Below are 121,486 nucleotides of genomic sequence, written 5' to 3'. Positions count from 1 at the left end.
ACGCCTTGGCGACTGCCATACACTTTTCCTGCCTCATGGATACCCCGGACGAGGAGGATAATACACTGATAAATACACCGACCGGTCATCAATGCCGCGGATGCCGCGCCGTTCGTTAGTCATCCTGCGGAGGATCGGACGCGGTGAGCTCGAGCGGGCTTTCGAAGAAATAAGGAATGCAGGTGGGTTTCACTATAGTGCAATGTATATTTACTGATTATTATTTACTGCTGAATGTTTTGAAATCTTGCGTAGTTTTCGTTTTGAGTTCACACATAGCCTAAGTAACGAGTCATCGCTTCGTTTTTCATTGAACTATGATGCAAAGAGCATGCTTCCTCAGTGATAATTTAAGTTTTGCTTTCTATAATTTGAATGGTTCACATTAATGCACCATGTAACTAATAAGCCAAGTAAAGGAGAGTTTTTTATGTGCAATTTTGCTAATTTGATTTAGAGTCAAGTCGTTTGTGACTCTCATCAGTCATGTTTCTTCTCTATTGCAGGAGCATCTAACTTCCATGACTTCTTTCATTTGGAATGTTTTTGTATGTGCCTATGACAGTTATTAATTTATTGATGTATTTTCATGTCCTAATAAATTGTGTCTTGAAAAATGTTGTGGTCATTGCACTTACAACTATTGTTGGTCGCAATCACCTGTCCACCCTTAATCTTTTATCATGAATGCAAAATTGTGGGAGAAATCTGTTATGTGATCATCCACTGTTGGCTGAGTTGCGCAAGTTCTTAATTTACTGTGTTTCATATGACTTGACAAGGGAGTTTTAATGGATTGGGTAGGGGAAATGTATTCAGCCAAACAAGGGAGTTTCAGCCTAGCTATCCAATGGAGTTTCAGTCTAGCTGCCCAAGGGAGTTTCAGTCTAGCTGGTAGCCAAGGGAGTTTCACTCTAGTTAGTGGCCAAGGGAGTTTCAGTGTAGCTAGCCAAGGGAGTTTCAGTTTAGTCGGCCAAGGGAGTTTCATTGGAGTAGCTGGAGTTCTTTATTGCACTGCTACTGCACTGCCATCCCTCTTCCAAACTCCACTGGTTTGTTTCAATTTCAATGCAGTTTCAGCATAGAAGCAAGGCAGTGAGTTTCAAGGTAGTTTCAGTCAAGTTGCAAGGGAGAAATTTTTACCTGAGCTATATCCAGTGCACCCCTTGTACTTCTAGATCTCTGGACAAATAAACATTATTATTATTATTTTCTCTTTCCGTTTTTTTTTGTGCACACAACACACTTTCTTCTTCCAACCTTAAATGTCTCAGTGTGCAGGTTTTGTTGAACAAAATGCTGCCCGGTCAATCGCATATATCCTGTATCGATATCCGAGGGCCGTCCTTTGCACTGTTCTAAATTCTGTCCGTGATACACGTAGCTATTAGTTTGTTCATTGAGCTCATTCTGAATGCTAGATCTTTGTTATCACCAGCCTCATGGTATTATGATATGATGTCGTCGACGTATCGATATTTTCTGTGTGTGGACCGGCTCACTAAGACAGTAGACAACTTCGTTTCATTTTTAAATGCTTTGGACAAAAACATCAAAATCACTAGTGAAGTTGAATGTGAAGGAAGGTTAAATTACTTAGATTTAACCATTCAAAATGTAAAAAAAAAATGTAAATTCTCGATTTTCAGAAAAAATTGTTACACTGACCAAATAATACACAATTCACGACACCACTTCTCTCACAAACTATCAGCAATCATTGTATGCTTCACAGACTATGTATGATTCCATAGTCAAATTACAACAGGATGAAGGAGCTAAACACAATCAAACTAATTGCAACCAATAATGTGTACTCCAAAGTTCTCATTGACAAACTGTACCACCAAAAACAAAAACGACTCGCAGTCAACCTTATTTACACAGAAAGGGGGAAAGATGATGACAGGAAATGGCGTAGAATCCCTTATCCCGGTCGTATATCTAACAGAACCAAAAAATTACTACCAAAAGACCAAGTGAAAGCTGCCTTCTACAATAAAAATACACTAGGCGAACTGTTAGGCAGTACCAAAGACAAAATTAGTGCCGGAGAACACAGTGGAGTATATAAACTCCAATGTAATGACTGCAATTCCTGTTACATAGGAAAAACTGGACGGAATTTCAAGGGCCAAGGAACATCGTTCATGTTTTATTAACAACAAACAAACCTCACACTTTGCCAAATACCTCTTGGATTCCGACCACACAAGCGATTTCGAACAGATAATCCTACATAAAGAAAACAACGGCCCAAGGCTTGATGCACTCGAGCAGTTGGAAATTTTAGTGGGCCAAACCTCACCCAACATCACATTAGTTAACGAGCAATTGTATTCTCACCATTCACCACTGTTCAATGTTTTTTCCGAGAAACCATTACGGATGCCACTCACCACTCAATAACACCCCTCCCCGTATTTCATCATCATACACCAACCCTCGGCTACCCGGTGCAGTGACCCATCAGCGACGTACTTCCCAAACCTACCTTCCACTCTCTTAACCCCTCCCCCATTCCCCCCCCTTTCCCCACCTCCACTCCACCGCCTTCAAGGGTATAAATTCTATGTACTGATACTTGTAATTGCCAGATGATGATATGCTGTATCGAAACCGGTCGCAAATATATTTTATTTTGTGGAACAGCGAAGTCTTTTTCTTAACCTTTGTGCATCATGAAGGAGTTCCACCATGTTACGCCAACCACCGTCGCATTTTTCCTTACCCAGTATTTACACATTTCGGAACTTATTTTTCAAACATTCACTAATTAGTAAACTTTTACATAGTCTTGGATCCTTTTGTATAACTTCCTCATTGGCATTATCTACAAAATGGGTCAAAAAATATGCCAAGGGATCATCTATACACGGAACAGGCAATATTTGCTTTCCCACTAATTCACATGCAAAAGGTTGAGGAGGGTCAGCACTGTCGATCTCTTGCCAATTATTTTCTTGAAAATTCACAGAAAAATGAGAAGGTTCTTCACTCTCTACGGAACTGGAATCCAGAGAGTATCCAATTGAAATTTCTGAAGTAGTGTCTGAGCATTCTGCATTCTCTTCTTCCTTCCAAAGTGGTAAGCACTTGCTCATCACACAACTCACTCGAGCTAGAAGCGTGGTCAACTAAAGAGGGGCACAGATATGGAGTGGACTCAAGGCAGAAAAAAATATAAAAAATCACGAAAGCAAGCATAGGGGTGAAAACACCCCAACCCTAAGCCTCAAACGTCGTAAATAAGATACCAAGATGTGGGGATGCTGGCCAGTCTTTGAGGCTCCGAGAGGGGTTGAGTGACAATGCCTGGACTGTCCATGCCTTCACTATCATTGCCACGATGAAAGAGAAAGGAAACAAAAAGGCAGAGAAGCAGATGATAATGAACCAGAGATGAAAGCATTCAGCATCCCTACACGTCACACACAATCACTAAGAAAGCACATAAACCAGAGCTCGAGTGGAAGGATATCTTTCATAAGAATCCACCAGACGCTGACCCTAGAGGAAGCATTTCTTTCCTGCCACATTCTATATGGAAACTTTAGAGATAGGAATACCGAATGAAACATTCGGACGCCTATGGTGTGTCGTGCACGCTTGAGGCATGGCAATCGGACAACGCAAATGCTGTGTCGTACATGCTGAGAGAAGGACCACAGGCATTTGAAGTCACGCTTGAGGGGTTAATCTGTTAATGTAATATTTCCTATGAAAATTGGATGGATAGGTAAATAAAAATCAATTATGATGAGAAACCAAGAGGGCAATGGAGGCTTAGTGGCATAGTGCAGAAATGTGGGCACCTAGGAAGAAGGATGAGAAAAGACTGGAGGCCTTTGAGTTGTGGGTACATATATGGAAGAATGGAGAAGATTAAGCAGACAGAGAGGAGGAACAATGAAGTGCTGGATATAGTGGGTGAGGAGAGGTAGCTTCTAGAAGAGATACTGAGGAGACAGAAGGTTAGGGTGGAGGGAGTACTGATTGGGGAGGGGATGTTGATAACAGTGTTAGAGGGAAGAATATTGGGTAAATGAGTTAGAGGAAGGAATGGAATATTTAGATAGAATGAAAGGGAGTAGGCCTTATGCTGAATTGAAGAGGGAAGTCCGTGATGGGAAGGAAGACTGCCAGATTACTTTGTAAAGACTACATGCTAACCTACCGTAATAGGTAGAATACTTTAATAATAACATAGGCAACTTGTGGGTTTTCAAGGGATGAAATGCTGCACTGAAAAACTCTATAGGTACAACATAAATTCCTCCCTCTCTTTTCACAGGTTGATCAAATAAAAGAACATCAATAAATTTAGTCTTCAATTGTGGTTTACAACATTTACAGAGGGAAATCAAAACTGATTCCACGTACTTTAGACACTATCTAATAGAAAATATGTATGTGTATATCATTGCAACTCTTTCCTTCCTAATACAGAAATTGCTGAGTGAGTAGAAAGACGTTTCATCCTAAAGATCAGGAACGATTGTGACCTCGAAACCTAAGAAATCATGGACTAACTCACCCAGCTAAACATTCTATGAAACCGCCTTGAATGTAATACATCTAATTTTTATGCAGAAGATAAGATTTTCGGAAATTGACAAGTGAGGGTTACATAATTCACTTTGAATGAGGTAGTTCTTATCATTGTCCTTCATGTAAACAGAATTTCCAGTTAAATGCAAATGTGGAAAACAGACAGGTAACAGTAGGCTGCTGGGACTCAAGCATTCCTCATAAGTGGATTATCTACAGAAAATTGCATAGAAGCTCCCCTTGCAAGGGAAGTGTTCTGATAAGCTCGTTACCCAATAGGCACTAGCCAGTGAATCCAATGAAAGTTCTTATCCTCACCCACATTCTAAGCCCCCCTAATTTCCCCTTCTCTCATAAATAATATGGTAGAGCTGGGCCTTTCACCAAAAGAGCAACTCAAAGGTTCATCAATTGAAGGACATATTATAATATCATTGTTTTTGTTTCATCACTTTTTACGGTGCCTTGGTGCAATATCTATCTGCATTGATGCATCTGAGGTCTGATATGCTTAGATAATAGATTTAAGATATGTATTCATCAATAATTTAAAAAAATTTGTTTTTAGCTGGTAAATGAAAACTTTTCATTGGAGAGCCACCTTAAAGGTTTCCATCTTTTCAATTTCTACAGAAATTATGGGGGAGGAGGTTTCTATCTCCCACGACTGCATGTGTGAGCAATGGGCTATCAGTGTCTATGTCACTACATATGTAAATATTTTTGTTCATAGTTCATGAGACTTTCTTTCCTGGATTTGATGAATTATTTGAAAATTGAAATTCTCATATTTCCTGGCAAAATACATAGAGGTGAAGATGCACTTCACCTGACTTGCCACAGCTGGAAATTTATGTAGACCCACCTATATAAGACATGAAAGCGAAGACGGCAAAGGATACAGATAACTTCCCCTCAGATCTATCAAGGATTCCAGCACTGTTTAAAAGACAGACAATTTATTAGTGCATTCAAATTCATCAAATATGCATTTTGACAAATACTAAATAATTTCAATAACTTTATTAATTAATTTTACAATGAGCAGCAAAAATTAAAATTACAATGGAAGAAAGTGAAACAGAGAAACATGAATGCAGGCTTTCAATTATTTTCCTAATGGACTGAATAAATAACAACTACATGGAAGTATAAATAGTAAAACATTTCAATACACCTATGAACACCACAATGATTACAATCGTAGACATGAAAAACAATTATAAAAAAATCAAATAAATTCAACAAATTTATACCTCAATTTAAAAGAAAAACAAAATGCAATACAAGGTAGTTGAGTTGGAGAGAGTTTTAAAAAATATGGCAACAGTCTAATATACTTTGAAAACCTGGAAAGAATGTAATAAATTGGATTTTTTTTCTCTCTACCCTAAAATAATTTTCCATTGCATAATTTATCAATTGCTACAAAGAAATGTTTCATTCACTTTTTTAAACATTTAAATTCGGAAAATTTGTAAGTATACATACATTTTCAGCTTCATCCTAGAAGCAAGGAATGCTTCACTATGAATGTCAAACATTATTTTAACATTAAATAGTTCTCCTAGAACCACAGCCAAAGAGAAATTCATGCTCCATCATAGCACATAATTTATGCAACTATGTATGTATTTGAAGCAGTGAATTGAAAGATGACAACCGATTGATTTTTCCGCAAGTGTAAACATATTTTATAACCAATTTTATTTTTAAATTTTTTGCTAAAATAAACTATCATATTATAAACTGTCAATTTTTAAATCAAATACTTACAGCATATTTATGACCAAATCTAATGGAGATTACCAACACCATTCTCTGTAGTCAAAACCCATTTCGCTTCGTCACAAAAGTTACCTAAAGCATCAAGTTGAGACCATTTCTACATGCTAAAATTTTAGAGAGAACAATACAGTGGATCCTTGATAAGGATTAAAAAGCAGATTTCCTGGAGACAAATTTATGGTAAAAAAGTCAACCACAATTCATTTCATTTAAAGCACATTAAAAAATGTATCAGAATCACCAACAGCATGATATATACAATTTGATATTCTATAGACAATTCGACCCATCTCCATTTACCAATTTCATTTCATTTGTAAACATGAATTTTCACAGTTCAAATAGAATATCAGGGGGTTCAAACAAGCTTTTGAAAGTAGCTTAACATTATATACAGGGTTTAAAAATGACTTAGAGAATGTATCATAGATATATCAACATGCATGTAAATAGAAAATGCAAATGCTTTTGAAAAGGAAATTATCTGGAAACACCACAATATACTTGCTTCACATAATACTTGGTATTAGCCAGTAAATATTCTGAGGATAAACACTTGTAAATAATGTAAAATGAACTAACCATACCTTGATGAAACATTTTTCCCCTATTGCGTAAAAATAACAATCACAACAGCTAAATAAGAACGAATCCAAACAGTTTTGGGAATGTGTACTCCAAGACTCAATAAAAAGAGCACATAGTTATCAGTGATATGCAGACATGCTATGAAAAGACCCTTCTCACAGAAATAACACTTTTAGCACATAAGCTAAACAATGTTCTTAGATAGCTAAAAAAATAATTTTCACTAGCATATTAATAAAAAGAATTATTTGGAAGGTCTCAGAAACATATGATTAGGTACCTACTTTGAAAATCCCTGACAGCATTATCCACATGAATGATTTTAACTTAAAGTTTATCAAGCTGTGTTTTGAGTTGGTACTGAGCATTGCTCCCATTCCCTTAATGACTATGATGGAGGAGAGAATGTGATCCCCCTCACCATCGGCTAATTTATTGCTCCATAGTAAATAGTTTGTGTGTAAACAATACAGAGTTTATTAAATAATGTTTATTTACAATTTGAACAATATAACACAACCTCAGATATCAAAGGAATTTGCACATGAAATAATATTGAAACAACAGGTGCACTAACCTTGAGTTTTCATACAAACACATACCTAAAACCAACCTACTGAGCAGAGATTCAATACAGAAAAATAAATCAAAACATTTCACTCTTTGTTGTGTTAGCACTTTAGATCACAGGGATTCTACTATGATAACTTACTGACAGACTTCACATTTATTACCTCACAACCTTCCCAAGCATCCTTTGATTATTATTGAATAAAATCTCTCTTTCAGATTTGTAATATTTGGTCTAAACATTTAATTTTTAGGTAAGACATGTAACAATGTCTGAGAAGGGGGACTGAGGATGAGCGGTTGCTGCAGTTCCAAAAGTTGACAAGAAGGTCTGTTTCTGGCTGTCATTAGTCAGCTGAAATAGAAGAGTCAAAATGTGAATCCAAAACAGCATCCAAGAGTTTAAAATGTCTGATGGACTTAAATGTACTACTCTTTGCCATTCGTTACAAATAAATAGATATTCCCCAATAAAGAATAACCTGCAACATGAAATGAATGCATTTATAAATATGTAGAGTATTGAAGACAAATGGGTGCATAATTTGCTGTGAAATATTTCGGAATCAAAGAGGTACATATTCCCAATTTACTTTGTGGTAGTGAACCGTTTCTGAGAGGTTTGACACAATCCGGTTCCTAATCACTAAATTGAACAAATGAACAACGATGACTTATATAAGACACTCAACCTTGGGAGCATAAATGAATGGAGAACCTATGAGTCACTAAAGACAAATAGGGAAATGCTAGGAATGAAACTGATGCAGAAGAAGCCAGGACATGAGAATAAGAAGAGCAGGGAAATGAATAAGAGGATACAAAACATGGTATGATAAAAACTGGGATTATAATGGCAAGTATTCTTGAGCTATTCACAGTTTAACACACTCAATGTGTATGCCTTGAATTCAAGGCATCCCGCGCTAGCCTAGGATGCGGATGCCTTGAATACAAGGCATCGGTCCCGTTAGGTTTCTCGACCCGCCATCTGCCTCCGCGTCTTCTACTAGACCCTGCAATTGTGCCCAGCGTCTCAGTGTGTCTTCTCCTGTGACTGGATACAAGTCGTTTGCTTGCAGCAGAATTTTTGCCTTCTTTTTATTATAATATATTTATTATACTTTTATTATAATATTTAATATCTTCTTTATTAATAGTGCAAATTTTAATAATTTTGAACTATGTATGATTGTATACGATTAAGGGAGACATAATATCTGATATTATTGCAAAATATTTTTTCCGTGTGGCAGTGTGTTATGATAAATTTTCTCAGCATTGAGTGTGTTAATATTGACGCCTGAAATATCTGCTGAGAAGTTGATGATGTCCCTGACTCCTCCCAAGTGGTGGCAATCCCTCGGAATTGTGCGTCAGCCTCACCTCATCGTTGATGTTTAAACTCTTAAAAAAATCCCTTCCGCCAATGAGCAGTTCACTTTGAACTAACTGATGAGTCAAAACTCTAACGATAACACTAATTCATGAAAATAGGGCAGCAACTCTTTTGCTAGCATATTAATAAAATGAGTGAATGGCTGAATGAGGAGAGATTTTTTTTTGTTGCTACATATATTTCCCTTCCAACTACCAAATTCTTGTAATGAAATATGATTTTGGGTCTCATCGAATGACCCCTTTTATTTAAAGAATTTGTCAGATGAAAGGGAATGATGAGTTTAAGGAAAAAAAGCATTTCTCATTAATACATTTTCTAATAATTTTTAAACGAGAAAATACAAAAGTTCTAGCCCACTTTACATGAGATAGAGATGCCAAAAGAGTTATGGTCCATATACTTGTACAGAGAGAACTGCTTCTTAAGGCATAGAATTGCTCAATACAGTGTTAATTACACCAATTCACGGTCGGTCATTGCAAGAGGATGAGGAAAAGGAGAGAGGTGGTGAGCCACTCAGCATGAGCCCACAATGCCATTAACCCATCTGCAACAGAGTTAAGCTAGTTAAATGCAAATGAAGTTTTTGCAGCAAATAGCTTAAGCAGAATAGGTGACAGATCTAAAAATAGGAAAATCTGGGTACCTCTATTTTTGTACTCCATTAGAATAGACAATGATAAAAAAAACTGGACAACATCCCCCTCAAAAAGAAAGCATTTGGACTATAATGATACATTGAGGATGGAAAAGAGGGCATGAATGAGGTCAATCTTACATGCACATTTTTTCTACAGTTGCTGATGTACATTCCAGTAGTGCAAGATGTACATTTCCTACAGCTTATGCGTTAAAGCCATTCAAACATATTGGGTTTTGAATGATGGAAAAAAAGCTTTCAAGTCAATGAATGGTAAAACACTGAACATTAGAAGTTGCAAAATCCTGGTTTCTACTTATGCCATGTTACTTAAAGCCACAAATTATCAGAATGAATCTCCTATATGAATCAAATATTCATTAATAAACAATTTTTAAATCCATCAAAACATAATGCTGTTGAGCAAACATTCTTTCAGCATATTTACCTGATGGTAGAAGTCAGATGCAGCTATGCAAAGTAGACGTCGATCTTCAAACTCACACCTGCCAATGCGAGACTGCACATGGGGAAATCTATCAAAATGTTAAAGAAAGCTAGCACAGCATCACCCTGAGGTAATAATAGAGGCTGTATAATAACAACAACACCTCTAGCACTGACGGATCAGTCATATGTGAAAAGATGTAATAGTGATTGTAATTTAAAAGAACATAAAGCATAAATCAATAATTGATGTTGATCATGCAACTCTTAAGTAAATATTAATTTCTAATAAGCCAGTCCATTAGAATTTACGCATACCTGATATGCATTCCAATTTTTATCTACCATAAACTGGGGTAGGGGAAAATGGTACAATGATGAACAATTCAAATCTTCCGGATATTGGTTTGTTTTCAGACCACAGAAGTAAGCAGAAGTGGTTAGTTACCTATATTAAATAATCCATGGTCTATTACCCTATCCTGGTAGTATGTTAATTCTACTCAAATTCAAAGTTTTTGGGCTAAAATTATCTCCATCCCAGGACCTTACTTCACATCCGTTAATAATACCAAAACATATGTAATACCCTGACAGTAGAAAAGAGTTATGTAACTCCAAAATTAAGAGATATTGAAACAAAAGGATACATGGCACGAAGCCAAGGATTGGTCGAGGCACTTATGAAGAAGCACGTGAGACACCACGTGGCCATTCCCATTGGAGAACACTGGGTGAAGTTTGACAAACTCAAAACAACCCACTCTTGCAGGAGAGGTAGCTGAGACTGCTGACATGCACTTTCAAAAACCTGGGAAAAGGAATTTTCAGCAAAAATGTAGATAAAAAATTAATCGAATAATATGCAAATAATATCTTTTCACCAATTAGGTAACCTGGAAGATATTGAAACTTCACTACATTAGGAGTAATGACACACCTGAATTTACGCAAAACTGAATAGAAAGCAAAATATTTATCATACCAGCTGTTTAAGAATATGTCTAAATGGTAAATTGAAGATTGGATTGAACAAATATGGTAAAAATTTAGGCATTGCACAATTCTAGAGTCAATTTCCGATAGCAAGTGCATAAATGTCATGTCGTTACGTTTTCAGACTAAAAGCAAAGAAGGTCATGACCTACTTGAGATTATTCAATGTATCACATCACATCTTAATTATTTCATGAGAATCTATACATTTAGTGAATATCCTAACCTAATTTAATAAGGTTTTCTCAAACTATTTTAATGTAAGACATGGAACCAAAAGGCTTTCAGGATATTTATATCATCTGATGAAATACCCTTCAAAATACATGTGACCATCAATATATGCTATATGTTTTCTTACCTGGAAAAGCACAGCTGCTAGCAAGCGAGGATGGGGTTGCTGACTGGAGAGAAATTCTCCTATCACCTTGGTGAGAATTTCCGACGGAGGGAAAAAGTGAGTCAGGAGAAGAGGAAGAACACCACACACAACTTCCACTTCAAAAGGATAGCCTCTCTTGACTCTGAAAAAAATTAATGCGATGGATTGCTGTGAATATATATCCATCATTCCAGCATCCACAGGAAACTTAACTCTTTATCATAACATTAATTATTCTGTGTTTATTATTTCCTTGAATTGATTTTTGCACAAGACCAACAAATCAAGAGTGAGTGAAAATTCCACATGGAAAACATTATTTTCATTGATTTGGATTTCAAATATGATGTATGTGTATTTATGACTGAAATCACTTTCGTATGTGCTTGGTTGGTTTTCTGTTTTTGAGTTAATTTGTTGTGTTTTATTTGTCTGTACGCATGTTTGTTTTTATTTTGATTTCTTTTTGCTGATTGGACGCTATGGTGATGGGGGATAAACAAGAGATTGTTAGTTAGAAAGCCATCTTGAAGTGAATGTATATTAAGAAAAGATTAAAATACAGTGTGTCAAGTGATATTTTCCTTGTGTTAAATCGCTTTGATACGTTAAATATAGGCTCCACCACCTGGGCCAGCAAGGCAACTTCTTCCTCAGAGGTGTCAGCTTTATAAGAAAAAGGCTGTTTATGCTGCCAAGACATACAGTACCACTAAGCAGCATACTTGTGTGCACATTGCCACAGTCCAAAAGGCTAAATACAGACCTTGAACCCTTTGCATCCAGATTGTTTCATCCTCTACAGCAGTAGTATGCAAGGACCTCTTTTGGCCAAAAGGAATACCTAAATTAAATAATTAATAAGGTGTCACTGGCTAATTTGTGGAGGAAAAGAGAGTGGGAGGACGAATAAACATTGATGAACACTCCATGTCTCCTTCATCCTCCATATCTCACCTACTGTTTCCCCCCTTTAGTCCCCATGACCACAAGTTACTACATGATCAACACAGAGCTGGCCTGCTGGTGTACATTCCATCCCCAATATGACTCCTTGGCCTGCAGTAACTGCAAGTCATGATCATTTCTTCCAATAAAGTCCATCTTCCTTTTTGTCTTATCCCCCCTCTCTCTATCCCTTTCCCTCTTACCCACAAATTGGCCAGCAACATCTCCCTTCTTTTTTACTCTATTTCAGTAGTCCACTTAGCATGTACATATTTAATTTTTAAATGCCCCTGAATTTAAGAGTGGCGCATCACCTGACACTTGATAAGAAAGTTGGTGGTGAGCTATGCAGTGGCATGACTAGGAATATGCTTTGGGGGTGGGGGATGACCTGGTATGGCGACGGGGAAATTTTTTGAAAAATGACATGCCTGGAAATACATGTTACATCATTTTGGTACATAAAATGTAACTTTGAGCAGATGCATTTGTTATACGTCAAAACTAGACAATAGTTTTAAACAATTTTTTCATTTCTCTGAGGCTTTGAGAGGGATCTATCCCCTCATCCATTCCCATAGTTACCCTACTGGAGCTATACTATGCTGACTATAACTCAACACCCAAGAGGAAAGGGTTAAATGATAGATAGTTCATCAAAGGCATTACTCAAAGAAATAGCCATGTTATTTTCTTGAAAATTTAAGAGAATTTATGAATAAACACAAGTACAGATTTTCAGTGCAAAGGGCTCCTAGCAGAAAAGGATCAGTGAAGCTCATTACGGAATTATTAGTGACCTGGAGTTAATAACTGGTTACAAATATTTATTTCTTTGTGGGAAGCATTATCAAGGTAATTAAATTTTATGCAATACTGACGAATTATTCAACCAAATGAAAATGTCCCAGAAGTTCATCTTTTTCAAGTGCCTAAAAATTCTAACCTGTCGAATAGGGCTGATGCCTGCTCCATTGCATGGAGTAGGTGCTCAGGATTCGCAGAATCCACAGTATCAGAACCAGGTACTTCTCCCTTTTGATCCATGCTTGTCAATTCTCCTTGTGCATTATTCAAGCCTGAAATGGAAAAAATATAATCTAGCAAATTTAAACAGAACTCAAAACAAATATAGCTCATTATTAATTCATGCCGGCATATGTCATCCCATAGAACTTCAATGTGCAATCACCTTTGACTAGAATTAAACACAGATAATTGTTTTTCAAACATTTATTGAATATTGCTCTGATTTGGGGCAATTAAGTGCTAAAACAATTTTACATACAGACATTGATAGTATTTTTATTCCATATACCTACACCTCACAGTTTGAATGAGCAAATAATCTAAATTAAATAATTTTATTTTCATATTTGTGAAAAATGCCAAGAATACAATTATTTGCCAGAAATCTATTACGATTTTAATGTGAGCTTGAAACATACCTGCATGGGGCAGCAAATATATTTGCTCAGATAATTTAATTCTGTCTAAATAGAAAACAAACCTACATGATTAACTGGATCTTCAACCGTAAAGACTGATAAGTTCTCAACTGATAGTGTTATCCTGGATACACACTTTTTCAATCACAAAACACAAGAGATGATTGAGTTCAAGACACATTTCGGTTCAAAACCCCCACCTATTTATGTTTACAGACTTTCTTTTTCACCATCATCGGACTTTCAATTTCATAGTTTTCTTCAGCAGCAATCGTAGAATTCTTAGTAGAAATGGAATGAGTAAGGGTGAATGCATGGATGGTACCATGAGGGACAAGCAACAAACTTGGAAAATACTTAAAATGGAGGTCTTACTAAGTGGAGGTTTTTACGTGATTTTCCCCATGTGCAATGCCCAGAATCAGGAGAGAAGTTAAAAAATTGGAGATATATTGTAAACAAGACATTTGTAAATCAGAATTTTTACTTCACATCACTAAACAATGGACAGAAATGAGTTTACGCAACACAGTGAAGTAAAGAGATGCTTCAAACTGTGTGACAATGAATGAGCCAAGTACTATGGGGAGCATGATTGACCATTTTTGCTTACCCATATACATGCAAGAGAGGAGTAGTTGCAATGCTGGGAGAGCAACCACTGGACTAGTATGCCTTAACAGTTCTGCAGCTAAACTGGCAGCACTCATCCTCACACGTACTCCAACAGGGCATCCTGAAACTATGAGACGCTCCAATCCCTATAGGAATAAAAATACATTAAAAATAATCATTACTATCTCTCCTCAATGAATGTTACCTAACACAATAAATGGTAAGGCATTATTCTTGCTAAAGATCATCACCTGCATCCAGAGTGGAAACTCAGCTGTTCAAATCACTGACAGTGGACTGACCACACTCATTGTACCAATGGAAAGAATATATTTGTGCATGAACTTTGTTTTGACATGTTTCCCCATAAGCAATTAAGAATTGGGAAAAATATGAGAAATTGATGAAAAAACAGAAATTACTATATTTTAGAGATGTTCGAATAGTATCGGCAAATACTCGAATACTTTGAATACTAGAAAATATTCGAGATCTCGAATAATTATTCTAGAAGTACAATCTCGAATACCTTGAATACTTCGAATTTCACACCATACACTGTCGCACGCACGTCATTGGTAGTTGACTTGGAAACAAACAACGTAGAGGACTCTGGTCGTTTAGTGCATGCAGCACCGTTTTAGGCAAGTTGACGAACTAAATCAAATTCGCAGAAAAGAGTGGTGAATAGATATCATTCGACATGGGGAATGGAAAATGATCGGGGAGAAAAATTCAAAAATGAACGTTTCGTATGCTCTGCACAATTCTAGTATTCGAGGTATTCCAAAATTGAGATATTCGAATATTCGAGCTATGATTTAATATTCGAGTTCAAGAAATTTGCTATTCGACCCATCTCTAGATTAAACATATAAATGTGCAATATCGCTTTGACGCTCTCCATTTTCACAGCGATTGATCACATTAAATTTCTCTTCTAATAAATAATTGAAAACAATACATTTAACGAAGACTGCCACAAGAATTTCTCAGGTTTGGATCAAAATAGAAAAACGAAAGTCCACTAAGTACACATAAACATAATAAAATAAAATAAATCATCTTTAGTACCTACCTGCATTAGAGCCAAATATATCCTCAGCGTGATGGCGTGAGATCTTGACTGAGAAGAGGAGAATGGATTGAATGGTCCATATGACGTGGGTGATGACGCAGGAGTGGAAGCCACGTGGGAAAGCATGGACAATGCTAGACGAAGAACAGGAGGAAGGGAGGCAGCACCCTCTCTGCCATCAGGATTATGTGTTGATGCAGATGGCTGTGAGGATAGGAGTGGTATGATTTCTTCTCGACCTTCATCCAGGGATTCCAGCAGGAAAAATATCAATGCCCATAAGAGCAGAGTGTGCTCCTCATTGTGTTCCAATTCATATGAACTGAAAGAAAAAAATGTTACGTATTTAATTAACAGAAGATACTTTTTTAAATGTAGGGGAACATAGATACGAAAAAGACTAATTGAAACCATAGCCATTTTGGAGCGGAAAATTGTCTTTTCTCGGAAGGTACATATCACAAGATTATGGATAAATGTTAATATTCTTCTCATCAATTTTGATTCAAATGATGAACTAGATTGTGTCAGGTTAAACTTGGTTGAATTTGTTTAAAATTTAAAAAAATTAATGGGAAAACTAAATTATTCTACGTGACATTTACTTGAAACAGGTTTTGATATTTTAGGATGACAACTTGAAAAGTTGAAACTACATCCTCCTCAATTTGGTGAGGCACCAGACGTTTCACTTTAGACACATAACAGTCATTTTAACCTTAAGAAAAGCCCATAAATATTTTCAGTAAAAACAAATCGATACCTCCACTACACAAACACTCAACAATCGCCCACCAAATAAAATCTGCTCATCTAGTCACCCTTATAGTACTAGATGAGCAGATTTTATTTGGTGGGCGATTGTTGAGTGTTTGTGTAGTGGAGGTATCGAAATGGTTTGGATCTCTTTAAATTTTAGGGGCGGATAAAAAACCAAAGTCAAAACAATTTTTGAACCAATAGTATAATTAAGAAAAATTAAAAGAAACTCACCTTAATTCTTCACTGAAATGCCTCTGAATATATTCCATTGCAATAGGAAGTAAAAGTTGTAATTCACTACCCAATGGTGGTTGCACAATACCCACACCACTGGCCACAGCCCTCCGCACTACTTCTCCTGCCTTCCCTGATAACTGCTGCATGTTTATTTCTCCTCTCGATTGGCGGGGATTGTTGCGCCTCAAACTGTTCACGCCTAAGGACTCATCACGATTCCCAATAGGGCCGACTCCACTTACAATATGACTTCGAGAAAATGCTGCCTGCAGCAGGTAAAGTAAGCCATGAATTGAAGCAAGCCTAGTGGGCATGAAGGAACTCCTGAGTCCTAATTCAAGGGCTCGACGCACTCTGTCTTGAGCCTCCATATCCTAAGGGGAAAAATTATGGAGAAATGCATTTAAATGCCATAAAATAGAAATGACAGAGGGATAGACGCAATAATGTTAATTTACACAATGTTATTGTAAGCTCATTTGAACACACTTTAAAATCAGGTACATGAAACTTTCAATATGAATCCTGTTACAAAGGCAGATATTCTCACTTCAAATAAGAGACACAGTAGATAAATAAAGAATTCAAAAAATGCCCAGAATTTATATAATCAATCGATGAGAAAGAATTTTATTCTTTCTGGGATATCAGCAAGAAATGCTGAGTGAAATTGAATACACCCATGTCTCGTATAGCGCAAGGGATGCGTTCCTTGGGGTCTTTGCGCTATACGAATTTGCATTATACGAGAGCGTTTTAACATTGGGAAGATAGGGATGCGTTCCTGGTAGCATAGGTCTTGGGTATTGAATTTCCTCTAAAACATATATACTCCCATAAATAGCCTTAGAAAACATTATTTATATAATTTTTTATAGTTTAAAACATCTTTAAAGATAGTATGCACGCATTTGAAGACTTTTATTCACGTTAAAAAAATTCTTATGTGCTTTTGAAATTCCCTCCTGTCGTGCGGGTGGGCTAACATCTGCTATCTCAGGGGTTCGTAATGCATTGCCGGCAGTGGACGATTTTTCAAACCAGTCTAAAAACAACTACTGTGTCACCCAGGCCCTTTTGTCGCTCATCGAAGTGACAGGCAAATGCTACTTTGAATGCCATTTCATAGCTAGCGGAGTTTATGAATGATAAATCATTTTAATTTGAAGTCCTCCGAGTCATTAGCGGCTACGTGAAACAGTCTTTAAATGTCTTGAAGCCTTCCCAGGTTTTCCTTCCCTGAAAATGAATGAACGAGAAAGCATTCTTTTCCAATAGAATATCGTCTCGTCAACACTAAAAACTAGTTGAGGGGGAAAGGAGCCACTTTCAATCACAGCTTGGAGTTCATCAGAGAATATTGTGGTGACTGCGCTATCAACACTTGCAGATTCACCTGATATCGCCGCACTGAAAATACCTGCTTGCCGTGTAAATTCTGGAACCAACCGGAGCTTTCACTAAATGTCTCGGAGCGATTACTACTCTCGTCTTTTTGTACTGATTCACTATGAACTTTCCGTATGTGTAGACCGCTTGGTTGAAGTTGGTGCGGCTGAGGTCACTGATGTTTTAACTTCGTCTTTATTCAGAATAAGGTTGCGTGCGTTTAAACTTCCGCGCAATATCGCTTTGACGTTCTCCATTTTCAAAGCAATTGACCTATATCAATTTCTCTTCTAGGTTTATGGTTTTTCTTGATAAATTCTTGATTTTTCTACCCGCATTCCTATTTTTTGCCATTTTCTCTTGGGTTTTTACTCTGCATGGCTCTATCGAAATCAACTTCTACTGCTGAACTGTGTTCTTGAGACGCAGAGGGCCAACGACTGCGGGGAGGGAACGAAGCTATTGTGTTTGAGACTCTATAGGGGACCCTCTTATATGTTGGTGCTCTTCATTCGCAACTCGGCCACCGCTCCATTTCTCCCCCGTGAATATCGATGACCTTGAAGGCTTTAGCGTAGACCCTCTACCTGGAAGTCAATCGCCTGATAACCTATGACGGCAAAAATTATGTCTCAACCAGTGTTTCTTAAAAAAAACTCATTTCCACTAGCCCCACGCTTAATTAATGATCTAAATTAACTCATTCTGTTAAGGAGACGAGACAATTACTTCGGTAGGCCGGCTATCTGGACCCAATGACGAGTTATCCTTTTGGCCATTGCACAGCAATGGATTTCGAATAATATACAAAACAAAAAAGAAGATTTGAGGCAAGCAATAATATTTGTATGCGTAAAATGATAGAAATTTCGTGTATACTTAGCGCAAGTTCACGTTTTATCACGAGAGCGTTTAAGATTTTTGATTACGCTACACTGCGTTGCAATGTTTCCCCGAGGAACGAATTTGCGCTATATCGAAATTGTGCTATACGAGACATGGGTGTACAATGTAGCACCTTAGTGAAAAAAATATAATTAAGCTATGTTTTGATCTGTCAATTTGAGATTTTTTTACATTACTTACATTGAACCACATACATGGTTCCTACTGATAAAAAATGTTTAGCCAACAAAATTAATGCAGTGACATAAATTACAACAACACATTTTGATAGAAAAGATAAATGTATCAGCTTGCAACTCAAAGAGGGTTAAATTTTTTTAACTGAAACACAAAATCCAATGTTCAATGATTCAAAATGATTATGATACAGCATCTCTTTTGATTTTCTCAGGGTGTGAGAAAAAGTACTCACTGGACTAGCTGGTGACATGTTAGCAACCAGCACGGCAGCAGCTTTGCAGGCACTTAGCACCAAATACTGAGATGTAAGCTGATCCTCAGGAGCATGCACTCGCAAGAGACTTAAACTTGAGCGCAGCATCCGAGCAAACTGCATGCCATCCGTGAATAAATCACTCAGAGCCAAAAGTGACCGAATGCTTTCTCCAATTATGTGCAAGGGCACTGGGGACTAAACAAGGAAAATTTCAACATTGAAATGATTTTCTCAAGCATTTTACACATTATTTTGCCACGATCAAGCTTAAAATTCAACCGCTAAAAGAAACTGAGCACACTATATCCCTAAAAACATACATGGCAGTAAAAATGTGCCACAGTGTGGACTTGTGACGTCAACATCTTGTTCGGTAAAACCCATCCCGAAGTTCGGTCTGGGAAAATGGCTTGGTGGTGTAACTGGTAGCACGCCTGACCGGCAATCGGGAGATCCAGGTTTGAATCCCGGCTAAGTCAAATATTTTTTCATGGCAAAATTCATCCTTTGGTATCTTTATATGGATGCCAAGCACTCAAAAAATCCATTTCTTCCCTTTTCAAATATGAACTTAGCATGAACAGTAAGAAATAATAATAGCAGCTTTTGACAAATGAATATTTAATAACCATAAAATGTAGTAGACAATCTTAAGAAATAATGGATCATTGTTATGTAATGACAGTTTATCAGTAGCTGAATTTGCCCAGATATATCTGAGCTATTGCAGGAAACGAAGATACAAATTCAGAGATAATTTTTCACCATTGTTTCAGATTGAATCTGTTAGCTACACAATCAAGAGCACAGCAATAAAATTTTCCTCTAAGTCCAGATTTCTTTATGGGTAAAGACCAAATTATTATTTTTAAATTGGCAAAATATTTCATGATACAGGCTCTGTGCAAATTAACATAAGCATGTATATGCTCAGTCTGAAAAGAATACATGTGAGTATGTATTCAATGACTGGAAACTCACATAAACTTTTTTCCAAAGAGAAATGGTGGCTTATTAATAAAAAATGTGTATATAATTCCAGAATGAAATTTATAAGAGCTATTTTTTCACTTACTTGTGAGTTTGACCATTGAGAATAGAGGTCAAGAAGGAAGAACAAGCAGGAAGGAAGGTCTAAGCCACTCTCACTTAAACGCTGAGCCCTTTCCAAGCACTGCTTTGATGCTGCATTAAAAAAGGAAAATCAAAGAAGGATTCATTAAAAAATGATTTAAAAGAGTTGAACACATTAAGATACAATCTACAACTACAACCAACTGACTTACCTTTACTTTCTGGTCGTGTATTATTATCGCCCTCTTCTTCATTTGAGTCTGATTCTGTAAAAGCACCAGTGGATGTCCAAAGATATTCCAAGGAAACTTGGCTGTGCCCATACCTGTTCCAAACAATTAAAATGCATGGCATTAATTCTTTCTCTTGATACTTCCTAAAAAAAGACTAAATAGATATTGGGAAAGTAAAAGATCTTATGAAAAACTCACCTGAATGGATAATTAACCTTTTCCAGGTTTCCACAGTGAAAAACATCTTGGAGATGAATACCACTTCCGAGCAAGCCAAAGTCACGTATCCTCCAGCAAAGGAGCTCATGTATTGAAGCCAATTTTTGACCAATGCTTGTGACAGGATGAAGATGGCATGTAAAACAAGGATAGAACAGCCATTATAACAAATAATATATACAGTCGGATCCGGATTTAACGTCTTCGCATTTAATGTTTTTCCGCATTTAGCGTTAATTTTTTTGGGTCCCGATTCATTCCCTTTTAGGACAATATAAAAATTATCCGTATTTAGTGTTTCCGCATTTTGCGTTTTTCCGCATTTATGGTCGTAAAAATTTGTCCCGCTCAAGATTTTTTTGCCCGATTTAACGTTTTTTCATGACGGCTCATGCAAATGATATCCAAATCTTCGAACTTCTGCTCATCAACAAGAAGAGTCTCATGAAAGTTTACCAAGAGTCAATAGAATCTACCGGGGAACGCTTCTTCAACTGCTTTCTTCCGCAAATGCAGCGCTGGGACCTTCAACTCGCAAGCTGGGTGATTTGTATTCTCGTAATGTTTCGCTCCCCTTCTGATCCAAATACGTACCAGACACTTTTTGTATCAGATCCGATCTAAAGGAGCTAAGTCAACCCCTGATATCCTCAAACTACCTTATCCTTCACTTCGTGAACTTCGATGATACATGACGACTGATGACACGAGTTATCCTCCGAGGGCCTCGAAATGTTTTCAATTGACGGCTTATGCCCCTTTCAACTCTACTCTCTACGGGAAGTTCATTGTTAGCCCAATATTTTTCCAGTCGGCTACTTTCTCTTTTCAAAAGAGGCCCAATATCATTTGTGCAGTTCACTAGAAGATTCTTTTTATAATCCATTCCAAGGTCAGTTTCCACGGAGGAACAGCGAAAGAGCCGAGGAAGTGTTTCCCCTGTCATGATCGTGGGTGAAAGCATTCTTTCCTAACTGAACAATATTATTTTACATCGTAATTTAGATATCCCGGAGCCCATATACCGACATGCGGCTAGTTGACATCGCTGTCGATTCAAAGATATTTATCTGGTGCTGTTTGATGTCAAAAGTGAATGACAATCGGAGTTTTGACGGACTATCTCGGTCCATGACTCTAAATAAATCCCTCATGCTGGAAAAACATCACCGCATAATCACAGTAAAATAGATGAGCGCGGAAAAATACGAAAATCCAGCAGGAATCCCTTGGTGGTTGACTGCGACATCATAACTCGAACGAAATTGCCAAACTCCAGAGGCACTGACAATTTTTCAGATGAAATCCAGTTCTGTTGAAGATTAAACCTTTTCACTTAACTGAGTTTAGCTAATCGTTGTTCAAGGTCCAACCAAATTTAATTAAAAGCTGCCGAGAAACATGGTGAGTCGAAGTCAAGGTGATCAGTAAGCAACTTCTCCCTGCTCCATTCGACCTGCATGAGGCCGTGGATATATGACAACGAATCTGGTGTTATCATCGAGTTGAATCACCATCGACTTGTACGCATACTAGAAAAAAGATTCTCCCTTTTTGGATGACCTCGAATCCAAAATGTGCTCACAGGAGGCTCATAAATCGCTCGTTTAGCCGAGACAACAGAAAACGTTAAATTTTCAAAATTCCAGAAAACCACCCTTTTCCTAGATATTCGGTAGTTTAGAATTCGGGATTAGCGATATTCTACTGTCCCTTTATTTCACTCATCTTTATTGATACAATGACGATTCTTCGAGTACCTACTTACACCTTTTTTATTATACTAGAAATGCTATAGCCACCTACATGTCACTTATACAGAAAAAAAATTAAAATTTCTTCGAGGCCACTGAAATATGCGTAAAATGGAATCACTAATTTCCATAACAATATTCCGTGTGGGAATGCTTTTAAGTTGATGAATATTATAATTTTCTTAAAATATTTCGTTAAAACAATTGTCATCCTCTCATTATACTTATTTTTACTACCCACTTTTTTAGCTGATTCCTGAAAAAAATAATCCAACCTTAAATTGGCAAACAACATTTAATCAATGAATTTCTTGCTGCATGCAGCACCTTTTAGTTGCTCAAAATAATATTTTTTATTCATATAAAGCCATTCCAATCATTACAGACCCTAAAACCTGAAAAAAGTGGCAGGTCCTCATTTTGTGTTTTTCCGCATTTAGTGTTTTAAATTTTGTCCCCGCTGAAAAACCTTAAATCAGGATTCTACTGTATTTATCAAATGTCACAGAGTAGTAATTGGTTGAAAAAATGTTATGATTAATATTTCCTACTTTGATAACGCATCTTTCCTACTGCTTATAGTCAAACATTTATCGAAAAAGTACCTACTAACTTGAGTGCCTTACATCTACTCAGGTCAACAACTACACTCAAACACATAAAAGATTTCACTGAGTGATTGAACTAATTTCACGTCCATAAAAAGAGAAACAATTTTCAGCAAAAATAGATGGAATTATTTATGCATGAATCTAAGAAATATATATAAGAAATAAAAGCAAAATGGGAATTTTGGAGGCTATTGTAGAGAATTTCTGTATAGATGCGCCTAAAGGAGAAGAACAGAAAGCTCATTTTGCACCACCAGGAGCAATGATAAAATGTCATAGCAATGAATGATCACTTGAGAATTCCAAAATTCCTCACGTCAACCCCATCACTGGCCTGGATTCAGGGGAGAGCTCACAATTTTACCATAAATGAATAGGGGAGATTTAATATGTAAGGCTTAAAGTAAGGAGCCATTTGAAAATTTGAGTAAAAAGTCGATGGATTTATTGGAATAAAATAATTAATTCATTAGAAAATTAAATGAACTAAAAGTCACCTAATAAAAATCAGATATAAATGAAATGAATTCATGTTAAAAAGGCACACGAGATAAAATATTGCATCTGATTTTTCCCCACTTTCATGCATGTTCTTCAGAGAAAAAAAATTATGCTTGAAAGAAAATAAACACTACCAATTTTACTACCCACTACCATTTACTCACCCAGAATTAAGAAATCCTAAAGGATTATCTCTTGACTGGTGAATGAGATGACTAACACTTGGATTTCCAGGCACAGGCAACAACAACGTCTGCATCAACAGAGCAGTCATTGATTGTACAGCTAAGCTATTAGCCTGAAAGCATAACAGTAAAGGAAGAAGGATTAGAGACCAACAGATGCATTAAATATATTCATGAAAAATATTGTGTAAAAAATCTAAAGCAAATGCAGTAAATATTTGGTTAATTCAAGTTATATATTCACAAACGGGCATTCCTAATCAAAATTATTAAATGGGCTCCAGTTAACTTTATAATTGTTAAACCCAAAAAAAGTAATATGATACACTTTTTAACTAGCAGTCAGCCATCTGAAAGTAAGCTAATAAAAATGGAACAAAGATCAATCGAACAAGTCAACACCATTAAGTTCTTGGGTTTACTTCTCCATTATAAAATGCCCTGGGCAGAGCACACCAATTTCCTTAGCAGTAAGCTTAGTTTAAGCTGCTACATCCTTAGACAGCTTAGTCAGACAGTAACACGGGAAATTTTACTAAATCTGTATTTTGGCGATTTTTACCAACATATTTCATACAGTATCATCTTTTGGGGATCTACCCACTTATCTTCAAAAATATTCAGAATTCAGAAAAAAGTTGTAGGAATCATCGCTCAAAAGTCTAATAGATCCCCCAGTAAGCCAATCTTCAAGGACCTGAATCTCCTTCCGATTCCATGCATATATTTATTTTTAACCATAATGTATGTAAAGAGCAATATTGTCAATTATGAAGTGAATGGTGCATTCAACCATCATCAAACAAGAACAAAAAATGATATTCATCAGAATTATGTACGAACAGAGCTGCCAAAATGGGACCCAAAGAAATGGGCATTAAACTGTATAATAATTTGCCATTATATTTAAAAGAAATAAAAAGTATCAATGCTTTTAAATCTGACCTAAAAAGGTACTTAGAAAATAAGCTATATGTGAATATATGTACATATTTGATTATGACATGCCTTATATCTATGCATACAAATGTATCAGATCTACGGGCAAATAAAGATTTATTATTATTATTATTAATTATTATCACACAACAATCTAGCAAGACTGTGATGCTACAAAGGATACATCACTCGACCAGTTTAATTTTGTCTTTTTTTGCGGCATACCACTCATTAAAAACTAACATTACTGATTTTGAAAATTTCAGCACTTCATTCTAGAAACCAGCTTGGCATCCGCAGTTTTTTGCGAACAAGCAACATAAAAACTAATTTTCATTAAAGTTGGAGATAGTTAGAGAAAAAGTGGCCATTTTACAATTTTTTTCAAAATGAGTTATTAATTGCATGGGAAATAAACACACAGGAATGCAAACATTAGTTCAATAATAAAATTGACTTAGGAGGAATTCTAAAGAGTGTGTAACACATGCTCTTCGATAAAAATTAAATAAATAACCTAAACTAAAATCAAGATAATTACCAAGCTTTAGATGAATGCCAGTCATTTTCATCAACAGCATTAGGTAACAGACATAAATTAAATACAGAAATAGTATTCCAACCTTGACATTAGACTTTAAGAGGAAAAATTGCCAATTATCAAATAGATTAATAATAAATAATTATCAAAATAAATTAACGGCACATACCTGGGCCATCAGGAGAGTTTCAACAGGGCTGGTACCCTCATTTGGACTAGAGCTGAGAACACTCAAGAAGGCTACCCACATTTCTTCAAACTGCTGTCTGCTTATCCATCCCAACAGTGAAACTCTGAGGAAATTCAAGGATTTAATAATTAATTTGAACCATACGTGCATCAAAATTATCAAGAATTTTTGTGTAAATGCTATCATGATATGACTCTTAGCTCAACACAATGCTCAGGTTAAATATTTTTCATTTTAATAAAGATCACTATTTATCTATCTTCATTGCAACTCATTTCCTCAGTTTAATACTAATGTAATACGGAACATATAAGGAATATAACATAAAACACACAACAATATACAAGGAAACAACGTATAACAACATATAAGGAAAGAAAACATATAGAGAGCAATTATGTACCGGTAATGACAGAATTACAATTATCAGAAAAATCAGTATTCACTCTAACAGTAAAAAGGGATAAAGAGCTTAGATAGAAGCATCACAATTCTTCACCGGGCATATATAACAGATTAACACTTATAACGAATGATATTTTACCTGAATATAAACTGCTCCAAAACCTCAACCTCCTGTAAATACTCGATGGGAAGTGGTGGCAACTGTGTTTTATGAGAACCAGTTGGCTCAACTTTCCATCCTTGCTTCAAAGCCTCTGGGGGAACTAAAGCATACGAATTGACCAGAGGCATCCTGGCTAACCCAATCACAATGCACCTGGAAAAAATGGCAGTATCATCTTAATTTTGGTACCATTTCAATTACAGGTAAAAAATCACATTAAAGCTCTAAAATCTATGAAGGTGTGTAAAAGAGTCAATAGACGTTTTGCCGCATTATAATTGAAAAAAAAAATTGAGAGCTAAATTCAAGAAGCTCACTTTATAGTCTGTATACCTTAGGGTGGCGCACGGGCCCGTCACCTACCTGAGTCAGTCTGCGAGCACCAGAGGAGGGGGGAAGGACCGACCCTAAAAATTGTATGGGTCTGCCGCAGGTGCTTGGGCCCTCCAGCTACCAGTCGGTCAGCAAGCCGCGAGCACTGGGAGGAGGAAAGGGCTGACCAAAAAAACTATGGGAATGACTCAGGTACCCGGCAGGCCCGTGCACCACCCTATGGTATACAGACTATAGTTACCTTATTTTGCATAATGAATTTATTTTTTTTTGAAGGATATTCAAACTCTGAGTAGGAGCCTGACTCCTCAACTTTAACTAGGAATGCCTTGGTAAAATAAATTTAACTGTGTTTATCTGAATCCTGTTTGTCCCTGCTTTAGTATTATCCTCGAACCTATTGGCATCAGGAAATTGGATGAAATAATATAAGACAACTTCGTTAGTAATATTTGGGTCAGTGTTTTCTGAGCAAATTTTTTTCAAATTCGTAGTTCCAGCCAACTACACGCCAACTACCGGGTGAAAGTAGAATCACTGGTCCGGGTATACTTTTGCGCACGGCTCATTTAGAAAAGATTCTTCTGAGGAGAAGTAGTGTCGTTTGCTTGCAATGGAGAATATTCCAATGCCTTTTTCTCCAAGAAAAGGGAAATCTAACAAGAATTGCTGTGTGCCACAGTGTTCTTCCAAGGCCTGTAGGGACACCGTAGTTCAATTTCACGAATTTCCAAAGCCAGGCGATGTTTTCTATCTCAGGAATGATTGGGGTGACATGGAGAAGGTCGATCGACGGAATTTGTGGACTCACCGATTGAAAATCGGGAAAAAGGCGACGAAGAGCATGCGTACGTATTCCATGCAGGGACAATGGGCATACATAAAATATATGTATTTCTTTTTATCTGCACATATTTTCTGAGAAACAGATGCCATTATGGAAAAGCATTGGTCTAACCTTTGGGGGTATAATTGGTCTTAGCTAAAGGGGCTGCTGGTATTTGGGCAATAAGTTGTGCTTTACCCTTAGATAAGTCTAAATCTTGAATTAGATCACTTAGGTCCTCGTATTATGGGATAAGGTGCTCTTTTTGACAAGTCTGGGGTTCTTCTACATCAGGGCTGTAATATTCATCTCGATGGCTAGGACCTGCTTCCACTACCGGTGTAGCTTCGTTCACTAAGGCATTAGAATCATCGAGGGTGCGAGTAGCTTGAGCTTTAGGGATAGGATTAGTATCAGTACGCTTCACCGGGTGAATTGCTGATGGTAAATTCAGATAAATAATTTCAGAATTGTTTTTTTAACCCATAGTGTCGGTTTCGCAAAAATAGCATTCGTTAAATGGAAAGTGGGTTCAACTCAAACCATTGGTACTCCGAAATTTTGGGAACGATTTCCCCAGTTTAGCCATTCACAAAGACTTCTATGACAACCACTGCAACAGAATTTAGTGGCCCACGATTCGCATTGGTCACCAATTTTACACCCGAAATAAAATTCATAAGATTTCCGCGCAATTGCAGTCATCGCTTTCATTTGGTCTTTAAACACTAAATCTCCACTGGTGTTACAAAACGAATTGGGATGATTTTTGCAGGATCGCTGAATGATCGCGAGAAAGCACTTTATGGATCGCAAAATAACACGCTAGAAAAATGAAGAAAGAGTAATGGAAAAGAAAAAAAGAAAGAAAAATGAAAAGAAGTTTAGATTAGGGATTGTTTTCCCCAATTTAGGGGTTGCGTAAAAATGGAGGGTGATAGAAATAAAAGGAGGTCATTTTCGGATTCAGCGATCCAAAATTAGCCAGAAACACCCTAAATTGTAGCCGGGCATTTTTTGAACTATTTTTTGCAGAACAGTGTAATTGTATGGTACTCTTGCCACTGACTTGATGAACACTGCAACATCCATAAACTAGTAGTAAATGATTGGCATTTAGTAGTATTATTTATGAATACTAAAGGTTAAATTAATGTAGCATAAAATGATTAACCACTAACAGCTACTAATGCACTAATAATGCACTTATGAATCCATTGTTTGTAATCGACTAATGAATTTTACGTTTATGCTTACTATTGCCTACTATCACTCAACATCTATGCTATTGTTCATTATATACATTAATGATCTCTGCTCCCGCATTAGCAGTAAAATACGTTTATTTGCTGACGACGCTGTCATCTATCGCGAAATTAGTGATCTCGCTGACTATGAAATTCTATCATCTGACTTAAACAACGTTCATTTGTGGAGCCAAGAGTGGGGACTCAAACTTAATCTGAGCAAATGCATGGCGGTACATTTCTTGCGGAATTCGTCCAACTCTAACCATGTTTATGCAGTGGATGGCATTAATGTAAAGGCAACAGACGAAGTGAAGTACCTGGGAGTTACGATAACCTCGAACCTCACGTGGGGAACACATATAAAGAATATTTGCGTAATAGCCCATAAGAAATTAGGATTTGTCAAGCGTATTGTGGGAAGATTTTCGGATGAGAAAGTGAAAGAAAGGTGCTATTTCGCTCTCGTCCGACCGCACCTTGAATATGCAGCGAGCGTATGGGATCCGGTGCAGAAAGACTTAATCCGCGAATTGAATAGAATACAAAGGAAGGCTGCGCGTTTCGTCAAAAACTGCTACGGGCGTACAGACAGTGTTACCCAGATGTTAAGCGAGTTAGGCTGGGAGCCGTTGGAGACTCGGAGGCTGCGCGCTAGGCTTAGATTGCTTGAACAATTGAGAATGGATATCTTTAAGAGCGACACAGAGAACATAATATTAGAGCCACACTATATTTCCAGGTCCGATAGATGTGATAAATTAAGAGAGATGTTTTGCCGAACGGATAGATATGCGTATTCGTTTTTCCCCCGAACCATAAAGGACTTTAATAAACGCTAGTCCCAACTTCGTTTGAGCACTTAATTTTATTTTTAGCTGTAAACGGCTGGTGTCCTAACACCCCCTGCCACACGACTTTTAGGCGGCTTGCGGGGTATTATGTAGATGTAGATGTAGATTGTGCAAATGATCTAAAGGCTATGCTTGAGGAGGTTCTCGGGTATTGCTGCGTAGGTAACATTCTCACTCCTCCTACTGGGAGCTTTACTTTCATAAAAAGAGCGATGAAAGAAAGACACCCTCCTCAAGATGACGACCACAAGGGGAAGAAGCCACTTACATACGCTAAACTTCCATACATCTCCGGAGTCACCGATAGAATCGCAAGAATCCTTCAAAAAGGCAACATTAAGACTCGCTTCTGCACCGTGAAGAAGATTCAAAATATCCTACCTTCACCGAAGGATAGCCATCCTCCCCTTCAATTTATGGGAGTGTATGAGGTTCCCTGCTGCTTCGGCAGAAGCTATGTGGGACAGAGCAAGCGTTCAATCTCCCAAAGGCTTAAAGAGCACGAAAGAGCGTTAAAATTACATCATTGGGATGCATCAGCTGTCGCTGAACATTATTCCTCCAGCCCTGGGCATAAAATAATGTTTGACGCTACACGGGTATTGGCGAAGACGAAAGAATATCATCCGCGTCTTATGCGTGAATCCATCGAGATAGCTAAAAGGCCTAACAACTTTAATAGGGAGGATGGATATAACCTCAGACGTATATGGAGAGGGTTTCTGGCCCAATATAATGACCAACGGCTATCGCCTAAAATTCAAAATGAGGTCAACAATGGGTAACGAAACATATATAAGCTCGGGACGAGAACGGTTTCCTCCCATTCTCTTGATAACGCTCCCAGTAGGAGGAGTGAAACGTTGATTAAAAATGTTACCTACGCAGCAATACCCGAGAACCTCCTCAAGCATAGACAAAAGAAGCTGCGAAATTCTTCATACGAAGATCTAAAGGCTTGCATTTTTCTGACTGCCCCGCTTTGCAAGAACAATCAAACTTCCGGATCTCGATTTTTTCATCAGTTGTTAGGCTAATGTGACCGTTTATTTGAAGCGGTTCCTTGGTAAGGCCACTTGTTTGAAGAACAAGAGCCATTATTTTTTATTCACAGCCATTTCTTTGGTGAAGCCCCACAGTGATGACCAAACCCGCGTTTAAAACGCACTCCCCTTCAACGATATTTCGTTGGCTGCAATTTCCACCCAAATATCGCACAATTACTTCGTAGGTCACAAAAACTTTGCCACTCATGTTCCTTAGAGTACAATTTAGTCCGAAAACGAAGAACGGTGCCGATCGGCGCAATCGTATCCACAACAATAAGGTGAATCACGGAGATTGCAATTGAAATGTGTTGTTATTCACGAGAAGTATACCCGGACTGACGGCCATTTTGGATTATGACGTCAGCGATGACAGCGCCGCTAGTGGTGATTTGGTTTCCGAATAGGAACTGATGCAATGGTTTCTGATATTAGAAACCCTATCATATGCTGGGCATGTTCCAGCAGGTCATATTTCTTAAAAAGGTTTTTCATTAATCATAAATTACAGGGAGAATATTTCAAAATTTAATCTCATTGACTGTGGGAGTAGGAAAATAAAATAATTATCAAAATTTCATTTCTCTCATTAATTGCTCTATCAAGCTTTGGATCATAACTAGACAATAATTTTTTAGGAACAAATCGGTAAGGTTTTGGCCATTGGTATTGGTATTGTCAGCCTCAACCAGTGGTATCTAGGTATCCGTTTGATGCCAGATAAGGCGATATTAATCACAATCTGGGTGAATGTATTTTTATTCTTGACCAAAATATTGGAGAGGAGTGTGTTTGGGCTCACTATGGAGTGTAAAAGATATTGCACATACGTCTGCAGTGTTACAATAATTTTAAAATATAAATAAAAAATAAAAACATTTTGTAACAGGCAGTTGGTGAATAACTGCTCATATCATCATCAGAGTGGACTGTTTGCTGAGGTAAACTTCTCTTTGTCACCACCATTCTACTTTCAAAGATACCTAGAGTAATAAATAATAACATTGAACATCAACAAATAAAATACAACGTACTTCAATGGAGTGGCCAGAAACTTTGGTATATTTGGCATTTTCACTTTGGTCCTTTCCAACCAATGTATCAGAGCAGCTATCTGAAGACATGGATGAGCACCAACAATTGTGTCAGGGTCTTCAAGAGCACTGGTCAATCCTAATTGTTAATGAAAAAGAGAATGCAACTGGTATCTCAAAAATGCATATACAAAAATAATTTTTCAACAGTATAAGTTCAAATAAACAATAATGATGCAAGAAAGGAAAATTTTTTTTATTCTTAATCAGAATGCCGTTAAACCTCACAAAGGCTAAAACTACATTCCTTGAAAGCACTGATTTATGTGAAATCAAGGTGATGTGAAATATACTTAAGGAATTATTGAGGTTTTTTTACCTCCACATGAAAAAAATCAAGTCTCATTCCCAAAAATATTCTGCAATAACTATGCAAACATACTATTTGTTCAAATAATATGGCAACCACACATATCAATTTAAGAAGTATTCACTGACAATAGTGTTGTTTAGGAATGCTATCCACTGAAAGCAAAATACTAGACTCAAACCAAGAGATTTTCCTTAAAAAATTTCAAAGTCCAAAGTTGCAATAAAATATTTGGGACATATTGGATAATGATAAATTGCTTCAGAAAATATATGAACAGATCCTTGTATATTGTAATTCATGTAAATCTTGGTGGTAATAACAATCCAGTTCAACAATCTAAAGACTGGTTTGATTTAGGTTTTGATAAAATAATTCTTCTATCGTCCAATCCTTCACTTGCTTCACATGAGAATCAGACACCAACAGTATTTTAGTGTACCATAAAAATCATGCAGATTACACAAATAATGATATTTATGCATTAAATGAATCCTAATGAATAAGAGTACCAGGATTGATCATGTTTTCCTTGTCGATCTCTGGAGAAGATGAGAAATTGTGAAAGCCAACGTTCTTTTGGCAGAAAAATTCTCTTTCAAATTAAAGCTTCAAAGAAGGACATTATGCAATCCATTATTCCTGGAGCTTCTAGTTCTTTTAGGAATTACAGAAAGGGGATAGAGATTTCTGACTCTTCCTCTTAGCAATTTGAGCTTTTCTCATGGCATAGCTGAAGTCAAATTAGTTTTTCTGGGTCTGCTGCTTTAAAAATATCCAGATCTTTCAGATTTTATGGTTGATTTAAGATGCTCACTTTCTTGGGCTGTCTCTTACTCCTCATCACTTCTTGATACTTCAAAACAGACAGAATGGGATATAAAGGATATATGTAATAATGGATGGGATAAAGGATACTTTCTTCTGACTCATTTGTATGGGAAGACAGGGCAAAAACTTGAGACACTTAGTGTGATTCTAGCAACTTTTGCCACCTCTAGGATTAGTGGCCAGACTCCCAAATTCGTTAAAATAGTTCATCCTAAAACAGCACCTTATCAAGAATAGCTAATGTTTACAGCAAAATTGGCACTCACACATCTGAACCACACGATGTTCTGTATGTTCAATGTTTATTGTACAAAACTTATCATTGGAAAAAAATTACAATGACATTTAAGATTTCTTCTGACCACGTTATCAATAACATGCTTTTTAATGCTATCACAAAATACATCAATACTTGAAAAATAAAATGCATAAAATAATGAAAAATACATATAACATACCAGATGAGGATATGCTAAATGGGCAAGGCAGATACTGCTCTCCCCCTAACAGAAATGCTGTGAGACGTGTGACGGCTGATACTCCAGAGGCAATCCAAGACACAGATGGGTGACTCCCACCATTGGTGGGAGACAAATCCCTGGCAAACCAGGCAGTAAGAACTGAACAACTAAGCATTGCTGCAGCACCTTCTAATGCATAATGCAAACTCTGTGGTTTAGGCTGGCAACTTCCTTCCTGTACGACCAGCCAATTTGCAGCCTAAAAACGATAGTGAAACACGCTCATACAAAGCCTCAAACATTTAAATACAAATATTTGAAATGGATAAAATGCATAAGTGAAAAAAAATCACAGGGCTACAGCCATAGAATTTGAGATTTTTTTTTACAAAATAAGAGAGTACTCTTAATTCAGGAATGTTTATGTCAAAAACACAAGGCATCAAAATATCTTTGATTGTTGACTAAAGACAAATAGCAATCTCTACCCAGAAAATTTTAGGACCAAAAAGAGGGCTTGGATTTCAAAATTTGAACTGAATTTTGAAAGATGTAAGTTGAATAGCATCTAAAATAATAAAGGAAACACTTGATCTTCACCAACCTGACTTGATGTAGGCCAATACAAAGAAAAATGTGTAATCTAAGAGCTGCTTACCTCAAGGCATAGAATACCAAATTTTGACAAGTCTTCAACAGATTCTTCCGGTATTTTGTGCAATTCATCTTTGGTTGGCATAGGATTCTCTTGATTCTCCTTATTTTCAGCACTTTCTTGAGCAGCACTTTCTTCTGACTCATTTGTGGGCGAAGACAGATAAGAACTCAAACGAGAAAGACCATGAAGGTAACAGGTAAGTGAGGGTATAATTTGAAACAATGCATCCCAGAACTCAGAATCCGAGAAGAGCTCTCCCAGACGCGAAGAATAACGCTCCTCTTTTGGAGTAGGATTGCGACCAATGGGCAGAAAAACCTGCAATATTAAATCATAAAAAAATGAGTCCCATATTTTACGTCTCTGTGTATCTTGAAAACTAACAATGAAGATTAGATACAATAGGTTATATTTCCCTCACATGGTACCTCGCTGTTTTTAATCTAGAAGTAAGTTTTTAATTTGTAAGTAAGATTGTTTTTAAGTAAGTTTTTTTATTGCCAGAGCTCAAAATTTGCAACTTTTGCACCTCTGAGCCATGATTTTTACACTACTTTCCCTTGAGCTTATTTGCCACTTTTCAGGGTCATAACCATTCAGGGTCAGGGTCATCATTCCACTCCAACTTGAACGGAAGTTGCCCTTAATCACACAGGATTTGCTGAAAATTCGTTACCATGTTTGCCTCCTCAAATAAAAAATAACATCAGAAGTGTATTGCCGAGTTGAAAAAGCTATGGAAAAATATGTATTTTTAAATAGCAATTTTTTGCAAAACATGAAATTATTGATGTCACATTTTTTGGGAAGGACTCAACATACAGATTCTTGAGGGCTTATTTTTACACCTATGTAATTCCTTGAAAAATCTGCAAATGTAATAAAAATGTGGGTGAATATGTTCATTGATTGCACAGTAAAAATTTAAATATGAAATTAATTGCCATATTTACTATCTCTTTGTTCAACTATAAAACTTTCTTCTATTAGGAAAATTATTTACAAAATGAGGAGGGTGTTCTTTTTGAGCAGAAAACATTTTTGAATCTCTCAGGGTAACACCCATTTGAAGTTCATTTGGAGACAAAGAGAATCTTCATTTTCCTTGATTTTTGCCTCCATAATTTTGAATTTTTACATCGACCACATAATTTGATGGTCTGGACCAATCTGCAATACTTATAGACTTGCAATTAAAGCATATTGTAGGCATTTCAAAAGAGCCGCCCAACATAGAATTGCAAACGCTTGGATATTTATTTTAAAAAAACTCATGAGCTGTCACAAAAATTTGAATTTTGCAATAGTATTAGGTATTATCAACATTATGAAATAAAAGTTTTGGACGTTTTAGGCATTGGACTTGTATTTTCTACTGATAATATCTTGAAAACCAAGACATTAGATGGTTGAGCAAAAAGACATCTACCTTAAAATTGCATTTTCAATCACACTGAAAAGTTTACATTCAACCTGGTGGTGATACTGGGGTACCTTGCCTTGTCCGATGTATTTCAGAATACAAAATTGCAAACATTTAGTAATACAAACTTCGAAAAAGAGCACATCTTCTCCAACTCAAACAAATTGTCTTTCATTTTCCAGAAGAATCATAATTGCAAAAATAATTTAGATTCATTAGTATTTGCTCTCATTCTCAAATCCTACAAACATTCTCATCAAGGAAGATAAGTATGTAGAAAAAAAATTACCTAACCTGTAACACATATTAGATAATAAACAAGAGAGTGTAAAAATGACTTACTTGGTGGGGTCTTGGGACCAATCCATTTAGACGAGTGATGCTCTGAAGCAAAGTAATCTTTGATGCTTTGTAAAGAGGAGATACAGGATCACATGACTTCATATCATCAGATGACCCAAAACTTGATTTCGACCAACCTTGGATAGCCTTCAAATGATAGAAATATTTCTATAATTCTGGATATAAAAGGCTAAAAACTAAAAACGTATAAGTGGAAATGTATGATGGAACTGTTACACCACAGAAACGAATATACAGTAAAACCTCTTTACATCGTAATGGAGGGGACCAAAATTTGGGCATTTTGATGTATGGAGGTTCACCATAGAGAGGTTTTAGTGGTAGGCACCATTTTTTTCATATCCTTGGGAAATGAAAGGTGCTACTGTCTTTTAAGGTAATATGTTCATTATGCATACCTATTTAGGTATGCATAAGTGAACAAATATTTACAATTTAATGATTACACAAAGGTAAAAGTAAATTATTCAAGAGCCCTTTTTAGAAAATAAATTAGTTAATGGGTTTGCTTAAAATTTTTTTCAAACTCTTTCGAAATAGTGTTTTCAATTCCACGAGCACTTTTTAATGTCATTTTCACTATAAATAAATCACTACAGTAAACTCTTGATTTTACGAAGTCAGTGGGACCGGAAAATTGGCACTTCGTAAAATCGAGTTTCGTAAATTCAAACCTTTTTCATAAGTCACGGAAAAATGTTCGCTTTTGTTTCTTCCGCCGTTTTTTGTCTTTAGTGGTCTTATTTAAATGTTTTCGGTGGTTATTCTCGGTATAATTCATAGAAAAGGCTTTTTGCTATCGATTTATGATGTGAAAAATCGTTAAATAATTAAACCACCATAAAATGCCCATTTCTTGTTCATACTTCAACATCAACGATCGCTAAAGAAATTCCCGACCAGTTTAGAAAACGTAATCAAATAATGAATTTCAATGTTTATTATAAGAATTTACAGTAATAAATTTGTGGTTAGGAGCCAATAGCTACTATTAAGTATGCAAAAGATAGATATTTGTTGCTGACACCCACGGAATTTTAGCGGCAGCCGGCCTAACCGCCATTTATGTCGCCCTCTATCGCTCAGTGACGAGAAAAAAAGAAAAACAAGGGTCTTAGCCCGTTTCCAAAATAACCTTCGTAAGTTAATATTTCGAGTTACTTCGTATTTTCAGCAGAATGTGCTCTATTTTCACTGAGATTCAATTACGATCATAAATAACGTAGGATGTGATTATCTTCTGGCGAATATTTGAAGTAAATTCTGTTTGAGTTCTCCGTCCGACTACTGTGTTCCATCATCTTCGCAGACGTTGCCATAAAAGACTTAATTCTTCATCAGGACTGTATTCTTCATACCGGGTGTGAGGAGACCTGTTCATATAGTATGTTTCTCTCCTTTTATGCCGACAGGAGCAAGGTTCCAACCGGAAAACGACAGGAGAAACATCTTACAGTATCGGAGAAATATAGATAGAAACGTTATTATCCACATTGATTGTTTTCCTACAAGAGACGTTTTATCATTTCTCAAGGTGGTTAAGTATTGGTTCACTAGCGTGAATTCCCAAAAAATGACACGCAAAAACCTGTACCGTCACCTCATTTAGTTTTCGTGTTCCTTTTTCCACCGTATTGAAAGTTATGCAAAGGATCATTGACATAGAGAAAAGATTTTCTTAGTTTTAGCACTAAAAAATAGTCGCGCCATAATCGTAAATAAATATAGTGTGGAAAGAGCAAAGAAAGTAATTTCAATTGAAAAGTCAGCTGAGAAGAAGAGAGACAATTATAAGCGCGGCACCATTTTCCCGATAGTGGAAGATACTTCTTCCGCCTCTCTCCGGTTAATAACTTCCCCCCGTTGCAGGTAAAGATGAACCATGCCCTTCTCCACAATCGGGGAAAGTTCCCAGTGGGTGGGGTGAATAAGAGTGGGATGGGGATTGCCTGAGGGAAGAAGTGTGGTCATCACAAGGACTGGTGAAGGGGGCAGGACAAAGAAGGGTTGGGAAATGGCCTTCAGCTCTGCCTCAGTCTACTTTTGGGGGCCATATTTTTTTGCGACGCACACAAGCTCAGTCACCTTAGGGAGGGAGTGAATGGGAAATGCTGGGGAAGGAGGGGTTTGGGATGCATAAGGTGGGTGTCAGCAAGATCAGCCAAAGGTGGCAGGAGGGAAGGGACAAAGGCTTTTGAAAGACAGAACCCCAGCATGGGAGAACGGGGAAGCGCTTGAGAAGAAAGTTCATGGTTAGACTTGGAAGTGCGTCTTCATTACGAGAAGCCTGAAATATAATTTGGCGGTAAATAGAGCCCAATACTTAAGATATTTAAGTTGTTCATTCACAAAGGCCAATATATACACGAAAAGATATTATGGCGCGGATTGCATGTATCAACGTCCATTTCGGGATGTTATTAATTTCTGTTCCCATTCATAAAAGTAGCAAATAGATTTGAAAGAATGATAATCATGAATAAAAATATCTAAATCGATATCGAAACGCACATGAGCAAAATAGATGAATGTATACATAACGATCCATCGCAAGTAATACCGCTCAAGCTTCTTCCGGTACAGGACTTTAAAATCTTGGATAATGCCTTGGTCCAAGGGCTGGGACTTGCTAGTCGAGTTCGGGGGTAAAAAGAGGACTCGAACATTAGCCAATTTTAGATCTTCCACGTATTTATGAACGGTGGCATTATCCATTATTAAAACAATTTTGCTGTTCTCTCCAGCAATTTTTCTCTGTAGACGTATAACCGTTTGCTGGAAAATTTCTCGGGTCATCCAGCTGTTTTTATTTGCATGGTAAAAACCGGGGAGGGCTTCCAATTTTACATGTTTTAAGCACCGTGGCCTTTCAAATTTCCCAATGACAACGGGCTTATTTTGTCCGTGCCCGTTTGGTTGACGCACAGCCCCACAGTAACACGCACTTAACTCTTTTTCCCCCCATGGCACCTTTGCCCTTTGAAACCCAGGGTTGCGTCAGGTAATGCATTAAAAAATAGCCCAGTTTCAGGGGCCAGCGAGGGTGAGCTCGTCGAGGAAAGGGTCCCGGATTAGGGACCCTTCGAAGTGCTTCGGCGAAAAGTAGTCAAGTAGTCTTCGAAGTACGTTCACAGCAGTGCAAAGGGTTAATTAGGGGTGTTCGAAATACTCCGCGCGACCTTCCTGACATGTTAAACTACGAATTATTGTCGATGCTATGTTTACGAACAGGCACGTAAATAGGGGCATAATGTCAGCCGTGATATTTTAACTGAACTCCTACTCCCCCTAAATTCCCACAGTGAGGTTTTTGGCGACCCATTTCTCTCCAAAGTTGCATTATCATTTACGATTTCGCACTTTTGATGGACCACAGTTGGAAGCGCTGATTTTTTAGCTACTTCCGCCGGCGTAACTAGTTTTGTTGACAAATTTTTCGCCGTAGTTCGTATAAACGAATGCCATTTGTTCCTAGGGACCGAGCCGAGGTTCGTAAATTCAAAAAATTTCGTATAATCGAAACTTCGTATAATCGAATAGCGCCATGTATTTAGCATAGGCTTTTCACCGGGACCGCAATATCACTTCGTATAATCGAAAACTTCGTAAAATCCTGCTTCGTAAAATCAAGAGTTTACTGTAGCTGTTTTCGTTTATGCCTTTTGACCTAAGAAATAATTCCCTGGTCTAAGGGTTGTAATTTACTAATAGTGTTCGGAGGAAAGAACAATAGTTTTATATTTCTAAACATAATTTCTTCATCCTCGTATTTAACTGCCTGAGTTTTTTTATTTGTGCAGCCTAGATATACAGTTTCTTCTGTTTTTCCTCGGTTGTTTACAATAGATGTGAGGGTGAATGATGGTATTCCAAAGGCCACTGCCTTCTGCATGTCCTCGTTGATGGCTAGGAAAATTGCTAATTATGTGGTAATGTCAAGCAGTTGCCTTCTTTTATTTCTCGAATCCATCATCAGCCTATGATTAATTAAGTAATTTTCATATTTTTTCATATTTTATGGCAAATAATTGAAAATACTCCTTATTATATCTTTTAGAATTGATTTATCATTCTTATAACATGTGACTTGTTAAAGATTATAAAAAAATAAATAAACACGTGACTACTGCAAAAACTTGACAAAAAATTGAGCGTAATTTTGAAAATTTTGTTGAATTCCCTCTCTCCAAAATACAATGCACGTAGCGTTCCGAAGAAAAACTCTGTCGAGGGCACACAGAAACGCTAGGTCTGCGAAAGGACGTGATTTCCCGGTGAGAATGCTGGGCGAACTACTTCAGAATGCGGCGGCGACGGCAAAAAATTTCATTGCCCTACCGCATATCAGCTAATTAGCTGTCTCCTTCACCTAACACTGTCGCGCATGGATTGATTTTCGTTCAGTATTGCTAGAAATTGACGTCCCGGACTCCCGATGGAAGAGTCAGATTTCGCGGCAAAAATACGCAGGCAAGACATATGACTGTCGCTAAGCGCAATAAATTTTAAACTACGATCGTTCACGAAAGCATCGAAAAAATTACCAAGGCGGTAGTAAGAAAGTGCTACACCGGGAAATATGGGAATAAAATAATTGCGAAACTGTATTTGATTTATTTTAAGTCACGGAAAATTCATGAAATATTTTCATTTTAGAAGCGGAAGTAGCAATGCGGTCGAGTAATGCTGTCTCCGTGGATGGGAGTGAAGTTAGTTGAAATATTTCCATCAGCAAGTGATTATAGGCTGCGCTGGTCGCCTCTTTTATTAACTGAACATAGTATGTAGGCACTTACAAGAAAATAAAGCCATCAGTAACAGAAAGCGAGTGCTATCGTGCGATTTTGACCATGATTCGAGAGAAAACGATGTGTTCTGTCCTCATTTACCGTCACTTAATATGATTAGGATAGTTCGATGCCCTCACTAATGGTTAACGTGAAAATTATTAAAGGTGTGTAAGAAAAAAATAAGCGTGAAACATTTATCGCTGAAAATGTCATTCCATGTAGGTAATTGCAGCTGCATTAATGGTCTCTAGTTGTCTCGGTACGATTTGCGGAGGTAGTTAGGCCGTCTCGGGGCTGTCTTGTTGGTACGATATATGGAGGTTTTACGAGATAAAGAGGTTCACTATATAGAGGTTTGCCTATAAATTTACATGTAAATCTGACGGGACCAGAGGGTTGGTACGAAGTATGGAGGTTTACGATGTAAAGAGGTTCACTACATAGAGGTTTTACTGTATGTATTTAATGTAGTCAATGATAGTTTAGCACCGGTTCTATATAAAACACACAAAAATGCATAGAAACATGCCTCAGAAACCAAGGTCAAAAATACAACAAAAACAATGATGAAAACTTTAAAATTATATGTTTTGGCCTCTTCTTTACTACCACAGAATAATTGGCACTCTACCCTGAAATGTTCACTCCCACAATGTTTAAAATAAAAGTGTGGTATTAAAATCAAGTTACAGTTATGGCATACATACAACATGTGATATCCCCCTCATCTTTGCATAGAAAGAATAATTTGTAAGGTCGCACTTTTTGATACTAACTTGTAAAGTGAGTTGTAAGCCAAGCTTCAGACAATTCTCGAGAACAGATCCATTGAAATCTTTGCAGGACATAATCGATATTATGTCATCAAATTCTAACTTGCTGAGCAGTTGAGCCACTTCTTGCCCAGAGCATTTGCATTCACAGCACCTGTAAGATAAAATTTTCCAAATGCATATGTAAATATCAATAACATGCATTGGATGAAAGTGAAAATAAAGATAGAAAAGTCTTCCATTAGCTCTTTTGATCAAGTATTTAGCAATAATCGAGTACATACCTTCTCTTCACTTGTCCCAGGTACCAGCTTTTATTTGCTGTGATATTACGAACATTAGCAGGATTGAATGATCGTCCATGCTCCACATCAATAGGTGAAAGATCGTAGCATTGAGATCCTAATTTGTTCAGTAAACTAACGAGGCGGCTATGCCTGGAAATACAGAAAAAGCACAATCAAAATGTATGCTTCATGAGTCTTCTCCAATCATGAAATATAACCATATGAGGGAATAAACAAGTTTTAAGAATTTCTCATATCACATGGCTATAAAGAATAAAAAATTCTTAAACTGAAAAATACAACCAATCATACAATTCCATTCAATTATAGACCTTCAGTCAGTTTCATTTTTTACAATTTTCCTTGAGAAATAAAAGGTTTAACAAAAAAATGTAATGTAAAATTACAGAAAAACAAATGTCAATTCAAAGAGAAGTAAGATTAAAATGGTACATCCATTGGTAAACTCTAAGCTATAAAAAACTGGAGTTCCAAAGGCCCCTCCTCCTAATCCTAAAATATTACCTGAATAGGTGTTTTGAGTAGAAACAAAAATTATTTGAGCAAAAACCAAAATTGACTAAAGGATTACAAATTTTACCTTCAAGTACAGAATTATGCTACAAACCATTCAAAATACAGCAAAGAAATATTATAAAATTTAACTTGATGTCCACAGTTTTAATTTTTATAAAAAAAAGGGACAATACTCAAAAAAAGCTTCCTTAATGATAGTTAAGAACCTCCTCAACAAAAGCCTTAGCTGTGGTGAACAGAGCTATTTTTAATAATAAAGTAAAATCATATGCTGGGGAAAGTGGCACTGTTCCATTTCTTTAAGTAATTTTTTAATCAACAGTAAAAATCTATTCCAACATATATTCCCTAGGGCTAACAAAATGAATTCACTTAATTATAATAAAAAAAGTAAACAGCTTACTTTCTCATCAGTCTAGCTTCTTGCATCACTTCAAGTAGCTTTTCCAGCTCGTCTTTGGGTAGCTGACCGACTGTTGGGGTTGGTACTGGGGTAGTATCGAGCAAATCTCCAGGCGAAAGAGGCACAGGAGATGGTGGTCTGGGTGGAGGCTGATGCATGTGCTGAACGAGTAGCAGTTCAGCTCGACGGCATGCGAGAGCTGATGCTCGCCTAGACAGTGCCAAGTGGGGGCATGATAACAGACGTGGCACCAGCAACTGAGACAACAGAGCACCACTCTGGGAAGGGTGAACTCCCTCTATGCATCTCAAGAGATTCCAGGCAAAACTAGGCTGTACGAAAAAAAAGTTTCATTAAATTCTATGACAGCATGTAAATTTTCAATCTAAAATAACATTCAATTCAATATTCTTTACAATATTCGATCTAACATCTTGAAAAGATAAAAACTGTGTCCGTAAATTTTGGAAAAGGCCCTGCATAAATACATATATAAAGGTAATAACCTCCTGGACTATGTAACCTGAATATATAACAGGTATAGGTGGTCCTCAACTATTGTACACTTTAATTTCATAGATTTCACACTTGAGTACATTTCTGATAAACACCTTTTATTTGAGTTTTGAAAGCAAACTTTCGGCTTTCAGACAGTGAAAGGCAATCAGAAGGCACTTTTGAATTTCACACAAGAGAAAATTTTGGCATTCAACTGCATCATACAGGCATTTCTTGTATGCATCCACTTCTTTTGCTCATCCTTGAAGATTGTTTAAATTTCATATTTAGATGTAACTAAATATTTCCTTAAATAAGTATTTTAAACTGATATAATAAGAGAAAAAGTAAAATCTTCCATTGAGAATAGACATATCAATAGGCTTCAGCTTTGTCATAAATGACTCCATCGTAATTGTGATACTTACACTAGAGAGGTCTTGACATCGTGATGCAAGAGCCTGGACTAGAAGACCACTTGCAGCTGAGTTTTGATGCACAGCAGCAATAAAATCCCTAACGGGAGGTTCTGCACTAAGACGAACTACAGCCTCTGTATGACCAACTAATAGCCATGCTGCATGTTCCGCCGTAACACCCCTAACACCACCACGCTACAAAGAATAATCCTTATTTTCAAAATTATGGATTTACTAATTAAATGTATGTACATATACACATAAATAATTGGGAAATTAAAATAATTTGGCAAGACATACACCATGCAAAATTCTCAAAAAAATTCAGTGCAAGAGAGATTCCTGGTGCAAATTTTAATTACAACTTTTCCTGATTCATAATGAAAAGTACTTGGTTTAAATGCACAGTTATAAGTAACATATCCAGATTTCAACACAAGATGTCAACATACAAACACCAATTTTTAATGTTAAATTTCCAAGATGATTTGAAACCCAGGTTGGTATGTAAATTAGTGCAAATTTAAACTAAGTGCTTTCCATTATGCACTCTCAAACTGACACTAAGTTGAACATGAAGTGGTAACTTTACGTTAAGTTTTCTAGGCAATCATAATATTTATGATTAGAGATGTGCGAATAGTATCCGTGAATACTCGAATACCTCGAATACTAGAAAGTATTCGATATTCGAGATCTCGAATAGTTATGCCAAAGGGACCGTCTCGAATACCTCGAATACTTTGAATTTCGCGTCATACACTGTCGCTCGCACGTCGTTGGTAGTTGACTCGGAAAAATGAGAACTCTAGTCGTTTAGTGCATGCAGCGCCGTTTTAGGCAAGCTGACGAAATACATCAAATTCGCGGGTTCGAGCGGTGAAAAGAGTTCGAGGTGGGGAACCGAAATTGATCGGATGAAAAAAATCCGAAAATCCCAGGTGTCCCCCATCAGGAGAACCTCAGTTCCGTGGGATAGCAACATTGGCGCATTTCCCACGATCCGCTATCCCCCTCCATTCAGCGTTCGCCTCACCCCCTCCGATGATTTCCTCTTCCCCAAAATCAAACAAAAGGTCCCAGCTCGTGCAGGGATCGTATTACGAAGACCTCAGCTTTGAAAAAAATATCAAGTTACCGGAAAATAATAGAATCGCGTTTCACCCTTCCCTCTCTCTCCCCACTGACCATTTTCCCGCATCCATCTTTTGATAAAATGAGAGGAGGTGTTTGCCATGTGTCCTTTGTGGCTAATAACGACAGGCACTTATTTTGAATCTTCCCCAGGAGATGAAACTACCATAGGGAGGAACTCAGTTCCATGGGATAGTGACATTGGCGCACTTCCCACGATCTGCTATCCCCCTCCATTCAGCATTCGCCTCACCCACTCTTGACGATTTCCTCTTCTCCGAAATCAAACAAAAGATCCCAGCTCGCGCAGGGATTGTATTACAAAGACCTTAGCTTCGAAAAAATATCAAGTTACGCGATAAAAATAAAAACGTGTCACGCCCCCACCCCCTTTTCTCACCCACTGACCTTTTTCTACCTACCTGCTTCGAATTTCCCCCTTTCTGGAGGTCAACTGCTGAATGAGTCACCTACTAGCCCGAAAGGTGTCTAACAATGACTTTCGGCAATTATTATTACATCGATGTAAAGATCTTTATTGAATTGAAATATTAGTAATGTGCGCATAATTTAAAAAAGAATAAGACCTTAACACGACATATTTCTGACTTTATTTAAGCATTTTACGCAGGAAAATAAATACCGGGAAGAAGAAGAAATACGACGGAGGCTTAGCATTTTGGCGTAATGCTCAAATAGGGTGGTTTCCTATTTTTTTTTATTGCCTAAATCGAAATATTAATACTCCTGAAGTACGTATTTAATGCTTTTAGAGTTTTATAAGACGATATCTATTTTTCGCGATTAAATTAAAAGTGAAAATTTTCAAGCGCGCGAAAACGCGACGGGTAAGTATGAATGCCGGGGAAAACTCCGCGTGACGTCGTTCTGGTTCCCGCTGCCGCAAGTGAGGTGACCTTGGGGCGAGGCTTTGAGCGCTGATACGACGCAGAATGCTAGCAGGTACCAGAGTACCCTGCTAGCTGGTAGCGCTTGGCTTAAATAAGGATTATTAATACCTTATCAAACAGACTGTGTGATTATTAAGACTGAGCTCTGTGCCTCATGCATGCATTGGTAACCTCAGACGATGTAAAACTCCGATCCTCTCGTGTAGAAACTAGGTCCCTGTGATGTCACGTGGAGTGGCATCGCATAGGCGCCAATCTGGCCTTTTTCAAATGAGGTAAAATTGAACATTGCCATTGGTCTACACCGGTATTTCTAGAACGAAATAATTTGTATATTATGAATACAGTAATGGTGGGTAACGAATCACAATCAATGCCTTTCGTTTTCTTAAATGAAGGGAACTACGCTATTGTTTACATAAAATTAAAATATTCCATTAATCAGCTAAATTCCTGTTTGAATCCTTTAAAGGCAATCACAATTACTCGCCAAAATCTTGGGTTTCCTGCTGCATAGGCGACCTAGTCAAACATTCTCACATTCATCGTTTAGTATTCGAGGTATTCGAATATTCGAGCAATGATTTGATATTCGAATCCGATATTCGAATTCCAGAAATCTACTATTCGACCCATCCCTATTTATGATAAATTGAAAGTTTAAAATATAAAAGTATACTTATTCAGATGTTAAAATAACAAAAATGGTTAAGTAGGTACATACTCATATCTAATACAGTGGAACTTGGTTAGTACGTTTCTGAAGGGACCACGAAAAATGAACGTACTAACCAGGAAAACGTACTAACGAGGAAAGTAAATAATAGCAGTCGGGGTTATTGCAATCAGTGAAAAAGTCGTCATAATTACAATTACTATCGGTAGTTCTCATAGGATCGCCTTCCTGAACTCTTTTCACATTTAAAATCAAGAAAATGAGCACTACCATGAAAAACAATACGATGTGAATAAAAATCGCAATTTTTCATGGACATCCCGGAGACGATTTCATGATTACGGCGTCTATCTCCCGTGATTTATCCTATATATATTTACAGAACGAGGACGAGTGAAGCTCAGACAAGCGAAGACAAGTCATTTTTCTTTTTCACAGCGTACTCGGAGAATATAACAACAACCCGGATAAGTCAACTGGTTTTTTAAACATCATAAAAATTGGGCAAAATTATATTGACTTTCAAATTACGGCAACAGCCGTAGACATTCGCTTCTGGAATGATACCATTTCGATTGTAAAATCGATCAATATATCGACTGATGACACGCAAGATTATTAGATTACGACGTAATTACAAGAAAATTTTATATTAAACAGTTAAAATTTACTTTCAAAATTTGCCTAATGTCGTCTGCTTTCGTTCCGAGATCAAGTATTTTTAAGCTAAGCTTCGCGTGGAGATCCAGAGGATCGTCTGCTCCCGCAACAGTAGTCAAGTAAATACGCACGACGTCGAGTTTATGGAGCAGTACTGCTTAAGATAATGTGGGAATTGTCTAATACCCTTAAGACTCATTTCTTCATCATGATAACTCGTGCAATAGCAACAATTGCCCACTCACGAACTTTGTGCGCAGCAGTGGGCACTCCCAAGCGCTCCAAAGGCAACAGAAGGTGAGGAGCTCAGGGTGGGGAAAATTGGGGCTTCTTATTGGCTGTAGTTTTTCATAGTCAGACATTCCCGAAAAACGGCCGCATTTTATTTTTCATCACGTCACAAGAATTCAGAAATGCATTTGGATAAATTACGGTAGAAGAAAGAGATGTGGAATGAATGGAAGAATGTTAATGGCTAACAATAATAAATTAAATCATGAATTCAGACGTTTGCGACCCTTAAGAAGACACTAGAGAACGAATTGCGGGTTGCGTCACGGCAAGCAATTGAGCGTACTAACCAGGAAAGCGCAATTTTTTCAAACGTACTAACCAAATTCTTTTACCTGTATTTTGTTCGGATGGTACCGGGACCGAGGGAAATCGCCGTACTAAGGAGGAAAACGTACTAAGGAGGAACGTACTAACCAAGTTCCACTGTATATAAAATGGTATTATACATAAAACCAGAGAGGTAAACATACAGGCTCTTACACATGGTTGAAGCTTACCAAATATCCACAAAATAAAATAGTCCCAGCTTTCTTCACCATCTCAACATTGCAGCAAGGAGAGGTACCCAGGCTTTTGGTCTGCAATGGACTAGATAAAGAAAAGGACTTACATAAAACCATAGTGCAAGATGAAAAAATTATCCCATCACTCCTGCCTCTCTCATTCAACAAATCAGTGTACATTGAACATCTTGCATGATTATCACTGTTCTCGATGGAATAAAGTTGATTAAAATTATAAAATGAGTGATAGCTGATGGGAGAATTAAGAGTTTTCGCAAAGCAGCTTCATTGTTTTTTTGACATAAAAATTGGAACCATAATGATTTACTGATCAATTATCGATAGGGGCACCGAATTTTCGCGAACCGCGAAACGCGAATTATAACGCGAAATTTCCAAGGCTGCGCGAAATTCACTTGGTTCCACGAAATTTCGCGTTTAAGCACTTTTTCTGCGAATTTGGCGCGATATTTTGTACCATTGCCGATAAAAAATACTTCAAGGTCTATTTATGAACCGGTATCAAGAACCGATCGCATAAAGTCGGTGCTTTGCAACCGGCTCGGAACCGTGGCGAGGATTTGAATTTGGCGCCCAAATCCGAAATGGTCTGCAGCGTATTGATGGCCAAAAAGTGAAAAAAAAGTCTTAAAAACGCATATATTACTTTCCGATTTTATGGCGTCCATGTTTTTTTTCTTTTGAGAGTTGCTTGCTAACTCGCGCATTTAAAGGTTCGTCAGTTTGTCGCTCTCGCCAACATTGTAACATTCTGTAGCCGCGGCCACGTAGGCCACTTTTAAACAATCTGACTTATCGCCTGCCGCCGTCCTCAGCACGGTGACGTTCTCTCAATTGATGACGGCCTCTATGGATGTCTCCAAACGAGTCGAATCGCGCCGTCGACGGCACGGCGCCCATTTCAATCCGGCCCGGTGATGCGCCGTCTACGAGGTGAAATATACATTATGCTACATTGAGGCCGCTTTCAGACGAAACGACCTTTCGCCGGCCGCCGTTCACGTGAAATTCAGGCGGCTTTCTGACGAGACGACTCTCTGCAACGCCGTGTGCCATGCCATGGACGGCGCCCGCGGAAAATCGTTTCGTCTGAGAGTGGTCTTAAGATTGATTCATGTATATTTACAGTAATTCTTCAACATACGAGCAAAATGCGTTTCGAGAGCCAACTCGTAATTTGATAAACCTATGTAAGGCGTCGAAAAGGGTGGTTATCCTGCATAATGCAACACTGCATTACAATTTTGCGTCAATTCATGGCCGCTCAGTTTATCCAGTGTCGCTGTATCGGCGTGTTGAGCAGTTTATTGTTTAGGTAATAAGAACTGTGACAGTGAAGCATGCAAATAAGTTGTCAATTAAAGTAACAATTTAAGCTAGCCGCATCACAGAATGTATTTTGATCTGACTTACAAGTTACAACAAAAAACCTGGTGAAAGAACCAGTGGCTGCCTGATGTAATGAGACACATTGGTCGATCATGCATTCTTAACAATGTGTTATTTTACTTGGCAAATAAAATTATGGAGGCATTTTTTTCGAGAGCTTTCCTGCTGATTAACATCTTTCGTGAAATTATTTTCATTCACTTCTTGAGGTTGTTCATTTAAATTTGCCATTAATTCAGATAATTAGAACTAAGTATCGAGAATCAGTGGGGGAGAACCAGACCTGTATCTATCGAGAATTGAATTCCTTTACCCTAGTCAGCAATGCACAGTTTGGAAAAGAAAATGAATCTTCTCTTAATAGCCTCAACATAATCTGTGCAACTTTTCATGTGTGAGGTCCTGAAGCAAATAGGTTTAAATACTAATATGAAGTTGTCATTCCTTGTATACAGTGACCCAGGGAGGAACATTATTACAGCCATGGGAAGATTATTCAACACAAGGTGTATATCGACAGCTGATGTGATGGACTTAAGCACACTCGTTGCTAATGTCCCCATATTATCATTAACAGAAACTCATGAACTTCTTGGCTATTCTACTTTGAAGGATTCTGTTAGATCAGTTCAGGAAGAAGGAAAAGAATTTTCAGTACTTCCACTAATTCTTGCCCTTTAAATTGATTTTCCCCATTTTGTAGAAAATTGTGTGAAAACCCTGTGGATACCTGTGGCAAATGTAGATGCAGAAAGTGGTTTTTCCATGTATGGAAATATAAATAAAAGAACCACTGAACTTCCAAAAAATTCAGAATTAAAGTCAAGTTTGACCAATGGATCTCAATTCCAGTAAAAGAAGGATTCAGCCAATTTTAAATTCCAGAGTGTGCATAATTTCAGATGGCATATTCCAAAAAACTTTTATAGATAGAAGCAACCCATTAGTAGATTAATACACATTTGCAAGTGTTGATATATTTTTTGGGTGTTAGACCTTAAAGACATTTGTTATCAATGTAATAAGTGAAAACCATAGGCGGATCCAGGGGAGGGGGGGCACGTGCTCCCCCCCAGACCCTCAAAAATGTGCAAGATTGTAATATGGTCATTATCATCACCATTATCATTGCGTTCGTTTTGTATTACGAGATATACTTGTGCCCCCACAGAACATAATCCTGGATACGGCCTTGCTTGTGCGCCCCCCCCCCCCCCCAGAAAGAAATCCTGGATCCACCCCTGGTGAAAACGATACTTTTTTACATCATGCAGGCCAATGAGACATTGAAATTTAGACCAATCAAAAGTATTCCCCGTCTGTACTACTCTAGCATTTCTCTAGTGCTATGAGGTTGAAATATGTATATTCATAGCAAAGAATATTTATGTTATGTGTATCAAACAAATGCTTAACTTATTCCTTTAGCATTTGATTTGACCCTTCTTTATCAAGGTTTTTACCATTAAAATACATTTATTATGGTAATGAGCATTTCTATTGTTGAAATTATTGTTCTTGGGATAAAAAAGAATAGTTATGACGAGTGAATTTTTATAATGAAACTATATTTTGTGACGAAATGGTATTTTTTTGTGACGAAATTGAAATTTTATGACGAAATTTTAAACCGAAATTGACAGATTTTTATGATGAAATTCACAGTTTTTATTCACCGATAATCTTTGCCTCTAATTATCGATAAGTTGACCAAATAAGTAATCACTGCAGTAATAAATCAACATATGCATTTTTGCACCATTGAAACAGACTTAAGAGGAAAATTTTCCAAATCATTAAGCTATATTTATTAATTTCACAACATTATTTTAGAAATAAACTTGAAATATACATTCATTCACTTCTGGATAAACATACAGTGAGTCCTCGTTCTACGTCACCCCGTTTAACGTCATTTCGCGATAACGTCACGAAAATTTTACGACCGTGATTCGTTTATCGTCCCTTCGCTTCACGATAACGTCACGTATTTTAAATTTCGCGCGAGAAAAAAGGCGAAGTGGCAGGTTGTTTGTTTCGTGGGCGGTAATACGGTCAGTCTATTCCAAGTGTAAAACGGTGTGTATATAGTTAATTGCGATAACGGTTTTGGCAAATTTTAGCATCAGAGACATTTCCACGACAATGTCCAAGAGAAAAATGTTCACAATAATTTTGGTTCCTGTTACTGCGACGATGTTTCAGCGATGATGATGCCCAGGCGACGCCCGCCCGCCTCAATTCGCAATTACAACCATCTCTTCGATTTCATAATCCCAGTTTGCCCGCCCTCGCTCATTTCCGCCATTTTGATTTCGCTCCTTACCGGTCCGAAAAGAAATTCTCGTTGCGAGGGTAGGGCCTATGGACCGGAGCACCGGATCCCCGGTCTGTAGCGTCTGGTAGCATTCATTGGACCGCACTATAGCGAAGCTGATACTTTGGATCCAAATTCGCTGAAGGCATCGGATCTGGATCCGAAATTTTAAATTTATGATTCAGTAAATGCAGCACCCCATAAGAGGGAGTGGAAAGAGTTCAGATCCTACCTTCACAAGCACAGTTGCACTGCGATGCTTGTCCTACTCATGAACCATTTTGTTAAAAAGCTCTAGTAGGGGTTATGGAACAGAATTTCGGCCGCGAATATGTTTACGGCAAAATATGACAGGCACATAGCGTGACTCTTACAAAGAGATTGAATAACATATTTAGGTTGTCTCATTCTGTTCCCGCAACTCATTGGACGTGATGCCAATGTTGGTCTAAACATTGTTAATTGTGTTGCAGAGTGCGCAGTTGCAATTTAATCTGATAATACATATACTTATAAAAATCTTCCATTGTTAGAAACATTTTTATTGACATAAAGAGAACCATGTGCGTGCACAGTGGCATGAAACTATCACGAGGAAGTGAAAAATCCACCTCACCATAACTGAGGCATTTGCAGATGAAACACAAGTATGTGAAGAGAAAGTGATAAAATTCAGGGTTAATGTATGGGAGGACAATTAAAATTAAGTCAATGGTTTATGCAAAGATTTAAACCTATTTTCAGTTGCAAACACCACCATAACAGTTTAAATCCTGAGCATGCAAATATGTTAGTGTACTTTTGATAAATAGCTTGAAAGCTTATAAAAATGATTTTTAATCAATAAAAATATTAAAATAGGTATGAAAATCTAAATAGCATTCCTTTGATTGTGTATACCCGGAAGAAACATAAGTAATTTCTTAGTTGTATAGCAGGCAATTGAAAATGCATTTGGATCCGAAAATATTCGAAGATCCAGCACCTGAAATCAAGTATCCGATTCAGATCCAGGTGCAAAAAAAATCCTGGGTCCACCTATGCCTAGTAACTTTCCTAAGATTTTCAGCACTCTTTCAAACATACTTTTACTGCACTTTTATTTGGTTTTCCCTTTATGTTTGGATGGGACTGAGATAGTAATTTGTAACTTCGTGCCACTTTTTAAATTGGAGGTTATAGATAGCAGGTTCTGCCTCAGTAATTAAACACCAGCCTTTCACAGAGTAAAAAAATATGTTATTCAAGCAGCGACCCTATCAGAAATATAAAAGATGACATACAGGGTTTTATTGGCTTGTCATACCAAGTCAATGATAGCTTTAAATTACCAACCTGTGAGCTGAGCCATTTAGTGGAGACGGTTCTTCATGCAGACCCAGCATTTGAGACCAGAGCGATTTGTCACTGACTTCCAATAAGACAAGAATGTAGCACCAGAGGCTTGATAACAGAGGACAGACAGGTGTTAGCTCAAGGAATAGTTTGCTCAAGCTGCTACGAACCCCTTCACCTTCATTATCAGGCCCTTCAGACTTGACTAGCTCAACAGCCACTGAAGTAACTCTGCTGTAACTCCCTAAAACATAAAATTAGGTATCATCAACAGCCTGAGCCTGAGCCAAAAATCAAAAATTTACTCACATACGAAGGCTTTTCTCTAAGTAAGGAATGTTTCCACCAGCAGCCGCTAGGTGCGTGCCAGTTGCATATATATTGGTGTCTGTGAGCTTGGCACCTCAGGTTGTGTCCAGTCATGACAATGGGAACATCTCCTCACTGCCTGTTTTTCTGTTACTCAAATTGAAAATGTACACTTCAATCGAAAATCCTGCCAGATGTCAGGGGCGGTCTGTGACAATGCCCGACCTCACACGGCAAGCCAAGCCCAGGAACTCCTTAATTTGCACAAAGGTTAAGAAAACACTTAGCTGTTTCACAAAATAAAATATATTGCGACCGGTTTCGATACTGCGTATCATCATCATCAGATGATCATCAGATGATGATACGCTGTATCGAAACCGGTCGCAATATATTTTATTTTGTGAAACAGCTAAGTGTTTTCTTAACCTTTGTGCATCATGAAGGAGTTTCACCATGTTACGCCAACCACCATCGCATTCATTTTACTCCTTAATTTATTCAAATGGAAGGTTTTCCCTGGTCCACCCTATAGCCCTGTCCTTGAACCAAGCGACTCCCACTTGTTTCAAAGAATGGCTAGCAACACAGCACTTTGGCAACAATGACAAGATCCGGATGCGTGTCACTGAGTGGCAGAGAACACTGGCGGCAGATTTCTATGATGGAGAAATTTTGAAGCTAGTCGACCACTATTATAAACGCCTTGATTTGTTTAGTGACTATGCAGAAAAGTAGTATTTTAATCTCTCTATCCAACTTATGAAATAAAATCTTTCTACTGAACTTATCTTTTTTTAATTCCTAAACATTCCTTGCCTTGTGAATAGCCCTCGTATTTTGTAATTGGAGCATGGATGTAAATTAAGTTTATAATGAAAACATTGATTCATTCCATTAATTAAAGTAAATATAAATGTTAGAATATGTACATTACTTAGGTGCAATAATGGCTGCAAAAGAGTCATAAGAACACAGAGCATTAGATCAGAAAAGACAAAATTTGGAACCTCTCTGGAGTAAACGCTCTAATAAACAAAAAAAAACACACTCAATCATTGAAGACTACAGAAATCCAGTTATCTGACTAAAACACAATAATTGCAAAAAATGCTTACACCCAACAGGACAGACAAAAAAACTAAGAGGTATAAAATGAAAATGGGGCACCATACCTGATTCAAACATATGGATGCAATACAGTAAGAAATGGCAGAATTGTTCCTGCAGATATGCAGAGTCCCTCTGAGATGCTGGGTTGAACACAACATGGTGAATTTTCTTCACAACTACTCTCATAACATGAAAAATGAATCTGCAATGATAAGATATTTCATACAAAAATAGAGATGTCAGTTGAATGTTGAGTTCCAAGAATGAAACATGGATATCCTTATGAAAAAAGCCAAATATTCTCTCAGAAGGTATCAGTAATGCACCCTACAATCACAAGAGTTTCTGATATAAGTGTGTTAGAGATTATTTCTGGGTGGATTCTAAGATAAAAAGTGCACTGATGCCTTATTCAGTGAATAATGCGACTGTTAGAAAAGCTTCTTTTTTTTTTAAATAACATTTTTCACATAGTATGTAAATACAAAAGCATAAGCTTCTTCACACTTTGCCGGAAGATGTTCATTGTGAACAACTGATTTCTTTACCTTAATTTCATAATTTACAACTTAATTAGAAAAAGGCATTAAATGTAAATCAATTCCATCATATTAATTAAAACCTTAATCACAAGCTATGACATCATGTAAAATTAGGGGAAAAAACTTAGGATCACAATAATGAATTTCACACTAAATAAGGCAGGTTTTTTGCAATGGTTCCCAAAAGAAAAACTCTTGTGAAGTTCCTTACTATGAACCTCAGGTTTTTCAGTCCTGTGAACTTCATAATAACGATAATTTACTGTATCAAGGTCTTACTCAACTTGTTCCTCTTGACATAAAAATTATCATATTTGCACTTATCTGAGAGTTTTACTCCACTAATGTGAAATCTTAGAATCAGGTTAGTATTGAATTCCTATATCTAGGGAATTTCAGAATGTGTTAATATTACTTCGCCATTATCAACTCTGGTGCCATTGGTTCAGGTGAGTTGGACACAGGAGTAAGAACAAGAGCAGCTCCAAGGGGATCTGCTGGAGGTCTAGAGGCATCATTTCTCAAAGGTTCTGGCCCAACATGAGGCCCAAGAGATAGACCAAGTGCTTCCAGGCGGGCTAGGATGGCCTCCTCTTTGGCTTGCTGGGGAGAAAGTAAGGCCAGGAAAACACCAAGCACCATCCCAAGCCATCTCTCCACACCTACTACCTCCCCTTCTTTTCCTGTGGGTGCATACTCCTGAAAAATACACAGAAATCAATCGAAATTACTTGTAAATCAATATTTCACTACACAATACAACCATTCATAACTACTATCTGAGAATAAAACATTATTCGGAGAGAAATGGCAACTAGACGCTTGCAAATAATATAAAATATCATCAAATGAATACCCAGACCAACAGCACTAAAAATATTTTTTGAAATGCATTCATGATTGTTTTCTTCACCAATTCATTTACCAGAATACACATTCATTAAATACATAGTTAAATTTATACACTAACTATAGGGGAATAATTAATTCACATAACCTAGAAAATATAAACACTAATGTATTACTGTTGATGAATATTTAGTCAAAATTAGGCTAAAGGGACCACTGACAGATTAACTTCATTTTATTAGCATTTAAAATACAATATTTACCTCAAATTACTGGAGAGACTGTAAGGTTGACTAGGAGATAAATGAAATAAGCTTGAGTACCTTCTTGATTTGAACATTAAGATTAAAAAATATGAAGTATGCAGAAGCCACTGAGGCTTGAAAATATACGATACAGAGACACACCATCTTCACTCAAGTAAGCTCTGCTCTTGAGGAGACAACTTACAATGGCAGCCATTTGTGAGGGGTGATGGGAAGTTGAGAATAGGGTCCGAAGCAGTGGATCCACAGGACGAAGGACAGGAGGAGCTAGTGCAGCCAGGAAGCGGTGAAGGGATGCTTGAGGACAGCCAGATCCATATGGAGCTGACCTCTCATCCCTCTCCCCTTCCAAACGCACACGACCCCAAGCCACAAGGGGCAGGACAGCATCAGCAGCATTACGAGACCAACGCCTCCATAACTCTTCACTTTCCGACCGACTCTCCCTCACTACTACTGCCAGAAGGTCCAGAACCTGAAATTTATGTCAAATGAAAATGTAGAGGAAAACTTCCTACCTAATAAGTAATTACCAGAAACAAAACCTTAACATATCATAAAATGTGCCTATCCTTTGATAAAATAATTTCCTTCAAATTTTATTCATTAGAGGTAAATATTATGAATCAAACTAACAAAGAAGATTAAAAAGTGCACAAGAAAAAATTACTATCATATAAATGAATAATTTGATCAAAATTTTACTTTTATTAAGAAAATACACCCAAAATGATTACGAATACTATGATGAGAATCAACAAGTAACATATAAAGGAATATAGACAAGCTAACAAATGATAATCACTTTCATCACATACTGAAAATTTATTACAACCTAAAGATAATATAAGGATTCCACTTAAAAAAATCAAGAGCTTCATTCAATCCAAAATAAAATGTTAACCTTGCAGGGACTAAAGCAACACACAACACACGGTGTTTACGGTGGATCAGATACAGGGGACAGTAAGCACTACGTTGTGGAAATGAATATAACTCATTATGACAGATATCTACCACATAAGTGCTAATAATTCTATTCAACATGATACTATGTATATAGAAATTACAGCTTTTCCCTAATGCTCATAGTCATTTTACAATTTTGAATTAAATAAAATTCAAACAGACAAATTTCTGCTAGTCCGCACTTCATTGAACAGGAATCACAAGCAGTTCAGGGAAAGGAAGAGGCACCCTGCCCCAAACCCATACATTTTAGATATAATGGATTAACCTCGCTGGATGGTAAAAAGATGTTTTCTAGAGCACCTTAATCTATTCCCATTCCTATGGAAATAAGGAAAAAAGAGAGGGAGTAGGTATGATCTTTTGAAAGTAAAATGATGTAGAGTCTCATAATGTCAAGTTCAGTTCACGTAAAACATGATAGGTTGGTTGGACTATTGATTAAAAATCAACTGGGAATGGAAATGAAACCAGAGGAACAATAAAAAGTGTTTATTCAGCCTGAATCACATGATCAATTTTTCCATCACTTTTGAGCGATAGCTCAAGTGACAGACATGAACTATGAAGTCTTGAATGACTCTTGGAAATGAGCTCCAAAGACTGTTATGCAATATTTTACTTGCAAAATCATACATAAATGCAAAAGTTAAGGCTAGTACAAATCTTAGCCCTCTACGAAATAGTACCAATATGAAAGATAAAGTGGTAAGGATGGATTTTATAATTAAAGGGTTTCATTCTTCACCTTTGATTAAAACAAGCTTCTGATTTAGCAAGTGATTTTCTGGGGATTATGAGCTCTTGTCACACAGAGACACAGAATACTAATTGAGAGAGTGATATACTAATACATACCCCTTAGAGTAACATACTTATTACCAACCATTAATACTTAACATTCAAGGGGCAAATTTTACACTCATATCATTAGAATTTTTCCCATGCATAATAAATGACATTGTTTTAAAACATTTCAACAGTAGTAATGTAAAAATCAGCAGTACACCACAGAAATAATTTCATTAAGACAATATCCTAGATGGGTGATGGTTTTCCGGGTTTACACCGCGTTGATTCATGATTTTGCGGACGACAGTTTCGGGCACGTTCCAGCTCCCGTCTTCGGGTCCAAATGAAGACGGAAGCCCAGAACTGTGGCGCGCCCGAAACTGTGGTCAGCAAAAACATGAATCAACGTGGTGTAAACCCGGAAAACCATCACCAATCAACTCACCGCGGAAGCCTCCGTAATAATTTAATATCCAAGATGATTAAGAGATAAATTACCTGGGGGTACTCAGACAACCTTAGTAGCATTGAAAAAAGCACTTCTCGTTGTGTGTCAAGTTCCTTCAGTTCTGCAGCTTGACTGCTTGAGCTACTTCCTCCAGCACCCAATCCCTTCCCTCTAACCACAAAGACATCTTCTACTACTGGTACTAATGCAGGTACACCTAATGATAAATTAAGTTTTTGTATTATTAATTTTCTTTAACATATATCATTTTAAGAGAGAATTTTTAGCAATATAAAATAACAGCAATGAGCAACACAACAATATGTATTATGAAACTTACAGTGAGAAACATGAGGCTGTCCACTAGCCATTAAGCCATCACATAGCTGAATTATTTTAGGAACTCCAATTATTGCCTTTGAATGTTGCTTCTCATACGACAAATGAACAAGGAAGTAGAATATACAGGGGATGAGCTCTTCTGCTTGCCTGAAACAAATGTAATTTGGTAAAACAAGTTCTATGTAGAGCTTCACTCAGACACAGATATCAAATTTATCTTTTAATTTCTGTGATACAGGATTAATATTTTTCTTAAAAATATTTTTTTAACAAAAGAATGTTCAACTCTAGTCATGCATAATTAAGTAATTACTATAAAAGTAACAGAAGCAGGCGTTATGTAACGACATTATGGAACGACATTCTAAGTTTTTTAAAAAATAACACGAAGATGGCAATATTCCACAGGTTTACTGTCTGTACGATGCGTTTCGACCGTTAGGTCATTATCAAGTACAAATTATTAAAAAAAAATTTTTTTTAATAATTACTATAAAATTACTTGTTCATTTTTACTTTGCATGAAATCCATTAGGATAGGAAACTTTGTTATCAGAAACTTCAGGAAAAATAAAGATATTGTTTGCATAGGAAATATGTACTTGGTGAAGGTGGATTTAAGATTCAATTCAAATCTCATTTTAATTTGATTTGGATTTAAGGAAAAGTACTATGTAGCAAAAAGTTTAAGACTAACCTCTAGTTTTTACCATTTAATTTATAATGTACTTACGGAATGTGACCAGATTCAATAAACTCAATTTGCTTCAAAACAAATCCAATGAATATTTGCTCTGAATCAAGGAGACAATAATTAACACGAAGCTGAACTAGTTGACTGAGCAGAAGTAAAACACGACACTGGAGTTGCACATCACTTGTCACAGTATATTGCTACACAGAAGAGAAAATCTGAGAATAAATCTATACATAGTTTCAGAGGGGAAATAAGGTCTAATAATATTTTCAAAAACATCAAATTTTGTTTGACAGAGGAAATTCAATTCACAAAACTAAAACTTGTATCCAAAATAATAAATTAAACGTTGGAAGAATGTAGGAAAATTGGAAAACTTTAAACAAACCTTTAATGCTTTGATAACCATGGGTTCAAAGAGACGAATGTAGGATGCCAGAGAAGCCTTATCAGAGCTTCGTCCAAAATTCTTGAAAATTGATGAAACTTTCCTCTCACTTCTTCGCTTCAAGGAATTCAGCCATCTTAAAAGGTTTCAAGAGAAAAACAAAGCAGAAATTAATACATATATCAGCTTGAATTGCACGCACAAAATTGAGAAATTACCACTTACACAAATTTTCCCATTATGAAAGTTATTTCTCTTATGATGAATTATTTTCTGATATTTGGCATAAGTTCAACAGATTCAGGCTTCAATCTCAGGCTTCATCATCTGGTACAAGACCAGATGATGGCTCAGTGAGCCGAAACGTATTGTACGCAGTAAAAAAATAATTGTGAAAAAGTGCTACGATCTTTTATTTATTTAAATATTTCCAATAATAGATCAAAGCTAAGTATTTAACATGTTCACTGCAGAGCTGAATCACCCATTCAGACTGTTGTGGGACCAGGGGCCCAGCTAGGAGGGGTTTTAGGCACAACTAATACTGGGAGGTCTGGAGGGTATGGAACATCTGCTAGGGTAATCGGAAGGTGTAAGGGCCCTCCCCCAGAAAATTTTTAAGATAAATGGTTGAAATAATAATGGTAAATGATAAATGAAATGATAAATGGTATGAAATTTCACGCCATGTAATCGTAAAAACAATTGAACACATTCAAATCAGTGTAATGACCGTTTATTCCATGCAGTAGCCCTGTAGTGATGCTAAAGATACATAAGTTAGGTTCTGAAATTTAGCAATTACATATATGTATTTTAATTACTTAGTGATTATAAGGGGATTCTTTTCTTAACTGATTCTTTTGCAGAATTTTTCGTGGTCGTCTCGTTGCCTAGAATTAAGTGATATTTTTCATGGAGCCTATGGTATCAGAGTTGATATTGGGAAAATCGGAATCAAAATGCCAGAACCAGAATCAGGATCGGAAACACTAAAATTTTGGAATCAACCCATCACTAGTGTACAAATCAACTTTTAGATCTAAAACCTCACGTCACTAAACGGAGACAGCCGTATAATGAAGAAAAAGAGTAAATTTGCCACTGCCTGAATAGGAAGTCGGGTTTGACACATCAGTGGGTCTTGTTGCAGGGTAAGTGTTAATAAATAATAGTATAGATTTTCATTTTCATGAGTTGTGTTTACAATATTTGCATAATTCACATTGACTGAACATTGATGTTATCTTAATGAGTACTAACAACCAATATTATAAAAGTTTTAGGCTTCCTGTGTATAATCACCCACATCAATAGGCACACCAAAAATTGTATTTAAGTAATTTATGTTGTGATAGAAGGGAGAACAAATGCTCTACTCACCTTACAAATACTTGTAATTTACAATATTTTGCATTAAAACAATGCAAACATGCACATAATACCGTATTTCTCCAAATATAGTCCCCCCCCCTAATTTTGAGGCTTCAGTTTCGGGAAAAGTTATAAAAATGCATTTGAATATAGTCCCCCCCTTTACTTTTACCACAGGCATTTTTGGGAAAAAAGGGGGGACTATATTCAGACATACATGGTAATTCTAAAATATTTTCTTGCTGACCTGAAGGCCCTAAAGGAATGTTTAGTATTACTGTAATCCAACAGAATGTGACCACTTAACCCCAAAGACACTTTTTCAACCCGCAATGTCAAGGAAACCTGGGAAATACTTTGATGCTTTTCTCTTTTTAACTTACCCTGGTCCTTCATCTCTATTGCTCAAGACACTGGAAGCAGGAGCACCAGGAGGAAGAGATGTCGAGCTAGGAGTTATTTGAGATGTCAGTGACATGCGGTCACTCACAAATGGTATAGGCCTTCCTAATGAATGAGCCAACTCATGGCAAGCATTCTGGAAACAGACGGAGTAGAAACCATCTCCTGGGTGTCGTGGGGACGATGGCTGATGCTCAAAACCTACACCAAGAACTCCCTGATCTTCTTCCCACTGAGCACATAGGTTGCTACCAAATAAACATTTGAGAAGCTGCAAAAATAAAAACACCACAGTGAAGAGGATACTGAAGATTACCATAGAATAACTACTACTTAAGGAAGGAAAATACTGAAAAAATGCATTAATCTTTGATTTAAAACAAAATGGAAGGTATACATAAACTAACAAAAATCACTGACCTGATGCACACAAGTAACAGTGGGAGTTGGAGCTAAGGTCACAGTTGACCTTAAATGCCCAAGCAATTCATCAGCTCCTCTTCCTATTTCATGCAAGGAGGCTACTTCAAGTAATTGAGATAATGCTTCCAAAGTAACCACCAGTAAGCGTACAAACTTTTCACTAGCATTCTGATCAAGAGTAATCTGAAAAATTAGACGTGTTACCAAACATCAGACAACATCACTATGAATTGTGCATACAAAAATAATATTACCAATTAAATTAATAAAACTGTTTACAAGGCCATTACTTAAAGAAAGAAAATCAATAGATAGTAAAATGGCTAAATGAATTTACAGAGAATATTTAACTTCTGAAATGACCTAATACGGAGAAACAATAATAAATATGTAATCATACATTGGATGAAAGATTTCATCTACTTTTCTTATTTCAATAAGATAAAACAATACAATAAATAATTCCTGTGCTAATTTACCTTATAATTTACATATGCACTCTTGAGAATATCATAAATTTTCATATAATGAGGAGTAATTGTTGATAGACTGAAGTATGATCCTCGTCCTCCTTTCCTTTCTTCAGCTTTGTCATCCTTGTCTAATCCAAATAAGGAGGAAAAAATTCATCACAGAAGGAACAGTAAAATGTTACCCATAAAAATTAAGACAACAGTGATTACAATGAGACATTTTTGGCCCAAGATGGACTTCTCAGTTACTATACAATGGCTATTAGTAATTTTACAACCAAGGTAACAACAAAACACAATGCAATTAATGATTCACAACTAGTTCATCTAAAACAATTGTGAGTAAAAGATTATGTAGATACAAAATATGCCACACATCCTCATTTAGTCTCATTTGCTGATGTATGAGACAAACAGCAACCACAAAATAATAATAAGGTTGATGATGGAAGGAAGACAAGACTCACCCAGAGAAGACTTTGATGGTGACATAGCTCTACCTCTATCAAGTGAAAGGCTTGACGGTATGGATGAGCCATCAGTTGATGAACCAGAGGACTGTGCAGTTGCACCCCCAACAGTTCCTCGACGCTTGATGGGAGATGAGAGTGAAGCAGCAGCCACAGCTGGGAGGGAAGGAGCGGACACACTTGAGGTGGATATGGAAGATGAGGCAGCGGTCATTGTCGATCCAGGTGAGGGGTTTGGAGAGGGTGAGGGGCTGGCATTGACAGGGTGAGGAGCCATGTGAGGAGGGGGAGTTTCATCCAAGACGTGCGCAAACGTGGCAGTGATTTTGGCCACGTGTCCCAGAAACAAATCAGCAGAGGAAGCCAACTAGAGCGACAGAAATATCAAAATCATAAAACTGGAAACATAGGCAAAGAAAAATAGTTAACATTATTATTGATAAATCACTGCATTTTAAATACACCAAATGATGAATTTTGCCGTGAAAAAATATTTGACTTAGCCACGATTCGAACCCAGATCTCCCGATTGCCGGTCAGGTGTGTTTGCCAGTTACACCATCAAGCCATTTTCTCAGAGCGAACTTCGGGATTGGTTTTACCAAACAAGATGTTGACGTCACAAGTCCACACTGTGGCACTTGTGGTGAGGGTCGTGCTAACTAAGCCACTGTTGGAGTGAAAAACCCCTATTTCGTCGCTGGTCGGCAACGACGAATTTCAAAGCACTGCAGAAACAAATGAGTTTGAACGCAGTCACGCGCATGGGTGCAAAGTTAAATACCGCAAAGGATGAAGTTCACCATGAAAAAATATTTGACTTAGCTAATTATTTAAACTGCATATATAACTGTATTTTAAATTGAAGTATTTAACAGGTTCATATCAAAGCTAAAGGTAAAATCCATAATGTAGCTTTCCTTTCTTCAGTTTTGTTATCCTTGTCTAATCTAAATAAACAAGGAGGATAAAATTCACCAGAGGGGACAGTGAAATGATGACACATAAAAATTAAGACTACATTGAATATGATGAAATATTTTTGGCTATAAAAATCTTAAAACCATTGTTTTAAAATAGTTTGATTCCAGATGTGAAGAATGAATGCTCATCAAGATTTAAATTCAGAAATATCAGAGAACTCCTACTTTTTCCTTCCTGGTATCACTAAAATAGGTAATACAGCATACTTGATAATACACCATACTTAATTAAGGTGTGGTGATTGTGACTCCAAATACATAGGACAAACAGGAAGAAGTCTGACCGTACGAGCGGAGGAACACCGGCGCGATTACTACAACAACACTGGGATGTCCCAATTCGCTACCCATATTCGGGAGGAAGGCCACCAAGCGGATTTTACCCCGGAATTGCTGCACCGAGTCAAAAAAAAGGAACACAGCTGGACATCAGAGAACAGTTGGAAATTTTAAAAATTGTAAAGAGGAAAGAACCCATTGCTAATGATCACCTTTTCCCTTTCCACTCCCCCCTCCTAGACATTCCACTATTACACCCCGAAAAATCCTTGTGACGCCAACCCACGCTCTTCTTTGTAACTACCTCTGGTTTTTTCCCCTATCCCTTCCCGCCTTCACCATTCCCGTCACTTACCTCTCCCCTTCCCCTCCAATCACCCGACCACAGAGTATACATACCGGCAAATTCTGATGTGTATCACTAGTCTTGAAAATGGTACAGTGTAACCGAAACTAGTCGGCAATAAAGTGTGTGTTTTTGTAGAAAAGCTAAGAAATTTCCTTCCAAACATTAAATACAGCATACTCCTGATTATCCGGGCTAGTGATGGGAAGAGGCGGCACAAATAATCAGAAAACACAAATAATCCAAACTTTTACTTTAATTTATTGTTATGTTCATAATTTACGAAAAAAACAATATATTATTATATATGCAGTTATTCTGTTATTTTAGAGTGCTTCCTGGAATCATAATGAGCTTCCTTTTCCCAACTGCAATCTTTTTAGTGGTGATAATGCGATTGTACTCATACTTCTACTGCTGTGTGTAATACCTAGTTTCTGAAGACCAAGCATCCGTGGCTGCGAGATCGCGGATTCAGAAAAGTGGCTTGCACGAACGCCTCGAAACCAATCCGCGACGTCGGCAACAGTAGACGTCAGGCACCACACTGCATAGTCGCATCTAGCATTAGTTGCCAGGGATGCAACTCCTGATCCGTGGATCTGTGATCAACGAGCACGATCACGGAACTCGATGGTAGAAAAAAGGAGCACGCAGCTCCCAAGCCCTGTGTAGCATTAAATTCAAATGCAAATTGGTGCTTTTGCGTCCGATTTTATTTTTTTATAATGATCGTTGTTAACACGTTGCGTACCGGGGTATTAAAATTCCTAAGAATTCTGGGTGGAGGTGTTGAGATTGGAAATATGTGCCTATTAGGGCGTAATGCCTTTGGTTTAAACATGGTTAAAAAGCTTATGTTTAGAATATAACTTTACCCAATCAAACTTTATGATGCATCGATTCATTATGAATAACGAACAACAACTGAAAACATACTAATGAGTACGTATTGTACGCTTTAAAATTGTTTAGGTTGACGCGCCTAAATGACGAGAATCTTCGTCATCCGTCCAGAACGTTCGGGAAAAAAATGACGAGAATTCTCGCCATCCGTGCGCAACGTGTTAATGTCAAAGTAGTGTGAACTCGTGCATGTATTATCCGCAACACAGATAAACCACAGCCAGATAATCAGGAGTCTGCTGAACGTGTATTTTCTATAACTTACTTGTCTATCACCTAACACAGACCATGGCTGCCGGTGAGTGTTTTCTCCATCAAGTGAACCACCTCCATCTAAACGATGGTTGCAGAATACTGCCATTCCTGCATTTTGAATAAAAATGGTAGCCTTAGTAAACATATTATTAAAAGAATTAAACCTATCATGCTCATTTTAATTAATTCTGAAAAAGTACCATTTAATTAGATGCATGAATAATGAAGTAACAGTAAAATTGCTAAAAAAAGGGCAGAAAAAAATGATAGAAATTATTATATATTGATTTGAGGTGTCATAACATCCCAATGGACAAAGACTGCACCAAAATCCCACTACCTTAAAATAGAGATGAATACGAACACAAAATCCAGAATTTCTTCCCAAAACCTCAGGAACAGTGAACATACAAAATGTAAGTTAAAAGCCAAAATATTAACAATGGTTTTGGGAGTGTGAAAAAGTAACAGGGACTCTGAGCATAAAAATTTTCTTTTCTAATTACTTGGTACTGAATGCTTTAGAAAAAATATTCCAAATTGCTATCAAAAAGAATTTTCACCATTTGAGATTCACAGAGAGATTGCTCGCAACACATATAAGGATGTAACTAACCAGATATGAGGTTTCCAGCCAACTTGATGAGCCAGGTTTGAGCAGAAAGATCATGAGAAACAGATGTGGATGTGAGAAGTGTCAACGTAGTTGAAAGAAGCCCACATGCTGGACTAACATTTGGACTCTTATAGCTAGATCCTATGTCACTGTTTTCTTTGCTGCAATGAAAATTAATCCAAATATTAACAGAAAAAGTCAATAAATTTAGAAGGGATAAAATAGGGTAGCATCTTAGTTGTAATTTCAATAAAAATGCAGTGGATAGAAACTGTTTGCAGAAAGAGTCTGACTGACACAAACCTGGAATTGTGCTTCTCAGATGACCTGTCAGCCAGGATGCAGCTCCATGCCCATGGATAGACAGTAGTAAAATATTCCTCAGACAACATCGATAGAGCCTCACAACAGCCATGCTACGACAAAAATTCATTTAACAATATGTTATTCATAGATAGAATAGAGATATGCAAACTTAAAATAGAAGAGGGTAAATCTGTGGACCTTCTGAAATAGCAAGAAAATTTGCACTGGAAAATATAGTTGTCAGAATTCCAATTAATGAGAATGCTGACTTTTAACGTACTTGACCATTAGATTATTTACAGAGACATGCAAATGTGGCATTATTTTACCCAGAAATTAGTGTTATATTAAAGACTACGTAATGTATCCTCTTTTTACGCTGAAATTTTACCTCTGTGTTCCACAGAACATTGACAAGGGTAATAGCAAAAAACCTGCACTAGGGACTGCATGCATCACACAGGGGCGGATCCAGGATTTTTTCCTGGGGGAAGGAGGGCTCAAGGGTCTGATAGGCATACCATCTTCTCATAATTGAAATTAAAAACAAGATACAAGAATTACTGAACAAAATACAGTAGACTCTCGTTAATATGAACAACGTTATTACGAAGTTCTTGTAATTCAAAGCAAATCGTTGGTCCCAACGTAAAGGCCTATACAAGCTATAGTAGAAGAAAAGTTATAATATGAAATTTTCAATTTTACGAAATTATGAACCTCAGTCCCGGTCCCAGCAGTTACAAAATGAACTTTATAACGAAGTTCCACACATAAGCAATGGGATTTTGGTGGAAATTCACTGCGATAAGTTTTAATAATCGCACCACGTTTAAGTTCTTCTCGTGTTCTGTGCTCAAGAGCGTCAGTTATGGTTCTTTATTCAGTTTATACACTACATCATATAGTAAGCTTCATTCCTGTGGAGTCATTGTGATCCGCTCATAACCGCTCGTAAGTTGGACGTATAGCCTTCCTATGCACATTCTATTTACGAATTTTCAGAGGAACGAGCATTCAAAATTGTCAAATTTCGACAGTTGGCGCATACGTGTACTGCAGTGTTGCATTCCGCAGGATAAAAGCACTCTTCGATTCCTTGAATACAGTCCGGCCGGCGAGATTTGTCCGATGACGGCACAATAGGAGGGGCAGATGACCCTGGGCCAGCACGGTTTACAGCCAATTGCTGTCCCCTAAACGCACCTAATACACCCTTGCCTAGTCATACAACATCAAATGCATAAAGAGCACTGATATAAGCCTGATCCACCCAAACAAGCCCTTTCTTTGAATCACCAAACCAAGTGATTCTTCCTCTGGGTCCTTCACGCTCGTCGTCCCTTCCAGCTCCTTTCTTCACAGAACCCTTTGTAGGCGTTTCCCTTTCTTACCTGGCAACCTTGCCCCCTATCCCGACCTAGACCATTCTTCCTATCATCGGACCACTCTTGGCGGCCGGACTGTAGCTTTATCAACTTAGGAACAAGGTCTTGGGATGCATCTAGTTCGTATATTGGACTGATTGTATTCGGGAAGATATCAACCCTATATTGCGTTATGCCGCATTCTTCTGTCGAGAAACTGAAAGGTATTTTCCTATTTATATATATTTTTGCGTAATTTAAACGCGTTTATTATATACTGTTTTTTTTCGATGATTCCTAATAGAAACATTCATACGAACTTCATTATTACGAACCGTCGGTTTTTCGGTCCCGTGAACTTCGTAATAACAAGAGTCTACTGTATTCTCTTTATTTTAATATGAAAGTTTTTAATATGAAATTGAATGATTGGTTCTCTGCAATGCACAAAAAAACAATCGTAATGATAAACGTAAAAATAATTTTGTCAATTTTTTAATCATAGGGGGGGAACGTGACCCCATGCCCATAAATAATGTCTAGATTTGAGAAACAAATACCAGACAACATCACTATGAATTGTGCATGCAAAAATAATATCACCGATGACATTAATCAGAACGTTTACAAGGCTATCACTTAAATCCGCCTAAATCCACTTATGGCATCATACATATGTACTTTCAAGGACAATACCTGAAACCTTTAATGAATTAAGTCAGCCTCTGAATAAAATTGAATTAATTAATTTGAAGGGGAATGGGAAGGGGCCATGAGCATGAAATGAAGGGGAAATGAAAATTTGGACATGATTTGCAAGGGTCCAGACACGTGATTTTTGTCACTGCTGTAGTATAAGAAATTTACTGACAATATTACATGTCTAAAATAAAAGTTGCTTCTGGATTATTGGATTGATTTTTACATTGAGGTGAAGGTAGATACGGTTTTTCTTGAAAGTTTGTGGTGTAATACCAGTAACCAATATATTTAAGGGCACTATGCATATTGTGAAAAGATTAACTGATAGGAGAATTGAGTGGAGAGCTGGGTCAAACCAATCGTAGGATTGTTGCCCAGTGATAATGATGATGATGACTATGCATACATGGTTTTGCTTCCAAATTCTTTCTAGCTCTAATGCGTGGGGTGTATATTTTTCATAGCATTTGTGATGGATTTACTATTATTTTATTATCATTTCAGAACAGGGCAACTTACAGTCATGTATCTAGATGTAGACATTAAGAGTGACTGTGATAATAGGTCAACAACTCTTGATAGAGCATCTTCAATTTGTGCCACTCTCTTCAAGGGTCCACTGTGGTTCATTCCTCCAAAAGGAGCAGGTGGCCCATTGAGATGAGCGGCTGGGGATGGAAGGGATACATTACTCCCAGTACCCCAACCTGCAGCCACTGGGAGCAGAAAACGAGAAACAAGGAAGGAAGCCCTGGCAGTGGCTGGATCCTGGCCAGGATAATCAGCTGGGAAGAACAAGTTTGGGATGATCCTGTGGACATGGAATTTTTGGCATAAAAGAACTATCAGGCAAGAAAAAAACATGCTTAGACTTCTATGATAAAATGATAATAATCTTCTATATTGCTTCTACTGTATAGATACCTTTTTCTCAACTTATACGCAACCAAACTCTACAAATGAGGTACCAAAATGCACAGACTATATAAGAGAACATGCGACGGCATTTCTTACTTCCTAAATATTGCTATTGTTTCCTAAAATTGGTTTTTAAATAATTAAAAAAAAACAAAAAGTGTTGAAAAAACAAATATTCCTGACGTTAACGGCACACAAACTGATACATTTGTTCATTTGCAACAATATCTTGCATTCTTTAAATAACTTTTATCAAAATGCGGCTGATTCCACATTCAAGTCTCTTGTTGATAGGTAAGTATGAGTCATCATGTGCGTTTAACAGAGGATAGTGTAATTACTTCCAATGTTGTGTTTAAAGAGGTCCTCTGACCTCAATTTGTACATGAACATTCCAATTAAATTTTTACATAAGACCCTGCCTTTATTTTCTACATTTTAAAATTAGAAACGTGCCTATCCCTCTGTGGACCTGCATTGAAAAGAGCGGGGGAAGCCCGCTGGGAACGGGCACAGCACGCTCGTTTTAACATAAGGTGAGCAACTAACTTCCCGCTATTTGTCTACAGATGGCTCTAGCAGTGATTATGTACTGGTTGATTTTGGCATATCAGAAATGTTATAAACAGAGCTTAGACATTTGGTAAAGAAAGCGCTTGACAAGAAAGGTAGGTTTTTTTAGCATCATATCTTTATTGTTGCGTGAAAATGTCAGAGTTTGTGCCAGGTAACCGTCATTTGGGGGAAGCGTTGATTTTCTTCTTTCAATGGAAGAAAACGGCAGCTGAAGTGTATTGAGAGCTCCAAAAAGTTTATAGAGATGCTGCTTTAAGGGAAACAACGTGCCGTGATTGGTTCCATTGCTCCAAAGATGGTCGTTTCAATGTTGACGACCGTCCATGTGAAGCGAGACCAAAAACCTTCAAAGATGGTGAACTGGAGCCAGTGCTCCATGAACATTTGTGCCGAACTCAAGAAGAGCTGGCTAATGCATTAGGAATTACCCACCTATCCATTTCCAATGGATTTCATGTGTTGGGAATTATGCAAAAGCAAGGAACTTGGGTTCCTGATGATTCTAAGTGGTACTATAGCATGACCACGCTTGACCCGGCATTGCAAAACCCATTAAAACCTACCTATAAATGCTCAAGTGGGATTGCTATATTCCCCAGATATTGTGCTGTCCGATTATGTATTACTTGTGCCATTCAGTGGCACATGGTCTGACTGATCAGTAGTTGCGCTCATATGAAGACACCAATAAATGGCTGGATTCGTGGATAGCCTCAAAATATGAACACTTTTACCGTTACAAAATTTGAACTCAGCCACAATTATGGGGAAAAGTTGTAGTTAGCAATGGGAAACACTCTGAATAATTAATTTACAACCATTTTTTCACCACAGTTATATTTTTGTCAAAAAATAACAGCGAGAACTTAGTTGCGCACCTAACACATACGCATTCTATTAGAACACAAAAATATGAGCACGGGTAATACCAATAACAGTATCTCAACAAGAGCAATAAATCCAGATGGCAACATAAACTGTACCTGAAGAACAAACGTAAAAATATGGTCTATGTAAGGAAATTATAAAAAAAAATGACTTTTACAACATATCGAGGCAAGATTTTCACACCATAAAAAATATAATCAATAAAGGACATCATGGTAGCACTGACAATGTATATTAATATTACATTTCTAAATACACCATCTCATACTTTTTAGAAATGACTAATAAAATTAAAGCTTATTTTTTCTTCAAAATGTCATATCCAAACACTTATCATTATTTTTTTATAACTGGATTTATTGAAGATTTTGAGAAATAAGAACAGCAAAAATGTGTTTACACCAAATTTTTAAATATGAAACTCAAAAACTGTATGAAAGGAATTAAAAAATAATACCACAGAGAGGTACACGTAAGTTGACAGTGCTGACCTTATGCAGTTCAGTGCTGCCCGACCTACACATCATCATGACGTTTTAGGCCACCATGAAACACACCTCGACTACTGACTGCCACATATACAGCAAGCTGACTCTTCAGGGCCAAGGTATTAGAACGACTTATTGACTTTAGCAATGATGTTTTTACATGGGTTTCATGATAGCGTCTCCTGACGGCAGATTTCTGAACTCACTGGCCTTGATGCCTCTTTAACCGAAACTACTCGACTCGAATTTTCTAGTACTCGCACATACCTTGTTATCATAAATGTTTGATTTGATGTAACATTGCAAATGATGTTCAGCAAAGATGAAAACTCAATACTTGTAGCATATAATCACAATTTTTATATTTTCACAGCATAAGCTGACATCGATCATCTTGTATAAGAACATTTAAATACATGTGTAACAGGAAAAATTAGTAAAAACAATATGAAAATCAACCACTAAAAAAACAACTGAATTTGATGATCACTACAATTTTTCTCTGTTTTACACTGTTGCGATTCACACTATGCTTTGTCAGCAGCCACCTCCAATGTCAACTGGGAATCGGGCTCTTATAAGGATTGATAAAAAAGAGGAATGAAGAATAATGACATGTCGGCAGCCAATTATAAATGAATCATTCATTATTAATTATCATTATAAATATTGCATTTTTATTTAAATGCAACATGTGTATCCTTAGTAATTAAATAAAAAATGTGTTCCTCAGTTTTGTGTTAAGATCCATCGTTGGCATGGACTGTGAATGAAAACTTAGCTGCATATACTTCCAGGATAGATTAAGGTCATTGTTCTATTTGTTAAGGTGACTGCTGTCTCCTTAGTTAATAAAAAAAACCCAAAAACATTTCAGTAAAGATGAAAACTCAAACTTGTAGCATATAATCAGTCTCACCTTACAAAAGCAGCAGCAGCTGCATGTCGCACACGGTTATCTTCATCGCCTAACAGGGGTAGAAGAATTTGATGCAACACTTGGTCCTGGAAATCAGATTTGTGACCTTGCTCCATCTTTCCTTGGCTTTTGCTCAAAGAGGTTGAAAACATGTGACTCAAAGATACCATAGGTAATTCACTGACAACCTCCAATAATTTCACCTGCAAGGAAAAATAGGTTGTATACTGGTGTTTGAGTGTTTGGCTGGGTGCAAATTTCCACTGAATACTCTAATTCAAAAGACCTGTTTGTGAGGAAACCCTTTTAAGAAAACTTGGGCTTCAACATAAGTAGCTTCTAAAATTCAACTGAGTGACTCTGGTGATGGATATTTCGCAGACCCCCCCTAAATGATGGCATTTCAGAAATTAATAAATTACTACCTGGCCAAAATGCATTACTTCCCCAACTTTTAATTGACATTTATCTAAATGCTATTACGTATACTTAAGTAACAATTAACTTCACTGAATACAATGTGAAGAGATAAATTCACATATATGCACATACCTTAACCAACCAATATGGGTTTTTATGTAGAGGAAGAAGAGCTGTCAGCAAAGGTCTAGCAGATGGACTTCCTTGACTCTCAAGTAGGGGCCCTAAACACATTTGTAAGGCTCCTAATGTTTGGCGGCAGCATAATGACGACTCATCTTCAAGACCCTGAATTAAAGTAAATTGTTAAAGACATTTGGAAATAAAAATAATATACATATTAAGTTTCAATGAACAAACAATCGAGCATAATATTAGCAAAGAAAATTATTACTTCATTAATGTACCTACGCTTTGCTTTAAATATCATTCCTTTTTGTTTTACCTGCTTACTTCCCACCCAGCACAAGGGATATGGAATTTTGAGTATTGTGAAGATCTACCAAGGACAGCTAGGATATCAGTAATGCCTTAATTGTGCTCAAAATTTAAGATCACAGACGACATTAATTTCAATCTTTCTATTATAACATAGTATGTTAACATATTTAGTACAGCGATTCTGCCTAATTAACAATCCAGGATTATTTTAAGCATAATATGAACACTATGAGGCTCATATTTTCCATCATGGTCGATGCTAGCTTTTTTTTAAACTTTTTTTTGGATCAAGATGACATTTAAAAAAACAAAATATCTAACAACAGAGACTTTTAAGAGCACATATTGAACATCATTTATAATTTAAACATCTGGTGAATTCATGAGGCACCAAAGTGGAGCAGTTGGGATATATCGTAAATAACACTGTTTAAATAGACTGAGTAGAAACTATCATATCATAAGGCCATATTGATTTTAACTTCACGTATGAAGTTCTGCTTAAGTCTGCTTGAAGCACTACAATCATTCAATGTAGATAGGATAAGCCAATCAGCATAAAAAATCTGGGAACTGGATCCTCACTGTATCTTTCTTTACCTCAATATCTTCACGATCCTTTATTAACCTGACATTCATCTTGCCGATATCCCTGGTATACTCTAGTTGGATCTCCGCTGGATCTTTCCTAAAATGATACTGATCCTATACTATGGGTGGCTATCCTCGTATCCCAGGATGGTATCCAGGGATTTTTGAATAGCTGACACCTTGTCCAGATTGGGTTTGATGCGCGAAATTCATCCACAAGTAAATTAGATAAAGATAGGTTATTAGAACTAGAAAATTCAAGTCACCTGAACAAGAAGGCTGATAAGCTTATCCAAAGAAACAGCACCATTGGAGAATGCTTGAAAATCACCACCAGATTCCACAAGAGCAGCCCAAATGAGGTTCCCAATGAGGGAACAAGTAAGACCTCTCAATTGAGGGTCAGTATGCATTGCAAACAAGAGAACATCACTGACAGGTTGCCCCTTGGACTGCCTGATATTGTCACCTGTTAATAAATGAGAGTGAAACAACATTAACACAAAAAAATATGTGCTTGTCATCACCCAAGAATTAGTTCATCTTTCTAATCAGCAAGAGCTGAGTACATTAGAAAAAGAACAAATAAGTTGTGAGAAAAAGACTACAACTGCATTATCCATCAAAATTTTGAAGGAGCTTTTTATTTTGAGTGCTTTGGTACATAAGAAATTATTCAATAATAAAGGGCAGCTTTGACTTGGAAAAATTTATGATATTAAACTGTTTTTCCATTGTCATAAATGCACAGCATTAATGAAATTGGAAATGAATGAATTAATGATTTTAATTTTTAAAGACTGTTTCCAAAATTAGATTTGAATTATTGAAGTAGGAGTAATACATAGTTGAAAAAATTTAAAACTGGCAAACTAACCTTTGGGAACCTCATCCTGCTCGACAGATCCAACATTTTCATCAGTATCTGGGTCAAGAGACAGGAAAAAAAGTTGTGGGCTAAGGGCCAGAGCACTAGCAACACATCCTAACGCAAGGGCTTTCACACTGACACGAACTGCAGAATCTGGAATTGTACCGGCCTCAAGGCTCTGCATGCCTTTCGATTCAGCTTGTGAGTTGCCTCTATCACTATTTTGCAGAAGGAATGAAGCCACTAAGAATCTTACGCAATTGTTTAGCCTTGAAACTCCTTCTTTGACCTAAAGACAAAGATTGAAAAAAATTAAAATTTATGCAATATTGGGGTGGAAAGTCACAAATTATTTCACATTACATACAGCTTGCAGTCACAATACAAGCGAAAGAATCCAAATCATTAGCAGCCCAACCAATTCACAACAAAGGCCATAAATTGGCAAGCAAATTAGCTTCACCTAGAAGCTATGCCTCCTGAAGGGTAGGCTTTGTCTCTTTAATTACTGAAGACTCTCAGATAGCAGTTTCTTGTGTATGTACTCTGGCTCGAGAGAGAATGCGATAACCTATTCATAACCAAAAGAATTTTATATTAATTATTATTTCACATTCATTTCATGCAAAAGTGCATTCAGTGGTGTATGACAGAGCACTATCCTGGTTTAAAAATGACCCACAGCGCACCAAGCTGCATACATATGAGGGAGGGATTTTGGTTGCATAAATACAGTAAACTCTTGATTTTACGAAGCAGGATTTTACGAAGTTTTCGATTATACGAAGTGATATTGCGGTCCCGGTGAAAAGCCTATGCTAAATACATGGCGCTATTCGATTATACGAAGTTTCGATTATACGAATTTTTTTGAATTTACGAACCTCGGCTCGGTCCCTAGGAACAAATGGCATTCGTTTATACGAACTACGGCGAAAAATTTGTCTACAAAACTAGTTACGCCGGCGTAAGTAGCTAAAAAATCAGCGCTTCCAACTGTGGTCCATCAAGAGTGCGAAATCGTAAATGATAATGCAACTTTGGAGAGAAATGGGTCGCCAAAAACCTCACTGTGGGAATTTAGGGGGAGTAGGAGTTCAGTTAAAATATCGCGGCTGACATTATGCCCCTATTTACGTGCCTGTTCGTAAACATAGCATCGACAATAATTCGTAGTTTAACATGTCAGGAAGGTCGCGCGGAGTATTTCGTACACCCCTAATTAACCCTTTGCACTGCTGTGAAAGTACTTAGAAGACTACTTGACTACTTTTCGCCGTAGCACTTCGGAGGGTCCCTAATCCGGGACCCTTTCCTCGACGAGCTCACCCTCGCTGGCCCCTGAAACTGGGCTATTTTTTAATGCATTACCTGACGCAACCCTGGGTTTCAAAGGGCAAAGGTGCCATGGGGGGAAAAAGAGTAAAGTGCGTGTTAATGTGGGGCTGTGCGTCAACCAAACGGGCACGGACAAAACAAGCCCGTTGTCATTGGGAAATTTGAAAGGCCACGGTGCTTAAAACATGTAAAATTGGAAGCCCTCCCCGTTTTTTACCATGCAAATAAAGACAGCTGGATGACCCTAGAAATTTTCCAGCAAACGGTTATACGTCTACAGAGAAAAATTGCTGGAGAGAACAGCAAAATTGTTTTAATAATGGATAATGCCACCGTTCATAAATACGTGGAAGATATAAAATTGGCTAATGTTCGAGTCCTCTTTTTACCCCCGAACTCGACTAGCAAGTCTCAGCCCTTGGACCAAGGCATTATCCAAGATTTTAAAGTCCTGTACCGGAAGAAGCTTGAGCGGTATTACTTGCGATGGTTCGGTATGTATACATTCATCTATTTTGCTCATGTGCGTTTGGATATCGATTTAGATATTTTTATTCATGATTATCATTCTTTCAAATCTATTTGCTACATTTATAAATGGGAACAGAAATTAATAACATCCCGAAAAGGACGTTGATACATGCAATCCGCGCCATAATATCTTTTCGTGTATATATTGGCCTTTGTGAATGAACAACTTAAGTATTGGGCTCTATTTACCGCCAATTTATATTGCAGGCTTCTCGTAATGAAGACGCACTTCCAAGTCTAACCATGAACTTTCTTCTCACGCGCTTCCCCGTTCTTCCATGCTGGGGTTCTGTCTTTCAAAAGCCTTTGTCCCTTCCCTCCTGCCGCCTTTAGCTGATCTTGCTGACACCCACCTCACGCATCCCAAACCCCTCCTTCCCCAGCATTTCCCATTCACTCCCTCCCCAAGGTGACTGAGCTTGTGTGCGTCGCAAAAAAATACGGCCCCCAAAAGTAGACTGAGGCAGAGCTGAAGGCCATTTCCCCACCCTTCTTTGTCCTGCCCCCTTCACCAGTCCTTGTGATGACCACGCTTCTTCCCTCAGGCAATCCCCATCCCACTCTTATTCACCCCACCCACTGGGAACGTTCCCCGATTGTGGAGAAGGGCATGGTTCATCTTTACCTGCAACGGGGGGAAGTTATTAACCGGAGAGAGGCGGAAGAAGTATCTTCCACTATCGGGAAAATGGTGCCGCGCTTATAATTTTCTCTCTTCTTCTCAGCTGACTTTTCAATTGAAATTATTTTCTTTGCTCTTTCCACACTATATTTATTTACGATTATGGCGCGACAATTTTTTAGTGCTAAAACTAAGAAAATCTTTTCTCTATGTAAATGATCCTTTGCATAACTTTCAATACGGTGGAGAAAGGAACACGAAAACTAAATGAGGTGAAGGTACAGGTTTTTGCGTGTCATTTTATGGGAATTCACGCTAGTGAACCAATACTTAACCACGTTGAGAAATGATAAAACGTCTCTTGTAGGAAAACAATCAATGTGGATAATAACGTTTCTATCTATATTTCTCCGATACTGTAAGATGTTTCTCCTGTCGTTTTCCGGTTGGAACCTTGCTCCTGTCGGCATTAAAGGAGAGAAACATACTATATGAACAGGTCACCTCTCACCCGATATGAAGAATACAGTCATGATGAAGAATTAAGTCTTTTATGGCAACGTCTGCGAAGATGATGGAACACAGTAGTCGGACGGAGAACTCGAACAGAATTTACTTCAAATATTCGCCAGAAGATAATCACATCCTACGTTATTTATGATCGTAATTGAATCTCAGTGAAAATAGAGCACATTCTGCTGAAAATACGAAGTAACTCGAAATATTAACTTACGAAGGTTATTTTGGAAACGGGCTAAGATCCTTGTTTTTCTTTTTTTCTCGTCACTGAGCGATAGAGGGCGACATAAATGGCGGCTAGGCCGGCTGCCGCTAAAATTCCGTGGGTGTCAGAAACAAATATCTATCTTTTGCATACTTAATAGTAGCTATTGGCACCTAACCACAAATTTATTACTGTAAATTCTTATAATAAACATTGCAATTCATCATTTGATTACGTTTTCTAAACTGGTCGGGAATTTCTTTAGCGATCGTTGATGTTGAAGTATGAACAAGAAATGGGAATTTTATGGTGGTATAATTATTTAACGATTTTTCACATCATAAATCGATAGCAAAAAGCCTTTTCTATGAATTATACCTAGAATAACCACCGAAAACATTTAAATAAGACCACTAAATACAAAAAACGGCGGAAGAAACAAAAGTGAACATTTTTTTCGTGACTTATGAAAAAGGTTTGAATTTACGAAACTCGATTTTACGAAGTGCCAATTTTCCGGTCCCACTGACTTCGTAAAATCAAGAGTTTACTGTATATGCTTAAAACAAGCAAAACCTCGACTAGTCAGGGATTTATAAATTAAGAGAGGAGCCCCGACAGAAATGGCTCCAAAAAATCTTTGATTATGGAAAAACTCGGAGGAAACCTAAAACTTTTTTATCATATAACTGCTAACCGGAACTCTTAAGATTGGAATTTGACGCTGCAGTAAGAGACCTGCGAAAGAATAAGGCCCCAGGAATAGATGACATTCCAGCAGAGTTAATAATTAATGCAGGAGAAAAGGTCTTAACTCAACTGTATAAAACTATCTGCGATATGTACTCAACAGGAGATTTACCTAGTGACTTCGAGAAGAACATCATCATTCCCATACCCAAAAGGAAGAGAGCTGAGAAGTGCGAAGAATTTAGGACCATAAGCCTGACGACACATGCGTCGAAGATTCTGACAAGAATCATTTACAGGAGAATTGAACGAAGAGCAGAAGAATTCCTGGATGAGGACCAATTCGGATTTAGGAAAAGCAGGGGCACAAGGGAAGTAATTTTGGCTCTTAGGATGATCATAGAGAAGAGAATTGAGAAAAACAAACCAACCTTCATAGCATTTGTCGATTTATAGAGGGCCTTTGATAACGTGGAATGGAATTCAATGCTTAGAATTTTGAAAGAAATCGGGGTACTCTACAATGATCGTAGAATTATTCATAGTTTGCATAAAAACCAAGTAGCTGTGATCAAATGTGGACCAAACGGTGCAGAAGCGAGAATAAGAAAAGGGGTGAGACAAGGTTGTGCGCTTTCCCCCTTAATTTTCAATGTTTACATAGAGAAAGCCATCAACGAAATCAAGCAGAAAGCTTCGGGTGTCAATATCCACGGAGAAAAAATTAGTATGCTGCGATTTGCTGACGACATAGCAGTCATAGCCGAGACAGAGAAGGATTTGAAGAAGACGTTGACAAACATGGTAAGGACAATGGCCAGATATCAGCTGAAAATCAACAAAAAGAAGACTAAGATATTAATTTGCAGCAAAAGAGAGGAGGCTAAAACAAACATCAACCTAGGAAAGCATAAGCTTGAAGAGGTGAACGAGTTCTCTTACCTGGGAAGCCAAATTACCAGCAATGGACGGAGCAAGAAAGAAATACACAGTAGAATAGCGCAGGCGAAGAGGGCTTTCTACAAAAAGAAGAATCTTCTTACAGCTGAAAATACCAGCATAGAAGTAAGGAAACAATTCATCAGATGCTACATATGGAGTATATTTCTCTATGGAAGCGAGGCTTGGATGCTGACAGCAGCAGAGAAGTCAAGAGTGAGAGCATTCCAAATGTGGTGCTACCGAAGAATGATGAAGATAAAATGGATTGACCGTGTGAGTAACCAGGAAGTGCTAAGGAGAGCAGGAGAAAAGAGGAGCCTCCTAAAAACATTAAGCAGAAGAAGGGACAACTTAGTTGGCCACATTTTGAGGCATGATGGTCTGATGAAGACAATCGTTGAAGGACAAGTGGAAGGGAAAAAGGGCAAGGGACGGCCCCGAATGAGTTATATAGGACAGGTTATAAAGGATGTAAAAGAGAATAAATATGTAGCTATGAAGAGATTAGCGATAGGAGAGAGAAATGGAGAGCTGCGTCAAACCAATCTCAGGATTGTTGACTAATGATGATGATGAACTGCTAACCAACTTAGTGCCATAAGAAATAATATGAAAGTGATGATTAAGGTCAGAAAAACTTATGTGCTCATTAAATTGGAAGTTCCCCAAAATCAACCAAGGTTATTCATTATTTTATGGCATAAATTTTACACTACATAGAAATTTTTGAGTGGGTTGGAGAATTTTTGGATCAGGTCAGTCAATACTGGATTTTTTTGGTTAGCACTGATTGAATAAGTACATAATAGGGTGGTTTAATAATGACGGATTAGTTGGTTCATGCACCAAAATCTGGTCACAAAATACTATCCCAGACAATGAATGTTTCCAAATGAAAACCTAATTAAAAATAAGATGAGTAGATACTCTTATTTATCACTCTTATTTATCACCATTTACTAATAAAGTAAGAATAAGGATTTTATTGAAAATTTTAGCAAAGATTCAAATATTAGTACCTTGAGGTCCAAATTTTGAATTTTGGGAACCAAATGATCATTCATTAACATAAGCATATAGCCATTATTATCATGACAGAAAGCAGCCAGTCAGAGGTGGTCAGTTATTAGCTAGCCTTAGCAAGCAGTGGTAATTCAGAGTGTTATCGCCAGGAGAAATCTCATTCCACAATCATATTACATATTTCAAAATATATAATTCTGGTGAGACGGCAAAAAAAAAAATAATTTTAATAAGCTATTCATGGTCCAAAAGTATCCACTTACTTCAAGATATTTATGACCCTTGAGTAATTCCATAGGCCTTTGAAGAACTTCAGTCTTACTTTCTATAAGCCTTGTTTCCATTGAGCTACCTGAAAATTGGCAAATTATAAAAAAAATTAATAAATTCTTTCCATCACCCTATATACATGCATGTGTTATTGACCAATATATCAGACAAACTTTAATAAGTTAACAGTCTAAAAAAAGAATATATTGCAAAATATCCACAAAAACCTTAGTATATAAAAAGATGATGTACAAACAGGCCAAAACAAGAATAGTCTTCAAATATCAAACAGAAAATCAAAAATCTACAAACCAAAACTTGAGATACAGGTATGCAGGAATAATTTCGATGTTTACGCTAAGAAATATGGCATGAAAAATCAACAAATATACAGCTAGTCTCCAAGCTATGAACAACTCGATTTCAGGCATTTTGTTATTATCAATGGATACCTGAGGCTCAACATGAAAGTTAAAATTTATTCAATAGAAAAAAAGGTAAATTTGTACATATAAAAGGCAGTAATAACGAAAAATCAATTGGAAGTAAGGTTTAGTTTCATAATTTTAAGAAAAAGGGCAATACAGATAACTTTAAAATACAAGGTAGGGTAACTAAAATGCAAATTCAGCCCCTAGAACCATATGCTATTCATAATACATATTTTGAGTTTTGTACAAATCCAACTCGAGGAAAATTTTCATCCATAACCTACGGGCTGCCTACACTTCAATCTTTATCTCACTCGTACAGCAATGAAAGATAATAATCCTGAATAATGAATAAAAAGATATATCCACTTAATGATAAAATTCTGAATTTCAGAGTACAAGACATGAGAATGATAATGTCGACCTATAAAATAAAGATACACAATTTGCATATTTAATAAATTGATTTGATACTACACATAAGCTTTTCATGAACAACAAAATGTTATGAATAGTAGAGACTTTATTTAAAAAAGAATGTTAATGCCACATAATTCACAGAAGCAGCAAGCATATTCACATTGAAAAGATTATGAAAAAAACTAATACAGGTAGGGAAAGAAAGTGAGTCATATATGAGGTTTGAAAAAAGTGTAAATTGGGATATCATGGAGGTAAAGTAATGACTGAAAAAGGTAGGCAATAGAACAGACAGGCTTTGTATAGACCATACAAATCAAGAGAGGACTCCTCCCAAACTACAATACAAATACACATGATATGACAGAGGCAAATGGCCGACTGAGAGCTGTGACTGCCTGTCTAAAGCTCATTGATTTTTCACTTGAACATGCACATAATGTGGCTATGAGGAGGCCATTAGAAAATGTAATAATAAAATGAATAAGTTATGTACATTAAACAGAATGCTATGGCATAGGTACATACATAACCATTAAATACATTTTTCCAAATGTAGACCACACCCTTGTCAAAAATCATAAAATAGGCAACTAATTCCTGATTAAAACAAATAGACTGAAAGCAGGTCAGGAATGGACAAAGAAGACAGACCAAAAGTTCTAAACATGAACAAAGAACAAGCATGCATTCTGGCGTGGTGTGAGGTTAGTTAAAACTTAAAAAAATATGAGATAGGAAATATAAGTTACAGAGGCCACAATCTAATTTTAGGATACAAGGGATGAGCTCTGAGGCATGCAATAGAAGGGTATACAAACAATTGGTAAAGAGCTTACGAAATAAATGTACAATGAGTACTGGTTAAAAGTTAGAACATTTATACCTGTTGTGTTAATTGATTCCCCATCACCAATTTCACCATCTTTGTTTCTTTTATCAAAATCAATTTCACAAAATATCTCTTCACAGCTGTCCTGAGAATCACTCTTCTCTATTAAGCGTTTCTTGTTCTCTTCCAATACATCATCACATAATGTGCACATCCTATTAGGTGTGCCCAAATCAACATTTCCTATGACCAAAGAGCAAGCATAAAATAAAAGGCTTTCTTCTGCTTACATAAGATGAAGAAAGAAGAAAAGCAATAGCCACAAACTCCTTAAAGCTAATACATTCATCAAAAATAAAATGAATAAGACTATGTACATAAGCCTAGGCATAGCTCCCATCAGAATAATCAATTCCTAGAATAGCCTCATTCACAAACATTTCTATTTTACTAAATCTGATATACATAGTTTGCCAAATGAAAAACCTGTATTTTTCAAAATCTGTACCTAACTTTGTACATTTAATGCTAAAACATAGAAATTCTTAATTGTTTCACGGAAAAGGTCTAGGAAAAGTTGCTGATGTCATTTAATAAGCGATTGTAGCCATCCAACAACCTGAGGTGTTACACGGCACTCCTCTTAACTCTCTATCAAAAACGTAAATGTGTACTGAGACAAGCTCTGTATTTCTACAAACAGATTTCTCTCACCAATTTTTGATAGTTCATTTTTGGGAAACATAAGTATGTCACTTACATTTAATTAAGTCCCCACTACTTTCTTCTGGGATATTTGGGGAATAAAAACAGTACATACTATACTCAGAGTAATTGATTTATACAGATTTCACTTTCCTATGGATGGTAACACCCAGCCAACAATAGATTGTACATATGTACCAATTAAACAACACAGAGTTGCCACCCAGCTAAACAACAAACAAAAATAGGAAAAAGCAATGAAACGAAGCAAAAAACAGAGTTTGATACAGAAAGAGAGTGGTCGTGCCCGGCAGAATGAGAGATGAAAAAGAGAAACCAGAAACCAAATAAAAGAAACAGTAGATGAGAGAGAGAACACGAGATGAGAAAGATATACGGGAGACGAGTTGGAAAAACGGGAACAAATGGTGCAAGCGAGAGGAGGTTGGCAGAGTATGAGTGCAGACGAAAAGCATGGAGGGAAACCAGAGTCGTGAAGGCACACTCCAGCTCAGCTTCGTGAAGGGAGATCAAGAGGCTAGCAAGGATATCCCCACTGATAACCATAACCAGATCACAATAAGTGCAAAAAGGAACTGAAAATTTTCACATAAAATTTAAAGAACTCAACCCCATTCTTGCCATATATCCAGGAATATTTCCATTTGCTAATACACATATGCATGAACATGTATTTACTAAATTCTGCAAATTGGGCCCAATCATTTCTTTGAATGAATTAAAATTATATTTGTCCGTTAATAAGATCCACAGTGTTTGATTATTTCAATTGAAATGTCTTGCCGATGATTTATGTAAATGTGCCATAACTGATAGATAGTGTATAATGTTAGATTAACTAAGGTAACAGGTAGCATATGGGGTAGAGTAACAACCTGGATGTACACGTTGAATATAAAATAGCACGCCAATGCATTTGCTTTGATCCCAAATGGTGGATGAGCTGTGGGTGGCCGGCCATTTGGGCTGAGTGTGACCCACACATGGTTTACACTCAGCCCTTGAAGAAAATAAGTAGATTTCATCCTTGGCAGCATGGCCTACCACTGGGTCACAATAAACTGCTGACATATGTTACCATTTACAGTATGGACACAACATGTTCTATGTTTCTAACTTCTTACTTTCCTGAATGGCAACAGCAGCAAAATAAATAAAAATAGTAATTTTCCGTTGAGCAGGGAAGAGGAGAGGTGGGACCCACCCGTGGGCCATGCAACAGTAAACATGTTAAAATTGAGATTTCACTTTTCATACATAACAGTCTCACAAATAACTAAAATTACCTATTTCACAAGGAAATGAATGATAAAGAACAGGACATTAGAACTGAACTTCCAAATTTTATGACAGGTCTTGATGGAATATGATGACAATGCATAATGAAACATACCTGAGAGCTAAACCCTATGGTTCTGGATTTCGCACAAAGTAATTAAATAAGTTTGTACTGAACTATGCAAAAGGCAAAGCAAAATTTGTAAAATGCAGCAAATGGGAATTTACTTTTCCAGATATGTTGTTCTGGCCTGTCATACACAGAAGCAGCCTATAATATGGCATTCAGGAAGTACCATGTTATACAAGAGATTGGCAATGTACAATCTAAAGACCAATGATTTGGAAATGGAAAAAAATTGGATGTGGAACCAAGAGGTCCATGCTGTAGTGTACACTTGATATCACAGGACACATCTCTTCAAAGTGCAAGTTTACAGCTAGCTATCAATTTTACAAAGCAGGATAAGTTTGGATAATAGGAAGCTGTCAGTCAGTTAAACGTCAGTCCCAATGAAAAGCCTATGCTAAATGCATGGCAAATATGAAATTATGAAGTTTCAAAAATATAAAATTAAAATTTTTTTTCGAACATTGGCCTTAGTCTCCAGCAAGAAGTAATACAGTGGAACCTCGATATAACGACACCCCACGGTACACTAATAAACACTCGCTATAGCGAATTGTCGCTTTACCGGAGGTGGAGCAAATAATATCCAATATACCTGTTGCGAACAAATATACAGGTATAGGAGTGGTGCGGCGACAGATAAACATCTATCCGATAAACGTAAGCATAAATCCAGACGAAAGGCGATGTTTTTTTGCATCACTAAATTTCCTTACTCAAATAACACTAACTATTCAAACAATTTATAAGCGCAGCACTGAATAAAAATCGTGCAAAGCATTGTTTCGTCAATCATTATATTTTATCGAACGACAGTTTACCACATAAATTTGAGACTGAGCACTCCATTAACTTCATTTCTAACAGATCGCTAGCAATTACAGAGGTTAAGGAGTCTTCATGAAAGTCTTCCGGCGGTGAAACCCTCGCTATGGCGAGAGCCAACACCGAAAGGGTCTCGTAAAAACGAATTTTTTTAACACGCTTATTATAGGGTCAATTGACGGTGCATCGGCTATCTCTCGTTATAGCGGGGGTGTCGCTATAGCCCGTACTCGCTTTAACGAGGTTCCACTGTATTTGTTTTTATGAACAAGGGCAAAAAATTCGACAACAATAATACATATTAAAAATGACTTATCTATGATGGTGGTGTGTTTTATGTATTTTTGATCATATCGTACATTGGATGGAAAGACAGAAGATGGAAATGGCACAGAACAACTGGAGGCAGAACGAGGACAAACATGACAGATAGGGATTGCACTCATAAAATTCTCATACTTTTCACAGCGTCCCAACTATGCTGACACATTTTGTTACATGGTGACATGGGGCACAATTTTCAGACTTTCCAGAGTGTAACGTAATGAAGCACAGGTAGTTAACTACCCTACCGCAGATAGGGATGTCCAATTGCCCATCGTGGTCAACAAGGGATATAGGGAACACAAAATGGTAGGATAGATACAATAGAAAAGATTTTCCTGGTATCTAAAGGGAGATACCTTCATGTTATCTGTGGCCAGACAAAATTTGCGATTCCAATTATGCTTCCATACTCAAAACATGAGACCCCCATCACTAGAAAATGATTCTTCATAAGAAAAATCCTCAATGCCTATACTGAGTCCTTTGGGGCACAGGGCTTTAGTTAGGCACTGGGTGTGCAAGTGTCATTGGCCTTGGGATGAGGACTGGGCTAGGCTGCATTGTCACCTCCAGGGTGTTATTTTTTTGTACAAGAGTGAAAATTTTTAGCACGGATATATTTTTCGTAATTGACCAAGGGTTCTGAAATTTCATTTTTACATAAAATAGGACAATGAAGATTTTGTTCGCATTTCGAAATTACATGGGGATTCGGAGGATGTGGACATTGACGACGACTCACAACTACTATCTGACGATAATTAATGCCTATAAATCTACTGCAAAAGCATTTATTGATGAATACACACCAAGATAATATCCAATAATGTTTACAATGATTACACGTAGACAAATAATGGTAAAAAAATAAGTAAACATTTTGTGAGATTTATAAAAAAATCTTCAACTCATGTCACTCAATATCAAGAAATGCCATTTTTCAGTACCAATGACTTCGTATTATCAACATTTGACTATTATAAGTAACCAGAGTCACCCATTGGGACAGTGGAAAAAAGTAGAAAAAAGAATGCAGATGTGTGATGATCACTTTGCAAGCCACTACATGTCGAAGGACAGCAGTTTACAAAACACATGACTAAACTGATTGAATTGCTAAGCTCAATCAAATGACTATCTGACCAGCAGGCACAGAGCCTATACAAGGGGTCTGTTACATTTAAGCCAGCATTGCTTTGTGCACAGAGAAGACTCAAGGCAGTGCACTATACTGCCTGGTACCATCCAGGGGTAGCAGCAAGCAGGGCCACTACAACCCCCAAAAATTGGAGGAGGGAACCCTTGAAAAATATGCTCATGCTAGCTACGCAGGGGTATGAGAATCTGCAAATGAATTTTATACCGGCATCGCTGAAAACTACTGTAATGTTACCTAAATAGAGCAGATGACTGAAGTGTTCAAATCCAAATGGAGCTGCTAGGAGTGGTGAAGGCACAAACACCACAAATCAGTGTCCATTAAAAATTTTGCCAAAAAATCTTTGTTTGCAGCTGAGGGGGGCTAATTGCATTTTAGCTCCCCCCCACTCCTGCTCTACCTATAAATGTGGGAAAATGACCCTCCTACCCTTCCCCACCGTTGCAACACAATAATTTTATTCAGTAACATTGGTCGCACCACGTATAAGCCCAAAGCGTTTCCATAAAATTTGAAAATCTAAGTATTCCTGTAAACAGCAAACTTCCTCTACAAATTTTTTTAAAGAATGTCACAATTACTCGTCCAAATCCTGCTTTTCCTGCTTCATAGGTAACCTTGTCAAACTTTCATCATTCAATCATCATTTTTTCAACAATCCCCTTAAAAACCAATAGATCAAGGCTCCACTGTACATAGAAGTTTGAAACTCATAAGTAGAGATACGTGAAAATCGCACTTTCATTTTTATTTTGTAGCACTTTCCATAAAAGTTTATCGCATTTTGTAGCATCTATTTTTTTATTTTTATCATGAGGTAGATGACGATAAAATGTTGTGAAACACAGTTACATGACAAAATACAGAATATTTTAAATAATTATGTCATAGAACAATAATAAATTAAGGAATGAGAGATATGGTGGTGGAGGTGTAGCTTGCCCACTTGTAGTTCGCGGCCACGTGGAGTCCCAGCCAACTAGCAGCGGGCCAGTCACTCACATGCTTTAAGCGGTGATTGTCGGCGGAGCATTTAAAGCGCGCTTGTCACAAAATGTACGAATTTTGCCATCAAAAAGGCAAATTTGCGTAAACATATCATAAAAGTCCAGTCATCGCATCTATGTTGCATTTATTTGCTCACATCGCATCTATATCGCATTTGCGATTTCAATGCCCAACAATTTCTATGCCCAACGTCACCTAAGCACAAATATTTGATTTGTCTTGTGCACCATCATAAATGATTCATGGCCAAATGACAAACAAAATATGATGTTAAAAACATGATAATCAAAATGTGACCTTAAAAAGAGATAATTCAATCAGTGATCAAGATTTTTACCTGAAAATACCAGAGAGGAAGAGGTATCTAGCAGCAGTGAGATCAAACCTGGAGGTGGACATCTTAGAAGCTGCTGCAATGTTTCAAGAGCAGCATTGACTACATTGTGGTCTTCATGCTGAGCACACAGAAGACACAACTCATACACCTGAAGAAAAATGGGAAATTATTGTGTTGCTCAATTTAAAATGAGAAACATAAAACATATATGCCATATAAATTACTTATTTGACAAAGTATGACTGATTTTGGAAAATCATTATTACTGGAAAGTAATTAAATATGTAATTGCATTAGCTTCCTATCAGAGAAAGTACCTTGTGGTTATTAAGTTTATTTTTCATAAAACTGATGGATAATCAAGCTAAAAACAGCTCTCAAAACATCACCCAGCAAGTATTCTAGACCTTATGAATATAACGAGCGTTTTAAATTTTTCCTTGGCAGGGACAAAGTTTCAATTTGTAACAGCATTTATATTTATAATAATCAACAAATACCCAAGTATCAAACTTTGATCAGTTTTAAAGTTTTCCCTAATACCGTTCACTTCCTAGAACTAAACGATATGAACATATAATAATTTAACATAAATATGAGAATATGATTGGCAACTTTTATTAACAGATGAAATCTATCTAACTTTTATTAACAAATGAATCTATGAAAACAATTTGAATTGGAAAAGTAATGCTTTTACTAAGAGGCAATTCAATCACTTAAATTCACTCATTCACTCACAACTCTTTATTAACTAAATTTACCTGAAGTATTTTTTCAACTCTAGGTAAGTAAATGCCATCTTGAGCATGGCGTGGTAAACTTGCACTTCCCTCAGTCGCTGCACCAGTAGCTCCAGTTTTACTGGATGTTGTAGAGACAGAGAAATGTGGCAAAATATACCTTAAACATCCTAAAACTCCCAGAACTGGTCCAGTATCAACAGGAAAAGTAGTTTTGCCATTTTCAACACTTTTCACTAAGCTCAGCCACTTATCTTCTGCAATGTTGAAAGAATAAAAATAAGAAATGTATCTCATTTAACACACTGACATCTAAAAACGTGTGACAAGATAGATGCAAAAAGTAAATATTATTACCTAGCAGGCACTGCAATACCCAGTCCAAAGAAGCTAATGGCTTGCGACAGTGCAGGCATATTGATAAAATTGATGATGCAGCAGTCCTTCGGGCAACTGCTGATGATGAGCCCAAGTTAGGTAAAAAGGCATTCAACAGAATCTGTGTTCATAAAAAAATACAATCACATACATATTGACACTAATCTGACACATTACGGATAGGCGGGTTACACTCTGGAGTCGTAGACATGATGTCTACGACAAATCTCGTGTCAGAGGTATGTCGCACGTGAAACCAACCTGTGTTGTCAAATCAGAGCTTACACACTGCTTGAAACAGATGTTCGAAGCATCATCTGTGTATCGGACAGGTGTCGCACGGAACCGGTTTGCCGGTGTTTGGTAAGATATGTCGCGCGAGACCTCACCCCGTGCATGCACCCCTGCCACAGCCAGCACTCCCCGCTCAGTCTGTGGCGACACCTTAGCAGCAGTACAATGTGATTTTAGCAACAGTACAACGTGAGTTTTGTTTCTTTAGTACACATTGTGATTTTGTCCATTTGAACATTGGCAGTCCAGTAGGGGTGTGTCCAATATCGACATGGTGTGTAAAACCTACGCCGACGACGTCTTCGTCTCACAATTCCAAGTAATAACATCACTTCATCCTCCTCGGATGACATTTTGCACTCGACTGACAACAACAACCGACAAATACAGTCATGCAACAAACGACAGAGACAAGTACAAAAGACATGCATGTCTCATGAAATTTGATCAGACACGACACGTGTCTTACGACACCAGTGTGTAACCCGCCTTAGACTCTTCTTACAAGAACAATGTTACTACAAAATGTTCATCATTACAAAGCCAAGTAATGAAGTAAAGTCTGGTACTTTCCCGGCGAATAAATTTGAAAAAGGCTATTTGGGCAGAATGGAGAGAGACCACCCCCAGCTGGAAGCTCGAATAGCCTTTTTCGAAAGCCAAGTAATGGTTTTGCCCATAGGGGAGAGCGGAAATCAACACTGGATACATGGGAAATATACTAAGGTAAATCAAATAATGAATGCATGAATATAGAGAAAATATGAAGATGCAGGGATGACAATATGTTTTTCCTGATAAACTTTATCAAATACCATTTAAGAAGGGTAGAGAGGTCTCAACATTCAATAGATATATTTTCAGGTCCCAGAAAGGCTGAATTGGTAGATGGGAATAAGGAATTTAACCATTGTAGCAACTTTCCAAGCAACATTATGCAAATAAACTGGTAAAATATTTATGATAATGTCTACGCGAGACTCGAATTATAAATGTGTAGAAGGGGATACAAATCTATTCCATAAATTATCAGGTTGAAAATTATCATGAGACAAGAGCCTCATCATAGAATTTTTTGCATCTCACTATCATAGATGATCCTGTTAACATGATCAAATAGCTGTACACCCCGTCTACCCTCATCCTTGAGTGGAGGAATGAATACATCACAAATTATACCAAGAAAGGTATCCTAAAGCTACGTGAATTTGATGCCAAAAACATTTGCACATGATATTGTTCACCACAAGGAGTTTCACCAAGGTATATAAACTAAAGTGAAAATGCAAGGAGAACACCTTACTATGATGAGACCTGCCTGCCAGTAAAGAATCTGCATATGAATAAGGTATTCACATCAATGATATTAACACAGAGCTATTTATAAGCATGTACGAGAGAAAACTTAACATAGCTTTAAACCAATATGCAACATAGAATCTCATGGAGAGATACCAATGGACTTCATTTAAACATTGAACAAACTATGGATAATTTATGACCTTCTTTCTTAACTTTCTACTAATTGAAATCAAAGAGAAAAGTTGACAGTATTATCTACGGAGGAAATAACTAGCATGCAGTGAATTATAGATGAAATACCATGGCTGTTATTTTTATTGTTATTTTATAATGTCTATGACAATCAAAATAGCATTCATTTTAACGTATGTACCTTGAAGAAACTTGAGTAATTACTTCACGTTATTGCAGGCAATTATAATGCATTTAAATCTGAAAACATCCGAAGATCCGACACCTGAAATCATGGTTCCAATCCGGATCTGGATCCACAAAAATCCTGGACCTCTCCATCCCAAGTTAGTACCAATCACAGCATATTTTTAACATATTGATGCATAACACAGTAATGATGTATTTTATTACCTCATGTGATTCACAAACTTAAAAATGAGAAGTGGAAGGGCCTTGTAAGTGGAATAGTTTAGGGCCTCCTTTCATCTAAATCCAGCCCTGCTTATGAAATTAATTAAAACAACTATAGCCATTTATGGGTGCCATCAAACCCATTGAACCTTGCTGCAATTCTTGGAATTTGATACTTGCAGGCATAGGCGGATCTAGGGGGCACGTGCCCCCCCCCTCCAGACCCTTAAAAATATGCAAGATTATTAATGCGGTCCCATTATCATTGGGTTCGTTTTGTATTACGAGGTATCCTTGTGTCATCAGTAGGCCTTACAGTGAATTGAAGAAGGCAGTGCTGGAAGGAAACGGAGGCTACCACATAACTTCTCAAGTACTTCATGGAAACCTACCTTAATCGGTAGAATACCCTCTTCAGTTAAAATGTGGATGATATAAATGACCTCTGCCCCCGAATTAGTAGTAAACATCGTATATTTGCTGACGGCGATGACGTTGTTACATCACAGTCAAGTGATGGTACACGTGGCCATAGGCAGATCTAGGGGGGGCATGGGGGCACGTGCCTCCCTCAGACCCTTAAAAATATGCAAGATTATTAATGTGGTCCCATTATGATTGCGTTCGTTTGGTATAAAGAGGTACCCTTGTGCCCCCCCCCCCCCCCTCGAACAAAATCCTGGATACGGCCTTGCTTGTGCCCCCCCAGAAAGAAATCCTGGATTCGCCCCTGCTTGCAGGCACACTTCATAATTTTCATAACTGACAACAAGCCTTACACAATATGGGATACAGATACATGATTAAACTTAATATGATTTAACCACTACAGAAAAGTATAGTGAAAGGATATTTTTTCTCCCTACACAATATGGCAAATGAAAAATATTACAAATGACTGCAGTCACTGTGGCTTTTTATGAGAATAAAATTCCTTACACAGGAAAAAAAAATTGAATCAAATACATTTGTGAGCTATTAAAATAAAACTATTAGAGAGAGGTTAAACAGTAACAGGAGTACAACCTCTTGAATTATAACTCATTTATGCAAAATAACATACAAAATGATATCTGTTTATTATGTAATTAAGAGAATATCAAAGACCAAAAGAGGATATGAGTACTCTACCTTTATTTCATTATCTGTAGTAAAACATCCCAGTGACTTGAATATTTTTTGAAGGGCTGCAGCAAGGGTTTCTAATACTGATTCATCATCAGTTCTTCTGGAGATCTGCACTATGCATGGAATTAGGTACACTACATAAGGTTTCCCTTTAGCAGGTCTATGAGAAAAACCAAGTCAAGGAATTAATAAAATAAATACACCACAGTCGTACAGTTAAATGATGACTGCAAAGATTCAATCACAAAAATATTATGGCATGGAAATGATGTAAAAAAAACAAATGTTTATCTGATGAATTAATGTAAAATGAAACAGTAAAAAAGTAGAATGGGTAAAGTAGTCAATGAGCAATCAATTTTTGTACATATTGACATTTAATATATTTTCAAACCATATGTTTAATTCCCATAACTGTTAGATGAAAGTGACAATATGCGGCCATGACAAAATATGCCTAGAGGTGGGCTTTTTTGGTAAAATTCTGAGTAAAACTGTTTGTATTTCGGCCATAAATACCGAATCATGTGACACAGCTCTGCAAATCTCCACAATGCAGCCCTCAGAGTTCTAGCACTACCATTCTTCTTTATTTCCTTGTGAAGTTCAACTTGAATCTTCATTACATTAGTATCTGTCAAGGCCTGAAAATATAAAACATACATCCATATATTCTGACATACTATTAAGCATGACGTGCTTATATATTTGAAAACTCTTAAAAAAAACAACGAACAGGTGCCTAAACAGCCATTTAACATACCCGTATAATTCTATTGAGACTCTCATCAGCTATCATCCTTACATTAGAGTCCTGGTCATCACAGAGCTGTAATAATGTTTCTATTGCTACGCTGATTAGCTGAGAGAAGTCATGCGAACCTTTAACTCCGGAATTGCACATAGCATCAGCAATTGTTATACAGTGCGCAATTTTCTCCTTTTTCCTGTAAAGAATATATTAATCACATTCACTTCCATAACTTCGAAATATTTTGTTGCTATCATAAAAAAATTAATTCAGGGATTAAATATATATATATAAAAGAGATTAACCCAATCATTTCATATCTTTGTGCAGTCCACATAGTGGTCAGTGATTCGAAAAAATTCAAAGGCTATAGAAACAAAACTACCATAAAAATTATAAGTAGCAAATATATTAAGAACGCAAATTAAATAACACAACCTGACAGATTCATCATAAACAGGGGAAGATAACTGCACTGTTTTCAGCCCTTCGAAGGCTTTCACTAATTTCTCAAGTGTAGCCATGACGGATCTTGTCGGTAAGCACTTTCACCGTATAACACTCATTATATGATTTCACAGGTAGCAAAAAGACTTGCTATCGTCATTTTTATGAAATTAGTGCAATTAGATGGTTCATGTCCTGTCGATCCCTTCCACTACAATAACAAATCCAAGTGCGCAATGGCGCATTATCGGCTGTCAACTGTCTTGTAGGATTGTTTTTTTTTGTGGCGTCACTTTTTAAATCTTGTATTCGTTCGTTCATTGCGTCGAGGGAAATGCATACCATGCGAATGTAAAATAACCGCTACATTTGCAATGACATAGATTTATCATTATTTAAGAGGTATGAAATAAGTGAATAGATATTCATAAATATAATTTATCAATTATTAATGGGTGAACATATGACATCGGATGTCTATTAAAGACAGTACCTACTTAAAAAGGACTTACTTAAAGAGTACTTAGTGAGCGTAAGGGGATGTAAAATGCATCATGGTAATTATTAAACAATTTTTTGCCTACAATACGTTTCCAAACCAAGAAAGTGTGTGAAACCATTTGCAAACAGCTGGGTGACTGCCGTCTTTACAGAGGTAGCCACTAGATCATAGACTGCGAAAGGATTGTTTTTTTTTTTGGTGAATTTTTTGGCATCAGTGCCCGGAATAGTTTCATTAATGAGATGCAATCTCGCCAGAAGAAAATTGTTTGTGCACTCCATCAAAATGACACAAAGGTAGAATATTCGTATGTCTCATTCCCGGCGCTACGTTTTATTACTATCGCCGATCACCTCTTAAATAGGTTTAAACGCTTCCTCCGCATTTTGGAATATCCAGAATATTTATTTTACTTCATCGTTAGCTTTGATGGGGACAAGAGTTCTATAAAGACATTAACTATAAGCTACGCAGCTATGCTTGAGTCTTTTTTCAATTGACTACACCGCCTATTCCATCGAAAATTTCGAGGCTTCGATATTCCCGGGGCTTTCGACCTCTCGAAAAGTTAGATTCTCATCTTCATCGCGCGACACCAAATGCATCAACAAATGCATAACCGTGCCGTTTGATTTGGTTTGATTCCTCATAAACTCCGTGGTCATGCGTTTGGTGTAGATTGGTGTGCTCAAGATCCCACGCTTGAGCATGATTGTCAAAAGAACGGTTTCTCAGGAAGTAACTCCAGTCAGTTGTAGACAACATGCTCTGAAATGAAATTATAAAAATGTTATACAGTAGTCTCAGGGTATTTATGGAGCCACTGGGTAGGTACAGTCGATTCTATGCTATTTTGATGCCACAGGAAAGCCTTGTAATTAGTTCAATTTAAAACTTCCTCGTTGAATTGATTTCGCCCTAATCCTGTTATGGCTGTCATTTTTCTCCAAGCTAGAGTTATTTGGAAAATGTTGGTAATGTTTGGCATTCGAAATTTCTGTTTATATGTACCACATCCATTCAAGAAAACCATGGGATTGTTGGGGTTTAAGATGATGAAAGCCAATGGAGAAAACCCCCGGATTATTAAAAAGATTTTTACCAGGAATTACCCGCTCCCTTTAACTATGGAAATGTTGAGTGCAGTTATGGAGGATGAAGAAAATTCTATTTTACGGTAAATACTTGAGCACAATCGGCCATTTCATCTCTAGTCATGCAGTAAAGGCCCAGACAGCGCACATAGTGAAATAAAAATTGATTTCACTTATATTCCATGACAAATACATGATGGATATCATTGATCTACGTAGAGGCAGTGGCGATCTGTGGCGTGTAGTGATTATGAGCATCAGGTAAAATCTAACCTCTCAGGTTAACCTGAGAGGTTAGATTTTACCTGATGATTTGTCCCAGACTACATGCATTGTATTTTACTTGGAGTGGCACGTCTTCATACTAACTTGTTGCTTGAATGTGTTTGGAAGAAATTTTGGATAGACATGCTACCTGAGGATAGTATGGATTACATGATTTCCTCTGTTGATAAACAGCTGTTGAAGATATGTGGTGTCTTCTCTATAACACGATCAGCACGTTCCTTGACACAGCGGAAGCTATGGAGAGCCTCTGAATGGTGTTCGTGGCTTCTGTTTTATTGTATTCCCTGCCTCCGGGGACTTTTAAAGAATAAGTATTTGCTGCACCTGTCTTTGCTGTCGAAGGCTATGTGCATTCTGTTACAGAACTCAATTACTTTTGAACTGGTAAAGGTAGCTGAGGAGGCACTATTGAGATATGCTTTCCTCTTCAGCAAGTACTTTGGATTTAATGAAATGAAGCTTAATATTCACCTTATTACCCATATTACACAAGGTATTCTGAATTGGGGTCCTATTTGGATACACAATACTTTTGCATTCGAGGGGGCCAACAGAACCCTATTGCTATGCTTCCACAGTCCAAATAAAGTGTGTAAGCAATTAGCTAGAAGGTATTCAATTATGCGGACAGTCACGTCATTAACTGCATCCCTCTCTTGTAGAAATGCTATACAATTTTGTGAGAATATATTAGAAAGGAAACTTCAGTACTTTGCTTGTTGTGACAAAGTAATATTGCTAGGTAAGAAATATCTGCACTCCTCTTTATCTCATGAGGAGGAGATATGCTTAAGAAACAAAAGTGTAGGTGTGGAAAAGTGTGAAGTATATGGGAGAATGCTGCATAATGGCATCCGCTACTCCTGTGTTTATTATGTTTCAGAGAAGAGACGAAATGATGACTCTTGTATAATGATTAAAGGAAATGCAATAGTAACCATACAGAAAATAGTAGCTGCTCCAAATAATGAAGCATGGTTAATTGTGAGAAAGGTGAATACTGCTGTATTGGATACAAGTTCTGAAAAACATCTTACTTTTAATCATGTAGCTAATGTTAAATCTTATGGTGACATATTTTGTATTTCTCCAAGGGATATTTTATGTCAGTGTTTGTTTTTTAATACTGGAGATGTCTATTATGTTTCTGCAATTCCATATGGTTGCCTAGGTGATTGAGACATTAAAAACTACCACCGTGTATGTAATCTATTATATGTATTTGCAAAATGTTCAAAGACACTACTTTGCAAAGAAGTTATGGTTTACCAAAAATATGTTCTGTTACTCTTTCATATATTTAGTAATGTATATTGAGGTTATTTTACTTTATCTAGACTTAAATTTTTAACGTTGATTAGCTTATTGGAGTGAAGGTCTTTTTAGAATTCACGCATTCTTGCCACCGTTGTTAAGAAGAATTTTCTCATTGTGCCAAAGTAGTCTTTTGCTTTAAAACTTGGATTCTTTTCCATTGGAGTCATTTTGAGCATTCAGCTATGTTTGCCATATTGCTAATGTTGTATACGTGGCGCCAAAGTAGCAGTGGCCAAACCCCTATGAAAAAATTGTATAAAACTGTTTCAAATTGTATACATTCTTATACATTGCCATAGCATCTAGTGTTAAGGGAAAGATTACTTTGTCTACCTCTCCAGGGAACTCCTTTCCTTGCCATCCATCCACTCTCCAACATAGGTAAGGGAAGGGTAGCACAACTATTCTTCACCCTTGCTGGGAACTCCTTAACACATTACCTGTCTTCTCTCACTGGGGTGTAAGGGAATATGCATGGGTAAGCAGGTAGGGTCAAGGGTTAAACACACGTTCACCAAAATTTTGCATTTACCATGTTCACAGCTCCTGTGGTCATAATGACCAAAACGCATTGTACTACCTCATGCTCGTTTGGACATTATGACTGAAGAATGAGTTTACAGCCCCTCTCAGCAGGCCTTCCCCTATGAAAAAATTGTATAAAACTGTTTCAAATTGTATACATTCTTATACATTGCCATAGCAATGTATAAAAATTTGAAACAGTTTTATACAATTTTTTCATAGGGGAAGGCCTGCTGAGAGGGGCTGTAAACTCATTCTTCAGTCATAATGTCCAAACGAGCATGAGGTAGTACAATGCGTTTTGGTCATTATGACCACAGGAGCTGTGAACATGGTAAATGCAAAATTTTGGTGAACGTGTGTTTAACCCTTGACCCTACCTGCTTACCCATGCATATTCCCTTACACCCCAGTGAGAGAAGACAGGTAATGTGTTAAGGAGTTCCCAGCAAGGGTGAAGAATAGTTGTGCTACCCTTCCCTTACCTATGTTGGAGAGTGGATGGATGGCAAGGAAAGGAGTTCCCTGGAGAGGTAGACAAAGTAATCTTTCCCTTAACACTAGAAGGACTGCACTCATTACTTTTAACAGACAACCTCAACTAACATTTCTGTAGAATTTTTTGTGTTGTCTTCATTTTTCTGACTTTGGGTCTCATTGTTAGCATTTATCCAAAACATTATTTAATTTTTTTCATATAGAAATGTAGCTTTGCAATCAATCTCAAGAAACCAGCACACGTCAAAATGACGAGTTGAGCGTTCCCATTTCATTTGTAACAGTAACATGTTATATATTCTGGAAAGCACTTCAGTTCATTCCTTATGAAAATAATTGCTGCTCGTCAAAACTGAGTAATGATCCTTAGTTAGGTTAATGGAGGGTGGGTGGAAGACATTATTGAAATAAGTTTCATTAGTACCTTAGGAGGAGAAAGGACAGTAGGGAAAATATAACAGTTTTGAAAAAGAGGGACGGAAATTTAATCGACAAGGAGAAGGCAAATGCTGTGAGCAAATGGTATGCAAGTGTGTTCACAGATGCTGCAAATAAAGTAGACAAAATGGGCTTGGAACCCAGCTTCCCACACTTTCAGAAGGAAACAAACGCATTAAATGTGAAATATATTAAAACATCTAATTCTGAGATCTGTAAATATATTAGTAAAATAAGGAAGAATAAATCAGTTTCACCAGATGACATATCAATAGATTTACTCAAAATGGGAGGAAGTGAAATTTCAAAGTATGTATGTGAAAAATTTATTCAATGCTACCATAAAGAGCAAAGTCCTACCCAATAATTGAAAATATGATTTGTAACACCCAACTTTAAAGGAGAAGTCGAGGGATTGGTAGAAAATTATAGACAAATCACTTTGACGTCAACAGTGTGCAAGTTATGGTAGAAAAGATAATTGCTGATTATTTGCGGGAACTATGGAACAGCACCAACTGGTTGTTCAATTCTCAACATGGGTATAGAAAAGGGCACACATGTTAAACACAACTGTATTGGGTTTCGCCAAAACATTGTGGACTTCATATAGATGAAAGGATAGAATTGGATGCAATAATTGTCAAACTGTCAAAAGCCTTTGACAAAGTTGAACATGAATGATTTCAATAAAAAAATAGCAAACGGATCGTAAGGGAAGGAGTTCCAAGGAAGGGTAGACGAAGGATTTTTCTACCCTTCCCTTACCCTTAATGGTGGGTAGGGCATGGGTTATGGAAGGGTAACTACCCACCATGGAGGCTACTACCCTTTCTTCACCCACCACGGTGGAGTTTATTTTTATCAGGGATGATACATCGATATCACAGAATGCAACATAATATTTCACAAAATATTTTCAGCAAGGCAAAAGTATGAATACGCTTGAAAAACATCTGATTTTTTAAAAAACTCTTCTTATAGAGATAGATAATATAGATAGATAGACCTCAAAGTATCTCAGGTCACGGAGCTTTGCCTCCATCAAAAGTTTCCAGCAAATAGAATTGCCTGATGATTGCTCTTACCAGGTGGTGATCTTAAAGTGCCTGGCAGTCTTGGTGAGCTCTGGGCAAGTGCAGCTTCCCTAGCTTATCCGTACACCATTCCACTGTGCTTCAGCCATCGTTGGCCACTCGCCTACCCAAGTCGATGAACTCTTTCACTTCCTCAAGTTAATAGTTTTCTAGTTTAAGGTTCCCAGTCAGCACACAGAAGTATATAATATGTATTATTTACTTTAAGCCAAAGTAAATCTTAAGTAAATGATACGTATTGCTTTGATATTGAATACATCAATAATACGTCTATATGTCCCACTTTATTTTGTAAATAATACGTATTACTAATACGTAAATTTACGTAAATGATATACATAAATAATACGTCAATGATATATGTATCTGGAATGTAAATTTTCATCCAACAACATTGCCTAGATCTCCACATAATATCCGAAGTTGCCGCCAAATGCCATCTATGTAATATCCTTTTGTATATTACCTAATATCCAATTTTCATCCAATAATATTGCATGAATATCCAAAAAGTATCGATATTAGCAAAACAAAAACTAAAAACTCTGTTCTGGTGGCAGTATGTATTTAGTGCAATCATGGAAGTACTAGTGCATCCATTGTGCCATTTAGTGTGAGGGACAGCTTCAGCATTTTGAGGCGTTTACATGCATTTGAGAACATCCTGTCTAGGAAGTAGAGAGCCTTCATCAACATAATGTAACATGCTAATGTGTTTTGCATTGTTCTGGAACACTGTGGGAACACTTACCAGTTTGTTTTAGACTTCTACCTGACAAATAATTGAATAAAGAATAAAATCAGTGAGATTCTGGTTTAACATGGTCTACGGAGAAAATAGAAAACACACAGAGTGCTGCTTTGACAAAACAATTTTATTTAACTAAATATTACACATATTTTTACAAATATACCACACAATCTCAGAAATATATAAGAAATTGAATTCATTAGACACAACAAAGGGGCGAGAACCAGATGGTATTCCACCTCTGGTGCTTAATTATTGTCAAGAGGTTTTAGCGGATCCTCTCACGGAATTATTTAATCAGTCTATCATCAAATGTAGAAAAACGATCGTATTGCATGAGTAAATTCAATAAGCATAGTAAGTTAAAAGTCAGTTCAAGAAGTAGTCAGAATTTCGATTACAAATAAAACCAGCCAAACATTTTCTGAATATTTTGATAAGTGTTGATAAATAACAGATACCGTAAGAAATGCCCTTGTTCAATATATACGAAAAATAAAGGCCAATAGGATCAATATCAATGTTTTTGCCTGATCATCCTTCCTTAAGGCCAACAGAATCCATGAAGAACCAGCTCACTTTTCCTCGTATTTCTTCATAATTGGCATTTGGAAAATTCTTTCTTACTACACCTGTGAACACTATTAGATAAACACTTTATTAAAATCTATTAGTGATTCATCTAATTTGTCTAATTAAAGTAAGTCATTTTGTTAAAAAGTAATCTCTATTAATGGGATTTTCCCTAAAGCTATATAAATGCCAACAGGGCAATTTCATCTCAAATCAGGCAGATTGCGCAAAATCATGTCAGGTGACCATCACCGATTTCTCTGAAATTTATATATGTGAAAGCAGTATTCTTATGATGAATAATGATGCCATTATCTCAGCTCAGAACCGAACCGTCATAAAGTTACCGTCCTTTGAACATTGCAGTGTCAGGCCTCAAATTCAAATTTTATCATTCTTTACACAAGTTAATCTAAACAACATAATATGGCTGATTTTCCAGTTTCAACCAAACATACAATTGACATATAATGCAGAGCTAAAAAAAACTAGGACTAAGGGCCAATGCTGATGCATACTGTTGGCATCCTCTTCCTCATAGTGCTCAATCAACATTGTGCTCTCATTTTACTTGGATGATGATAAAGATTGTTCTTGTGTAACTCCTTATCAGCAAGATGTGTTCACTGCTATTGAGAATCATTCAGACAAATTCATGGCTGAAGTTTAGGATTGAACCAAGAAAGGTGTGTATCACCACTATATCCGTAAAATAGAAAGGGAAGCTATTCAAAAAGATAATTTGGTAACACTAATTGGTGTGGCATTGATGCTTCATTTTGACTTTTACGAGAATTAGAGTGTGATTCTTCCAGATTAAGTACAACCCTATCGCTGGCAAAAAGTACAGATATCAATATTTACCTGTATGGAATATAATAACTAAGGTATGCAGGCACTTCAGATGATTTCTCACATGACACTGCACATGCTTTTCTTAAGATGAATCATATAGAAGAACAATAGTGTAAAAAGATATCATATGGAGAAATAAATCATATATATTTCATAAAAGTCAGCTGCTAATTAAAAAAACATTTCAGATATTTGACTTGGGGAAAGGTCTTAAACGGGAAGCAAGTCATAGATGGTTGTTCAGTGCAACTGGTCATGAGTAGGGGCCATCTGATGGAGTTGTAGGAATTGGTCAAAAATTATGTCACAAACTAAAACCTGAGATATTTCAACTGTGGCAAGTAAATTTAAAAAAGTCCTTTGTATAACATGTGAGTATTTCCTTGACTAATATCAAACTTTTGCATTTAACGCATGTTAACCTAGCCAAATAGGGTAATTTACTGCATCAAAGAAAACGAAAGACATTGATTGCGATTCGTTACCCACCTTTAGTGCATTCATAATATGTTTACAATTTATTTGATTTTTCGAAATCCCTGTTTAGACAAATGTCAATGGTCAATTTTAACCTCATTTGAAAAAGGTCAGATTGGCGGCGATGCGATGCCACTCCATGTGACGTCACAGGGACCTAGATGCTATACGAGTATATAGGAGTTTTATATCATCTGAGATTACCAATGCACGCATGAGGCACAGAGCTCCGGGAAACATCCCATAACAATCACCTATTAAAAATGTCTTTAGTCAGAGAGTTTCCTTTGTTTGATAGGGTATTAATAATCCTTATTTAAACCAAGCACTACCTGCGAGAAGGGAACTCTACGCTACCGCCATGCTCGGCAGCAAGCAGCCAGAGGTTACACGGGCTTTTTGCAGCATTCATACTCAGGCGTCGCGTTTTCGTAGGCTTGAAAATTTTAACTTTTCATTTAATTGCAAAAACAGATATCACCATTTAAAAATCTAAAAGCATGAAATATGCACTCCAGGAGCAATAATCGTTCGATTTAGACAATAAACAATAATAGGAAACCACCCTATGTAGACAAAAAATGATTGGGTGAAAGGAGCACCTGTACATGGCATCAACACTTTCATGTCTTGGTAGTTTTTTTAGCTCTGCATTATATGTCAATTGTATGTTTGGTTGAAACTGGAAAATCATCCATATTATGTTGTTTAGATTAACTTGTGTAAAGAATGATAAAATTTGAACATGGCCACTCATAGACATTTCACTCTCACTTCTTCAAAAGCTGCTGAGACATTATTTTCCCATGAAGTACATGTTTGATATTTATCACTTTCTTTAAGTAAGTAAATTCTTGCCTACTATGAAACTTGCATTTAAACATGCTAATTAGCTCAATTTAGACAAAAAAAATAATTAGGTGAAAGTAGCACCTGTACATGGCATCGACAGTTTTATGTCTTGGTAGTTAACAGACACGGGACAACTAAAGCTCGCTCTGTAATGCACACAATCAAACAGGCTGTGACTCTAACAAATTCTGATATAATGACATATGTACAGTACTCAAAATCTCACCATGAATGACTTGTGTGTTTCCGAAAAACCTGGTCAATTTCAAAAATCACTGCAGTGTCTTTAGAAGAGAATGACATTAGTGTCTTGCTTATACATCCACAAGGTCCATCGAATTGTTTCACATGGCCCAAAGTAGAAGACTTATGTGAAGTGCCATTGAAAAATACTCTGTGCAAATTGCGACTCATTCACAGTTTCCAGCCGGTAGCAGTGGGTGTTTGCACACATTGGATGCCGTGGAAGTAAACAAGATTGAACTTGCTTTCACTCAATAGATTTAACCAATCATTCAGATATGAACTTTTCACTGTTATGAATGCTAAGTAGAATGGAACTTCATTTTTTATCCCCATGAAGGTATGCAATCTTGGTGTAAAAGAGTCGAAAACATGCCTACATTTGACATGCCTTAAAACAAAAAGTATAAAAATACTACCTTTTTTTATTTTTTTTATTGAAAGCAGAACATTTAAACTACCCCCTGAGAAATTTTAAAGAAAATAAAAGGTGGCCTTTTTTTAGTAATAAATTGTTAAATAATGACTAATTTTTATTGTTTAAACAAGTCCTATTTGTTTATTATTGCTTTAAATGACTTTCAAGTTATGCCATAATGTGCATGAATGAATTCTCTTCAAAATGAAATAATAACCACTGCATTACAGGCCATGGTTCCTTAGTAATCAGCATTTATGTGATTTTTCATTTTTTACTGTGAGGCCTGACACTGCAATGTTCAAAGGAAGGTAACTTTATGACGGTTCGGTTCTGAGCTGAGATAAAGGCATCATTATTCATCATAAGGATACTGCTTTCACATATATAAATTTCAGAGAAATCGGTGATGGTCACCTGACACCCCTCTGCCGATTTGAAATGAAATCCCCCGACAGTCAACAAAGGAAATTTCGAAAAAATCAGTTCTAAGTGTAAAAATTGACAAGTTATTCACATTGAAAATTCGAAGTACTAATTTGATGTGAGAATTTAATTCGCAATAACTTAAAACCAATGTGTACAAACCTAAAGACTAAAATACCCCTTCAACAAATATGATTACATTTTGAAGGAAGCTAAACTTATGACTCGACAGCGAATTTAAAAAATGGAAATAACTTTAAATGACTCAATAAATAGTTAAGCCGGGAAGTTTTTCTTCATAATCCTCCCACCATACAGTGATAAAATGCGTCAAGCATAAAAATAAAATTAAGTTTAAGCATATGCAACGTTTTTCAATCCACAGAAGATGGATTGAAAAGATGATTGACTGAGCTGTCTCAGGAAGTGTAAGAAGGTTGAAAATATTAAGAATACGCTTCACTTAAAATAAAAATTGTTGCAATGAGCAACACTTCTACTTACCCAGATTCTGGTGAAGGAAGAAAAAAGAGAACTTCAGCGGTTGATAAACTTTTGTTGGAGAAGTTTCGAAAAAAACAACACCACAAATTTCGTTGTAACGGTAGATGATTACGCAGGTGCTGGTGAAACAGGTAAAAGAAGAGCTTTAGAGGTTGATAAACTTCGGCAGGATCAATTTCGCTAACGACGAACACAACACAGTTAACGTAACATCAATCGTTGCAGCAGGTGGTCGTCGAAGTAGTTAAGGGACGCATGTGCGCCATGTGTGTATCGATGGAAATCGACTATTGGTGGAATCGACCATCGATGGTATCCCAAATCGATAGGTCGAAATCGCGGGCGGGAGTCAATCTTGGCATTCAAAAAATTAAGTTTCGCCTTACGACTTGAGGAATAAATCCCACTGAGAAATATATCTTTTTTGTGTCATCGCCTCAGTAGATTAAAAAGCACGAGTGAAATCACATTTTGAAAAGCATTCTTCTTTATGAAACGAGGGAAACTTTTCATGGCAGGATTTTTTTACATCTTAAGGGAATTGATTGATCTTTGAATAAATCTGCATTTCATAGCAACCCAGGCGGACAGCGTTCTTGGATGTTCCGAACAGAAATGATAAAACAAACGTGGTAGGCATTTTCTCGGGCGTTCACCTGCGTTCCAACACAGCCCAGTTGGATAGCGCTCATGAGTGTTCCAGAACAGAAAGGCGCAAACACCATAGGTAGGTGTTCTACTGTGTTCCTATGTGCATTTCTGGAACAGCGTTTGCGAACGTGCAAAAAAAGAGGAACCCCCTGCTCCGTACCACTAGAAAGAAGTCTCTCTTGGGGCTCAGTACAGCAGTCATACTAATTGTAAGACGAAAACTCCCCCGTCTCGAAAGGGTCAAAAAGTTATTCTTATTTTGTTGTAATATCATTTAGTAACACCTGTGACTCAGTTATTACATACACAAAAGCTTATTGTCAAAAAATAGTCCGCGAATATCCCACAATGGTTTCCAATGTCCGTGGGCGAATAGGAATATAGGGGATCAAAATAGGATATTCCAGAAATATCCCGTAATGGTTCGCAATAACCCTAGGACGAAATAGGAATATTGGGGATCAAAATGGGATATTCCTGGAATATCCTCTGCTGTGTGGGTAGTCCAGTAAATGAACTATCTGGCATGAATCCATGAAAATGGTTTATGTATATTGGACGTAAATATATGTATATTTTACGTCAATTCTAAAAGTATATGGAATGTAAATAATTTACATTCAGTTTACATTAAATGCATCGAGAAATGGGTCAGAAAATAGGTTTAAATCTATCACGTATTAAATAAGACAGCATTTTATGTTGACCTAAAATAAAAGTTAACAACATTTTCCATGTAAATATTTTCGAGTATATGATATGTAAATTTTACATATTTCAATATACTTTACATAGTTTACCAAGATTGACTTAAAAAATATGTATATAATACCTCGTGTGCTGACTGGGTTGGTCTTCCCCTCTTCATCTTCCGCTACAGACCAGTATTTTAGTTCTCTTTGCATTGATTTTCAGCTAATATCTAGTCAATATGTTTCCCATGGTTAATTGAATTTTCTCCTGGTCTCCCTCTGTCTCTGCTATGACTGTTATGTCATCATCAAATCCCAGTATGCTAATTTTTTCTCCGTGGCCTTTCACTCCTGGTGTTTTCCCTTTTTTATTCATTTTTGTGTTTTCCCAATTATTCAAGGGAAACATTTTTCAATGCAAAGATTAACAATTCCAATGGTTATAAAAAAAACTTATTACATTACAAAAACATTTTTACAAAAGAAATATAAAAAAACATAAAATATAAGGTATAAATACACCCTTATTTTCAACCAATACAGTAATCTTCGAAATAAAACAATGCATACTTAGCAGGTTGATGGTAATGCAGGGATGAAAATACATTTTTATATACTTTTATTTCCTTGATAGGATTCTCAATGACCACATTGAAAATTACTTGGCGCAGAGCATACCCTTGTCTCATACCTTTTCTTATTCATGCTTCTTTGCAGCTGAATCCAGATTTAATCATGTATAGCTTCTTGGTTTTTCTGTAAATTTATGGTGATTGTGGGGTAAAATTGTCTAGTGTCTTCAGAATTATGAGCATTGCATTCCAATCCATGTTGTTAAAAACCTTGTCCTAGTACACAAACATGATGAATGTAGGCTCTTCTCCATTCTCTTCTCCGCAAGCAGCCTAAGGACCAATATGGCCTCTCTTGTGCCCTTGTTTTTCCTAAATCTGAATTGGTCTTTATCCAGGAACTCCTCTGCTTACTGTTCTATGCTCCTGTAGAAAATTCTTGTTAATATCTTCAATGCATGAGTCATTTGGCTAATGATATTAAAATATTCACATATCTCCACTCTTTTTCTTTCGGAATAGGCACGATGATAATCTTCTCATAGTCCCATGGTAGATTTCCTGTTATGTCGTACATGTTGCAGATGGCTTAGTAGAGGTGATATAATGTCTTTTCCCTTGCATATTCAAGATGCTTGGTAGAAATTTCGTCAACTCCACTTGCTTTATTCATCTGTTGGTACTTTCTTGCGACATCTCATTTGGATATTAAGATAAAAACTTCGTTCATTTCTGGTACTTCTTTTATTCCAATAGTGTTCATTTTCGAAGTAGAAATCTCTTTTCTCACTTGTAATGGCATTGCATCTTGTGTTCTGCTCCTTGAAGTGGTTGTCCACTATCCTATTGTCAGCCTCTACTTAACCTCTTAAGAAGTCGTTTTGCACATCTTCGCAGATATTCTTCATCAACATCTATGAAAATGAAAAAGCAGGAGCAATTTCCACAATTTTACATTTATTGGTACGACCGGTTTCGCTTTTCAGCATCATCAGGTACAAAAATATCAAGTGCGCTGTGCTTAAATAGGAAGGTAGGAGGGGGTGGTGGGCGGTAAGGCGGGGGAAGGGGATGGAGGGAGGGTGTACAGTCACGGGGCTTGGGAAAACTGAGGATGGGGTTAGAGAGGAGTATGACAAATACACTAATTGTCCTTAATGTCTTCCTCCAAGGGAAAGGTGGGAAGGCCCCTGGTACCCTCTCCGCTGGGTTTCAACGCTCCAGTCGCTCGGTCCGGTCAGCTACCCCTGGATGCCTCATGGTGTTGGCCGTCGAGGAGGATGAGGGGGGGGGGGGGGCGGGCAACCGCGTCCTGGGGGAGGGGGAATGGCTAATGGAAGTCAATGGATAGGAGGGGTGAGCTGGTTTAAAGTATTTGGTAACCTAGTGTGTCGCAGGTTCCATTAAGCAATGGCTAAATTAAGTTTATGCATGCAAAAATAATTATATTATATCCAACAATTCATTCATTTGAGCAGGGGTCTCCAAAATACAGCCCGCGGGCCGGATCCGGCCCATGAAGGGCTTTCTTCCGATCCGCGCACTTGTTTCAAGTTGTGCGCAATTCTCGCTCGTTTAACTCTGTGAGACGCTGCTAGGAGCATTGCAGCGCTGTACTACACGTCAAAGTCACCTTCAACAGTTCGTAAATAAGAAAATAAATACGCCACCGGATATCGGAGTTAAATATTTTTTATTTGTTTTTAATTTGATGGCAGTATTCATTGTGAGAATAATATTGATGAGAGATTCAATGCACATTTTTTTCGTCATACACATACATTTTTCGCAATTTTTATATTTCATTTTTGTTGTTTGACTCCCTAACTCATAATATTGAATGGAATTAAGGAAGAGAATGATAGCCACAATTGATCTTTGTTGAGGAAGATCAGAATTTATCGCTCTTTTAAGGGTGATAAATGGAAGATCACCACAGAGGAAAAATCATGTACCTAGACTGGTACTGCAGCATGATTCTCCTGAATTTGTACCAAATGTTCTACATTATAGGGGTATCTTCCTCTTTTGTGGGATTTTGTTGGTTTTTGTTGACAACATGGTGTATGCTTCCTGACTAACAATATCGCAGGAGTGCATGTTTGTGCATACAGTGCCAAAATTATATGCTAAAGCCAGAATAGAGCTTGGGCTGTTCAATGATATTAGACTCAACTATGTGGAAGTTAGAATTCGAAAATGAAAAGGAGACTTCGTTGACCTCCACTGATTTATTTCATCTGTATGACATGTTTTGAACCATAGAAGTCATTATCAAGTACAACAAATTTGAATGGTAAGCAAACATATATCGATGGCTAAGTTCTATCGACACGTATTTCAAAAATAGCAAGTTTTCAGAAGAGCTAAAAAACTATTTATTTCTTTTACTTGTACACTGAAATGAAAAACCAAAAGTTCATAAAACTGAAAAAGAAGCATTCATTTGCAAACAAGGAGTTGGTGTTTGCTAGTATTTTATTTTTTAATGTTATTACACTTTGTTTAAGATACCTACCTCAAACAGGCCGAATTTAAGATAAGTGTTGTTAGAACTTAGCCATTGATATACTCCTTGAAGGGGGTGGGGGAGAGGGTGGAAGAAGTGGGTGTCAGGAGGGGGAAGGGAAGGTGTTGGGTTGGAAACCCCAAAGTGGAGGTTTTATTGAGAATTGAGAAAAACAACCATTGGAGGATGGTGCACTGAATTGTTGAGGCCTTTGCTTTGTAGAATTCCATATTTAATGTTTGGAAGGAAATTTCTTAGCTTTTCTACAAAAACACACACTTTATTGCCGACTAGTTTCGGTTACACTGTACCATTTTCAAGACTAGTTTTTATTGGAGGATGGCGCTGGTGAGACGGAGGGAGGGGGGGGGGGGGAGGTTGGTTGACTAGAAAGGGTTTTCCCGTGAGATCTGTTTACTAGTATACCAGCATTGGAGGCAGTGAGTGTTGCTGAAAATTTACTAACAAGTGCCGGAACGGAAACAAAAATCATCATGGACTTTGTTTCTTCGTTAAAAGTATGTGTGGGACAACATTATTTCAAGTTCAATCGTGAATACTACCAACAAAGTGAAGGGTTGGCGATGGGTTCCCCCTTATCTCCGATCTTGGCTGAGCTGTTTATGGATGACTTGGAGAAAAAATTGTTCAATCGTGACTCAGTGTGCTCCAACATATATTGCTGGTCTCAATACGTTGACAATGTGTTTGCGACATGGACTGGCACGGATAGAGAATTAGATAGTTTTCTTAAAATTCTGTATACTCAGCACAAAAATTTAAAATTTGCTTGTGAGAAAGAGAGAGAGGGAAATCTGAATTTCCTGGATGTTACAGTGTCAAGAAGTAACAAGAAATTCGAATTTGAAATTTTCTGGAAAGCCTCCTCGACGGACCACGTCATCCCCTCGGACTCCCGCCACCACGTTAATCAAAAGCTATCCGCATCTCATTTTCTCTTGAACAGACTGGTCAACATCCCTCTCTCTAAGGAAGCTTTTGACAAAGAATTAGAGACAATAAAATTAATAGCCACCTCAAACGGTTACCATAAAAATTTAATTGACAGAATGCTCCTGAAGAAGCGTTCATCCAGAGCCCAGAAATTACTCTTCACACCAAGAAAAACAGAGAAGGAGAAAATTCGGTGGTGTAAATTGCTGTATTATGGCATGATTTCAGAGAAAGTGGGTAACTTCTTCCTGAAAGATAAATATAGGTGTGCATTCTATACTAGTGACAACCTCAAAAAATTTCTGGGGAATACGTAAGACAGAGTGCAACCTTTGGAAACGAGTGGTGTGTATAAATTAAAGTGCAGCAACTGCAGTGCGGCATATGTTCGTGAGAAGAGTAGCCGAGCATAAGAGGTGCTACCTAAATTGCAATCTGGAGCAGTCCCATTTTGTGTAACATCTTTGGGAAGAAAACCATGAAAGCGACTTTGCACCCGAGATACTACATTTAGAGAAAAAGGGAGGAAGTTGGACAAAATGGAGGAGCTAGAAATAAGGAGGAATATGACCAACGGTCAATTACTAAACTACGTCATTTTTGAATGGCTTTCCCCACTTCTACAAGTGTCCCTTAACATCATGGATGGATAAAAATGCAGAACCCTACCACCCCACCCCACTCCACACCCACTAATTACCCACCTCTTCCTTAACCCCAACTCACGGGAAAACCCTTTTGAGTCAGCCAATCTCCCCCACCCTCCCTCTCACCAGCACCATCCTTCAGGGGTTGTTTTTCTCAATTGTCATTACAACCTCCACTTGGGGGTTTCCAACCCAACACCTTCCCCTCCCCCTCCTGACACCTAATCCTTCCACCCTCTCGCTCATCCCCTTCAAGGAGTATACATGTTTGCTTACCATTCAAATTTGTTGTATTTGATAATGACCTCTATGGTTCGAAACATGTCGTATGGACAAAATAAATCAGTGGAAGTCAACGAAGTCTCCTTTTCATTTTAAAGCTTGGGCATTCACCATTGGCATTATTTGAGGAAATAACTGCAGATCACTTAGGGGCACACTTCCATATGCACAAACAAGCTGCCCTACGGCATTTTATGCCTGGTAGCAGGGGCGAATCCAGGATTATTTCTGGATGGGGCAGGTACGAGGGTCTGACTGGTTTTTTCATATTTGAGATTAAAAACAAAATACAGCAATGACTGTGGAAAATATTATGTTTATTTTGGTTTCAAAGTTGTTTATATTAAATTGAATTATTGAGGCTCCTAATACGCAAAATTAAAGGAACGTTATGATAACAGAATAAAAATCTTGTCTATTTTTTAAGCATCTGGGGACAGAGGCAGGTACCCCCGTACCCCTCCCCCTCCCCTAAATCAGCCTATGACAGGGTAGCATAACTCGTGTTGTCCAATAAAGCCAACCAAACTTCTTAGAAGAAGAAGTTGCCTTAGTAGTTCAAGTGGTAGAATACCTGGCATGAATTCCAGAGATTTGGGTTTGAATCTTGGTCAATGAAACGAATTTTTCTCTTGTGAATTTTCAACACTTTATAAGTACTTCTCCATATCATTTCCCACTCTGATAAAATTTTTACCTATGAAACTATGTAATGGGATGTGTTCCATCCCATTGTTATATGTAACCACATTAAAAATTTATGTGTATATGATATGTAAGAAAAATCAATTATTTTATCTCAGGGGTCAATTCTCTCTAAAATCCCCATCATTTCGGGATCTCCCAAGAAATAGAATGCTAATATATGAGCCCTGACATGGACTCAATCTCATAACTTCATGTTTTTTCTGTTGGTCTAATTTCATCCTTATCCTATCTCATGTAGGTATTTTTTGTAATTCCTCATGGCCTTACACCTTTGATTTTTGCTCTGTCCTTATTCATCCTCTGAATGTCACATTTTTGTTGTGGCTGGTGAATTCCTCCTTTGTGTACCTTTGAATGATGGTCCAGTTCCATATTGCATTCTCACCACCCATTCCACTTTGTATCTCATAATCTCACCTTCTTCTACTTTTGAGGCTTCACAACCTTTCTGCTCCTCATTTTAGTTTCAGGTATGCTTTCCATATGCAACCATTCAATGCCTTCCATTTTTCGTATGCTGTGTCATTCTAAATTCTTGATTTATTCTTGAAGTCGATCCTCGTTCTTTTTACTGTTTATCTTGTCTTTCCTTCATGTATGATTAGTTGGTTGCTTGAACCGGTGTAGATTAGAAATATATACTATCACATTAAGAAATATTTTGCTTCACCCACATGCTCTTTCATGCTGAATTGATCAATTGAGGCTGTGGTGGGGAAACTGTTTTTAGGCACTCAGGGCTGCTTCCTTTACTGAAACAGTTTTACAATTTAACTTTGCAATTACATATTACATGATGCAGTACATTAAGATTCAGGAAAAGTAAAATTTTATAAACTGCCGCCATCTATTCTCCTGCTAAAAAATAAAAATGTCAAAATCTTCCAATTTTTTTCCGGACAGACCTTTGCTATTTCATTTACTACTCCTGAAATATGGATGCCATAAAGGTCATTCCTCTAACCTATGAAAGGTGTTGATTGTAACTACGTATTTCTGTCATTTTTAAAGTGGGTGTTTACGAGCAACATTATGAACAACCCATCTGCAAATAGATTTTACTGAAATAATTCATAATTTCCACTGCCCTCGACGTAGTTTCGTGAGCTGGATAACGAAAATGATGATTATATATGCTCACAAAATATTCTATGACATGTTGGTAACAGATTGTTTCCATCGCCCTTGAATGAACTGGGAAAAAATCTGAAAAGCCCCGATATCATCCTATGATCCCCCCCTCCAAAATAGAAAATATCGGAAAAGCCAACTTTTGGGCACCTGCTGCCCTTGGTAAAGGTCGCCGCAGGGCGCTTCCTTTCCCTGTGGATGGTGAAGCCGACCCCTGCGACTTTGTGGGCAGAGCCTCGAGGAACGACGAAGCCGTTCCGAGGAGTGTGCTGGCGAAGCCGGTCGTGGCGGGCGCTAACCTTCCCCCCTGGCCGGCGAAGCCGGCCCCGCAAACTTTGTGGACAGAGCTTCGAGGAACGATGAAGCCGTTTCCAGGAGTGGGCCGGCAAAGCCGGTAGTAGCGCAGCCGAAGGTCCGTTTCTCTCCCTCCTCCCCGGCCTGCTAAGCCGGCTGCTGAGGGCGCTACTCTTCCCCCAAAATAGGCCCCTGCGACTTTGGGGTCAGATTATTATTATTATAGTATTCTACCGATTAAGGTAGGTTTCCATGGAGTATTCAAGAAGTGATCTGGCAGCCTCCCTTTCCTTCCAGCACTGATTTCTTTAATTCACTGTAAGGTCTATTCTCTTTCAATCTATCTAAAAATCCTATTCTTTTTCTTCCCCTCCCTCGTTTCCCTAACATTCTACCCTCTAACACCATTTTCAACATCCCCTCACCGCTAAGCACTAGCTCCATCCATACCTTCTGTCTCCTCCGTATCTCATCTAAAAGGTGCCTCTCCTCGCCAACCATATCCAGCACTTCGTCGTTCCTTTTCCTCTCCGTCCATTTCACCCTCTCCATTCTTCTCCATACCCACATCTCGAATGCCTCTAATCTTCTCTCGTCTTCCCTCCTCAGTGTCCACGTTTCCCCACCGTAGAGAGCCACACTCCAAATAAAACTCTTCACTAACCTTTTCTTTAAACTCTTGCACAACGATCCTCTCAGAAGCTCCTTCCTGTTCATGAACGCCTTCGCTAACGCAATTCTCTTCCTGATGTCCTTACTACTGTATCCGTTTTCCTCTAAAGTTCTGCCTAAATAGTTGAATTGCTCAACCTGCTCAAGTTTTGCACCACCTACCTTTATCTTGAGTCTCACATTCCTCGCTCGTGATGCTTTACAAAACCGCATTACCTTAGTTTTCTTGTGATTAATCCTCATCCCATACTCCTCGCAACGCTCGTATAACGCATCCACTAGAGCCTGAAGACCCCTCGCTGGCTGGCTAATCAACGCCTGGTCATCCGCGAATCTCACTGATTTGAACATCATTCCTCCCACTTTTATTCCAGCTTCTAACTCATCCCACGCTTCCCTTACCATCTCTTCAGCGTACAAGTTAAAGAGCAGCGGCGATAGAGGACAGCCTTGCCTCACACCTCGGCCAATACTTGCCCACCCTGATTCTCCGTCCGCTACCCTCACTTGCGCAGTCTGGGCCATGTACAGATTACGAATCAGTCGTCTATCCCTCCAATCTACACCTATTATCTTGAGAATATCCATTAACTTTACCCAGTTCACCCTATCAAACGCTTTTTCAAAATCCACGAAACACGCAAATACGTCCTGGTCATATTCTAGCCTCCTCTCCACGAGGGACCTCATTATTGCTATAGCATCACGAGTTGACTTCCCTCTTCTGAAACCAAACTGATCTTTGCCCAAATACTCGTTTGCCCTCGCCTCCATTCGTCTAATCAATATCCTCAGTACAACTTTCGCCGCATGCGATATTAGGGTGATAGTCCTATAATCTCCGCATTCCACAGCTTTCTTCTTTTTCGGAAGCGGAATTAAAACAGTCTTCACGAAATCCTCCGGCCAACATCCCTCATTACAGATCCTGCGCACTAGTTCGAAAAACCTTTTATTACCTTCCTTCCCTGGATTATTCAGAAGCTCGCACGGTATATTGTCCACGCCTACTGCTTTCCTAACCTTCATATCACGAAGTGCTCTCTCTATTTCCGAATCTAATATCCCCGGCCCAAGACCATCCTCCTCCACTGAACTTTCCTCCTCTAGAGTCAATCTCTCTGGTCTGTTCATTCCGTCAAACAGGTCGTCCACGTATTCCTTCCATCTACCCTGTACCTCTTCTCGCTGGGTTAGCATCCTACCATCTTTAGCCTTTATTTTAGACATGGCTTGTCCTCTTCTGCCGCCCGACAGCGACTTAACTTTGGCGTACAACACGCCTACTTCTCCATCCCTCTGGAACTTTTCCATTTCCTCACACTGTCTTTTCCACCAGGCCTCCCTTGCCCTCTTAGTTTCACGTCGTAATCGATTTTTTAGTTCCCTATACATTCTTTGACCCCGTTCTGTGTCCACGTTCTTCCACTTCCTCCTCTCCTCCATTTCCCTTATCATGTTCTCCGTTATCCACGGCTTCTTTATCCTTCTACTGTCAACGTAACCAATTGACTTCTCCGCCGCTTTGACTATTCCCGTTTTAATATTATCCCATCTTTCCTCTACACTAATGTCCTTTCCCGTATACTAATGTCCACTAGTTCCTGATATTCTCTCTCTTCAGCGCTTCTACGTTCCATTTCTTCGCCTTCCTAACTTTTATAAGTCTTTTGAATCTTACGTTGCATTTCATGAGCACTAGATTGTGGTCCGAATCCGCATCCGCTGCAGGGAAGCTGCGCGAATTTTTCACGCTATTCCTAAACCTTTGTCTTACCATAATATAGTCTATTTGATATCTCCTCACATCCCCTGGACTTTTCCATGTGTACCTTCGCCCTTTATGATGATTGAACCACGTGTTTGTGATGAATAATTTGTTTCTCCTACAAAATTCTGCTGCTTTCTCTCCCCTGTCGTTCCGTATTCCTAGATCAAAATAATCTCCTATGTCGTTTCCATCCCTCCCTTCCCCGACTGAGGTGTTCCAGTCCCCCATCACTACCATATTTTTCTTACCCGGTGTGTCTCTAATTATTTCCTCGAGCTGTTCATACACCTCATCTACTTCTTCCTAACTATGATTGCTAGTGGGCATGTAAACTTGGACCACCACAAGGTTGGTGGGCTGCGCCTCAATTTCTACCACCAGAATCCTATCGCTTACCTGGTCTATGCCTACCACACGCTTACCCATCTTCCCATTTAATACTAATGCTACCCCACGCTGGCTTTCCTCCCCACCACTATATATAAACCTATACCCATCACTCCAATAGTCCCCCCCATCCCTCCACCTCACCTGGCATAATCCTAAGATATCCATCCTCCCTTTATCCATTTCCCTTTTGATATTTTCTAACTTCCCCGCCCTCATCATAGTCCTCACATTCCACGTCCCTACATTAATAGCCGACTTTTCTTCTCCATCTTCTTGGTCTTCTTTTCTTCCTTCTTCATTGCTGCTGCTGATGATGATAAGTCTCTGCAAGGATTTCGCATGTTGACGACCCCGAGGACCTTGCCGACCTAGCTGCCGTACCCGACACCCGCCCTTTGCGGACGGGTCCCGGGCGATGAGATTCCGAGGCTCATTTGGTTGTACTCCATGTTTTCAGGGAAGAGATAGTTGGTAGGGTTTCCCACTTCCATTCCAACAGTGTTTTTCACGGGACACCATCACGTGGACTACCTTTCGTCTGGCTCCTACCCTTCGACCTATCTGGCATGGGTGGCCCTACCGGGAATAATTTAGAATTAATCCCGCCAGTGCAGCTCTAAGGGTCATAGGAACGAACAAGCCTTTCCACCGCGACAAGGTTGTAGCCCAAGGGAAAGGAGGGTCAGATTACTCGCTTAAAAATTGCTTGAACACCCATAAGTCATTGCATCCAGAAAATATTATCCATCCATTTTTGAATTCACGAAGTTATTCGCGATATGCAGTCAGAGTAAACGGCGTCGTTCATAAAACTTGAGAACCCTATTAATTTCCTGAATTAATTCCTGTAATTCTCATTGGGCTCATATTTTTTCTTCGAAATCCTATTTTCTCTCAAGGTATCTTACACCGCAATTTTTTAAATTATTTTTTTTCCTGCTACTTTTTCTGTACATTGGCGCTTTTGGAATCCAATGTGCAAATTTAATGTTATTTTATTGATTTTTTTAGTATTGATGATTTTTAAAAATTTTTATTTTCCCTATATTTTACAATGCCGTAGCTGTTGCCAACTGGCGGTCCTACCGAGGATTAATGGATGACCATGGGTATTTTTCTTCATTGAGAAGGAAGATATACTTACTCCACCGTCTTTGATATTCCGCAAGGGCGATTTAAATGTATCGGTGTTGGAAGGCACGCAGTTACTAAATTAAAGATGCGTCTAGGCATGATTTTTTCTGGTTTTACTACTCCTAAGAAAATTTTAGTTTCAGTGTGATATAATTTAAGCCAATGAAAGGTTAATGCTTATCCTGGGTTTTGCTTGTCAGCCCATTAAGCTGACCATTAACACGTAATTGATTGCACTGGTTGGAGTTACTCTAGGGACGCCAATGTAATTAGTTGATAATTTGAGCCCGGAAATCCTAAGTCAATGACTCTGCGTAAATGACGCGTGATTACTGGGAAAATCTATTCGCCTTATTTGGTTTTTATTGGTGAAATTGCACTACAAGTTAGAAAAATGTTCCATTTAAAAGTGAGACTCATTACAAATTCGCGCAATATTGTGGGATGAATTCCTTCTCGTATATATATTCTCGTGTATATATTCCGTCTCCAGCATCGGGCATTATGCCGTTGACTTTTCGTTCTGGTATCACCAAACGTGATCCTAATTCTGAAACGCAGCTTATACTATGAGTAAGTGGAACTATAATTGCGTATGATAATGTACTACTACTATGTAGAGTTATTTCCAAAATGAGTTACTATTAAAATTATAAATGAAAGAGAATGGTCTTTTATGAGATACGTTGTAATAGAAATTAGTTGCTACAAATCAGTCGCTGGACTGTTGACCGATGATGATGAAGAGCGGTTTTGATTATTATGTGTCACATTATGCAAAGGATATGCTTCTGGCCTGAAATTCTTTCGTTTAGTGTTCCCCATTAAAAAATGGAAGTTTCTTACATGTTACCGAGACTTTTAAGTGAACGGTATGGTGGGCAATGAACATATAAAACTACTATTGAAATATTTTTGTGATAAGGGTGTATAGATATAGCGAGTATCTATACGCCTCATCGGGATAGAACAAAAAAAATTGTTAAAAAATAATTATTTTTAAGGCTTTAAGATCATAATTTTATTTATCATTTAAGTTATTGCATTTCAGTCTGGTTTTTACCTCCTGTAGTTCTCTATCATCGGTTTATGTAATATGTATCGGTTTATGTATGGTCCCAGTCTCCGCACATTTTTGTTGACTACTACTTCATTAAACTAAACGCTACAATTGTTATTCTCTCTCTTTAAACCAATCGATTGAAATTATTTTCACTTCATTCCGGCCAGCTCGGTTTTACCCTTTCGTGGCCCTCGTATATTTTTACCAGTTTTTACTCTACAATTCCTGACGTTAATCTGTCAGCGTGGAATGCTCGTTTGCGGGAGAGATGTTCGTCACCCTGCCTCCATTCTCAATTAGTTCGAGAGGTAGCCGAGGTTAAAGGGATAAAGGAAAAAAAGTGAAGCGAAGGGGAAATAAAATTGGAGTTGGATCTCGTCCTACGCTTCTAATCACTTTCGATCCCTCTTCATTTAACCGTCAAATATTTGAAAAACGCTGCGTGGCTTTAAAAGGCTGGGTTAATTTGGATGGGGTGTGGGAAGGGGTGGAGGTTTGAAACAATTGAAAAGTTTGCCTGTTACGCCCACCCCTAGTAGAGCCTGGGAATGAGGCTCTGTGAGCTGGGTATGCAGTGTATTTCCAGGGCCCGTGGTAACGATCTCTCTTTGTTATTTTTCGCACGTGCTATGTAAATACGCCATATTCATACGTGTCGTATGCATAACCCTTTATTAATGTTGAACTTCACAACATCTACATTTCCAATTTCTATATTTTATACCAGTCTGAAATACTGGTTTCCACGCCTCCCTTTCCCATAGAAGTATATTGCTAAATGATTTTATTATGTAATATACGAGGTATGTGCTTTATTTAATTTTTGCACGGCATAGGGATCGAGAGAGAGGTACTGACGCAGGGTGCTTGAAAACGTCCGATTGTTTGTCAACCTATGACGATGATGTGATTTTGATAGCAATGGTTTGACGTTTCAAAAATCAAAGATTAGATTTATTCCATTAATCTATAGTCATAATCAATTTATTAAAGTAAATATGCCTTTTATCGGAAAACGATGGCCGAGATAAACATTTGGTATATCGATGAACTCCCTGGTCATTGGCTCTTTACTCTCGTTTTGAAAACTGTCTCTGCCTTGTTTTGTTTATCTCTTCATCAGATGAATTACATTTTCATTCCGTAATAAAAAAAACGAACTAAACAATAACCGTATTAAAAATTTATTCTATTTCTTAAACGTCTTGGGGGGGGGGGGGCCTCTGTGCCTGTCCCCCGAAATCCGCCTATGTCCGCATCGTTCCAATGTAGGGGACCACTTTTTAAGTAATACAATCTAAACGAGAGAAAAGATAGTGATACAAGCAAATAAACAATACAAGTCATAAATACATGGAGGCCACCCGACGTTGCTCGGGAAGGATTATACCCAGAGAAGTGGGTAACTTAGATGTCCAACCGTTGAAGTTGTATGACGTGACGTACGTACCTTACATAACAAACAGTAATAAGAAAACAACGCAAAGGACGCGTCGGACGCTGCTGAAAGTAGCGCGGTGGGATTCGAAAGCATGAGATGCACCTATGTACTAACGTTGGTCGCAATGCGTGCAGCCTTATGGAAACGCATTGAGGGCAGATAAACAAACATCCTCTTTTGTGTATATAGAAGATTACAGAAACAAAAATTTTGTAACAATATACCATTTGTACAGTGCATTAAATTATATTAATTCCATATAAATATATAAACTAATACAGATACAGAGTTTTGCGTAAATATACCGAAAATTGCATTAAATTACATTTATTACGGTAAGACCAGATCAGAGCATGAACTTTGCTTGTGGACTTAGTGGAGGGGTGTTGGGACCGGTCGCACCTTTGGCGCCAACGTGTGTGGCACCTGGGAGGCGCCTACCCGGTCTCCAGACTCATAATGCACAGTTCTCCGAAATTAATGGCCGTTTTCGGGGTCTTCATTCCGATCCCTCCCACAACTAACCCTTCCTCCCGTTCCAATCTCCCGCGCTCCCCCCATTCGTTCCAACCCACGTTCGTCGCATATATGTATTTTTTATTTAATTTTCAGGCCCCCCCCCCACTTTTACCCCCAACCTCTCCCCTGAGGAGGGTGTAAAATGGAGAAGCGGGATTCGTTTGGTAATACGTGTGGGACTGTGCTTTTTAATGACCACCGCCGCGTTTTAATATTTTTTATTGTGCCCGTTTTTTTAATTTAGTTTTTTTCACTTTTCAAACCTTCCCTTCCACCAATTCACGAACTCGTTTCCCTAGCCCGAGGACTATTCTGCTCCCCCCTCCTAATCTACCCTGTTTGCCCTTACCATCCGTTTTCTCTCTTCACTTATTTTATTAGCGTCCCTGTGCCTACATACATCTCTTCTTATATCCTGTCAATTTATTCTAAATTAAGGTCGGCGTACGTAATGGTAGTAGAGCAAGGTCGTTGTGAAGGGGTTCATGCCTTTAGCGAAAAACCCCATGAGGGAGGAACAGTAAACTCCACATAAAATGGTTTTCTATTTCGTTTAAATTTTGGTTTTCTTAGCGCTCTAAATCTAACATTTAATTAAATATTTTCTGCTATTGGAATGTTTATTTGTGTAGAGGGCAGTAGGTTGAAAACGCAACCTACGTCCTTAAACCTACACAACTACTTCTTATCTTCGTGAGACATATCTCGTAGTTATGATTGGATTTAGTTTTTTATTAGAACTGTTCTCCCTGACGAAATTATCGGGATTAGGTTGTTGATGCTGAAAAATTCGTCAGTTAAATTAATGGAAGTTTCAAATGAAGGTTATTCTATCTAAAATTGATTACGTATTTTAAAAGAAATCGCATGTCTAATAACGCTCAATGGAATTTAGTTCATTACTATTAATTAATAAAATTGTATTATACAATCCCAGGGTGTCGCGAAATCATAGTGACAATGAACTACGTTGGCTTCTTCCACCGTAAGGTACTTATTTTGGTTTGTATCTAATATTTTGTTAATATTTGTACAAAGTTAAAACTTATGCCAATTGTTTCTAAAGATTTTTTAATGAAAGATTTTCCATGAAAAATAAATAATTCGAGAATATTTTTGTCTATATATAGCTAGGTAGGAAACTAGAGAGACTAGAGGAGCCCTTTATTTGTTTTCGAGTGTTCTATAACGTAATATACGTAGGAGCAGCAAACCTAAAATATCAGGAGGTGAAGTGTTGACCTGCCACTCTGAAAGTAATGCCTCTTCTTTGATTCCTCCTCTATGCAGGTGTTCTGACCATTTAGATGAGTCTATAATGGCTAATAATTTGCTCAGCTACTTGGGAATTAATCTTGAAAACCAATATTAATTATGCCGTATAAGTGTGGGTTATAAAGTGTTGGGAATCTGCTGTTACGCCTTAATAATTGCATGGCGCACCGAAATCCAGCTAAGTTGGTTTGAACGACCAACTTTGGGTTTATGCGTCAATATTTTTCCTCAATGTAAACCTGCTTAGGCTCGTTGAATGTTAGGATTTTATTGATCGTCGATGAATTCATAGTCGCTGATGGAGGAAGTATGAAAACTTAGTGGTCTCAGAAAAAAATACGTTCAAAATCGAAATTTTTTCCAAATAAATGTAGATGGTTCCTCTGGCTATACTTGGGCACCCTTTTAAATCTAATGTTCGGCATGTTGGTTGTCATGATGGCCTTACGACTACCTCTATGACCTTTGACCTCCATATTAGCCTTGGAGGTCAATTTGTGGATAAGATGGGTATTTGGACAATACCATTGACTTGGGCACCCTTTAAAACCTATGTATCGAC

The 121,486-nt window shown here is 37.5% G+C and overlaps 2 protein-coding genes across 4 annotated transcripts; one reads left to right on the top strand and one right to left on the bottom strand.

Moving 5' to 3' along the window:
- Positions 1 to 5,559: 5,559 nt before the first annotated feature.
- LOC124153929 (huntingtin) lies at positions 5,560 to 93,576 on the bottom strand. Of its 2 annotated transcripts, XM_046527336.1 has the most exons (53): positions 93,353 to 93,576; positions 92,927 to 93,110; positions 92,683 to 92,807; positions 92,167 to 92,323; positions 88,834 to 88,975; positions 88,498 to 88,733; positions 87,734 to 87,881; positions 81,998 to 82,186; positions 80,254 to 80,342; positions 74,127 to 74,409; positions 73,516 to 73,718; positions 72,350 to 72,505; positions 71,798 to 72,000; positions 68,528 to 68,819; positions 65,937 to 66,049; positions 65,634 to 65,794; positions 65,028 to 65,125; positions 62,246 to 62,615; positions 61,785 to 61,906; positions 61,303 to 61,488; positions 60,864 to 61,153; positions 59,107 to 59,242; positions 58,755 to 58,915; positions 58,020 to 58,168; positions 57,730 to 57,896; positions 55,655 to 55,945; positions 54,771 to 55,054; positions 53,876 to 54,015; positions 52,392 to 52,635; positions 47,324 to 47,414; positions 43,161 to 43,346; positions 42,235 to 42,566; positions 41,292 to 41,444; positions 41,011 to 41,161; positions 35,424 to 35,570; positions 33,659 to 33,976; positions 32,998 to 33,259; positions 31,339 to 31,477; positions 25,975 to 26,151; positions 25,410 to 25,533; positions 23,740 to 23,873; positions 20,689 to 20,823; positions 20,470 to 20,582; positions 20,259 to 20,368; positions 19,160 to 19,378; positions 16,447 to 16,826; positions 15,454 to 15,775; positions 14,374 to 14,521; positions 13,259 to 13,391; positions 11,344 to 11,506; positions 10,637 to 10,797; positions 9,988 to 10,075; positions 5,560 to 7,852 (listed from the first exon to the last, which is right to left on the bottom strand). In XM_046527336.1, the coding sequence occupies exons 1-53, from the start codon at positions 93,436 to 93,438 to the stop codon at positions 7,748 to 7,750; spliced, it is 9,696 nt and encodes a 3,231-aa protein (XP_046383292.1). In that variant the 5' UTR covers positions 93,439 to 93,576; the 3' UTR covers positions 5,560 to 7,747. The 2 variants fall into 2 exon arrangements, with proteins under 2 accessions (XP_046383292.1, XP_046383294.1); XM_046527338.1 differs by lacking the exon at positions 81,998 to 82,186.
- Positions 93,577 to 94,458: 882 nt separating this feature from the next.
- LOC124174087 lies at positions 94,459 to 96,665 on the top strand. 2 transcript variants are annotated; one of them, XM_046553220.1, is made up of 2 exons: positions 94,459 to 94,690; positions 94,889 to 96,665. In XM_046553220.1, the coding sequence occupies exon 2, from the start codon at positions 95,285 to 95,287 to the stop codon at positions 96,422 to 96,424; it is 1,140 nt and encodes a 379-aa protein (XP_046409176.1). In that variant the 5' UTR covers positions 94,459 to 94,690; positions 94,889 to 95,284; the 3' UTR covers positions 96,425 to 96,665. The 2 variants fall into 2 exon arrangements, with proteins under 2 accessions (XP_046409176.1, XP_046409177.1); XM_046553221.1 differs by having other exon boundaries at positions 94,459 to 94,694.
- Positions 96,666 to 121,486: the final 24,821 nt, after the last annotated feature.

Source organism: Ischnura elegans, chromosome 2 (genome assembly GCF_921293095.1).
Source record: "Ischnura elegans chromosome 2, ioIscEleg1.1, whole genome shotgun sequence".
NCBI lineage: Eukaryota > Metazoa > Arthropoda > Insecta > Odonata > Coenagrionidae > Ischnura > Ischnura elegans.
The sequence above is the reverse complement of the archived record's forward strand: the minus strand, read 5'-3'. Positions and strand labels throughout refer to the sequence as shown.

Excerpts from the sequence above, each read along its gene's own strand:
- LOC124153929 (XM_046527336.1), bottom strand. The coding sequence starts at position 93,438 with ATGGCTACACTTGAGAAATTAGTGAAAGCCTTCGAAGGGCTGAAAACA. Across the intron at positions 31,478-32,997 it reads ATTTAGCATATCCTCATCTG|GATTGACCAGTGCTCTTGAA; the intron begins GTATGTTATATG and ends ATTAACAATTAG. Across the intron at positions 20,583-20,688 it reads AAGGTTAATTATCCATTCAG|GTATGGGCACAGCCAAGTTT; the intron begins GTGAGTTTTTCA and ends TGTTTGGAACAG.
- LOC124174087 (XM_046553220.1), top strand. The coding sequence starts at position 95,285 with ATGCATTGTATTTTACTTGGAGTGGCACGTCTTCATACTAACTTGTTG.